At 48.2% G+C, this 139,292-nt stretch overlaps 7 protein-coding genes across 12 annotated transcripts; 4 read left to right on the top strand and 3 right to left on the bottom strand.

Annotated features, from left to right (window-relative positions):
* Positions 1–55,457: 55,457 nt before the first annotated feature.
* Positions 55,458–56,061, bottom strand: RPS29 (ribosomal protein S29). The gene is made up of 3 exons (XM_032692111.1): positions 55,910–56,061; positions 55,650–55,749; positions 55,458–55,578 (listed from the first exon to the last, which is right to left on the bottom strand). Exons 1-3 carry the CDS (start codon positions 55,969–55,971, stop codon positions 55,570–55,572), a joined length of 171 nt encoding a protein of 56 aa, XP_032548002.1. The 5' UTR covers positions 55,972–56,061; the 3' UTR covers positions 55,458–55,569.
* A 1,907-nt stretch (positions 56,062–57,968) lies between these two features.
* LRR1 (leucine rich repeat protein 1) lies at positions 57,969–65,039 on the top strand. Its single transcript, XM_032692085.1, has 4 exons — positions 57,969–58,188; positions 58,258–58,356; positions 61,403–62,130; positions 64,140–65,039. Exons 1-4 carry the CDS (start codon positions 58,012–58,014, stop codon positions 64,390–64,392), a joined length of 1,257 nt encoding a protein of 418 aa, XP_032547976.1. The 5' UTR covers positions 57,969–58,011; the 3' UTR covers positions 64,393–65,039.
* A 2,806-nt stretch (positions 65,040–67,845) lies between these two features.
* MGAT2 (alpha-1,6-mannosyl-glycoprotein 2-beta-N-acetylglucosaminyltransferase) lies at positions 67,846–69,711 on the top strand. The gene has a single exon (XM_032692082.1). It carries the CDS (start codon positions 67,862–67,864, stop codon positions 69,203–69,205), a length of 1,344 nt encoding a protein of 447 aa, XP_032547973.1. The 5' UTR covers positions 67,846–67,861; the 3' UTR covers positions 69,206–69,711.
* An 851-nt stretch (positions 69,712–70,562) lies between these two features.
* On the bottom strand, positions 70,563–84,520 carry DNAAF2 (dynein axonemal assembly factor 2). 3 transcript variants are annotated; one of them, XM_032692041.1, is made up of 4 exons: positions 82,826–84,520; positions 82,314–82,777; positions 73,678–73,824; positions 70,563–71,793 (listed from the first exon to the last, which is right to left on the bottom strand). In XM_032692041.1, the coding sequence occupies exons 1-4, from the start codon at positions 84,414–84,416 to the stop codon at positions 71,284–71,286; spliced, it is 2,712 nt and encodes a 903-aa protein (XP_032547932.1). In that variant the 5' UTR covers positions 84,417–84,520; the 3' UTR covers positions 70,563–71,283. The 3 variants fall into 3 exon arrangements, with proteins under 3 accessions (XP_032547932.1, XP_032547933.1, XP_032547931.1); XM_032692042.1 differs by having other exon boundaries at positions 82,314–82,965; positions 83,098–84,520; XM_032692040.1 differs by having other exon boundaries at positions 82,314–84,520.
* A 1,061-nt stretch (positions 84,521–85,581) lies between these two features.
* Positions 85,582–103,503, bottom strand: POLE2 (DNA polymerase epsilon 2, accessory subunit). 3 transcript variants are annotated; one of them, XM_032692077.1, is made up of 19 exons: positions 103,006–103,503; positions 98,078–98,178; positions 96,565–96,640; positions 95,493–95,570; positions 94,653–94,746; positions 94,189–94,263; positions 93,849–93,932; positions 93,299–93,355; positions 92,847–92,895; positions 91,838–91,910; positions 91,187–91,359; positions 89,507–89,596; positions 89,265–89,319; positions 88,884–88,943; positions 88,724–88,801; positions 88,222–88,330; positions 86,657–86,833; positions 86,476–86,543; positions 85,582–85,688 (listed from the first exon to the last, which is right to left on the bottom strand). In XM_032692077.1, exons 3-19 carry the CDS (start codon positions 96,627–96,629, stop codon positions 85,670–85,672), a joined length of 1,404 nt encoding a protein of 467 aa, XP_032547968.1. In that variant the 5' UTR covers positions 96,630–96,640; positions 98,078–98,178; positions 103,006–103,503; the 3' UTR covers positions 85,582–85,669. The 3 variants fall into 3 exon arrangements, with proteins under 3 accessions (XP_032547968.1, XP_032547966.1, XP_032547967.1); XM_032692075.1 differs by lacking the exon at positions 103,006–103,503 and adding an exon at positions 99,842–99,942; XM_032692076.1 differs by lacking the exons at positions 96,565–96,640; positions 98,078–98,178; positions 103,006–103,503 and adding an exon at positions 96,425–96,537.
* On the top strand, positions 103,155–124,355 carry KLHDC1 (kelch domain containing 1). The gene is made up of 13 exons (XM_032692089.1): positions 103,155–103,514; positions 105,920–105,990; positions 107,186–107,303; positions 107,961–108,079; positions 109,756–109,834; positions 110,786–110,869; positions 111,659–111,742; positions 116,560–116,618; positions 118,679–118,791; positions 119,212–119,284; positions 122,360–122,444; positions 122,957–123,009; positions 123,387–124,355. Exons 1-13 carry the CDS (start codon positions 103,413–103,415, stop codon positions 123,559–123,561), a joined length of 1,215 nt encoding a protein of 404 aa, XP_032547980.1. The 5' UTR covers positions 103,155–103,412; the 3' UTR covers positions 123,562–124,355.
* Positions 124,356–125,999: 1,644 nt separating this feature from the next.
* On the top strand, positions 126,000–136,696 carry KLHDC2 (kelch domain containing 2). 2 transcript variants are annotated; one of them, XM_032692088.1, is made up of 14 exons: positions 126,000–126,112; positions 127,379–127,545; positions 128,263–128,342; positions 129,218–129,335; positions 130,363–130,478; positions 131,880–131,961; positions 132,050–132,133; positions 133,058–133,138; positions 133,215–133,273; positions 133,457–133,566; positions 134,014–134,086; positions 134,748–134,835; positions 135,247–135,299; positions 135,770–136,696. In XM_032692088.1, exons 2-14 carry the CDS (start codon positions 127,390–127,392, stop codon positions 135,891–135,893), a joined length of 1,224 nt encoding a protein of 407 aa, XP_032547979.1. In that variant the 5' UTR covers positions 126,000–126,112; positions 127,379–127,389; the 3' UTR covers positions 135,894–136,696. The 2 variants fall into 2 exon arrangements, with proteins under 2 accessions (XP_032547979.1, XP_032547977.1); XM_032692086.1 differs by lacking the exon at positions 126,000–126,112 and adding an exon at positions 126,148–126,267.
* Positions 136,697–139,292: the final 2,596 nt, after the last annotated feature.

Below are 139,292 nucleotides of genomic sequence, written 5' to 3'. Positions count from 1 at the left end.
CCTGGTGGCAAAATACTCCTGTCAATCCCATCCCTAACCACGCAAGGGAAAAATTCCTGAAATACAGATATTTCTTTAGACCTTTTTTATAGGAGTTACATCCAAATGTGCGGAGACTCACACACCTCGGGGGTTTTGAGGCATCAGATCACCGCCAACAGATCTGCGGGATCATCATTTAATGCACAAAGTGCCACCTCAGAAAATTGCTTGACATTGGTGTCTTCATGATGTTCAGCACCGCGACTGAAGGAGTAAATACCGTCGTCAAAACATCCCAGCATCTCGCTGGATAATTCCCACGTGGAAAGAGAGACGGAATCCATCACAGAAATCGCCTCCAGGGGACAGTTTTTCCCCCCCCACCCCGGAGTACGGGGAGAAAAAAAAAAAAAGCTGCTGGAAACAGAGAACAAAGTGTCAGCATCTCACTCGGAGAGGTGAAAGCAGAGCTGACAACGGGGTGATTTATGGAGAACCGAGGCCTATTTGGGGAGAGAGCAGTTTGCAGGAGCTGTGCCAGCCGGGGTGAAAACACAGGATTCAGCTCATCAGCCAACTGCAATATTTTACGAGTGTAAGAGATAGGCAATGACCTTCCCCTTCAGAGTCTGAAATTGTTTCTGGGTTGAGCCTTTCAAAAACAAAAAGGCATCTATTTGTCTATTTGTCTGAACACAACGGGCCTGAGATCTTATCTCCCGGCTCGTAATTCACCAGGAGAAAAGGGGGGGAGGAAATTTAAGGGCACTGAGCCTGCATTTACAAACCCTCATTTGGGAGTTCAGGGTTCACCTTGACCTGGAATATACGACCAGGAGAAGGAGAGGTTAAACACAAGGCTGCTCCAAAGCATGTTCCCCCCCTTGGATGAGCCTGTTGAATAAAGAGATGTTGAATCATCCCACTTGAATGATGTATTCCTTAAAATTATAGCTGGTTCCCAAATTTACTACTATCTTCTCCAAGTTGTGGCTGTGACATCAACATGGTGCTGGTGAGGTCTGACTGGAGAAATCAGACTGTTCTGGGGTAATCCTGGGGACAAAACTCCCATGAAGACATTGAAATAGCAATTACTTCATAATTTTTGTGCTGATTTATTGCATTAATCAGCCATTTCCTTTGGTTTATTCCCAGCTGGGGACACAGTGCCTTGACACAGGTGAGGTAAAACAAACCACATCAAGCAGTGATTTTAGTGTGAAAGCACCAGGGGTGAAGAAATAACAAATCCCACCAAGAAGCTAGCTCCTTCCAGCCATGGAAGTTCAGAGATCCATCTTGGCCGAGGTGGTTTGGGACACGAGGAATGTTTATGGACTTCACTGGAGGAAGCTTATGATCCTGAGCACCTCCATGGTTGGATTCCAACTGCACAGGACCACGGGCTGCAGTCTTGGCTGGCTCTGGGGAATTGTCCTTGTTGGAAAGAATGAAAAGGGTTTTTAAACCAACTCCTCAGGGGTGGGACAAAAATATCCCATGGCTGGCTCTGAATGTTCTGCCACAGTTGGAGAACTCAGAGAATTATTTTAAAACCTGAGGTTTTAACAACAACCCACTTGCTGCAGTGGCAGTTTTTGTCCCAACCTCCCTCCTGTCCTGCCTGTCCTGTCCTCTGCAGCTTTGGTTCTTGAGCAAAGAAAGCTGCCTGAAAACATCAGGGTAGAAAAGGTGTAAAACTTGTTCTGGCTCTGCAGAGGGAAGTTCTTAGGAATCAAGAGCTGTGTCAGGGTGGATGGCAAGATACCAGCACTGGAGGACTGTTTTGGTGGGAAGAGAGACAGAGGAATTCACAGTCACCGTCATGATTAAGGGTGGGTCAAAACCCAAACACCCAGAGATCATGAGAAGTATCTAGAAATCAAGGAATCAGAGAATGACCTGAGTTGGAAGGGATCCACAAGGATCATCCAGTCCAACCCCTGGCCCTGCCCAGGACACCCCAACAACCCCACCCTGTCCCTGAGAGGATCACCCAAACCCTCCTGGAGCTCTGGCAGCCTTGGGGCCGTGCCCACTGCCCTGGGGAGCCTGGGCAGTGCCAACCACCCTCTGGGGGAAGAACCTTTGCCTGAGATCCAACCTAAACCTTCCTGACATAATATCATGGGTGCTCCTGATGGTGGGAGGTTCCCCTGGTGGCCTGTCCGTGGGGGATTTTTGGGACATCCATCCACAGGGCAGAGAATTCTCCTTGTCCCGCCCAACACCCCAACACTCCTCCTTTCGACCTCCCCCTGAGGGGAGGATGGAAAATGTGACACTTCCATATTTACAAACCAGCCAGGGAAAAATTATGGCTGTTTCTGGTTCCTTAATCACTTAAGTGGTGACAAGAGTTAACGATCCCTGAAGCTTTTCCCAGCAAATGTTCCTTGACGTGCCATTTTCTGCACATCTCAGCGATGGGGAGGGGGGGAGAAGTCACTTTATGACAAGCCTTCTCAATTATTTAATAAGGCAGATTCTAATAACCTGGGGAAGTCCCCTGGAGAAATGAAAGAATAAATACACTTCCCCTTTCATTCTGTGAATAGCTGGAGATGGAAATGGATTGTCCTGTCCCCTCTCCTGTTGCCTGTCAGGTTTGTTTCTGGGATGGGGATTTTCTGTGGTTTTGTCTCCCTGTTCCTGGCTTTCTGAACAGCAAATGAAAACAGAAAATTAAGAAGAGGTGGGGGGGGTATTTTATATGAATACAGCCAAGAAATATTGTTGTATCAAAAGGAAGGTGGGCTTAGCAATTCTGATCGACTTTTCCTGGCTTTTGGTGCCTTTCCCTTCGTATTATAACTTTTTTTAGGATCGGGGCCTGTAAGTCTCTGAGCACAGCAGGGCTTGGCAAGTGGCAGCTCTTCTGCTCATTGAATTATGCAGAACTCCAGGACTGGATTAGCACTGCAGACACTCACTGCTCTTCCCATGTAAAACCACCAAGTCAAGGCATTTAAAAGGGACCCAGGGGGTTGATTTGCAAGAGCAGTACAGCCTGCTTTCTCCTTCCCATTAGGCTGCACTAAAAAAAAAATCACACAGGATATGGTAGAAAAAATACTCAGGTACCTCTGTAAGTCCTACAGGTCTTTATGAAGCTACAGAACAAGAGATCTGCTCACTCAGGATAGAACTGTACAATGGGTTGGGTTGGAATGGACCTTAAAGATCATCTTGTTCCAACCCCCTGCCATGGGACACCTTCCACTAGACCAGATTGCTCCATCCAGCCTGACCTTGAACACTTCCAGGGATCCAGGGGCAGCCACAGCTTCTCTGGGCAACCTGGGCCAGGGCCTCCCCACCCTCCCAGCCAAGAATTCCTTCCCAGTATCCAACCTAAACCTATTATCTCTCAGTCTGAAGCCATTCCCCTTGTCCTGTCACTACAAGCTGCTGCAAATAGCTTGGGAGTCGGGGGTCAGACTTGGGCCAGGGTAATTCCACTGCTGGGAAAGCACATTTTGGTTATCCTTGACTTCTCTTCTCCTTCACTTTGGAGCGGGATCCAATTTACAGCAGCAGCACGTGCACAGCAAAGTCACCACTTCTGCATTGCAAACACACAGAGGGGGAAAGTGGAGTGTGATATATGCTGGGCTCAGTCCAACATATCTGCAACATTCCTCTATATCTCTGGAAAGAAACACCGAGCCTGGCTCGCCAAAAGCAGGGGGACATAAATCTGAATGTAACACAAAGTCACTTGCATTAAGCCAAGGACACCTTCAGCCTGTTCCTGCTGCCAGTCCAAAAAAAAAAAAAACCAGTTGCTGCCCAGCCTTTCCCTGCCTGGAGCTGTGAAATGGTTAATCCAGACTGTTTGGGGAAGATATGTCTCCACAAATGTTGTGCCATCTGGTGCTCCCTGAAAGCTGGAGGAGTGGGTGCTGTATTTTCATAACAATACGCCCTTCTCCTCTCATTGATTAATAACATGAAGCTGTTTTGTCTTTGTTCTTTTGTGGTTTGGTTTTTTTTAAAAAATATTTGTATGAAGGCTTTTCAATGTGAAATCCGGTAATTATCTTAAGAGCTGAGTCAATAGGGTTTTTTTCAGGCAGAGAAATTACACATTAAGCTGAACAGTGAAAAGCCTAATGAAAAACATCTCTGTACCAGGCCCAAGATGACCAAAATCCTTATTATTTTTTAGCCCTGTACAATTATCCCCACGAGCCTTTTACCAGGTGCTGTTGAAAGCAGGAGGGTTGGATGCCAACACTGAGGAGCTGCTGCACAAAACGAGGTGTGTGACAGCTCGTGGCCCCCCAAAATCATGGAAAGTGGGCTCTGACCACCTTAATGTCCACTTGCACTGAGGGCAGGGCCACAGCAAGGCAAGACAGAATCATGGAATCAAACTCTTGGAAAAGGGGGTTGGAAAAGACCTCCTAGGCCATGGAGTCCCCCCTGTGCCCATCTTGTCCCCCAGCCCAGAGCACTGAGGACACTCCAGTCATTCCTTGGACACCTCCAGGGGTGTGGACTCCAACATCTCCCTGGGAGCCTCTTCCAATGTCCAATCACCCTTTCTGTGAAGAAATTCTTCCTGATGTCCCATCTGAGCCTCCCCTGGCACAGCTGGAGGCTGTTCCCTCTCCTCCTGCCCCTTGTTCCCTGGGAGCAGAGCCCGACCCCCCCAGCTTCTCCCTCCTGTCAGGGGGTTGCAGAGAGTGAAAAGGTCCCCCCTGAGCCTCCTTTTCTACAGCCTGAGCCAACACCCTGAACCTGCTCCAGGAGGGACAGAAGAGATGTTACTCCACCTCATCCCAAAACACCCCCATTCCCACCCCACCATCTTCCCACAGCAGCTGGAGGAGCTCCTGCAAAGCCACGGGGCAGGAAGGGAGCTGAGAACACCCACCTTCCAACCTTCTCCTTGGGCTGCTGGCTGCAGAATTGCTCTCCCATGAAAATGATGCCTTGGGAATGCCAGGGAAGGAAAAGCTGCAGAGGGAACAAGGCACACGTCCCACACCAGGAGATGTGGGTGCTCCACCGATTTCCAGTAGTCCCCAGCTAACAAGGGAATGAAAACTTCTGGATTCAGTCCTGATGCATAAAAAGCAGAGGGAAAAATAGTTATTACTGATATCAGGTGAACTGAGATTAAACCTCAGTAATGCCACGTGCTACAAGTGTGTCAACACCAACCCCCCTTTAGCTGTCATGGAATGGTTTGGGTTGGAAGGGAACTTAAAGCTCATCTCGTTCCACCCCCTGCCATGGGCAGGGACACCTTCCACTAGCCCAGGTTGCTCCAAGCCCATCCAAGCTGGCCTTAAACACTCCCAGGGATCCAGGGGCAGCCACAGCTTCTCTGGGCAACCTGTGCCAGGGCCTCCCCATCCTCACAGGGAGGAATTTCTTCCCAATATTCCATCTAAACCCACCCTCTTTCAGTTTGAAGCCATTCCTCCTTTTCCTATCTGTAAGTGTAATGTGAGAGACAGAGATTTAAATGTAACCACAGATATTTCAGTGTCAAAGGTTAAATCCTTCTTTAATTTAACATCTAGAAGACTCAGCTCATCGAGGCAGAGCCTTTTTAGTTCCAGAGGATGAACAGGGAGCACAGCTAAAAACGTGCAACTGGAAGATGATTTAAGTAGTGCTGTTTATAGTGGTTACAATTAATAGGCAATTTCTCATAAAGTTCTCCAGAAAATGTAGTTATTTTTCATTGCAGGAAGCTTTATTTCACTAAGAGGTTCCAGTTCCATGCTGGAAAAACAGAGGAAATGCTTTCAGCCTTCCAAACTTTTTGAGCAGTCGTAGAAGTTTAATTTCTCCCAAAGCAGAGTTTGCCCCACAACTGCCCCAGCAGAGCCTGGGAGGAGAAACATCGAATACTGGGAAATATGGGACCAAATTAAGAGCCACTCCCCATCAGCAGAGTAGGATCATCACTAGGGAGGATCATCAGTCCTGTGAGGAGGGGCTGAGGGAGCTGGAGGGGCTCAGCCTGGAGCAAAGGAAGCTCAGGGGGGACCTTCTGGCTCTGCAACCCCCTGACAGGAGGGGGGAGCCGGGGGGGGGTCGGGCTCTGCTGCCAGGGAACAAGGGACAGGAGGAGAGGGAACGGCCTCCAGCTGTGCCAGGGGAGGCTCAGGTGGGACAGGAGGAGGAATTTCTCCCTGGAAAGGGTGGTGAGGCCTTGGCAGGGGCTGCCCAGGGAGGTTTGGAGTGCCCAGCCCTGGGGGTGCCCAAGGAATGACCGGAGTGTCACTCAGTGCTCTGGGCGGGAGACAAGATGGGCATCAGGCACAGGGGGCACTGGATGGTCTCTAAAGTCTTTCCCAACCTCTGTAATTCCAGGATCAGCATAACTCAAAACACGTTTCACCCCTTCACACACAACACTCACCGAGCCAGAGGGAGGAATTTGTGGCAGAGCAGCTCATCCAGAGCAGCTCATCCAGAGCAGCTCATCCAGAGCAGCTCATCCAGAGCAGCTCATCCAGCGTCGGATTTGATGGACAGTTTGGGTTCCTGTGACTCCCACCTGCCAATTCCCGGGTAGAACATCCCCTTTTCCCCAGAGCTCCCTCTCCCTCTGCTCCCCAGTCCAGAGTGACCCTTACCAAGCACTAAAACAAACAAATCCCCCAGCAGCCCTTTCCCGCCCGGCAGCCGGGGAGCGGATTCTCCGCCGGCTTTCCCGTTTATCCGCAAAACCTTCATCCCAAAGCGTCGCTCCCCCCCTAACTTGGCAATCAGGTAATTAGAGCCCAGGGCTTATTAAAACCGGGCTCCATCACCAGGACATTGAGGGATGTTGGATAGAGCTGGAACTTGACAGCCGAGGGGGATGAGCAAGTGCATCAGGGTGCTAACGACGTTAGGTTGCAAATGCTGTTTATTTTCCGTCAGCTCCAAACCAGGCAGTAAATAACACATTATAAAAATAAAAAAAAAAAGAAAAAAAAAGAAAAAAAAAAAAAGGAGTGAGAGAGAGAGATCCAGAAATAACATTAGGTTAAAATAGAACCATCAATTATCCCCCTTTCTTCAGCTTTGGGATGATTTCTCGCTCCTTTTTTTGTTCGTTTTTCTTGGGTGGTTTGTTTTTTTTTTTTTTTATCTTTTTTTCTTTATTCATTAATTACCTTTTTTTTTTTTTCCTGACTCCTCTGTTCTGCTTCGGTGCCCATAAATCAATGTAAGAAAGATAAAATGCTGCTATTATGGAATGAGTGTAAAACTGTATTTAAATAAATTCCCTTTTGCACACGTTTTCTCCCGTCTCAGCTCCAAAAACATCCACTCATGATGAGGTCGAGGCCTGTTTGTCTTCCCAAAGCAAACCTGGACTATCCCCTTTTCCAAAGCCTTCCCAGAGCACAGTGCCATAAATAACTGTCCCATAAATTATTTTCTCCAGCACCAATTCCCTCCAAAAATCAAATATTTGGTGCGTGGTGACGCCCCACAGCACTTGCACCTGCAGGCAGAGACAGCCCTAAATATTCCTACCCAAAAAATTCCTTATTTCCAGTTCTTTTTTCCTAAATATTCCTACCAAGAAATTCATTATTTCCAATTCCCCTTTCCTAAATATTCCTACAAAAAAAAAAAAGAAAAAATCAGTATTTCCAATTCCTTTTTCCTAAATATTCCAACCAAAAAATCTATTATTTCCCATTCCTTTTTCCTAAATATTCCTACCAAAAAAATTTCATTGTTTCCCATTCCTTTTTCCTAAATATTCCTACCAAAAAATCAATTATTTCCAATTCCTTTTACCTAAATATTCCTACAAAAAAATTTCATTATTTCAAGTTCCTTTTTCCTAAATATTCCTACCAAAAAATCCATTAATTCCAATTCCTTTTTCTGAAATATCGCTGCAGAAAAAATTCTTCATTTCCAATTCCTTTTACCTAAATATTCCTGTCAAAAAAATATTCATTATTTCCAATTCCTCTTTTCTAAATATTCCTGCCAAAAAAAATTCCTTATTTCCAATTCTTTTCCTAGAAGAACATTTGTTGTTGGAAAGTTATGTGAGATTTTAAATTCAAGGCTTGGGGATGTTTTTCCACTTACCCCCATGGGAGGTGCTGGGGCAGGAGCAGGGGGAACTGAGAAATGCTGAAGGTGGAGCATCTTTCCTCTCCCCAAACACAAAAAGAAAGAGAAAACACAAATTAATTTTAGCTTAAAGAGGGTGGGGGTAGAATTTAGTATTTGTTTGTTCTCAGAGTTTCATAAGAAAAAAAGAATAAATTTGCAAGTTAAATTGGAGGGGTGGAGGTTTCACCTTTTTTTGGGCAGCAGGACAGAAGTTGCTTTTGGTAAAACGGGACAGAAGGTTTGGATTTTGCAGGATGAGGCGCTGGAAGAAGGAGATTTAAGCACAAGTGTGACAGATTTTCCAGCTTTGAGAGACATCTGTGGTTTTTGGAGGAAGGAAAAGGACATTTTCACGGGGCTGTGGATCTCCAGGACAGGAGCCATCCCGGTGCCTGGTGGAGCAGAAAAAGTCTCCTGCTGAGCAAACACACAGAGAGAACTTTTTAAACTAAAAGAGGGAAGATTTAGACTAGAAATTGGGAAGGAATTCCTGGCTGGGAGGGTGGAGAGGCCCTGGAATAGAATTCCCAGAGAAGCTGTGGCTGCCTCTGGATCCCTGGAAGTGTCCAAGGTTCGGCTGGAGCAACCTGGGCTGGTGGAAGGTGTCCCTGCCCAAACCATTCCAGGATTCCATGATTTTAATGCAGACTGACGCACTTCAGATGCTCCCCTCGACAGCAATGAAAGGGCTGAGACACAAAACAAATCAGGAAAAAAATGCACTTGTCACTCAAATTATCTCTGCCTGGAAATTTTTCAAAGAGCTGGTGTCGAACAGGGAGCGTTTTCATCCGAGTCTGAACGTTCTCAAGACCTCACTTAATGTCAGTAATATTTTATTTAGGCAAAAGCACTTCAATAACTTTGATGTGCCCCATTCAGCCGTTTCTGAGATGATTTGATTTATCCCACAAACCATTTTGTTAAGAGCCGAATGCCTTCCCCGAGAAAATAAAAATCGAGTTTGAAATAAAGTGGTTTGGTCCTCCCAAAGCAAAGGGGTTCGTGGAGCTTAGAATTCTCAGAAAATTATGCTTTTACTCCCTTTTGTTTCAGAAAGGAAATATTTGGAGTAAAACTCCTTGAAAATCAGTTCTCTAATTGCCACATGTCATTATTATGTCTGATCTCTTCCCTGTGAAGGTTTCTGTTCACAGCTCCATCAGGATTCCCTTCCTGGGTGCAGGAGAGGTCAGGCAGGAAAGTTTTCCTGCTTTCAGAGCTGAATAAAATTCCAGCTTTGATAAGGAAAAGATGAAAACCTTCTTCCCTTGCTAAGTGACCTCCCGGGAATTTACCTTTTTTGGGAGCAAGATCTGCAGAGACTTTGAGGGGCTTGGCCCAGCCCTGGGAGCTTCCCCATCCAGGTTTGCAGGTCCAGGGAATGTCTCTCCTCCTGAAAAGGGAAAAAAAATGTGATTAAAAATATATCTCCCTTCACAGGTGTCAGGAGCACCATCCTTTGCACATCCATGATGAGAAGGTTCCAACCCCAGTGGGCTTTTTCCCTGGGAACCCACAGGGCACAGCTCCCCTCTCCTCTAATAGCCAAGTGCAAAAGGTCAAAGATCCTAAATATTCCTCACAAATCATGTTTGTTTGCACAGAAAACACAGCCCAGAGTGTTCCCAACATCACCTGGTAGCTTCCTCTGGAATGAAATGAGCAGGGGGGAACTTCTTTGCCCTTAATAATGGGGAGCAGAAAGGTCAAAGAAACAAATCCGGCTGCAAATTACCCACAAAAAAGACCTTCTTCCAGTCCCTGTTCCTACAAACAGCTCCTCATCCTCCCTCTTGGTTATTTAAGTCATTTAAGAAGGATCCAGGAGGAGTTTAAGTCGAGCTCTCTGACCCTTGTGGGGCAGAAGATGGGCAATAGTTAGGCTGGGCTTTGACAAGCAGTCAGCACTAATCAGAATAAATTACCTCCTCTCACCTGAAGGGGCTTTTCTGCAGCTTCCAAGGGTCAGCTGCTACTTTAACTTGGCTTATTCTGCCATAAATTGGGGTGAGAGACGAGCCAGTTCACATCTCCAAACTCAGGGGGCTCAACAGGCACCAGGTTTGGTCCCAAGAAGTCTAAAATAGTTTTTTCTTGAGCTCCTCTTTCAGGAAAAAAAATGTTGTTTCTCAGTAGATTTTCAACTTTCAAGAACATTTCCTACAACAAATATTTTGAAGGTGCGTTTTCCTGCATTTTGGAAAGGTTTCCGAGTGGTAACTGATGGAGGAAGTTATTTTTTAAATCAATTTTTATCCCATAAAAGTAGATCAAGTTAAGACTCGGCAAACAAACACAGCTGCTCCTAAAATGTCCCTGTGTTGATTCATAAAATCATGGAATATCCTGAGCTGGAAGGGACCCACAGGGACCACTGAGTCCAACTGCTGGCCCTGCACAGGACACTCCAAGAATCCCACCATGTGCCACTTCCAACATGAAACACTTCAGTACAAAACAGGGAAGATATTCCAGAAGAAATGTTTGTTTTTCCAATGCATCCCAGCCAGGATGCCTGGCTCGAGTTTTCTTTATTCCTAGTCATCATTCCCTTTTTCTTCTTTCTTTCCTTTTTCCCCCTCTTTTCTTTTTTTTTTTTTCCATTTGATTTTGTTGGGTTCTTTGGTTGGTTGATTTTGGTTTTTTTGATCTCTCCCAGCCAAAGCTTTTGTTGGCTCTGGAATAACCATCCCCACACCCGGAGCTGGGATTCATCCCATCATCTCTCCATCCGTTTTATGAGAAGTTGCTTTGACATTTTGCTCATCTTTTCGGGGAGAAATGATGAAGTACCGAGCAATAAAAGCAGTGTGTGAGATTGTGTGATCCATTTTTCACCTTCAGAGACATTTAACTTCCCTGAATTCTTAACCAAGAGCTCACCCTTCATTCATCAAATTCAGCCATCATTTCAATTGTTGCAAAATATCTTACACAGGCATATTTCCTTATTTTCTGTGGTTGAATTATTTTAAAAAAGAATTCTTTGGAGTGCCTCCTGATGCCTCTCTTTTAAGCCAGGAAATCCCAACACCTGTAAGAAAATTCTCCTTCGTGAATTAAATGACATTGTGGGGTGTTTGTGGACTTGTGCTGATAAAGGGGACACATTTAGGAGTCAGATCCACACTGATGATTACAGAGAGAGATCCTGAGATTTCACCTCCAAAGAGTGTCCAAACACCTGGGACACCCTTTTCCCCAATCCTATTACACACCCTTTAAAAGCTGTTAGGATAACTTCCCATCCTGGGACAAAAAAAAAAAAAAAATCTGTGTGAGCTCTTCTGCAAACAGTTTGTGTCCCCCCCAGACCATTAGTTTCTGTATATTTAACTTGAAAAGCAGCCCCATCATTTGGATCTCGTTCAGTTCATTAAAATCTCGTTTTACCTTCAAAACTGCCAAAAACTTCTCGCAGAGGAGACCTGAGAGTCTCCTCCTGCATCCTCCCCATCACTGAGCAGAACAGCAGAAGGGCTGAAAACCCTCATTTTATTAAAGCTGTAAAGGAGTAATTCAGTATTTTTGCCCAGCTTGCCTTTAAAAATATGGCAGCAATCGAGAATACTTCCAAATATTTAAAGCAGGGGTTTGAAAACAATATTCATAGATCATCACTCTATTCTGCCATGCAGCTACTTTAGCTCTGTCTGGGGAATATTCTTGATCTATCACATTTTTGATCATGAGCTTTTCTATATAACGATGGCTGCTTGCATTTATTCATCAAAAGAATAGATAAAGAGTTCAGAAAAAGTTTATATTTTTCTCCCTGTTGGCTCTGGCCTTAAAGGATCCACTTGAAATTCCTGTATCTGCAGGCCATAACACCACATATTCCACTGCCCCCATCACCCGTCTGCCCCGGGAGGTGATTAACTCTGTGATCACTCTAAAAATGTTTTATTCAGTGGATAATTGTAAGTACTGATATCCACCTTTTCCAAATCTCTTGCTTTATTATCCTTGTTCAAGAAGGTCTTAATATTTCAGTGATTTAGTGATCACTTAAAATGCCAGCCCGGCCATTAGGAGATACATTTCACCAGGCACTGCCTAATTTTATAGGACATTATTTCTTTATAAACAGACACATTACTCCGGAGCATTAATTAAACCTCTTTGCCCATTATGAACTCCATTTGGAAGACAACAACATAACCGACCGCTGGCCCCTGATGGATGAGTCTGCAACTCCACTCCGAAGAGCTTCCCAAAGAGTGGGGCTTCCAGGAGCCGGGAACATTATGCCACGGAGAGCAGTGATTTGTTGGAAAGAAAGCGGCTCATGAATAAAACATGGCATTTGCACTTCAGCAACCCAGTTTGCTAAACTGTTTTGCATCAGTAACCCGGGACTAAAAAAAACTCTGTTTATTATCGGGAGCCTCTAAGGCTTTTTGGAATTTGAATTACATCTCGGCCCCCGTTTGTAACGCTCGGGGTTGGGAACAAACTGCAGCTGTTACATCACCGGGGCGAGTCCTCACCCAGAAACTTCTCCTGAACGCGTGGCTGCAGAGACTTTGGGGCTTTTCACATTTCCACCACAAAGACACGACGTTTGGAGCAGTCACAGGACGTTTAAAGCCATCACAGGACAGTCCATCCCCCACCCCTCCACTTCCAGGACTGGAAGCCCTTAGGGCACAACCACTGGAGATCCAGGCAGATTGCCCCAAAAATGCCCTCAGGAAGCAGAGTTTGTCCTGTCAGCAGGAGATTTAATTCAGCCTTCCCACCCCCTCCCTGCACCAGCACACCATAAATTAGTAAAGTCTGGGACTTCATAGAATCCCACTATCTCAGAATGGTTTGGGTTGGGAGGGAGTTTAAGGCCCATCTCGTTCCACCCCCTGCCGTGGGCAGGGACACCTTCCACCATCCCAGGTTCCTCCAAGCCCTGTGCAATCATCCCACAGTCCCTGCACCAGAATCCAACATTTATAGACTCCCAAGGCTGGAGGAATCCCAAGCCTCTGTCCCTATCTACTCCCAATGAATGCCCTGGAGCATCCCCCCTTTCACCCGGAGAGAGACACTTTTACAAAACCTCCTGCAGGGAAATAAACCCCCCGTTCTCATTACTGGCTTGGCTATTTGAGCCTTTCCATATTTTGTCCTCAGGTGTGCACAGCCTGAGTTACTGTCTCAGCCAGCTCCCTCCTGCATCAGAGGCCATGGCAGCGACTCCACAACCCGAGCATTCAGGGCAGCACCGAGCCCTGCTGTGTCCTAACGTGCCCATTAAAAAGTCAATATTTATCAACAGAGCCCTGCAGACGTACACACAGATGTTCCCTATATTTAGGACAGGAAATAACCGTGGTTTCTCAGGTACTGCTGCGTGGAGCCGACTGGAAAATGATTTAGTGGTGCCTGTTACAGCTGAAAAAGCCAAAAAGCTGTTAAAGGCTGCAGGAGAAGGGCTGCCACAGCTGGAGGACTCTTGGCTGAGCTGAAGCAAAGGCCACCTCGTGGGGATTGGATTTATGAGGAGCACAAAGCGTGCCAGGAAGAGCAGCATTCCCAGCCAGCGAGGAGACAAAGCAAATCTGGATTTCCACTCCTTGGGAACTCCACAGACTCACAGGGCACCCTCATCCCATGGTCACAGGAAGCAGCCCAGGTGGTTCCCAGTTATCAGAGCTGTGCCACGTCCCAGTGACACCCAGAGCTCCACCCAGGCCTGGAATAAACACAAAATGCATTCAAACAGAAAGGCAAGGCTTGAGGGCTGGAGCTGATGTGGCTTCCCAGTTACCTGCAGGCACCGGGAGGATGGAGCTGACAGGGAAGGACGTGCTGGATGAAAACCTTAAAGGAGGAGGCTGGACTTTTCCCTCTCACAGGCATCAAAACGTGTCCATGGAGCACACAAAGGCCATCCCACTGTCTTCCTCTCCATCCTTGTTCCCTCAGGTCCAAGTACAAGATCCCTGGTTGAAGGGAATCCACAAAGGACCCCTCCCAAACACAACAATCTCCCCAGACCCAAGGGAGCTCATTTGGAATCAGCAGGAAAGCTGCAAAAACAGCTGTGGAAAGTGATAGTTCAGGAGGGACTTGGAGGCTTGGAATAGAGATAATGCCATGGGGACATCCACCTTCAGGCAGAGGGAGGAGAGACACTGCAGAGGTGGATGGAGCTGCTCCAGTGCTCCCAGTCCCTCCTACACTCCCCTCAACTGCTCAGACCCAATCCTTCACCTGATAATCCCACCAGCATCCCAAACCTTCAACTGATAATCCTCCCTGCTTCCCAAATCTTCCTCCAAGCCCCTTATGCACAAAATACACCACATTAAAACAACCAAGGCCACCTTGGATGGGGCTTGGAGCAACCTGGGCTGGTGGAAGGTGTCCCTGCCCCTGGCAGGGGGTGGGAATTGAATAATCTTTAAGGTCCCTTCCAACCCAAACCGTTGAGTGATTCCACGATTCAATGAATTTAAGTGCAATAAAACTACACTTCTTGTTTGGGGAGTTTTGGGAGCTCTGTGCTTACGGTGCAAAAAGCTCCCAAAGCAAAAACCGCAGTCCTGTTTCATCAGTTACATAATTACTCTGCTCCCACTAATTAGCAGCTGACTGTAAACAGAACTTTCATCCCAGAAGACATTCCCTGTTCGGAGCAGGGCTGAAAATGCAAGTCAGGCACTGCTCTGCTGCTCCATCCAATGTGCTTAATAATCCTCAGCACTCGTCCTCCTGTGCTCAGAACCACCTACAGTGGCAAGCCAAGAAAAACCCTGAGCAGTGTTCAGTTTGAAATTAGGAGGAAAAGCAAATGTTTAGGGAAAATATGCTCGGATGAAGGGGAAAAAAAGATGATTATCTGGGCCAAATAGTGACAAATTGTTCCTGCTGCTGTCAGATTCAGAGAGACCTTTTTAGCAGAGGAAGGCACGGAAGAAATGCGGTGTTTTACTCAGCAGAAAGAGCTGAGACTGATGCAATTAAATCCCTGAGGGTCTAAGGGTAAATGCAGCCTCAGTAATGAAAGCAAAGAGGGGGATCTGCCTCCAGATAATTCGGTGTTCATTTTGGTGCCAACGGGATCAGAGTCCAAACATGGAAAGCTGGATCCTGCAAGCAGAGAGGTGAGGGAGGGACAGTGGGGAATGCAAGGCAAGGGTGGGGACAGACTTATTCCCAATCCTCATCCATGAGGCCCCACAAGGAATAGAGGATGGGATCAGGGAAGGTCTGCAGGGATCCCACACCACGGAGCGAGGCTGGAGCGGCGGCGACAGAGATCTCACAAAACCCAGGAGGTTCCATCCCTCCAGCCAACACCTTTAGAAGAGCTAAACTCTCTGAACCACCACAATGTCTGACAAGGAGAGGTTATTTCATCCCAAAACAGACGTGAAGTGCCCTCATCAAGGCAAGGCGGCGACCCCACAATCCAGGCTTGGGGCAATGCAGCTTAAAAATGTCACTTAGCAGAGCTGAGGGACAGGACTACCCTTCTAACCAGCTATTTCATACATGCACAACCCCAAAATTTCCTGCTGGAATGTTCCCTGTGAAGTTCAACGTAACTGCAAAGGGTCCATCTCTTTTCCTGCACAAAAATGAAAATTATACAGTTTTTTAGCACCACTCTCAAGGAAAAAGCAGCACAATTACAGTCCTGGTGGCTGGATGGTGGTATTGCCTGCAGACCCTGAATTCACCATTTCCTCAGGCAAAATCAGGGAAATTACTTGAGCATCTATAAAAACATAAAGTTAAACTTCTTTGGGAACTTGCTGAACAGCAGCTGCTGTAACTTGAGTCTAAAAACAAGCTCCAAAGCACAGAAAATCATTTCCATCTCCATCAAAAACTGGGAGGCTTCTTCACTGTGCAAACCACACAGTCTAGGAGTAGATCAACTATAATTTAATTTAAGGAAAGAACAGGTTAATCAGCATTGCTGGATTCAGCACAAGATTCCAGGAGGAGTTTCCCAGCCCTTGATACCAACTCAGCTCCAAATGGAAAGGTCAACCAGGTTTTAAGGACTGCAGTAACCTGCCTACTTCTCCCAGAGAGTCCTTATCCTGGGACTTCACCTCCAAAGTTCATTTCTGGGCTAAATTTCAGGAAGATTTAAAGTAATGCCAGTAAAAATTAAGACACTAATAAGAGAGGATTGGCTCCACTGCCAGAGGGCATTTCCATGGAACTAATGAATGCCAGAGGGAAAATCCTTCCTCTACCTGAGTCCGAGTTTGGAGCCAAACTGCAGGTGGACTGTAAGGAAAGTCACTGAGGATTAGACATGAGTGACCACTCCAAGGAAAGCAGATCACCCTCAGATAATTCAGTCCTGACATTTTGTCATTATTCCATTATTCCATTATCTCCCCAAATAATGCAGTCCTGGGCTCATGGGATCTTCCATCCTGTCCTGATGGGAACATGGGGTCAAGGAGCTGAATGTGGCAGGTCTGAACCCCCTGAGAAGACCTCCACCAACCCCAGCCCAGCTCTGCCCCTCATCAGGCTCCTCTGAGGGGGCTGCAAACCTGGATTTGTAATTTTTAACAGAACTTCTTTCCGCCCAAAACGCCTTCCTGCATCTGGGAGCAGATCCCACATTAGGATTCTCCACCATTCCCTGGGCACGGGGCTCCTGAAGCCACAGCTCCAAGGACAGCCAGGGCCATCAGGCGGTGCTTTAAACATCAAAGGACACAGCCCAGAGGGGGTGGACACCTCCAGCCACAGCACTGATCTGATTTTATTTTTTTCTTTTTTTACACAAATTGCGCTGGAGGTGATTAATGAAACAACTCAGGGGCTGCCACAGCCTCCTGTCACGAGGTCCGTGAGCACAAGGCAGAGGTCAAAAGCGAACCCTCCTGGAACACCAGTAAAAAGCAGTTTTCTTTCCCCTTCAAGGACTCCACATCCAGAATTCTGCACAGCAAACGGTTGCCCGTAGCGAGGCTCGCAGGCTAAACTTGGACTAATTATTTGCATCTTCGCCGCTTTGCAAACCTACAGAGAGATCCAAGCTCACCATTCCTCTCCATCTGAGGCTTTATTTTATTAATGAAAGCGCTAGCAGAAGAATGGCAAGTCTATTTTAATGATTCCATTCCCCTAATTTATCCAGCACAGGCACCGTGTGGATCAGCAGATCAGCAAATGAAGCTTGTTAGTGCGTGTGTGTGTGGATGCAACTCGTGCACACGAGCACTAACAAGCTTGATTTGCTGATCAGCAAACTTGTAAGCTTATTTAAATGATCCTACAGCTCTAATTTGCTTTTTATATTAAAAAAAAAAAAAAAGGAATTAATTTTCCCATCAGCGTTTTTACACGACCCCCTCGCTCCCTCATGGAAACAGGTAACTCAATAGAATTAAAACACTGCCAAGAGGGAGCCGTGGGATAAAGGTTTCAAATTTCAGGGAAGGAGCAATCCCTGAACCACCTGCAGTCAGGCAGAAGCATCACCAGGAAAACAAATACCCTGCACTCAGCTCAGCTCCACCATCTGCCAACTTCTGCAGGAGGATCCAGGGCCTCCTTTCAAAGATCTCACAGCTCATCCACAGCTTTATATCCTCCTCAATTCCTTGAGCACTGCTCAGACCTCTTCACAGGCTTGTTCTCCTCCATCAAACCTCTAAATTTAGGTGTTTTGAGCGTGCAGCTCCCTCCAAATATACAACTCCAGGGGGGTAATTGAGCCCTCAACTGTTTCCCAGGGGTGTATCAAGTGTTTATCACTTATATTATGTGAGCAATGTCAGGGGGGAGACCCAGAGCCCTGCAGAGAAGAACATGATGAAAAGGATAAAAAAAAGCTCCCTGTGGGAAAGCTCCAACTTCCCAAAAAAGGCAGACAGCAACTCTGTGAGAAGTGGTGCCACTCACAGCACCTGTCAGGAAGGGGCTTTTTCTTCCCCCCAAAAAAACAAGCAAACAAACAAAAAAAAAATCCAAATGCAGACACCAAAGATAACGGGAACAAATGGGAAGATGTTTTCCTGAAACTGTGGTTGAATTTTCTTCTGCTGTGATTTGTGTCACTCATTTCTCCCAGTTTTGTTCCCTCCCTCCCAGAAAAAAGGTCAAAAGGTTTTTTTCTCAAGCAAAAGGTGTTTCTCCCATCCAAAGCTTTCCTCAGAAAACTCGGCTTTTCAGCCAATGTGAACTAAAAATAGCAAAGTGATCTCATTCTCTTCTACATCTTCACGTGCTCAGCACAGCAGCACCTTCCAAGGGCTTGTCCCATCAGAGTTCTCCTTGGAAATTCAGTGTTTCAGATCAAAATGAGGCTATTTAGCTCATTCCACAACCAGGAGCTCACCAGGACCTTTCCAGGCGACTCTGCACAATGGTTATTCCCACAGGATCCAGCATCTTCCTCTACTTCCAACAGCCACAGTTTTCCCTGGCACAGCTCAGCCTCTGCCTCCATCCCAATAAAAGCTGAGAGCTGTGGTCAGTGCAATTCCCACCTGGATCCCACCCTGAGAGCACCAGTTTGGAAGGACACCATCCCCACATTCCCAGGGCTGGCTCCCAGGCTCACCTGCCCCTTCCAGGCTCCCTCTACCTGTCTGATGCTCCATCTCCCCAGGATCATCCTGTCCTCCTGCCTGGGGTAGGGCCAGGTCTCACACTTGTATTGGCCACTTCCTTAGGCTCCTCCAGAGCCCTTGGAAAAAGTGAAGCCAATCCCTGACCCTCCCTCCAGCCACTCCCAGCCTGGATCCTCCAAATCCACTCCAGGTGCTCATCCCCCTCCCTCCCTCCTTTCCAGCTGAAGCCCATCCCATAGTTTCCCCTCTGTCATCCTCCTCCTCACATCTCCTGCTGCCAGCTGATCTCCACTGGGAAGGACACATCCACTTGCCTCAATCCAGCTGGGATTTGCAGTTCCTGACCTGTACTCACCCCTGGGCTTCAGCTGTCACCTCCAAACCATCACTCACAGACACAGGTCGTGGCTGGGTCTCCCACCGTGGGACTCCCCTCCCTTGTTCCTCAGCCTTGCTCTGAATTTCAGGAGCAGCTCATTTTTTCCCAGCTCAATTTTCCCAGCCTCAAGCATCTCCTGCTGGTTTTTCCTTTGTCACTCCAGAGGAGGCTTCACCTGCTGCTGCACAAGAGAAAGGTGAATTTTGGGCATTCCCAGGAATAACAAACCTGACCTGTGGTCACCAGGGAGGGAGGCAGGGCATGGATGGGCATTTGGCCCATCTGAAGGCACTGAAACAACTACCCAAAATCTTGTATGGTTGTGCCAACATGACATGAACCTGGTGCTCAGGTGTAACCCAAGGGTTTGGTGGGTCTCCATGTGCTTTTCCATGGGATCTGGAGCACATGTGACTAAGCCAGTCAAAGTCATCTGCTTGCAAGGTGTAGCTCTTTATGCCAAAGTGTGTTTTACTGGTGTTTATCCGTCTGGTTTTCCATGAGTTGGAAATCAAACCTTGGCCAAATGTTGCCCCTCCAGTAGGGCTGTGCTCCCATGGGAATGGGGGCTTTTCTGCCTCCACATGGGGCTTTGTTTATAGGGCAGATTCCAGCTCAGTACTGAGGAGTCCATCCCACAACCATCTCTTCTGGCTGTGGGTTTTCCGGTTTTCTGCATCTCTTCCACCCCATCCCACCTCTCTGGGATCTCTCAGTTCCATGAGTTCAACCCAATCAGCCCCTGTGGCTGCTGCTCATCCTCATCTTCCACGTGACCACTTCCCAAATCCATCAGTGCTGGGCAGGCACGTCCCTGCCCTCCCTCCCTGCAAATATAAGGCTGCAGAGTCTCTCCCTTCCCTTTAATTTAATTTAAAAACCAATTGAATTTATGGGATGACAGCAGTTATCCTCACTGACATCCCCTCTGCAGACCTCACCCAAACGGATGAAAAGCCAGGATGGGAAACAATTTTCAGCTCCTAAGAAGGAAAAGAATTCCCAGAGTTGGAAGGGACCCACAGGGATCATCCAGTCCTACTCCTGGTCCTGCACAGACACCCCAACAATCCCCTCCTGTCCCTCAGAGCGTTGTCCAAACCCTCCTGGAGCTCTGGCAGCCTTGGGGCCGTGCCCACTGCCCTGGGAAGCCTGGGCAGTGCCAAACACCCTCTGGGGGAAGAAAAATAGGAAGTTTTCCAGGTCCCAGACAAATCAGGGAGAACATTCAGGCACTAAAAATACCCCAAGTGTTCTGCTGGCTGCTGAGGGATTCAGCAGCACAGGACACAATGGATCAGCACAGACAGTGATACGGGCACTGCCCAGAGACTCATCTCACAGCTCCCTCTGCCCTCTTTGATTCTGTAAAAAGGGGAGCAGGTACCTCACAGAAATTTTCTACACAAGATTTAAAAAAAAGAAAAATAAAAAGGAAAATACTCCCCAGGAAGTGACAGAGCAGGAAACTGCCTATCCAGCCATGGACACTGCAGCAAGAGGGTCACTTGGTTTGCTCAACCTGGAGAAGAAGAGGCTGAGAGGAGACCTCATGGTGGCCTCCATCTCCCTCAGGAGGGGCAGTGGAGGACCAGGGGCTCATCTCTGCTCTCTGTCACCAGTGAGAGGACCTGAGGGAACAGCTGGAGCTGTGTCAGGGGAGGGTTAGGTTGGATATTAGGAAAAGCTTCTCCCTCCAGAGGGTGGTCAGGCACTGGAACAGTCTCCCCAGGGAAAAGGATCCCCAGGCTTTAGGCCCGACCCAAACCACCGGCGCGTCCTTTGCGCTTAATTTTAAACCCGCGAGCGAGCTGGAACAACAGAGCTGGCTGTGCCTCGCTGATGGGAAAAACACATCAAGCCATTTGATTTAATAAATGATGCAATCACAATCACACATATTAAACATGACTGGCCCGTGTATGGCAAAGCACCGGGAGCGTGTTCCAGGGGAGCTGCTCCGTCGGCTCGGGACGAGCGAACCGGACGCGGCGAGTCCTTCTCGGGGAGCCACAGATGCACCCCGAGCTCGAGTGTCCGCCTCCATTAGCTCAGCCCGGGGCTTTGATTTCCACCTTCCTGCCAGGAAATGGGATCCCTGCAAGAGGAGGCACAAAGCAGGCTGGCAGACACCATCCTTCCTTCAGACGAGGCACGGGCGCTAATGATGAGCGTGGGAAGTCTCCTGGCATCCCTCCAGCAGCGCTTCACTCAGGGCTTTATAGGCACTGACATGCGAGAGGTGCCACTTGGGGATGGAGAAATGAAAAGGAAAGGAACTGAAGACACATCCTGCCTGCCTTTTTTTTTTTTCCCCCCTCCAAATATCACAGCAGATATGAGCAACTGCAAGTTTTTTTCAAGCGTCTTCGACTTTGCAGGGGCGTTCAGACGGATGTACAGCACAAATCCCGGGAATTCATGCACCAGCTTCCTGCAGAATAAAAAGAGAGAGAGAGAGAAAACTTTAAAAATACAGTTATAGTGGTCTTTTTGCTCTGTTTGTGCTGCTGTTGGGTGAGGGAATCATAGAATGGTTTGGGTTGGAAGGGAACTTGAAGCTCATCTTGTTCTACCCCCCTGCCATGGGCAGGGACACCTTCCACTAGCCCAGATTGCTCCAACCTGGCCTTGGACACTTCCAGGGATTCAGGGGCAGCCACAGCTTCTCTGTGCCAGGGCCTTCCCACCCTCACAGCCAACAATTCCTTCCCAATATCCCATCTAACCCTGCCCTCTGGCAGTGGGAAGCCATTCCCTGTGTCCTGTCTCTCCATCCCTTGTCCCAAGTCCCTCTCCAGCTCTCCTGTAGGCTCCCTGTGTCTGTGTTAACCCAGAAGGGGTTAAATCCCATACAAATTCTTGGGATGCTCATCCCAGCCCCCAAACAGTCCATCCTCTGCTAAAGCTGCACAATTCTTTGCAGACAAGTGCTCTCTGGCACAGCCAGGAGCTGCTCTCAGAACGTGCCCCCTCCTCCTTGTGACTGAGACAACTGCACAGTTCCTCCTAAATTTGCTTTGAAAAACGTTTCTCAGGGTTCATATTCAGCCAAATCAATGACTGATTTTAGCAGAGAAACAAAGTGATGAGTGCTGACTGATCCAGGCATTTTCCTCCTCGGTGGTCCTTGATGAGAACAGATTTTCTTGGCAGTTTCACTGTTTTCAGCCTCACCAACAGCTCCTTTTCCTCCATCAGGTCGTGACAGTCCAGCCAGTGGTTTCCCAGGACCCTGAGGGCTCTTCAAAACCTCTCTTCAACATAAAAATACATTTCCCAAATAGCACAACTGTCTCCAAACAAGCCCCTGGCACCATGAGAAGAAAAACACCAGACAAGAGTTTCTCATTTCTTGTGATTTCCTGTGGAAAAGGGTCAGAAACCTGAATGGACTCACTCAGCTGTAGCTGCTCCAATGAATTTTTTGTCCTTTTCTTCTACTCTGGTGGGACTGTTTCTTTTCCTTGATCCAATAATGTCAACATTTCTGACACAGAGGTCTAATAAATGAGGAAATCCCAAATTTGCACTCTTCCAGCAGCACAGGGTACCCCTACTGCAACCTTCCCTGCATCAGTGCAGATGGAGACCTCTCCCAAAATCCAGGCAAATAAACTCTTAGCCAGCCCATTTGCAAAGTGCAAATGGAATGAGGCAGCTGCTTTTCACCATTTCTGCCCCCCAAAAAGGCCACAGAGCATGAGTGTGTGGTGGGATGGAGTCAATCTGAAGCACTGGGCTTCCCACAGATCATCTGCCCTCCTGTTTCTGCCACACAGGGATCTAAACCCAGAAACTCTCCAGAAACCCTTCCTCAGACACTCAGACCTACTCCCACGAGTCCAGGGTAAAATCAAGTGTCAAGATTTAGGTGGGATATTGGGAAAGAATTCTTGGCTGTGAGGGTGGGGAGGCCCTGGCACAGGTTGCCCAGAGAAGCTGTGGCTGCCCCTGGATCCCTGGAAGTGTCCAAGGCCAGGTTGGATGGGGCTTGGAGTAACCTGGGCTAGTGGGAGGTGTCCCTGCCCATGGCAGGGGGTGGGACGAGCTGAGCTTTACGATCCCTTCCAACCCAAGCCATTCCATGATTCCATGATTCTGCGAGTCGCCATAAGGCTCCAGTGGCACATTTCTGAGCAGCCTTAGCAATAAAGAGCAGCGAAATGCCAGCAGCTTTTGTTGTCCTGTTTGTTCAGGGTTTTGTTCTGCCTCGTGCTCCATCTGTGCCTCTTCCCTCCCGAGCGGCGGCACGGCAGCGTGTTCTATTTGGGGGGAGGGGGGGAAGGGGAAATGAGCAGCCTCTCTGGAATTCTTTCATTTGCCATTTCATCCCCATCAAGAGCACCTCCTTCCAGATGGAAATGCAGATTGGCACGAACGGCGAGCCTCCGCCGCTACCTTCTGTTCGCTCCCGCTTTGCCAGGAAAGATTATGTCCCCAGACAAGCTGGAACTCTGTGCCAGTGGCACACAGTCCCATTGAATTAGTCCTTCCCGGGTTCATTTTAGCAATTTGCATGAAGATTTGCTGCTTGCTTCCCCAGCCCCTGGTCCAGGGCTGTCAGATCCGCGTAAATCCCGAGTTAGGACACTGTAAGACTATTATTCATATTTTTAATGGCGAAACGGGGTATTAAAGTTCATTTTAAACGAGTGCCCTGACGAAAACACCACCAAACTTATTTTCTGCAGGAGGTTTCGCGCCCCTAAATTGGGGGCACGGAACGAGAACGCTCTGCAAAGCAAAGTTTAGTTGAACTCAACTAAACCCATCCCGATTTCAGCCCGAAAGCCCAAATCCCAGTAATTACTGCTGCATATTTCATCGTCCTCCAGCACATTGCACAAATTGAAAGCTACATTTTCATCTCCTGAGCTCAAAAGTGCCCTCGCCACGAGCCAACAGGGAAAATAATCATCACAGCAAGGCGGCAAAACCACCCTCAGCGCTGTGGGCAAACGAGCGGAGAGTCCAACTCAATCTTCGGGTGACCGGACTGAGGGACTCCAATCCAAAACAAAAAAAAGGTAAAATAGACAGGGAAGTACTGCCAGTTGCCATGGAGACAGCGAGACATGAAAGCAAGAACTGATGGAACCTTTACCGTTGTTTAAATGCTTTATTATAACATTATGCAAAGCGGCGGAGGAAAGAAAGCGGCGAGGTTAACGCGCTTCCGAGGAAAACAGTCGTTGTGGGACGAGCAAGGTAACAATTTATAAGTCAGAAATAAGGCTTGTTTGAACGGAGCCATTTGAAATAATGGTGTAATTATGCCCTCTTAAATTAACGAGGGACATTTGTTTGGAAGGGTGGGGGAAGGAGGGAGCTGTCGCCGGGCCCCAGCGCTGGCTGCAAAGTCGTTTCTCACCGAGAGCATCTCGTCTTCATCCCACTCAGCCCCAGCTACTCCCAGGCTCCAGGGAAATGGCTCAGGGGTGACACCTGGTCCATACCAGAGTCTCACCGTGGTCCTTTGGCTTTGCACCACTGCCCCATTTGGATCCTCCCTTTTCCTCCCAGCAGCAGCGGGATGACATGGGATGAACACATCGTAACACAGATTTGGAGCCAGGGGCTCCTCTGGAATTCAAATCTGGTGCAGAAACTAGATATTAACACCCCGGGATGAAAGCAAATCAAGGCTCAACAGAGAGCAAGTTCAGTATCCACGAAGACCTACCACATCACCCTGTCCCAAAACGCTCACCCACCTCCCTGTTTGGATCCTCCCCTTTCTCCCAGTAGCAGCTCTGAGCCCTGGGATGGGATGAACACATCACACGTGAAGGCAAAGCCGGGATCTGGAGCCAGGAGCTCCTCTGAAACCCAAATTTGGTGCAGAAACCAGATATTAACACCCATGGATGAAAGCAAATCGAGGTTCATCAGAGGGCAAATTCAGCACCCACAAAGACCTTCCACGTCCCAAAACACTCTCCCACCTCCTGCACAACATGGGGCTCTCTTTCCACCTCTCTTGTAGGGCCATGAGGATTTATTCTTCTTCTTCTTCCTGTGAAAAAAAAAAAGTGAAAATAATTGAGACTAACCTCTTCTTGCCCTGTAATTCACCCCAAACCTGGAGCAGGGCTGCCTGGCGTGGTCTCTTCTCCGAAGAGTCTGACGGGAGTCAAGCGGAGTAAATCCCATTACAGTCGTGCTCAGGCCTTTGGGCTCAGCTCCTTCCCATAGTCATTTGTCAAGTGCTTTTCATCTGAAACATGATTCTGGGATTCAATTACTTTACAAAGTCAATATTTTAGGTCACAGCTTATGCATCAACAAAGACATCTCCTGGGATTAGAGTTTAGCGTGGTGGAGCTCTAAGTAATGTTCCCTGCGCTGCTCCAGCCAGAAAAGTCAATAAGATCCGTTTGTTTGCCCCACATTTCACTCTCAGAGGCTGCAAAATTATTGTTCACTTCTGTAAGTTTAAGCCATTGAGAAGGAGAAAATGTTTCTGGCTTCATTATTTCCGGAGAGGTAAAAACGGGATTGCTCCTCTCCTTGTTCTTGGCAATACTTTCCTCCTGCTGAGCTGACAAACAGGCACAGGTCGAGGAATTCGCTCAGGATGGGGTTTGGCCATGAAAAGGGTCATCATGAGGGCTGGAGCATCGTTTAACCCCCTTGCAGACGTGGATTTTTGGGATCTGAGACAGGATTTTGGTGCTGAAGAAGCCTCCAGTCTGTTTTCGTTTTCCAAAGCTCCCAACCAGGCAATGTTCAACCTGTGTTGTTGGTACAGGCAATGTACTTCTAAACCAGTGAGAACAAATCCTAAATTCAGTGTCTAAACCCTCTGCAGTTGGATACACCTGCAGATAACACCACGGAAAACAGCTCATTTTGGGGGAGATCCTGCAGGTGGCTGAAAGTCTCCCAGGTACCTCCCAGAGAGGCCAAAGACAATCCAAGGTCAGAGACCATGAAAACCCAAAGAATTTGGCTCAGGGGGAGGGTTAAAGGAGTCATCCTAAAGACCAAACCTTACAAAAGGAACCAGGACACAGGTGAGAGGCAGCCCAGGTTAAAGGTAAATGTTTTCAGAGCTGGAATGGGAGGGAGAATTCCAGCAGCGTTATAAAAAGCACCGGTAAGACCTGCCCTGGAATGTTGTGCAGTCCAGACCACTCATCCAAAACATCCTGGAGCACAAAGGAGGGAGGAGAAACCTCAGAGTTTGGTCCCTTTATCCTTGCAAAGGGCAGCCAGCAAAGGAAGAGAGGGGAAAGACAAATATTTGGGGTCAAAGATAAGATTAACCAGGGGAAAATCTCAGGATAAACTGGTCACAAACACATCCAGGCAGGAAACTGAGAGAGTTTCTAATGATCAAAAGGGAAAAGTTTAGAAGAGCTTTCTAGGGAAGAATAGGAGAGAAGGAAAATGTCTGGCTGTTTTTTTGGAATAGCAACTACCTGGAGCTGTAGCCTCCCACCCTCTGCTCCAATATCTCAGGTTTTTCACTGAGCAGTACAAATATAATTCTTCGGGGTTTTAATTAAAACCTTCAGACAATCTAAGGGGGGAAAAAAAAAGGTTCATCTCTCATCTGATATGGGGGGGTTTCTCTCCCTCCTGATTATGAAACTTGGCTCAATACTAAATTAAATCTTTCAAATTCTGTTTTTTCCCTCGAAATCATCCAAACAGTAAATTTAGTCTTTCTTTAACAGGCTATCTATTGATCTCTGCCAAGGCCACGGCGCTTCATAAATCTCTGCTGAAGACAGAAAAGCATAAAAAAAATAAAAAACAAAACAAAACAAAACCAAAAACAGAACAAAAAAAAAAAAAAAGAGGATTAAAAGTTTATACAACTCTGATCTCTTCCTATGGAAAAACTTCCAAACCCAGAAATGTGTTTTCAGCAAAGAGAGAGCCTGCAGAAGTCAGTTCTCTCAGCAGGACCACCACGGCTCTCAGGATGGTCCAGGAGCATCCACTGCAAATCCAGCTGCAAATCCAGGGCTGTCCCATGGAATTACAGGGGCATTGCAAGCGCTGCAACACCTCTGACATCAAAACCAGCAGCTCAAACCCCTGCAACGCCCACCATGAAAGACCTTTCCAAGCAAACAGAGCCTCAGGACTTATTTCAAGACCTGACCCCAGGGGACTGAGATCAACCTGCCCCAAGAGCTGCTTTCATCCCACCAAATAGAATCAGGGTCACCAAGGTTGGAAAAGCCCTCTAAGAAGGAGTCCAACCATCCCCCAGCACTGCCAAGGCCACCACTGACCCATGTCCCCAAGTGCCACATCCACAGGGCTTTGAAATCCCTCCAGCAATGGGGACTCCACCCTGTGCCAGCCCTTTCCATGGGGTTATTTTCCCTAATATCCAACTTAAACCTCCCCTGGAGCAACCTGAGGCCATTCCTGGGAGAAGAGACCACTCCCTCATCTGTCTACAACCTCCTGTCAGGGGGTTGCAGAGCCAGAAGGTCCCCCCTGAGCCTCCTTTTCTCCAGGCTGAGCCCCCCTAGCTGCTCCAGACTTTTCCCCGTGTCTACTGGGCCAGCATTCCTGGACTTTGGCTACCATCAACAGCCCAGCAAGGAGGAAGAAGAGGGATGAAGGTGCCTTTGTGCCTTCAACAACAGGAGGAGAAGCTACACCTGGAGAACCTGTGAATTTGGGCTTCTGGAGAAGGGAAAACAAGCCTGGCCATTTAGCAGCTCATCGGGATAACCTGGCATTTCCTGGGATTACCGCAGCTGCAGTTCGGGCTAAACCACCTCCTGGAGCTGGGAACAGCACCGCAGACCTATCCAGGGCACCCACCCAAAATCACCCCGGCCTAAAACCAACCCCCCTCCAGAAGAGCTGGAAAGGCTGAGCCCCCGCAGGGAGCCTTTGTGTGGGTTTTCAGAGCGGCTTTAGCAGCTCGTTATCACCAAACACTCAGGGAAGACTCTTCAATTAGCACAAGTTCCTAAAATTAAGGGATTTAACAGCAGCAGCAGCAAGGTTTAGCACCAGATAGAAGAAAACACCCCGCTTTGACACTCTTTACCCATTGATAAGGGTTGATAAAGCTCTGAGCTTCACAGGCATTTTCTGGCAAATGAGCCATAAAATAGGATAGTTTTAGTATTATCCCTAAATGGTGAAAACCTTCCAATTATGCTCGAAGAAAAATTAGTATATCCTGCTAATTATAGCATCCGTGGCTTGGATTTGTTTGAAGAGAAGCTCACTTCAGTTAAAATAAATACCAGCTTGGAAGGCACGGCAGGGGGCGGGAAAAAAAGTAAAAAGAAGAAGGAAAATGAGAAATATTTGGAAGATCTGGAGCACACGGAGTGCCTGAGCAGCCAGGTGTTGTGGGAAGCTGTGGGAGCCCCACATCTCCAGCAGCTCCTTCCAACCAGGACCAGCTGGGTCCCAAATTACCTCCAGTGTGCACCCACATCACATCCCAGCTCCGTCTGCATCCCAAAACTGGAGCCTTTCTTCAAGCTGGGATGCGCAGCCACCTCCACAGCAGGATGCCCTGCACGTGTCAGGATCTGTCCCAGTCCAAGTGACTCTTCTCCTGCCACCGTGGGAAAGATGAGGAGCCCGGGTGGGAAGCAGGAGGAGGAGCTGGGAGTCCACAGACAGCAAATGGCTCTTGGCAGCACTGCAGGTTTAGGGGCTCCCCAGAACAAGGATGGGCTCGCTCCTAAATTATGGAATACAGTCTTAGAATTCCCTGAGCTGGAAGGGACCCACAAGGATCATCCAGTCCAACTCCTGGTCCTGCCCAGGACACTCCAACAATCCCACCCTGTCCCTCAGAGCGTTGTCCAAACACTCCTGGAGCTCTGGCAGCTTTGGGGCCGTGCCCACTGCCCTGGGGAGTCTGGGCAGTGCCAACCACCCTCTGGGGGAAGAACCTTGTCCTGAGATCCTCCCTGACTCAGTGAGGTGATAAAGGCATCAGGATTAAATAACAGGGCTAATTCTCATTAAAAGAAGAAACCATTTAATAATAAAACTGTTTTTTTCTAAAATGTTCAGTTCTGGCTACAGCAGTTGCTCAGGAGGGAGACCCCACAGCACAGTCAGTGACCAGGACCCAGAACAGAGCCAGGCTCAAAATACATGATAAATACCCTCAGTCATCACAGAATGTACATTTAAGGCCATTTCTTCCCTGACAGATCAGGGAGAGGTTTGGGAGCCACTGTCAGTTCTATTTGCAGCAATCTGGAATTAACCTCAGGACCTCCTGTGCTCTCCAGGAGGGATCACTGTGTCCAGGCAATGGATCAAAACAAGCCCTGAACCAAAATCATGGAATCACAGAATGGTTTAGGTTGAAAGGAACCTTAAAGCCCATCTTGTTCCAACCCCCTACCATGGGAAGAGGCATTTTCCACTATCCCAGGTGTCCAGATACAAGGAAATTGTCCGAACAACACGTTTTGAATATGGATACAACCTTCAGGCAGCATCTGGACTAAGAGGGCCAAAGGCTCAGTATCCACAGTAAATAGTCTCTTGCTACATCAAGGACATTTCCAGGAGCACTGGAATCCCCACTCACCCATCCCAATCCCCATCTCCAGTGGTAACTCTCAGAGCAAATTCCTGGGAATTTTTATCTTGGCCGTGAAAACGACCCCCCTCCAAAAAAAAAAAAAAATCACTTCCTGCAAGAATTCTGCAGAGGGCTCTGCTTTGACTGACAACCCCGTCCCCAAATTTAGCTGCCCAAACCCAAAAGGAGCGAGGTGTGTAAGTGGAAGCAGAGAAACTGTTCCAGGGCGGATAGGGATGAATATTCATGGCAGCGTTTTGGTTGCATCTGATCTATCTTTGTAACAGACGTTTTGCTCCTGCTCGACAGGGCTGGAGCTCTAAAGAGCGACAGCGAGGAGGAGTGTAATTAACATAAATGCCGGTAATTAAGGATGCAAATGCAGTAGGTGTCACTTGGGAATTTCATCAGGAGGGTGGGAGAGCACGGAGGATCCCCGGGGAGCAGGGAACGTGCCCCCCTCACCCAATTACAGGTAAAGATGCAGTAAGTGCTCCACTCCACACAAAGAGAAATGCAGCCCAGGAAACAACATTCCCGGAGATTTCATCCCACAGGGAAGGAGGGAAGCTGCATTTTGTGTTTCCTCTAAATTTCTGTGTTCCGGTGATGAGCAAGAGCAGCACAAACAAAGCCCTGAAAAGGTTTGTGAGACCTCTCCCAGCTCCTTTTCTTCATGAGCAGCTGCCTGGCTCCAGCCAAACGTGGAGGTATCCAAGTCCAGGAATGGGGTTAAAGGAGGGAAAAAGCAGGGAATGAACAGCACAAGTCAACAGACTTTTTAAAACAGAAGGTAAAAAACCCAGCGCAGCCTAAAAATCCAGGTGGAATTCCAGGACACTGTAAAACCAGGAGGGACGTGGGAATGGGTTGGGGTTATTGGCTCTTGCAGCAAAAGAGGGAAAAGAGGGAAAGCAGGAGGAAATCACCTCTTTGGAAGGATGTGTTCTGCAGCACATATTAATATCCATGGGAATATCCACAAGAATATCCACAGATCTATCCCAAACACATCCAGGCTCAAACAGTGCCAACAGTCCTAAATTCATTGAGATTTTCCCACGGGGCAAATTATTGGCTGAATAGAACAGGGAGGTAAATTCTGTCAAAAAAAAAGGGCTTTAAGATTTTCAGAATCATAGAATAAGAGAATGTTTTGGGTTGGAATGGACCTTTAAAGTCCATCTATTCCAAGCTCCTGCCATGGGCAGGGACACCTTTCCACTAGATGAGGTTGTTTTCCTTCTCTTGTGTTTGTTATTAATTTAGGGGCGAAACTTAGACTGTAAGAAACCTTAAAAAAAAAATTGTGGCATTGAATCACAGAACACCAGGTTGGAATTTGACCTCGAGGATCAGTGACAGCCCCCCAGAGTAAATATTTGAGTAAAAATTCAAAAGGCTGAGGTAAATAAACAGGTGCAGAACTTGCAAAAGCCGGAGAACCAAAATATCTCAGTTTCTCCTAAATACACGAAAACCGTGGGAATAAAGGGTTTAATATCCACCCAATCCTCCCATATAAATGTTTTTCCCTTGTCATAAAAGAGCTCCTGCTCTCCCCCAGGATTTTGGGAAGCCTTTTGCAGCACATCCATGGCACAGAGAGTGCCTTGTTTGAAAGCACCGAAGGTGCAGACCACTGACTTTTAATGTGCCTCACGTTTTATGGCTCAGCTCCCAGGTTAATGTGCAGTGTCAAGGATTTCAATGGGACTGTATTTATAAGCGCCATTAATTCCTGTGGGGATCATAATGATCCCACAATATGGAATTAGCAGTGTTCTGCAAGGTGCTGTTAAGATACAGATCATGCAGAGGGGACAGGCAGTGCCACAGAGCAAAAATACAAAGGCAAAACAGCTTCAGTGCTGTGTTGTTATTAGATCCTGAGCAGTTAGAGATGAGGAAAAGCTTGTGGAACCGGGGTGGAAGATGAATTTTATGTGTTCTCCTGGAAGCCCACTGCTGCAAAAGGAGGAATAAAAAATCAGCTTCTGAAGTCACAGAATCCCAGAATGGTTTGGGTTGGAAGGGACCTTAAAATCATCCAGTTCCACTCCCTGCCATGGGCAGGGACACCTTCCACTAGAACAGGTTGTTCCAACATGGCTTTTGACACTTCCAGGGATCCAGGGGCAGCCACAGCTTCTCTGGGCAACCTGTGCCAGGGCCTCCCCACCCTCCCAGCCAGGAATTTCTTCCCAATATTTCATCTGTCCCTGCCCTCTGGCAGTGGGAAGCCATTCCTCCTCATCCTGTTCCTCCAGGCCGTTGTCCAAAGTCTCTCTCCATCTCTTCTGTCAGCTCCTTCAGGTCCTGGAAGGCCACAATTCAGTCATCCTGGAGCCTTTTCTTCTCCAGGCTGAACAATCCCAGTTCCCAGCCTTTCCTCCCAGCAGAGCTGCCCCTTCCCTCTGATCCTCTTGGTGCCTCCTCTGGACTCGCTCCAACAGCTCCATGTCCTTCCTGTGCTGAGCCCCCAGAGCTGGAGGCAGGAAAATCCAAGGACAAACAGGGACTCTCCACAGGGAGCCCTTCCATGGGAAGCTCCAACCCCTCTTCTGTCAACACCAAACCCTGGCATTCCTCACCCATCCCTGGACCATCCAGTTGCAGCTCCAAACAAGCAACAGGAGGGCTCAGCACTTCCCTAAAAAGTTTGTTCAACCCTGGAAAACAGTTTCCAGCCCTGCTTGGGATCACATTAGTTATGCAACACTATTCAGCTGGGAGCAAAAACCCCTCCAGTCTGCATTATTTCTTAACTGCCATTCCACACTCCAAGAGGGAAGCGTTCAGCGGGAATTAGGGGGGAAAAAAAAGCAGATAAATGAGCAGGGAATTTAGGACTGGGCTCCTGGGACTGGGAAGGGGAAAAAAAAAAACCAACAGTGTTCATCCTAAAACCTGCCTTTCGGGCTGGAAATGGCAGCAATCAGCTTTGCTTCCCCAGCTCCGTGAAAGGGGTTTCCTTGGAGCGTTTTGTGGTTGCTCAGTTCGGGAAAAACCGATGAAAGGCCACTGGGGTCCTACTGACGTGTGGATGTGGCACTTGGGGACATTAGTGGTGGCCTTGGCAGTGCTGGGTTAATGGCTGGACTCGATCTTAGAGGGCTTTTCCCACCCAAGTGATTGATCCAACGATTCCACGATGCTGCTGAGCATCTCCGAGCTGTTCATCTCCCGGGGCCGTTCCCTGGGTGGATAATTCCCTAAATCAGAGTTGGAGAGCAAATTTACCTCCAGCTTTGCCATAAATTAGCAGCATGCAGATCAAATCCCTTGCTCCTGCCACCCAGCTTTCAAGAAACGGGATGGAAAAGCCAGTTTTTCCATGGATCAGTGAGCTCGGGGACGGTTTTTCCAAAGCCCTGTGCCCCACACTCGCTGTCCCCTCACCCTCCCTGCTGAGCTCCTGAGCCATCTCAGGTACCCACACAACTCTCCCCTCCTAAAAACTTCCTCACCACCTCGCTTTTTGCCTTTTTTGTTGTTTTTTGGGTGGTTGTTTTTTTTTACCTCCAACATGTTGCTACAGCAACCCCAGCATTTCATCAGAGCTCCGGGGAAAATTCATCTCCAATTCAGCTGCTCCATGGAAACCCATCTCCCAGCCCCTCTCTCCACCCCTGCCCAGAGCTGGACCACGGGGTTCTCACCACATGGGTAAGGACAGAGGGGTTGGAAGTGCTGTGGAGGGACCTTCTTGTGTCCCAAAAAACCCTTTGCAGTCCCCAGCCCTGCACTCAAAGCCTCTGCAGTGCAGCTGCGACGCCAAAAATGCTGAGCGTGCAGGAAAGGGGGTTCCACGTTGGCAACCAGTGTCCTTCGTAGGAGAGATCCCATCAGGAATAATTCCCTGGTTTGCTGAAGTCTTAATACTTGATCCAGAACCTGCTGAGGGCAGCAGGACACTTACAGCTGGTTTATGGCAAAACTGTGTCTTCCAGCATCTCCCAAAACTTTTGTCCTCCACGTTGCTGCACGTCTGCCAGGCATTCCATAGAAATCATGGAATGGTTTGGGTTGGAAGGGACCTTAAAGATCATCCAATTCCACCCCTTGCCATGGGCTGGGACACATTCCACTAGCCCAGGTTGCTCCAAGCCCCGTCCAACCTGGCCTTGGACACTTCCAGGGATCCAGGGGCAGCCACAGCTTCTCTGGGCAACCTATTCCTGTATTTAGAGCAATTCCTTTGGGGCCCAGTCCATCCACAGGGCCATTGGAATGACACAGCCAGCAGGACATGGGCAAAATGACAAAAATTGCCTTTTCCAAGAAAATAATTGGATCCTTTCGTGGGTGTTTTGCAGCACCCAAATCTTTCCGCTGCACCGCGGTCACGACACTTCCCAGCAGAAGCAAACCCTGTGGCTCCAAAGGGTTCTCCAGCGCTTTGGCTGGGAAAGATAATCCCAAAATAATCCAAACAAGCGTCTAAACCGGGAAAACCTTTCCTCGAGGTGTTGTTGCCCTCTCTGATGGCGGGACGGGCATGAGACTGGATCCCACCCCACCAGTGCATCCCACCGGAGAACCCTCCACCCCCTGACCCACCACAGAGTGAATCAGCCCGAGGATGAAGCGTGAATTAATCATTTAATATAAAATTAATATGTAATTAACTAATACAAAGTTATTAAATCAAAATCCCCTTCTTCAGGCACCAAAAGCCACTTGGCAGCATCCCACAGAGGTCTCTCCGTGGAAGTGCCGCTCCCAGCAGTCTCAGGGTCATCCTAAGGATCTGCAGTTTCCATGGCATTTTTTTATATATTTAAATTCAGGACACTCTGAAGAGTTCCTTGGCCTGGGCCAAAGTTCATTAATATTCCAAGCAAAACACCGAAGCACTTAAAAATGAGCAGGAATGAAGTGCTGTGCTGGCCTGCAGGTAATAAATATCACCCAAAAAGTAAAAGCAGAGTTCTGCCTCTTGATTTTGCTAATTTTTTTTCTTTGTTTCATCTGAATTTTCCCTCTCAGTTTCCCAGCTTTCTGCTTTTTTTTCAAAGAAGAAATTCATTCTCTCCACAGGGCCTCAGAGGAGGCAGGAGGACAGGAGAGGTACATCCTTCCCACCACCAGAACGTGTTTCCCTCTGTTGTTTCCCAATTATCTCTCTCATATCACAACAGCTCTTCTCTGTGTTTACCAATAAATTACCAATGGATTTTCAGCCTGCTGGAATTTAAGATAAAATGTGTGTTAAGGTGTTTGTATTGAAAATTATTACTTTCAGTAGTTCATGGCTCATTTCTTTAAGATTAAAATGAGTGTTGTGGCAACTGGGAATAATTTCCCTGCGGGGAGGAGAGTACAGGCCAGGGGGATGTGAGGAACGAGGCTCTGCTCCCAATGGATGTGTCCAAACTTGGGGAGTCTCATGTCTGTACCACTGAGGATGACCTTGGATGGGGTCCCCCAACCAGCTGGAGATGAAGCAGAGGTGGGGATGGTCCTCTTGGCTTTTTCTGGTTGTCCATGTTCAGTTCCCATCAGAGCGAGGTGCTGGGAGAGTGTCCTGGTCTGAACTGGCACCACTGGTGTCACATCTTCACTCTCTACCCTTGAAGCCAAGCAGATCTCTCTCTTTGCCACTTAAACCTCACCATCCCATTGGACTCCAGACATGGATTTGACCTCAAAGCTGCACTGGAACACTGGAAAAGTGAGATCCAGAAATTATCTGGATCTTTTCTGGCAGAAAAGGTTATAAAGGACAGGACTGGGAACAGCACATGTGTGGAGCATCTCCCACCTCCTGCACCTCTCTCAGGTGTCCCCATGGGGAATCACAGAATAATTAAGGCTGGAAAAGACCTCCAAGATCATCAAGTCCAACCTTGGAATCCCAGCATGTCAACCAAACCATATTGTCTACTTTGAACACTTTCCAGGGCTGTGGCTCCACCACTTCCCTGGGCAGCCTGTTCCAATGTTTAGCCACTCTTTCAGTGAAGAAATTTTCCCCAATATCCCACCTGAACGTTCCCTAATATCCAGGGGAAGGTCTTGCTTTTTTTCACCCCCTAACCTTCACCGCAGAGGCGAATATTCTGCTTTCCTGGGAGATTTTTCAGGGAAATGCATCCTTCGCCCTGCACTCCAACAGCTCCGTGTAGCAACGAAACACGCGCAGGACACGGATCCTTCCCGAGAGCCAGAAATCCTGGTGCGCTGTAAATCACTGGGAAACGTTAATAAACAGCTCCATCTACTGACATCCTCGCCTCCGAAATCCAGACCCCCGCGGAAACCGGGAAGCAGCATCAGGAGCTGTCCGTGCTGAAGAGCGGGCACCGCTTTTTATCCCACTCCCGCGGGATGGGGGAGAGAATCGGGAGGGGAAAAAAGTGGAAGAACTCGTGGGTTGAGATAAAAACGGCTTAATAGGGAAAGCAAAAGCCAAACAGGGAATTCATTCCCACTTCCCAGGGCAGACAGGGGCTCAGACATTCCCAGGACAGCCGGGATCCAGCAGGGTGAGGGTGACTTGGGAAGACAAACCCCATCGCTCCAAACATCTCCCAATTCCTCCTTTTTCCACAGCTCCATGCACTGAGCATGGTGCCACGTGCTCTGGGACATCCCTTGGATCAGTTGGGATCAGCTCTCCTGGATGTGTCTCCCCCCCCAGTTCCTTGACACCCCCCCAGCCCCTCTCTGGTGGGATGAGGAGCAGAACAGCCCCTGGCTCTGTGACAATCCCTGAAGTATCAATCCTATTCCCAGCACAAATCCGAGGCACAGCCCCAGAGCAGCTACTGGGAAGAAAATTAACTCTATCCCAGTCCAAATTTCACATTCTTCACCCCTTATTCCACATTATTTACATCATGCTCAGATCCCAAACTATCCAACACATCCTCATGAACTCCCATACTCCCCCCTTCCCATCTTTTGATGTAACACAGACATCATCCCCTTAGTCTGTGAACCCTATAAATGTCTTTTAGATGTCCACAAAAATCCACAGAATGCCTTTTCCTGACCCAGCTCTATTAGAATTCCCTTGGAATCTCAATTAATTGACAGTAATTAAATCTGTTTTCATCCCATTAAGTGAAATGGAATATCTCTTTAATATTGTATTTCAGCCAAGGAGGTGAATAGACATGTGATTAAAAAAGTTAACAAGCAATGGAATTGTAGAATTATGGAATGGTTTGGGTTGGAAGGGACTTTAAAGATCATCCAGTTCCACCCCTTGCCATGGGCAGGGACACCTTCCACTATCCCAAGTTGCTCCAAGCCCCGTCCAGCCTGGCCTGGAACACTTCCAGGGATGTTCTTTTTCAAAATCCCACTAAACTGAGATTCTGAGGCTGTATTAGAGCCATCCAGGTTCCTATCCAGAGGTTCCTATCCAGAGTTTAATCCCACTTTCCCACACACCAGTGACATGCAGTGGGAGCTGCGGGTCCACGTCCCACCAAGGACCACCGGGACACCCTCACTCCAGATGGATTCTCCACCAAAGGGAGATCACAGCAAACACAGGGCAAGAAAATGTTCCTTATGCAATTTTAACTCCACTTCCTAAACTTCCTTTCATTCACTTGTTAAAGTTTAATACATTCCTGGGAGATGGAGGGGGAGGGAACTGTCAGCGCTGCTTTAACTCTCCCCAATGGCTCAGCTTTTTTTATTTGTGCTTCCACTCTGCACAGATAAATCTGCTTTTATCTCCTTCCCAGTTATCCAACAGCCTAAAAAATGCAAAAGCAGAAGGAAGGGGACTGACATGGGGTGGGAAACTCAGTGATGGCACATTTACTGCAAGGAAACAGAAAATCATGGATTCACAGGCTGGTTTGGGTTGGAAGGGATGTTAAGGATCATCTCATTCCAACCCCTGCCATGGGCAGGGACACCTCCCACTAGCCCAGGTTGCTCCAAGCCCTGTCCAACCTGGCCTTGGACACTTCCAGGGATCCAGGGGCAGCCACAGCTTCTCTGGGCAACCTGTGCCAGGGCCTCCCCACCCTCCCAGCCAGGAATTTCTTCCCCATATCCCATCTATCCCTGTCCTCTGGCACTTTAAAGCCATTAATCCCAGCAGGTGACTTTGCATCTTCCTTAATGATCATTAAAAATATTAATTAAAGGGAACTAAAGTTTAACATTAAGAAACCCTGGAGGGATTTCATCCCTTGTAACACTCTAACTTCAGTTCAGGCCACAAAAAGCTCCCAGCTCCCAGGGTGGCCAGGCAGGGGCTGGGCTCCACCAGCACAGCCCATGTCATAAAATGCAGAAAAACAGGGAAAAGATGTGCAGGGAAGTGGCAATGGATCTTTTCAGCGAGGGCTGTCATGGCCACCTGAAATTCCCTTTGCCATTTCTCTCAATAAATGTCATCCTCAGGTGGATATTTTGCTATAAAGAGATGATTTTTTTTTTTTCCTTCTGTGTTGAGTGTCTGTTTGCTTCAATGTATAAATAGTCCCAAGCTTCTTTCAGGGCTCCCAAGGTGGCTCAGCTGCCAAATTCTGCTCCCTCGTGGGTGTCGTGCCCTGATTTTCTCTGCTACTCGTCCCTTCCCGTCCTCCACATCCTTTTCCTGCCCAAGCACAACAAGTTTTGCTGGAAAAGTTTATCTTTCATCAGCAGTTGTTGCTTTTTTTGGATCCAAAAAGGGATTTTTAGGGCACCAATCCTCTCCATCAGTGCTTGGCGTGGTCCAGGCTGGGAAAGGCTCAGGATTCAACACCCAGGGTTGGGGATTTTCAGCAGGGAGGATTTGGGAAGCGAGGCCATAAACATCTCCCTAATGGGCTCAGGAGACACAACCAGAGGCATTTTCTCTTCCATGGAGTTTATCCCTTTATGAGGAGCCCCCTCAGCCCTTAATGAGTGGAGGAGCCACTTGCTACAATTAGATTTTCCGAGGTGAAAATCTCTGCCATCCCCATCCCCTTCCATGATCCTATCCCAGTGTACACACACACATCTCCCTCTGCCAGCACCCAGGCAATAGGAATTATTTATCCTCATTAAATCAGCTTGTGTAGCACCAACTTTATCCCTTGTCCCCTTGGGATGTGGGATGCTGTTTCCTCATCCCCCATCAACATTCCTGCTTGCAGGAATCCCCTTTATCAGGGAAGATTTGGTGCCTTTCTCCACACCCCATTTCTGACCGAGCTGTAGGAGCTCCCTGGGAACCCACACTTAGGTTTTCTCCCAAAAAAAACCTGCAGGCTGGGCCAGGCAGTTTCCACCTGTCTGTGGGAAGGTGGAGCTGATGGAGCATCGTTTTTTTTTTTTATCCTTCCTCCCCAAGCAGCTCTTGGGAAGAAATAAATCGGGATCGCAGCCACAAAGCCGGTGTTTTACGGATGTCACAGCTTTAATATTCCCTTCAAAACAGGCTGTGGACATAAAAGGCTGGTTTGTCAATCTGTGGATTGCCCGGGGCTAAGCTGATAATGTTGCTGGTTGGTTGTGGTTTGCAGGGAACAGGTTGATTTTCCAGGCTCAAAAAAATATTCCACGTCAGCACGGGATGCAGCTGCAGCCCCGCCCGATGCCAGCAAGGCTCCCCTTTCCCTGGGAGTGGGAGAAAAGAGGGACAAACTCAAAGATTAATATCCCTAAATACCCTCATTTTTCTTCTTTTTTCTGGAGCTTGTAGTCCCCTTTGCTGGTATCAGGTCACCCCGTGTGCCACTAAAATAATCAGACGTGACCAAATCCTTTCTGCCAAAATCCAGCATAAAATCATTATCAAATCCCAGAATGGTTTGGGTTGGAAGGGACCTTAAACCTCATCCAGTTCCACTCCCTGCAATGGGCAGAGATACCTTCCACTAGCCCAGGTTGCTCCAACCTGGCCTTGGACACTTCCAGGGATCCAGGGGCAGCCACAGCTTCTCTGGGAATTCTATGCCAGGCCTCCCCCCCCCCACAGGGAGGAATTTCTTCCTCATATCTGATCTAACATACAGAAATCACCATTTTTCTTTCAGATTCCAGTTTTGCTCCTTCTGCCCCGAGGCTGCCTCCAGCAGGGTGCTCCTGAGGTGCTCCATTGCCTCACCCTGCTCTCCCACCCTCGTACTTCCCACGAGTTCCTATCCCAGAATAACTATCTCAGGATGCTCTAAAAAACCATCTTTACATTAATTACCTGAAATAGCTGCCCAGACTCCACCTTTCAGCAAATTGTGGGCTCCTTCTGGAAACATAACGAGCATTTGTGGGTAAGTTCATGTCTGGGGGAGAGAGGAAATTTAAAAGGAAAGAGAGAAATAAGGAAAGAAACTGCTGTGGTGGTTGAGTTAAATCCCTTTCAATGCTGCCAAAACACGGAAACCAGCACTGAATAACCACAACAATCACAGGGTTGGGTGTTCACCAGGGGGCTGGGGTTGGAATGAGGGGGTCTTTAAGGTCCCTTCCACCACAAACCATTCCATGGTTCTGTGGAAATTCAGGATCCCAGGCTCTTCTATAATGGACAGCAGGAGATCCTACCAGGGCTTTGTACACACTTCACCCCTTGCTGCAGAGGGATGTTTCTAAAAGGTCTCTGTCCTGTACTCAGCCAGCTGTCCTCCAAAAATGTGGGAATTTAACACCTGTGCTGAGCTCTGCTCTTCTGTCAGACAGGGTGAGAATTAAGGAAAAATTCAGCAGTTGCATTTGTTTCGTTTTCTGAGGAATCCAAGGCAAAAAACACAGTCCAGCCCATCAAAAGAGAGAGCAAATGCCCGTTTTCACAGTCAGCACCTGGGCCTGGAGAACAGGGAGACCCAAGAGGATCATGAACCTCTGTGTGTGTGTGTGGGTGTGTGATTTGAGCATGAATTTTCATGTCAATAATCCATTTTTATGGAAATCACTGGTCTTCCACAACCAGCATTAAACCCACACGGCTTTAATCCACCAGCCAAAGCTCTGGCATCCACACTGTGACACCATTTGCACGAGAAAATCAAATTATCCCTGTCCTAAACCACAGAAAAGCCAGTTGTGACCAGTGGCAAAGCCCCTCCTGGTCTCTGATGGTTGGCAGCACAAGCCAAAAGCAAATCCACGTGAAATACACCCCTAAATTCTTAATAGTGAGGGTTCAGACCCAAAGCCAACCCCAAACCACGACGAGTATAATTCCAGCTCACAACCACGCTTGGAAACGGCCCCGACACGTCAGCTGGGAAGGAAAGGTGTGATGGGTTGGTTTTTTTTTTTCGGAAAAAGAAAAGAACTTTGCCAAAAACTTTGAACAAAAATAGAGGCAAATGAGTCCTTGGTGAGCACTGCAAACAGCTTTGCTTCCAGAAGCATCCAGCTCGCAGATGGAGCACCTTAAAAAAAGAGCAGCACTGCCGAGGCGGGATGAAGAACGGCGCCGTTTCATTTGGAATATCGTGATCCACATCTCCCTGCTGTTCCTGCCGGAGCTGGAGCGTGGCTGTGCAGGTACAGCTGTGTCTGTAACATCTCCCAACTGCTGCCTCCAGGCCAGCACTTAATCTGCTTCCCCTTTGTCGATAATATTTCTCGCTGTAGGTTCTCTCTGCTCCGACGCAATTTGCGCTCCCCCGAAGCGGAGATCGGGCTTCCCGACAAGGAGAAGCCTCTTGCTGACACACTGATGTGCTTTTTCCATCTCCCAGCCCTGCCACAACCATCCATTAGGTCTCTAAACACAATAAATTAGATTTCTAAACACGGGAAAGTCTCGCTGTTCGTTGGGACGACTGACACGAGGTGTTGGCAGAGCGATGGAATAATTGGAATAAAAAGCTCAACATCTTTAGGAGGCCTCAATGTGAGGCTTTAAAGTGTTGTTGGGGAATGGATTGAGTGCAGGGATGGGGATTTCAGCCCTGGGAACAGTGTAGTGCTGTAAAGGTTGAAAAGTAAATTAGAGAGATCCCCAGGGCTGAAGGTGATTGAGGAATTACGGAGCTCATCCCCTTCCCCAGCTACAAACAAACTCACCGTGTCACTCCCAGGAGATCCTTGTCTGACCTGTCTTAAAAACTTCCATGATGAAGAGACCATAGAATCCCCGGCCATCTACCCCTGGTGCTTGCTCCTTCCTGCCTTCCTTCCTTTCTTCCTTCCTTCCTTCTCCCTCCTTCCCTCTTTCCCTCTCTCTCTCCCTTCCTTTCCTCTCCTTCCTTCTTCCCTCTCTTTATTCTCCTTCCTCTCCTTCCTCTCCTTCACTCTCCCTTCCTTCCTTCTTCCCTCCCTCCTTTCTCCCCTCCCTCCCTCCCTCCCTTCCTTCCTTCCTCCCTCCCTCCTTGCCTCCCTCCTTCCTTCCCTTCCTCTCTTCCTCCTTCCCTCTCTTCTTTCTTCCCTCCTTCCCTCCCTCCTTCCCTCCTTTCCTCTCCTTCCTCTCCCTCACTCTCCCTTCTTTCCTTCCTTTCTCCCTTCCTTCCTTTCTCCCTGGAAGGGTCATTGCATCTTATGGCCACAAGCTCTTGTTTTGGGATTCCCAGGAGCTGAGTGTCCACCTCAGACCTGTCTGTGCTTCTCACAGCACGGGGTAGAAACATTTGACATCCCTTTTCCAAGAGCTCGTCACCTCAGGGGGATGGGAAAAGGAAAAACCAGCCAGCTCAAGGTCCACCAAAATAACCAGCTGGAGAGACAATTAAGTGGGCAAATTTAAGATGTATAAATTATCATCACTTGCCTCAGTATAGTTAAGAAAAAAAATCAATCTTTATAGTTGGAAAATGACAGTGGCTGATTTAATTTAGGACAAAGGCAAAGAGAAGAGGAGAGCAGAACTGAGGATTAACTCAGTGCTCTCCTGTAACGTAATGAAATGAGTTAAGAGCAAAGTGAATTAGTGCTACAGACTGACCTCATCCCGCTAATCCTGAGGAGCAATAAGAAATGGAATGTTGCACTTGCCAGCTTGGATTTCAAGGTCGGTGAGGACCGAAGTGGCCGATCGCCTCTGCCTGTGATTTCAGCATTAGCTGAGCTTGTGATCCTCATCACTTATTCCAGCAGGGAGAATTACTCCAGTGCCTTTGGCAGGTGGGGAACTCCTATGGGAGCAGGGAGACCACGACAAGGAGGGGCTGCAGGTGTCCAAGCAGCTCCCATGCCCAGGGGGAACAACATCTCTGGGGGTTTGGAGCTTTGGTGGCTCACTCGGCACATCCCGACTGTGCCGCTCTCCAACTGATCCCGAGGCGCTCCCCATCCATCCCACTCTCTGCTCCTAAACCATTCCTTATCTGCCTCTTGTGCCTTTGCTCGGAAAAGTTATGGATGCTTTTAAATGAGTTTTGTTTCCCAGCTCTATTTCTCCTGCCCTGACAGGAACTTCCCCCTGAGCAAACTGCCCATAAAGTTTTGATGGCGGCTTTTAGTCACCGGCTGAGCTGGATGTTCCTGCAGGGAACATCACTCTCCTCAGGGAGAGAAGGCTCCAGGCCCTGGAAAGAGACACTGAAGTGCTTTATGGATTTATGTACTCTGGCTGCAGCTCCAGCTCTGGCTGAATTTCAGGATGTGCAGACAAACACTGATCCACCACCTCCCGCGGGACAAGCAGGTGCTGGTTGGACCTGGAGCTGCTCCTCCCCCAAACAGCATCGTGGGATCATCCCATAATCCGGAGCTGGAGGCAGACAGAGGGTGGGAACTGGTAGGAGGGTTTGCTCAGGGAAAGGTGCTGCTGGAGCACACCTGGTCTCCTGCATTACCCAAGACAGAAGGAGCACAAGGATGGGCACTGCGATCCTTTGGGAAGAGATGAATCGACTGGATCAGGCTGATGGAGCTTCTGACAGGAAAAGGCTGAACTCTGCAGTGTCTCTGGAATGATGGACACCAGGGCTGGGTGCTGAGCTGCAGGAATTCCAGCCAGTGCAGCATTTCTCCGGGTGATGCTCACACAGATGCTCACACATCCTTCCCTCATTTCCATCGCCGTCACTATTGATCCCATCGAGCTGGGCCCGAGCTGTGATTGAAGAGGAAAAGGGGGAGATGGTTTCAAAGTCAGTGAGAACACTGCAAAACACCAGACCCAAGGAACAGAGACATGGGATGGGCAACAGGATGAGGAACAAAATAGGAAAAAGCAGGATAAGTCAGACATTGTCCTGTTCACAGCTGGGAGGGCTTAGGATGACTCCAGGTAGTGCTGTGGGAGGGATAAAACCATCCTAAGCAACCAGGGAAGCTGCAAAAGTACCTGCAGGAGCTCAGTGCCTGCAAAGCAGGGAGTCTTGTCAAGCTGGTGGTTATCCCAGAATCCCAGGATGGTTTGGGTTGGAAGGAACCTTAAAGCCCATCTCATTCCACCCCCTGCCATGGGCAGGGACACCTTCCACTAGCCCAGGTTGCTCCAAGCCCCATCCAACCTGGCCTTGGACACTTCCAGGGATCCAAGGGCAGCCACAGCTTCTCTGGGCAATCTGTGCCAGGGCCTCACCACCCTCCCAGCCAGCAATTTCTTCCCAATATCCCATCTCTCCCAGCCCTCTGGCAGTGGGAAGCCATTCCCCGTGTCCTGTCACTCCAGGCCCTTATAAATAGTCTCTCCGTGTTGCTTGTAGGCTCCCTTCCAGCCACAGTTAGGTCACCCCAAACAGGGTCACACCCTTTCCAATGCCTGACAGCCCTTTCCATGAAGAAATTCCTCCTGATGTCCAACCTGACCCTCCCCTGGCACAGCTGGAGGCCGTTCCCTCTCCTCCTGTCCCTTGTTCCCTGGCAGCAGAGCCTGACCCCCCCCGGCTCCCCCCTCCTGTCAGGGGGTTGCAGAGCCAGAAGGTCCCCCCTGAGCCTCCTTTTCTCCAGGTTGAGCCCCCCCAGCTCCCTCAGCAGTTCCTCCTTTGAACTCCTCATGTTTCCCAGCTTAAGGTTGGAAACTTTGGCTTCTGTGTGAAAAGATGTGGAGATTTGCAATAAAACCTCCCAGAATTTTTGCACCACTGCAGGAGTCCAGGGCATGGAAGGAGGTTGATTTGGCATCACTGCCTTGTGTGTGCACCATCCTGAGCACAAGGAAACATCCAGAGGGGAAGACCAAGGGCAATCCAATGTCAAACCCCACTGGGCAAAGCACGGCGTGTGTCCCAGCTGGAGGAAAGGCAGGGAAGTGCAGGTGCAATTTTCCCCTGAAAGAAAAGGTTTTAAGCTTGGCCTTCACCCTCCAACACAACCACCTCGTGAAGACAAGCAGGAAGCAGGGTCTGGAAAACTCCTGGAGGAACAGGCTGCCCAGAGAGGTGGTGGAGTCCCCATCCCTGGAGGAGTCCAAGGAACCACTGGACGTGGCACTCAGTGCTCTGGTGAGCATCGGGCACAGGGGGGCACTCCACGATCCTGGAGTGCTTTTCCAACCTCAGTGACCCTGTGAACATCATCCAGGTGGGAGGCAGCCCCATCAACACCACCCCACACGGCCATTTTAAGGCGTTTTCCATCAGAATGACAACTAATTCAGGAATTAAAGCGAGGAAGCAGTACCACGCACTCAGCCCCAGACAGGCTGATCCAGAGGCACAGGGCCAGCCTTGTGCCCCAAAAACACCATTTCCCAGGGCTGGTGTTCACCACCCAAGCACATCTGACCTTTGGCAGCGTGGGCTTTGAGGCTGCAGCTCCACAAATGTCACTGCTGCTCCTCATTTCTGTGTTCCTATTAATCACTCCCTCCCTCCACACGCAGCCTAATCAATGGGGACAAGTGCACAGGCCCTGGAACTGATTCCTATTATTCCTCATTATGCCCTTTGTTCCAACCCTCTGCTTCCCCATCTGGCATTAAACTCCAAGACCTTCCATCCAAGCTGTCCTTTGCCTGTCTCCAAAGGGCCAACTCTGCTTTAGTTGTGTAATCAATTAGCCAGGAACCGGATCAGTGGCTTGGATACCATCTTAGAGCGGCCTTAATTTTGATTAATACCTCTTCAGGACTTTAAAACCATATAGGCACGATTCCCTACCCAGCCATGCTTGGTAAAATCATAAATCAATCCATTCCATTCCCTCCAGACACACTGAGACCTTTCCAGTTGCAGCCATCCAGTTACAGCTGCCTCAGAACTTTATTTACTGGGTTTGCTTCGTCCCTCTGCAGAGAAGAAATCCACTCACTGAAGGAAAAAAAACCAACAAAAAAAAGGCAAAAAAAAAAGCCAGGATTATGTATTTGGTTTAAAGTAATTAATTAAAGTAATTAATTAAAATTAATTAAAATTAATTAAAATTCCCTCCCAAAGACTTTGAGCAGCTCTTCAAGAGGTTGGGAGCAAACACTTTGGGGTTCACACAGAAGGTCACCCCAGCCAGTCTCATCCTGAAATTTTGCCCATCATCACATCCTTGGAACCTGCCTGGGAGGGGAGGGAGAGGAAAAATACACCCATGTGCCTGTGCTCATATATCTATATTTTAAAAAGATGCCTCTTTAGGCACTGACCACTTTAGGTCCTCCAAAGCCACATGTGCAGGGCCCCAAACCTACCCCTTTTATGCCTTCTTGATGCTCAAAGCCCTTCCCATCCCAAATCTCAGTGTTCTGGGAGAAAAAACACCAAAAAAATAATGGTTCCTTTTGCCTTTTTGGTCTTTTATCCTCTTTTCTGTCACCCAAGGCACAGCTTTGGGGTCTGGTCCTCTCAGTGCAACCCAGGACAACTCTCACTGGTAAAGGGAGAAGGTAAATGGGGAATTTGACCACACTACAAGTGCTCTGGGAAGTTTTGGACCTGCAGTCCCTCCAGAAGGGGAGGGAGCAGCCTTTTAAGGCAGAAAACTGCAAGTGGGAGAGTCACACCATCTCTTTGATATATGTTTTGAAACACGGCACTGGCAGGAATAAGATAAAACTGCTGCTCTGCAATAAAAGATTCAAAGGTTATTTGTCAGCTCTTTATTCCTTACCCCAGAAACAGAGTTTTCAGCCAACACTTTGATCAGTTCTCGAGCCAGAAAAGGTGATTTTTGTGTGTGTGTGTATGTGTTGCAGCAGGATGGATGCTCACAGCCTAAGCCAGCCCCCCAAAACCTGGCCTGGAGCAATTCCAGGGATGGGGCAGCCACAGCTTCTCTGGGCAGCCCAGGGCCTCACCACCCTCCCAGCCAACAACTCCTTCCCAATATCCCATCTAAACCTACTCTCTTTTCAGATTAAATCCATTTCCCCTTGTCCTGTCTATCCACGGGTGGATGGGGGACCTCAGCTGAAGACTGAGACTGGCCCTAAAATATCCCAAGGGGGCTGGAGGACAGAGCAAGGTGCTGATTCCAGTTTTTAAGCCCACATCCACCCAGAAATCTGGCTTATAGCCCAGCTGGCAGCAGCTGTGTCCGTGGAAATGCACAATGTCCCAGAGGAGCCTGAGGGCAAACTGAGGCAGGAGGTTTGCCTGGAGCACCTGGACCACGATGCTGGAGCATCCAAAAGATCCAAAGCATCACCAAACCCACTGCAGCTTCCAGTTGTCCCCCAGGGAGGGAAAGTCTCTCCAGCACAGGGACAGCAAAAGGCACAGCCAGAGGGAAAGTCTGCTGAGGCTCCTCCAGGGAGGAATGTGTTGGTGGAGGAAAGGAGGAACACTGCAAATCCACCTGACAGCCACATTCCGGTCTGACTTTGGAGAAATCCAAGGGACTCAACCATTATTTGAGGACAAAGTCTGAACCTCTCACCAGGGAGACACAGCACAGCAGAATGTGGCTGATGGTTCATGTGAGAAACGGTCCAGCTTGCACCATAAACTGGTTTGGGTTGGGAGGAACCTTAAAACCCATCTCATTCCACCCCCTGCCATGGGCAGGGACACCTTCCACCAGCCCAGGTTGCTCCAAGCCCCGTCCAACCTGGCCTTGGACACTTCCAGGGATCCAGGGGCAGCCACAGCTTCTCTGGGCAACCTGTGCCAGGGCCTCACCATTCCAACCATTCAAATTCAAGCCAAGCAGCCCCTAAAAATATGGAGATGTCTCATATCCCTACAAAATTCATCATGAGCTCTGTGAGTGATGCACAGTCAGACCTGAGAATATCCAGACAGGTGGAATTCACTTTATCCCACAAAGTCTTTAGGAGGATGATCCACAGGAGCCCAAATCCCCCGAGCCCAGGAGAGCCCTGAGCCCTCAGCCACAGTTCCAAGGCCGGGAGAACAGAGCTGGGCATCGATTTTGTGTCACCAGCTGCTGTGACACCTTTTATCAAACACTGGGAAGGAGCAAGGGAAACATAACCAGGTTTTACGGCCCTCGTGAACACATCAGTGCTCCAGACAAGGTGCCATAAACTCGGGACATAACTCCTGAGGAATTTCTGCTCCTCGAAGCCCACGCAGCGTTTCCTTGCCAGGGGTTGTGTAGTGCTTACCACAGTCAGTGGTGACGGACAAACCTGCACACACACACAAAAAAAATGGATATATCTGTGTTCCCAGTGCTCCAAGAAAAGCAGCAAATCCTGAGCAAAGCTCAGCCCCCAGGCAGGGCTGGTTCCTGGCTTTCACCTCCTGCATTTCCCCGTCATTGCAGGGGAGTTAATGGAGAGGCAAAGAGGAATTAAGCCATCAGAAGGCACTGCAGGCGAGTGAGAATCCCAGGTGTTTGGTTGGGAGGGGATTTCTGCAGCATGAGTGAGATCCTGGATAAAATCCTCGGGTTTTCTGTGCAAATCTCAGTCTGCAGAGCCACTGCAGGCACGGGAGGAGGAGGATGGAGAGGAGCAAGGAGACTGTGCTGAGTGAGCAAAGGCCCCTCTGCAAAGCACAAAGCTTTAACCAGAGGCAGGATCCTGTTTATGGGCTCACATCCAAGAAATCCCTGGCTTTGGCATGGATTTCGCCTTGCAGAGCTCACCTCTGAGCTCCCCCTGTGCTGAGAGCTGGGGGAAGCATCACACCAGTGGGTTTGGAGTTGGTTTATTCACTGTCAGGGCAGCAAAAAGGGCCCCTCACTCCCCAGTGCCTTTACCCTAATGAAATATTAACTTTAAGGCTCCATCTCCACCTGAAAAGCCTCTTCATGCCAGAAGAAGATGATAAAAATCCATGGCTGTGGGATAAAGCTGGACAGCTGGAGCTGCACAGAGGGAGAGGAGGGGCAGCTTCAGCTTCTCAAGCCATGCAAGATCACAGCAAGATTGTTCTCTCTCTCTCCAACTCCCTGACAGGAGGGGGGAGCCAGGTGGGGATCAGGCTCTGATCCCAAGGAACAAGTGACAGGACAAGAGGAAACGACCTAAGGTGGCACCATGGGAGGTTTAGGTTGGATACTGGGAGAATTTCTCCATGGAAAGGGTTGTCCAGCCCTGGCACAGCTGCCCAGGGCAGGGGTGGAGTCCCCATCCCTGGATGGGGACTGCATGCCCTGGATGGACACCTCCAAGTTCATGGAGTGCAACCATTCCCCCAGCACTGCCCCATGTCCCCAAGTGCCACATCCACAGGGCTTGGAAATCCCTGCAGGGATGGGGATTCCTGGGCAGCCTGTTCATCACAGAATGCTTTGGGGTTGGAAGGGACCTTAATGCCCATCCCATTCCACCCCCTGCCATGGGCAGGGACATTTTCCACTATCCCAGCTTGCTCCAACCTGGCCTTGGACACTTCCAGGGATTCAGGGGCAGCCACAGCTTCTCTGGGCAGTCAGAGCCATCAGAAGGTATAAATATCCAGAGGCTATTTGAGCTGGAATGATGATACAACATTATCCATTGCTCAGCAAGCTGATGCCTGGAACACCACAGAAACCCCGCTAATGGGGAAGACACCAATTTGATTTTTAAGTTTGTTTAAAGCAGTTTGAACACTAAACAAGTAAACATTTATAACTGAATAAATAGTTTTCAGCTTAGTCAAGGAGCATTCAGTGGCTGTTGTGCATAAATATTCAGTTATGGAAATTATTTGATTGAAATAGATTTTTACATGCCATAAATAAACATTGTCTGCGAGGAACACACTCTCCCAACAAGCGACACGAATTAGAGCCACTGATGCCTAATGCCAGCCTTTGGAACTGTTTTATTTAGAAGCACTTCTGCTCACCACACAGCCAGATCCCATCTGCATGGGGTTCCCTGGATGTTCAGCTTGTCATTGAACACTCGGAGCAGAATCCCAGAATTACTGAGGAAAAGGCCTCCGAGATCATCGAGTCCAAAGCTGTGCCCAATGCCCACCTTGTCCCCCAGCCCAGGGCACTGAGTGCCACATCCAGTCTTTCCCTGGACGCCTCCAGGGATGGGGATTCCAGTCCCTTCCAATGCCTGACCACTCTTCCCATAAAAAAAACTTTTCCTGAGAAATTCCCCTGCATGGTGGGCGCTGCACCTTTTGCTTTTGGGGGCTCACCCTGGAACCGGGAAGGTTTGGCAAAGGAGTGTTAAAGGAGTAAATAAAATTATTAAGTAGGAGCTCGGGATACCTGAGCACTGGTGCATTTACAGCCTGCTTGGTGCAGAAATCGGGGGGGAGAAATCCGTGGGATTTATCCAAATCCACTGTGGTTTCACCCACACAAAGTGCTGAATCCATTTCCTGGATGCAGGAGCAATGATTCCCTCAAACAGGGAGCATCATCCTGGTGCTCAGCACAGCTTTTGGCCAAGTGAAGTGACACACAGATGTGAGTTAGGCTCTCCTACAATATATTTATGAATAAAAGCCCTCAGTTCAGGAGTATTTGTGGTGCTGGCACAGGTGGGGAGAGCTCGGCACAGGCTTGGGAAGAAGCAGAGGAGTTAAGCATGGAGAAAGTCAGGGATAACCTGAGCAGGGATAAACAGCCTGGTTTGGGTGTGTTTTTAAGGTTCCTCCCCAAAATTACAGTGTGTGCAGAACCAGAGCACAAGGCACAGAAACCAGAAGGAAAGGAAAAAGGAAAGGAAAGGAAGAAGGAAGGGGAAAGGGAAAAGGGAAAAGGGAAAAGGGAAAAGGGTAAAGGGAAAAGGGAAAAGGGAAAAGGGAAAAGGGAAAAGGGAAAAGGGGAAAAGGGAAAAGGGAAAAGGGAAAAGGGAAAAGGGAAAAGGGAAAATGGAAAAGGAAAAGGGAAAAGGGAAAAGGGAAAAGGGAAAAGGGAAAAGGTAAAAGGGAAAAGGGAAAAGGGAAAAAGGAAAGGAAAGAAGGGAAAAGGTAAAAGGGAAAAAGCGAAAAGGGAAAAGGGAAAAGGGAAAAGGGAAAAGGGCAAAGGGAAAAGTGGAGAAAGGGAAAAAAGGGAAAATGGAAAAGGGAAAAGGGAAAAGGGAAAAGGGAAAAGGGAAAAGGGAAAAGGGAAAGGAAAGGAAAGGAAAGGAAAGGAAAGGAAAGGAAAGGAAAGGAAAGGAAAGGAAAGGAAAGGAAAGGAAAGGAAAGGAAAGGAAGGAAAGGAAAGGAAAGGAAAGGAAAGGAAAGGAAAGGAAAGGAAAGGAAAGGAAAGGAAAGGAAAGGAAAGGAAAGGAAAGGAAAGGAAAGGAATTTCGCTTCCCACATCACCCAGGACTGAAGCAGGAGCGAGAGGGGCAGAGCCGTGGGCTGTGTCCCAATCCTGCCATCCTGCAGCAAGGATGCAACACACAGGGATTTCTCCAAAGAAAGCAAGGACAAAGCACCCACAGGACAAACTCCTGCCCGCTCCGGCTCACGGAGAGGAGCCGTGGATTGCTGGAATGCCGATGGAACTGCAGGCAGAGTGTGCCACCTAGCTCCTGCTCTGGGATGCTGTACTGGGCTCATTTTCCTCCCCCTGCTAGTTTGAAGCCATTCCCTGTGTCCTGTCCCTCCATCCCTTGTCCCCAGTCCCTCTCCAGCTCTCCTGGAGCCCCTTTAGGCCCTGCAAGGGGCTCTCAGCTCTCCCCGGAGAATTCCCTTCTCCAGGTGAACTCCTCCAGCTCTCCCAGCCTGGCTCCAGAGCAGAGGGGCTCCTGTTTCCTTCTGGAGAGAGCCCACATTTTCCCTGGTCTTCCTTTTACCACCACGGCACTTTAAAAAGCCTTTTTTGTTGCCCTTGATGGCCCTGGCCAGATGTAATTCTATCAGGGCTTTAGCTTCCCTTACCTAATTCCTGCCTGCTTGGACAAACTCCCTGTATCCTCTCAGGCTGCCTTGTCCCTGCTCCCACCCTCTGGAGGATCCTTTTCCCTTTCCCTCAGCTTGGCACTGGAATGATGAGCAGCTCTGAGCTCAGTTTACTCTGCTCCAAGCGTTGCCTGCAGCTGACACATGTTGGAGCAGCCTCAGGTGGAGTTTGCTCCTTGCAGGAGTTCAGGAATGCCAATAGTGGGAATATCCACGTCCCTGGACAAGCTGCTTCAACCCATTTCATGGTGCAGGAAGTGTTATCCCAGTCTCACAGCTGGGGAAGTGAATCCTGGTCAGAGGAGCAGCCAGATCCTGATCCAGGTGATTGGGATCCACCTGGAACTCCCCTTGAAGTGTTGGAAGAAGGAAAAACCCGAAGATCATCCCCGGCCATAAATCCCACCTCAGGGAGTCCAAGGTCCCCTCGGCATCAGGAGGGTCATCACAAGATATTCCCAACACCGGTGCTGTCCCAAATTTCCTGCAGGAATTACCCTGCTTTCCTGCCTGAGCACATCAGAGAGGCTCATTTTCCAGCCTAAGGATAAGTTTAGAAGCCAGTGTTTTACCCAAAGCCTTGCAAATTCCTCCTGGAGCCTCTGACAACCGTAGATTTCATCTGGTGCATAATCTAATGCACTTAAGTGGGTTTTTTTCAGGGATCCAAATCCCCCATAAACTCAATTTCAGCCACTGGAGGCTCATCCCTCCAAAAGCCAAGGCATCTCTACCTTCTCCTTGTAGGGCAACATTATTTCCCTGCAGAAAAACCTGTATTAGTTGTTCACCATTAATGCAAAGTCCTTGAAGAGTATTTTGATTTTAGCTGCTCTTTAGGGGAACCAGCAGTTCTTTATAAATCATTTTGCATCCAAATTGAGTTCAGGCTTCACATCTGTGAACCTTCAGAGGCTGCAATCGCCAGCTTTAGGGGGAAACAAAATGCAATTTTCATGATGAGCTCAGAAAATTCAAGGTTTTGGCACCTCTTCTTCACTGTATATTAAGCAATAAATACCTGGTTAAGGCAGCAATAAGGTAAAAGGGAATTACAGGTTGTCTTACACCACTTTCTCCCTAGAGTTAAAAAGCAGGATAAATAGAATAGGGAAAAAGCTTTTACAAAATTACAGTGTGCCAATTCAGGTATCTGAACGTGTACAAAGTAATTTTAAAATGTGTTTTAGCCTTGCTTTTAGCAGGAAGCTGCTATGGAATTACCATCCCCAGCTATTTGGTAACGTATTTGTGTTATTTTTTATTTATCTGTGTTTGTTTTGCACCATGTAGGTGATGAAAAGATGTTCTGGCACGGAGAACATCTGGGGCTCCAGCACCAAAGTGTCTTTCATGAAGTGAAACCCCCCTGCCAAGCTCAAATGGCTCTTGTAGCTCTGGGAATTTAAATCATTCTGATCCTGCTGCCATTTCCAAAGCCTGGGAGCTTCTTCCTGCCTCCAACACCTTGGTGGGGACAGGAAGACACAGATTTCCACTCACATTTTCCATCTTCACTTGCTGATTTTGTGTTTCTCTGCAAATTTTACACCTCAGTCATAGCCCCCCCCAAGCACAAGAAATTCCTTAATTGGTTAAAAAGGCAACTGGTGCTTTCTGATTTTTCAGGATCACCCCAAAGCCAAACAGAACACACCCGACAGGAGTCACCTCCCTGTGTCCATCCACAGAAATTGGTGGGAAAAAGGCCCAAACTCACCATCAGAGCAACTGAATCTCTTTATTTTTTAGTGCAGAACCTTCTCACTGAACGGTTTTCCAATAAGAACCAGGATTTAGCCATTTCTCACCCAAAAAATGAGAGGCCCAACCATCTCCAGCCACAGCAAGGTCGACCCTTCTCTAATCCAGCACCAAACCTGGATCAGCAGCAGGCAGAGCTCCCAGTGATGCCAAATCCACATCCCTGTGCCACACAGGGCTGGCTTTGGTGGGAAGAGCAGGAAAAGGAAGCTGCTTCCTCACCATCACCTTCCCAGCTGGGCAGCACTGCCCTGAACAGCGTTCTGGAACTGGTACCTTGGTGGAATGTAGGAACCCTCCCAGGAATCTGTTCAGTCCAACAGCAGTTGCCCAAGTAAAAGGGAACACGGAAATCCTGAGCAAGGCAGACCCATAGTCACCCTTTATTTTTTAATCAGGTTTTACCTATGAATTGACTTTATTTTGTGTCTCAGGATTTTGCTGTTCCTCCCCTGTAAACTCGCTGTGGGTTTAATCCCCTGGCAGCAACTCTTGGGATGATACCACCACCTTTTCCCCAGATCATGGAATGGTTTGGGTTGGAAAGGACCTTAAAAAGTCATCCAGTCCCACCCCCTGCCACGGGCAGGGACACCTTCCACCAGCCCAGGTTGCTCCAAGCCCCATCCAACCTGGCCTTGGACACTTCCAGGGATCCAGGAGCAGCCACAGCTTCTCTGGGCAGCCTGTGCCAGGGCCTCCTCATCCTCACTGTAAAAATATTCCCCGGCTGGATGAGCTCTTGTTCATCTTTGTATCCCTTGCCAAGCTCAGCTCCAACTGACCCTCAGCCTTCCTGACCCCAGCTGTGAACTATCCCCACCCTCCTCCCAGGATATTTGTCCCCACTGCCTTTGCACTGGATGCATTAATCCAGGTAGAGCCGCTCTAACTCACCTTGTCACACTTGTGTGTTACTTCCCACATTTTCCCAAGTTTCCTTAGTTTCAGAGAGTTCCTAAACCAGCTGCCCACAGGAGCACAGAGCTCAGGGGGAATTTATCCAGACAAGGAGGGGGAAAAGCAGTTCCCTGAGCTCTGTGCTGCCGCTGCCAACACCTGAACCTGTTGTCCAGGGAAGCTGTGGCTGCCCCTGGATCCTGGAAGTGTCCAAGGCAAGGCTGGATGGGGCTTGGAGCAACCTGGACTAGTGGAAGGTGTCCCTACCCATGGCAGGGGGGTGGCACTGGATGGGCTTTAAGGTCCTTTCCGACCCAAACCATCCCTGGGATTATCCCCACAGCCCTCCAGCTTTTGACAAGGGCACTAAGTGGGTTTGTTCCCATTCCCTCCTCACCACCCCACCTCATCAATTTAATAACCAGGGACACAAAATACAGGCTATCAGGGATTCCCAAAGGAAATGCAGAGCACTCAGCTGAGAGGGATCAGCCATGTGCCATCCCAGGTGTGAGCAAAGCATTCACCTGCTCAGTCACCCCACAAAGAGCAGTGAGGCCTCAGCTGAGGTGCTCCCAAAACCCAGCCTGAACAGCAGGACAGCACCTGGACACTTTTAATCTCCCCCCCTTTAAGGGAATTTGAAAGCCTAATTCCAGGCCTTTGTACAACCCTTTTCAGTCCCATCATATTGTAATATGATGTGCCTGTTATGTGCCTGGAAACCTTGGAAAATGCCAGATGAAGTGGAAGAGGTATGTGGCTACAACTATATTAATTCACCCCCTTCAGAGGAAGTGTGGCTACTCTATCCCTGGAAGTGTCCAAGGCCAGGTTGGACGGGGCTTGGAGCAACCTGGGAGAGTGGAAGGTGTCCCTGCCCATGGCAGCAGGTAGGAAGAGATCAGTTTTAAGGTCTCTTCCAACCCAAGTCATTCCATAATTCCAAGACCAGCAGCCACATTCCAGCAGACTGCCTGGTCAGACACTTCCCAGCCACTCCAAGCTGACCATCCCTGGCGTCTGCAAACCTGAAGGCTCAGAGGGACCACACGAGCATCAAACACCATCGAGACCACCAGGTTTTGTAGTGGAGGGGGGGACAAAGACACCAGGGCAGGCCCAGCACAGTCCCCCGTGTTCTGAGAACACCATGGCAGGGAGAGGAACCCCTGCAGCCACTCAAACCTTTGCAGAAGGAAACATGCACCGAGCAGTTGGGTTGGGAGAGCATTTATTGAGTGAGACTGAGCCGGGACGCTGCGGATGCGCCAGGGAGGCCCAGGGACGCCCCGGCAGCTCCTGGTTGTCTCCTCATCCTCCGGGCGCTCAGTCGAGCTGCAAGAGAGGGAGACAGGCGTCAGCGTGGACCGGCGCCCCCCAGCCCTCCGCCCCGTCCCGCGGCTCACCTTGATGAACCCGATATCCTTGGCGTACTGGCGGAAGCACTGCCGGCACATGTTCAGCCCGTACTTGCGGATGAGGCCGTGGCGGTTCGAGCACACGCGGCTGTGAGGGGGAGAGGAGAGCGCGGCGCGTCAGGGCGGGTAATGGCGGCTGGGGGGGGTTGTGAGGGGGGGGGGATATAGGGAGGTGGAATATGGGGAAGGGGGATAAAGGGAAGCGAGGTGGCTGCCACCGCCCTGCGAGCCCGAGGAGCGGCACTGACCAGGAGCGGGAGCCCTGCCCGAACTTCCTGGGGTGGCTCCAGTAGAGCTGCTGGTGCCCCATGGCTGCGCGGCGGCGAGAGGAAGATGGCGGCGGGTCCCCACCTTTAAAGCCCTCACGGCGGCTCCCGGCGTGCACCGCGGCGCGGGCTCCCGCCGCGCGTGACGTCACCGCCCAACACACCCACCCCCAGCCCCTGGGGGGCTGTGGGGGGATCCCGCCTCTCCGTGACGTCAGAGCTGCGCGAGCCGTTGGGCGGCTCCCGCGGTCGCCCCGCCCCGTGACGTCACGGCGGTGAGAGCCGTATGGCCGCTGTGCCGGAGGGGGGAGCGCCGGGCGCGGTGGCGCGCGCCTGTAGTCCCAGCTACCGGGGAGGCTGAGCCCGACGGATCGCTTGAGCCCAGGAGTTCTGGGCTGCAGGGCGCTGTGCCGAGCGGGCGTCCAAGCTAAGGCCGCCATCAATATGGTGACCCGCGGGGAGCTGCGGGACACCAGGTTGACTAAGGAGGGGTGAACCGGCCCAGGTCGGAGACGGAGCAGGTCAAAGCTCCCGTGGCGGTCAGTAGCGGGATCGCGCCTGTGAACAGGCCCTGCAGCGTAGCCTGGGCAACACAGAGACACGCGGGCTCCCTTTTGCCCCGCACAAACCCCCAACACCCCACCCAACCCCGCACAAACCCCCTTTTACCCCCCAAACACAGCGCCTCCTCATGGGCCCAAGCGGCACCGCACACCCGGCGCTCGGCGAAAGATTAACAGCACGCCGCCAATCTCCAAGCCCAAATCCTGTCGTTAAATAATAAACGTGATGAAACAGTGCTGAAAGGGGCCACCGGTTTATTTTGTTTCCCTCCCAGTCCTGGTTAGCGCGGTGGGAGCCGGCTCTGGGCGGAGTGAGGCGCGGCAGCGATGGCCGCCCCCCCCAGCCCGTACCCCCAGGACGGACACGGCTGCACCGACACCGCTCTCGCCGCTTCCTCCTGTTGTTTAGGAAGCCTGAGCTGTTATCACACTCATCAGCCCTCAGCTCCCCGTGTCCCCTCACACCTTCCATGCCCCGTCACACCCTCCATGTCCCCTCACACCCCCTGCCCATCACACCCCCATATCTCCTCACACCCCTCATATTTCCTCACACCCTCTATGTCCCCTCATACCCCCGTGTTCCCTCACACCCCTCATGTCCCTTCACACCCCCCGTGTCCCCTCACACCCTCCATCTCCCGTCACACCGCCCTGCCCTTCATACCCCCCATATGCCCCCACATCCCCATGTCCCCTCACACCTTCCATGTCGCCTCAGCTCCCCGTGTCCCATCACACCCCCATATTCCCTCACACCCCCATATCCCCTCACAGCCCTCATGTCCCCTCACAGCCCTCATGTCCCCTCACACCCTCCATGTCCCCTCACACCGCCCTGCCCTTCATACCCCCCATATGCCCCCACATCCCTCACACATGTCCTCTCACACTCTCCATGTCCCCTCACATCCCCTATGTCCCCTCCACACCCTCCATATCCCCTCACACTCTCCATGTCCCCTCACATCCCCCTCGTCCCCGCACACCCTCCATGTCCCCGCACACTCTGCATGTCCCCTCACACTCTCCATGTCCCCTCACACTCTCCATGTCCCCTCACATCCCCCCCGTCCCCTCACACTCTCCATGTCCCCTCACATCCCCTGTGTCCCCTCCACACCCTCCATGTCCCGTCCCCTCCCTGGCCCGTTCCCGCCAACATGCGCCACCCGCCCCCAGCAGGGGGCGCCATCGCCCCGCACTGAGGGCCGCACGCCGAGGGCCCCGCGGTCGGGCCCCGCGCTGCCGGTGCCGCCGGTGCCGCCGCCGCCGCTCTCCATTCCCGCCCCGCGGTCCCGCCCGCCGGGTGTCCCCGGCCCCTCACCGGGAGCGGGGCCGCGATCCCGGCGGGCACAGGCACACACGGCGGCGGGCGGCATCCCCGCGGGCAGGCAGCGCGGCGGGCAGCTGCGCGCGGACACCGCGGGAGGCCCCCGCGGCGCCGCCCGCCCTGCGCGGGCCGGTGGCGGGGCCGGTACCGGGATCAGAGCCGGGAGCGGGACCAGGAGCGGGGCGGGGATGCGGCTGCGGTGCGAGGTGGAGGTGCTGAGCCAGCTCCTGCCCAGCTGCGGGCTGCAGGGCCGCGGCCGCGCGGCGCGGGCGCTGGTGTCGCTGGGGCGGCCGCCGGGCGGTGGCGGTGGCGGTGTTTACCTGATGGTGTGCACGGCGCGGGACCGCACCGGGGCCCGCTACAAGGTGGGCACGGCGGGGCCGGGCGGGGCGCGGGGGGTGCCCGGGGCGGGCGCTGACCGGCTGTGCCCGCAGGTGCAGCAGAACGTGGAGCGGCTCTTCACGAGGTTCGTGGAGCAGGGAAAGGCCACGGTGCGGCTGCGGGAGCCCGCGGTGGATGTGCGCCTCAGCAAGGTGCGTGCGGGACCGACCGGGGGAGCCGGGGGGCTCCGGCACCGCGGGGCGGGAAGGGATATCAAATCCCGTGTCATCCCACCCCCTGCCGTGGGCAGGGACACCTTCCACCAGCCCAGGTTGCTCCCGTCCAACCCGACCTTGGACACTCCCAGGGATCCAGGGGCAGCCACAGCTTCTCTGGGCAACCTGGGCCAGGGCCTCCCCACCCTCCTAGCCAGGAATTCCTTCCCAATGTCCCATCTAACCCTGCTCTGTTTCAGTTTGAAGCCATTCCCCCTTTTCTGGGCTGTGTTCTCTCTTCTGCTCCTTCAGGACCAGAAAAGTCCATTTTTGTGTTGTTCTTCACACCTTTAGAGAGAAACTTTCTTTTTTTTATTCCTCTGATACAGCGTTGCTGTTTGGCCTTAAATTCCATTAAACAGTTGTTCCTTACGGTCTTTCTAATGGGAAAAAAAAAGATTACTCTCATTTCACTGGACAGTCAGTGCCCACTGTGGCTTTCAGAGCACACCTGGGTCAGGGCAAAGGCCCCATCCCACTTAATGCCAACACAGTGTATTTATTTGCAGTTCACAGGAGAAAGTGGTTCTTAATAACGTTTAAACTCACCCCAAAAATCACGTATTAACACTAAATTTTCTTGTCGCTTCTTTCTGTGCCCGCAGCAGGAATGTTTTGTAGCCCTGTAGGAGAGGGAAGTGGGACAGGTTTTCCTAAACCTCAGAGTCCTTTTCTGAAACCTCTGAGTCAGGATGTGTAAATAAAGGCAAATAACGTTGATTGGTGGCTTGGAAAACAGTTTGACTTTCTGTTGTCTTTCTGTGGAAAGCAGCCTAAATGTTATGAACCTGTTAAGGGGTTAAGTGGAAAAGGAGGAGCCCAAATCCAACTAATTTTTCCCCCACCAGAAGCCAATGTGCTCTGTGTCCTGCAAAAATGAAAGCCCTTGCACGTTTCATTTGATCCAGAATATCTTTCTCTGCATCCTTTCATCTGAATTTTGCTGGAGAGTGAGAAGTCAAAGAGTTTATCTCACGATATTCCAGATTCCTCTTGCATGCTCCATACCCAGAACCCAAATTTAAGATGTCCCATCAATGCACATTAAACTCTTTTACTCAACATCCTTTCTGTGATTGAGGCTTCAGACCTGTGGCAGAAAATTGCCTCCTGAGCTATTCCAACTAATTATTTGCTCTTTTTTTTTTTTTCCCCCCCTCTTAGTATTTTTCTCAACATGTTCAAGGTTTCTTAACAAGGGTTAAAGATCCTAACAAAGGGCATTGTGGATGGAATTGTGCTTCGTGCTTGAGAGCAAAGAAGTCCTGCCTGTAACTTCATCCTGGTGTACAGAGATTTGTTTTACTTTTACACATCTGGAGGACTCTTTAAACTTAATCCCAGTTTAACTTGGCTCAGAAACACGACAAATCTGCCTGTAATTAGTGGAAATTCTGCAGCTAAATGTTTTAGTTAGATTGGCTGAGCTAAGGAATGGTTTTGGTCTCAGAGTCCCAGAATGGTTTGGGTGGGAAGGGACCTTAAAGCCCATCCAGTTCCACCCCCTGCCATGGGCAGGGACACCTTCCACTAGCCCAGGTTGCTCCCACCTGGCCTTGGACACTTCCAGGGATCCAGGGGCAGCCACAGCTTCTCTGGGCAACCTGTCTTGGATCCACAGGTGTTTGTTGTGCAGCAGCAGTTCAGGGAGTAGTTGTGCTTGGAATGCTTAAGGAAAATGATGATTTTATTTTGCATATGCAGTCAAATAGGTTTGATCTTTATTGCCTTAATTTATCTCACATGAGCATCTAGAATCATATCCAATATCCTGTGCTGGGTGTTTATAGTACATTATGTACACTGTGTACATTATGTACACCTTCTGGGACTTGGTCTAAACACATTTAGGAACAAAACTGTCTTTCAGGTGCAGAAGTGGTGTCACAGGGCTTGGGTGAGTCACAGCAGGGAACAGAGTGACAATCTCTGGGCTCCCAGAGTTGTGCCCAAACTCCAGGTTTGTTCTTTTCTTTTATGGATACAACGTGCTTTTTATTTTAGAATTCACTTTTTAGCTTAAGAGCCTGTCAGCTGCACATCAGCTCCAATAGAAAGTTGCTGAAAAATGCAGAAGAGAAGTATTTGGTGGCCCTCCTGTTCATAAAAGTGAATTATATCAGCACAACAGATACATCACAGCTTTCTGGATCTTCATTTAAAACACAGGTCACCTGAACCTCTGTCCTTACTGAGAGTCAGTTGAAGCTTAAATGGCTTCCCACTGCCAGAGGGCAGGGAGAGATGGGATATTGGGAGGGAATTGTTGGCTGGGAGGGTGGGGAGGCCCTGGCCCAGGTTGCCCAGAGAAGCTGTGGCTGCCCCTGGATCCCTGGAAGTGTCCAAAACCAGCTTGGATGGGGCTTGGAGCAACCTGGGCTAGTGGGAGGTGTCCCTGTGGGACTGGATGGGCTTTAAGGTCCCTTCCAACCCAAACCATTCTGGGATTCTGCTGCCATTCTGTTATATCCCACCTGAAGCATTATTTGGTCAGTTATTTGGTCCATTTTCCTGCTGGCACAGCCAGAGCTGTGTGTGGCCAGAAGCACTGACTTAACCGTCCTTGAAGCTTTCCACCTTCCTTTTGTTGAATTTACTCCCAGTTTCCATCCTTTTCCTTCCCAGCCAGTTCCAGAAATTGTCTCAGGTTTTAGGCCTCTGTTTTCCCCGTGTGTGTTCACAACTGTCCCTTTCTCATGTTGCATTTTAGGGAGATCCCAGTGCATTGGGGTTTTTTTTTTTCAGTACTTTATTCTCAGCTGTGAATTCAGTGCTTTGTTCCTCTCCTGGGTGCTGCAGCACAGTTTGATCTGGATTATTCCAAGAGGTCGTGTTTGTTCTTAAACGCTGTAAACAGAGCTGTTCCCTGTCCCATTCCATCGCCCTGCTGAGTTGGTAGCTCCTGATACACACGGGGAGGTGTCAGGAACAAACGAGCAGGAGGATAATGAGCTTTTAACTGCACGACTGTGTTTTCCTGCAGGCAAATGCCAGCGATTTAAAGACTTTCCTTTCAGCCCTGAGACTGGCTCACCAAGGCACCGACGCCGGAGTTCTCCCTCTCTCCCCTCTGGTCCCGGCAAAGAACTCGGAAGTGGAAAAACCCAAGACGAAAATGATCATAACTTCCAGGAGGGACTATCCCCTCACCAAGAGCTTCCCTTACTCCCTGGAGCACCTGCAGACCTCCTACTGCAAGCTGGCCCGGGTCGACACGCGCGTGCTCTGCCTGAGGAAGCTCCGGAAGCTGGACCTGAGCCACAACCACATCAAGCAGCTGCCGGCGACCCTCGGGGACCTGGTGTGTCTGCAGGAGCTGGACCTGCACGACAACCACCTGGAGTCCTTCAGCGGAGCCCTGTGCTGCTCCAGCCTGCAGAAATCCCTGCAGTTCCTGGACCTGAGCCAGAACCGGCTCCGAGCGCTGCCCCTGGAGTTCTGTGAGCTGCGGGGGCTGGTCAACGTGAAGCTGGATGACAACGAGCTGGTGCGGCTGCCCTGCAGGGTCGGGCAGCTCAGCCGCCTGCGCTTCCTGTCGGCCGCGCGCAACAAACTGCCCTTCCTGCCCAGCGACTTCAGGAGGCTCTCTCTGGAGAACCTGGACCTCTTTGGGAATCCTTTTGAGCAGCCCAACCCGCTGGTGCCCAACATCCAGCTGAAAATCCCACTGACTTTGTTGGAGTCTGCTGCCAGAGCCACCATAAATCACAGGTAAGGGCAGCGGGAGGTGCACACCTGGCACTGCTCCCTTCCCACCTGGCACTGCTCCATTCCCACCTGGCACTGCTCCCTTCCCGCCTGGCACTGCTCCCTTCCCGCCTGGCACCGCTCCCTTCCCACCCGGCCACTCCCACCTTTCCTCACTTGGCTGTTTCTCTTCCCCTCAGTGTCTGTTGCTCATCACCTGTTAAAAGTCACAAGGTTCGAATTCCTTCGAATTCCACTTGTAAAATCATCAGGAAACGGGTGCCTTGGAAGCATTTAGGCAAAGCTACGGGTTGAAATGTTTTTATCCACCAGGGAGGGGGGATAAACAGAATATTTTTGGCCAGCTTTGGGGAAGGGAATCAGTTCTACAACCCTGACCCACTTCTGCTGCAGGCTTCTCCCTGCCATGGGTTTTCCTGAAGCTCCTAATTTCCTTTGGTGTTGGAGTGAGGGCGTTCTGGCTTATTCAGAGAATCCCAGGTCTGAGGTAATTGTGAAATTATCATTTCACCAAGTAAATATAACCCTGCCAGGCTGCTGTTCGTTGTCAGCTCCCTCCTCTTCCCTCACACCACTTCCATAGCTCCACCCGTGATCCTTGGCGTACCGGGAACCTTCAGGGACCATCTGCTGCTGCTCCCACTCTGTTCTGGGTGGAAAGGGAGCACAGAGATGGAAATTTGGCACAGAGGAGGGTGAGAGACAGGCTTGAAGTGTCCCTGATCTCCATCCTGTGCCCGCTCCTGCCTTGGGGGTGGGGAGTGCCCCACAAACTCGGGATAATTGCACAGAAATCTGCACCAAAGGCATCCACGGGCACACCCTGAAGGGAGCTGAGCCAGCACATGTTCTGGGCCAAAACACCCACTTCTGACCTTGCTGATTTTATAATTAACCCCCACGTGTCTCCTTTCCCAAGGTTATATAAATTGCAGTGGGTTTGATGTAAATGTTAAGGCTTTTATAGAGGTTTTCTAGAGAATTCAGTCCCTCGGTGCTGGTCAGGTCTTAGTGCTCAGTTCCTGTAAAAACCTTGAGAAAGGGACAAAACAGAAGGAGGGAAGATGCAGAATAAACGTTTGGAAATCAGTCTTCATTCTGGGAAAGTACCAGAGCTGTGATTATGCTTTTCCTGACGGGGAAAAAAGGGTGTCCTGAAATAAGGGTGGTTAAAAAAAAAAACCCACAGGAGTTTTCATAATGTGAGTGCTGGTGTGTGGAAAGGATTGGGAAACGTGTAGGTGTAGGCAGGATGTGAGTCAGTGGGATCTGAGCCTGGAGTGCCTGCTGGGCACTGGTGATACCCACACTTCAGCGGAACTCGACAAAACACTTCAGGGGAATCATTTCTTTTGTACCCCAAACTTGACCCTGCTCTGCTGTGAATTTAGGAAGAAGCAATTCCTGCTCCCGACTCTGGATGTCATTGGTGACACGATGGATGGAGGGAGCTGTGTATCAGGAGAACCTTAATTTAAGGCCTGCAGTGTGGCACTGCTGCCAAAAGGCTCATTTTATCTCCTCTTTCCTCTGAGTTGTGTTTTCGTGTTGCTTCCACTTTGTGGAAGAGAGGGAGGAGTAAACTGTGGGTGCTGCGTGAGGCCAGGGTGAAACACAGCGATCTCCCTGGGTGACATGAGGGAGGAACAGTGTGTGCCCAGTTGTCTCATTATTCTTAATCTTCACTTAATTCCCTAATTCTCATTATGCTTAATCTTCTTTTTAATTGCCTAACTGGCTGTGCCCCAGGCTGTCAGGAGTGCTGTTGTCTCCCTCTTTAGTGTCTCCAGGAGTTCAGGTCCTTGGCACTCGGGTGGGTAAAGGGGGTGCATGTTTTCACTGGCTGTCTTGGAAAGTGGCATTTCATTCCTGACCAGTCCAAAATCCCAGATTTTCCGTGTCTGTGCTCTCGGAATGTCGTCTCTCCCAGCTGGTGCCTGTGCCTGTCACCGTCTCTGAGTGACACGGGTTAATTTTGCAGTGAATTCACGCTCGCTCCTCTCGTTCCACAGAATCCCTTACGGTTGCCATCTCCTTCCTTCCCACCTCTGCGAGGATCTGGGAGTGGCTAAAACCTGCCAGTGTGGAAGCGCCTGCCTGAGCAGCTTCATCCAGATCACGGTGACCATGAACCTGCACCACGTGGCTCACACCGTGGTGCTCGTGGACAACATGGGAGGGACGGACGCTCCCATCCTCTGCTACTTCTGTTCCCTGCACTGCTATTCCCAGTTCCTGGACAGGCACCTCCAGAGCAACGGGTGACCATTGCTGTGGGTGCCAGAGCTCTGCCCAGCAGAGATCAAACATCCCTCTGGCAGTGAGGGGACACATCAGCCTGACCCGGTGCCTGACTCTCCCTCCACCACTGGAACGTCCCTGTGGTCGGAATGGCGAGCGACGCGGAGCTCGAGCGAACCTTCCCTAGAATTGTATTTTGCTTTCCTTTTCCTGTTCCCAGGCTTTGCTCGGAGCGTCACGGCAGCTTTCTCAGTTCTGTGGAGGAAGGGGTTCCTTCTTGGGAGTTCATCCCACACTTACTCGCAGGTGATGCCCTGAGCTCTGCCCATGGACAGTGTCTGCGTTGGCTTCCTCGCTGGACTCGGCTCTTTCCAACTGTTTTACATGGAGGAGAAATTAAGGCCCAAACCGGTCATGTAATTCCAGGTGCTTCTTTTTTTTTTTTTTTAAAGGTTCTCTTACAACATTCCCACTTCCAGCAGGGACCAGCATTGCTGGTTTTTTTACCAGAGCAAATGGTTTTTTTGGGGGGTTTATCTCTTTGTGATACGAGAAATGTCTTTTTTTTTTCTAAGTATGCGCCGGAAACTTTGTTTCTTAGAACTCTCGTGTTTTAACGATTCTTGAATTTGTTTCACCGTGTCGACTTATTAAATTTTGAAACCCTTCTACTGACGTGTGGGTTGTGCTTTCTCTGAGGAGTTTTTCCTCCACTGTATTCCAGGGATTTCCCCGGTGAGGACACTGAAATAGTGGGCGTATCCACAGGCCCTTATTTCATGTCTTGTCAGCTGGTCCATGGCTCGGGTTGGAACAAAAGTCCCTTGAGAAGCCTTTAGGCATCCCTGGAACATGTGATGGCTCGGAGGGAGCACAGGGCAGTTGGTTTTGAAGTGGTATTCAGTGCCCGCCAGGGGAGGTTTAGACTGGATGTTTGGGAAAATTCCTTCAGGGAAAGGGTGGTTAACATTGGATCAGGGAGGTGGTGGAGTCCCCATCCCTGGAGGGATTTAAAAGCCCTGTGGATGTGGCACCTGGGGACATGGGTCAGTGGTGGCCTTGGCAGGGCTGGGGGAGTGGTTGGAGTCAATGATCCTAGCAGTGTTTCCCAATTTTAATGATTCCATGAATTACACACTTCCCATCTAACCAGATGCCAACCGGAGCTAACCCCTGATGCTGCTGTAAAGGGAGAGAGTTCTGACTGCAGCAACCTGGAAATTACTCGTGTGGAAAAGCACCTTTTAGATGGAGCACGTGATTAAGAGGAGGAAGGCGGAGGAGGCACAGAAATTTGGCCTCCTGTGGGACTCCTCAGGAATTTCAGATGCAGATCTGGGGGGGGCTGTGCAGTGACCCAGAGCCTCCCAGGGAACCAGGTGTGCTGGGAGAGGAGGAACCCACCTGTGGGACCCTCCCAGGGGAGCCAGCTGTGCTCCCCTGAAGGGAATGTCATCCCCAAACAGACCTGGCTGCCCTTCCTCCTCTGAAGCCACAGCAGCTGGCACAGTGTGGAGGAGGGTGGGAGGTGCTGGAGCCCTCCTTGCACGGGTTCTTCCCCAGCCATCACAGAATCCCAGAACAGTTTGGGTTGGGAGGGGCCTTAAATCCCAACTTATTCCAACCCCTGCCACGGGCAGGGACACCTTCCACTAGACCAGGTTGCTCCAAGCCTTGGACACTTCCAGGGATCCAGGGGCAGCCACAACCTGTCTGGGCAACCTGTGCCAAGGCCTCACCACCCTCCCAGCCAGGAATTCCTTCCCAATATCCCATCCAACCCTGCCCTCTGGCAGTGGGAAGCCATTCCCTGTGTCCTGTCCCTCTGGGCTCTCAGCTGAGCGATCTGGAATGTGTTTATCCACGTGCTGCCTGTGTGACAGGGAGCTCTGTTATCCCAACTGGACAGCGTTCCAGCTGCTGGAGTTTTACCCAGGATGTTCAGTTTGGCTCTGTGGAGGTGCCTTTTTGGGGCAAGAAACAGTGAAAAAGGTGGAAATGAGTGTTGATGTTCCCTCAGCCCCTCCCGTGGGTCCCAGGGGGGACAGGGTGGGACCCTCCAGAGCGCCCTGTGCCCGGCACATCCCATGGAATTGGCACCAAATTCCACAGCTGGCCCCTGCCCACCGAGGAGAGGGGCTGGGACATGAAGTACAGAGTTAGGAGAGGAATTCTTGCCATTATTTATAATTATAGAATTACTTCATCATAACTGTGTAACATGGAACTATTTATTACAGATTATCCTTCTAATTCCAGAATGACTCTCGCCTTATATTCCTGAAAATCTAGAATGATGATGCATTATCCTTGTAATGATAGAATTATTTTATTATTTATCATTCTTGAAATTCCAGAACTACTTTCTTAATTTATTCTCGCAATTCTGGAGTTATTTTCTTACTTATTCTCACAACTTCAGAATTATTTTCTTGTATTCTCGCCATTTCAGTGATTTTAAATGCATTATTCTTGCAAGTCTAGATTTTTTTCTTGTATTTTTGGCTTTCTAGAACTGTTTTCCTCATACATTCTTGCAAATATAGAATAAATTACTCCTGCAACCCTAGAATTTATTTATTGCCATTCTAGAATGAATTTTGTATTCTTACCATTCTGGAACAATTTTATTATGTTTTATTCTTGCAATCCCAGCATAGTTTTTTGTTATATATTATTCTTGCCAACCCAGGATGATTTTCTCACCTTGTTCTTACAATTCCAGAATTATTTTATTTTACTCTGTTTTATTCTTGCCAATCCAGGATGGTTTTCTTACCTTGTTCTTGCAATTCTGGAATTATTTTACTCTTGTGTATTGCTCTTGAAAGCTATGGAATCGTTTTATACTTGTGATTCTAGAATTAATTAATCTTAATCTTGCAACCCTGGAGTGAATGTCTTAATTCTTGCCATGCTACACCGTTTTTATTCTCTTAATCTTTCGAGTCTACAATGATCTTAATCTTTCAAACCTACAATTATTTGACCTTATTCTTTCAATCCCGCAAGGATTTTATCTTATTCTTCGAAACCCGGAATGATTTTATCTCATTCCTGCCATTTTCTCACCTTATCCTTGCCGCTCCAGCATGATTTTTACTGCGTTATTCTTCAAACACAGAACTAATTGCTCTTATATATCACTGTCCCGAATGCAGGCTGGTCGTCGGCGCATTCCCGGCGTTATTTCCCGCTGCTCGCCCCGATCCCTCAGGATTTCCCCGCCCGCCCCCGCTCTGCCCTCACGGCCCGGCCCCGCCCCCTTTCCGGCGCCGCCCAATCAGAGCGCGGCGCGGCGGAAGCTCGCGCCCGGTTGAGTGACGGCCCCGGCGGCCAATGGCGGCGCGGCGGCGGGCGCGGCGGCGGCCAACGGGGCGCGGGAACGTGTGCGCGCGGGGCGGCGGCGGCGCGCGCGCGCTGGGAGCGGGAGCGGCGGCGGCGGCGGCGGCGGCGGCGGGAGTGGCGGAGCGGGGCCGCCGCCGCCGGGAACATGCGGCTGCGCGTCTACAAGCGCAAGGTGCTGCTGCTGGCGGCGGCGCTGGCGCTCTGCGCCCTGGCGCTCTGGGGCACCGGCGGCGGCGGCGGCCGGCGGCGGCAGCAGCAGCAGCAGCAGCGGGGCGGTCCCGGTAGCACCGGCGAGCCGCCGCGGGTCAGCGAGCCCGCCCCCCCCGCGCCGCCGGCGCCGCCGCGCCGCCCCGCCGCCAACGCCTCCGCTGCCGCCGCGGTGGTGCCGGCGGTGCTGTCCGAGAACGCGACGCTGAGTTACCGCTCGCTCGTGTACCGGCTGAACTTCGACCAGCCGGTGCGGAACGCCGGGCGCTTCCCGGCGCGGCCCGACCTGGTGCTCGTGGTGCAGGTGCACGACCGCGCCGAGCACCTGCGGCTGCTGCTCGAGTCGCTGCGGCGGGCGGCGGGCGTGGAGAACGTGCTGCTGGTGCTGAGCCACGACCTGTGGGCCGAGGAGCTGAACCGGCTGGCGGCCCGCGTGGACTTCTGCGCCGTGCTCCAGGTGTTCTTCCCGTTCAGCATCCAGCTGTACCCGCGCGAGTTCCCGGGCCACGACCCCCGCGACTGCCCCCGCGACGTGGGCAAGGCGGCGGCGCTGCGCCTGGGCTGCATCAACGCCGAGTTCCCGGACTCGTTCGGGCACTACCGCGAGGCGCGGTTCGCCCAGACCAAGCACCACTGGTGGTGGAAGCTGCACTTCGTGTGGGAGCGCGTGCGGGCGCTGCGGGAGCACGCGGGGCCCGTGCTCTTCCTGGAGGAGGATCATTACCTGGCCCCCGACTTCTACCACGTCCTCAAGCAGCTCTGGGCCCTGCGCCAGCGCGAGTGCCCCGAGTGCCAGGTGGTGTCCCTGGGCACCTACAGCCCCGTGCGGGGCGGCTTCGCCGGCCGCGCCGACAAGGTGGAGATGAAGACGTGGAAGTCCACGGAGCACAACATGGGCATGGCCTTCGGCAGAGACACCTACCAGAAGCTCATCGAGTGCACAGACGCCTTCTGCACCTACGATGACTACAACTGGGACTGGACTCTGCAGCACTTGACTGTCTCTTGTCTTCCAAAGTTCTGGAAAGTGCTGGTTCCCGAGATCCCCAGGATTTTTCACACGGGGGACTGTGGCATGCACCACAAGAAATCCTGCAGACCGTCCACCCAGAGTGCCAAAATCGACTCTCTCTTGAACAGCAACCAACAGTACCTGTTTCCCAAGACGATGAGTGTCAGTAAAAGGTACTCCATGGCTCCCCTGTCCCCTCACGTCAAAAACGGAGGGTGGGGAGACATCAGGGACCACGAACTCTGTAAGAGTTACCGCAGACTCCAGTGAGGATCCTTCTCTTGCAGCCTTCTTTTCTTCTTGAGTTGTCCCATTTTGTCTTTTACAGGCACACACGTGTATAAACAGCATTTATGAGTTGGTTTTCTGCTTTAATATGAATAAACATTCTTGTTTAAAGGTGTCCCAAAATAGTAATCTCTCATGTTTGGCAACCACGTTTTGGAAATGGGTGATGTGCTGCAGCCCCTACGCAAAAAGTGACCTGCTGCTGAGTTTGCTGGGAGGAGGAGGAGGAGGAGGAGAAGGAGGAGAACACTTTTAAGTGCATCTTTTTTGGTGCTGAAGCTCTGGTGGTGCCCGTGACACCGCGCCGGGGGGGCCCTCGCGTGCTGTCCCACCCGGGGTCACCTCATGCCTGATCCCTGTGTCCCGGCTCGGTTGCGATGTGTCGATGAAATATATGAAGGATGGAAAAATAAATTCATTGTTTTTACTACAATGTAGATAAATATATGATTTTTTTAGTTCTGCCGAAATAAAAAGTCAGTTGTTTTGTAATTGCAGAGAAGTCCTTGATTGTCACCAAAAGGATGATGTCATCTCGTGTTCCTAAAAAGTCAGGATGGGGTGGGAGGGGAGTTTCTCTAATCCTGAGGGCTGGGCACGTGCCATCACCCCTTCTAGCAGTGTGCATTTAACTTCAATAAATTTTTAATGATACTCATTAATCGAGGCAGAAAAAAATAGCAAATTGGTGGCACAACAGTTCTTTTGTTTGGATTAAATAAAAAAAAAAAAAGTTGGTTTCGGATTAGCCATGTAAAACCACCAGTAAAAAGTGCTGCTGTGATCTGGGCTGATCTGGAGTTGGGAGCTACAGAGCTGTTTGTTGTCACTACAGCTGCTTTCGTGGCACTGCTCTCTGAAGCACAGCTGGTAACAGGAGCATCTCAGCAGCTTTTTGTAGAACACAGAAGTATGTCAGAGAAACAAAATGTCTTTTTTTTTTTTTTCCCCAGGGTTATTTAACTACAATTGCAACACGCTTGCTCTCTGTTGTTTCACGGGGTCAGGGGTGATGATGAAGCTGTGCTGGTGCCTCAGCCCTCAGAGACCTCCCCCAAAAAGCTGAGGGGGGTTAAACTTAACCCAGCAAAGCCCTCGCCCTCCTGCAGCGGATGTGCTGCCCTGGAGGGCAGGGCAGGTGTTTTGGCAACTGTGGCTTCACTGAACTCAGAAAGTAACACTCACACCACACACCCCACTGCACACACTCATGTTTCACACAGAAATGTGACAGTAATTCCAGAGCAGCCCTGAAACAAGGCAAATTTAACTTTTCTCTAAAGCACCTCTGTGTCTTGTAGAGCTCAAACGAAAACAGAAGTTGGTTCAGCACCAGTGAGAAAGGGAACTGGAAGTTTATTATTAGATGTGTTCTTTTGGTTATGGCACTTCAGAGAGGTGAACCAGCAACGAGCACGTGGAAACTCGAGGGAAACTGTGAAAATAAATCTGGATAAAGTGAATCCGTCTCCCAAACTGTAAATACTTCACAGCACACGTGCACCCAGAGGATGTTGTTACTGTGCAAAGGAATTTGTTCAGCTGGGGGATGTCTGGGTGCTGCAAAGCACTGCACTAGGATGGAATACAGGGTGTAGATGTTGATTATTTCTAGGAGACTAATTAGAACTTCTCCGGGTAATTAGAAATTTCATTTGATTGCTAAAAATCACTGCGAGTCTAATCCTGCAGTTATCACAAAATGAAAGGTTTGAAAAATGATGAATACTGCTCAATTCCCAAGGGAGCCATTAGACCAAGGATATATACAAATAATCCCTGAAATGTGGTAAGAGAATAAAAAAGTTATGTAAACAATGAAGATACATTTTCTTCAGGGGGCTCAGATTCGCTTCCAGCTGCATCCTTCTTGAAATAAAACTACTTCAGCCCATACATGTGATTAGAAAACAGATCTGTTAACTGCAAAAATCGTAACAACGTAAGGTTTTGATGCTGAAACAGTTCCAGTGGGGACCTCTGAGCCCTGAAGTCACCCACCAGCACGTGGAAGTCACAAAAAGCATCAAACAACAGAAGGAAATCCTAAACCCATTAAACTAATCCAACTCATACAGCAAGGAGTTCTGAAACGCGACGGGGCAGCGCGTTACGTGGTCCCTGAGGACCCGCACGCTCCCGTCCTCAAGGTTCACTTCTCGTAGGAGAGGGGAGGCTGCCCTGCTGTCCAGCCCTGGGGGTTCAGCCTCTTCGTGCCCTTCCACTGCCTCCTGCCCCCTTGGCAGAAGCTCTCCTTGTTTTGCAGAGCCCGGGGCCGTGGCCGTGTCGCCTGCTGCGGCAGCACTTTCTAAATCTGGTTCCTTTCTCCCGGATTCACCAGCGATCGCTGAACTGGTGTCAGGAGGTTCGTGCTCCAAACAATGGTGTGAACTACAACCTACTTTTCCTATTGTTTCAGCCGTGGGAGCCGTGTTGGTTCCTGCAGCACGTTCCCCATCAGCTGCAGGGCAGTTTGTTTCTGCCTTTGTTTCGGGGTAGTCACCGTTGGTCTTTCCAGCAAGGTCTCCCCCTGAGCTGCCAAGTGTTCCTTCTCCATCACGTTCCTGTGGCTGTCAAGGAAATAAATGAGTTATTCTGCAGCTGAAACAAACCATGCACACAAAACTGCTGCAAAGACAGCAGAGACACTTGTTCCTCCAACAGCTGGGCAACTTGGATTGGTGGAATGTCCATGGCAGGGGGTCGCGACTGGATGATCTCTAAGGTCCCTTCCAACCCAAACCATCCTGTGACTCTGTGATTCTGTGATTCTATTCCACAAAGCCAAGTGAGCCCGGTGCTGGGGTTTTCCTGCTCTTGTCTGGCGCGTGGGAATGAGTGGCAGGGAGGTTGCTCACTTCCCGAGGGTTTCCTCTGCTCTAGGAAGAGCTGCTGGGCAGCGGCCAAGCGCCACAGCCGCCGTGGCTGCAGGATTAGGAAAGGCCTTTCACCACACCCAGCCTGTTTTCCAGATCTCAGGGGCCACAAAATCAGCCAAGGGATCTCAACTCCCGTTGCAGGAGCGGGTTTGAACCTTGCAATTAGGGAAATTACCGGCCTGTGGAGCTAATCCAGGAATTGCCATGGTTTGCCTCGGGAGAGGAGGAACTGTGAGAGGTGTTGTCTAAACGGCAGTTCCCCAGTTTCAACATTATTGAGTGTTTTTGCAAAAAGCTGCTGTTAGCTCATAGGTCCCTATCAGTGGGCAGTCAGGATCAGGCAGGGATCTGTCCAGGAGCAGCTGGATTCATGGATTTAGACAGAGCTGCTCTCTCACACATCCAGCCCTCTCTGAGCCCAAACCTCTGCTCACTCCAGCAAGAGACAAAAGCAACAGCAGTAAGTCCTTCAAACGGGATGATTCTCCCACATAGATACAGAATCATGGAACAAACAACCTGAGCTGGAAGGGACCCACAAGGATCATTGACTCCAACTGCTGTCCCAGCACAGCACCAGGAGTGTGATGATTTAAGATATCTCAGCTGCCTTTTCTTAGGCCCCAGAACACACAGATCTGCTTTCCAACACTTTGAATTTTAGATTTTTATGTACAGTCCGCACTAGCTACACACATTAAGCCTGCCAAGTAAAGCCACTACCTTTGAAAAACTCCTGGGGCCTCCAGCCTGGTTCCAAAGGTCACTTTCTTCATCTGAACTTGCCTCCAAACAAGCCACCTACACATTAACTCTGTCTGCAGACCCCAGTTCATGGCCACAGCAATGACCTGACTGTCCCTGCATTTTATGTTTCCTTTAAGAAAAGTTTAATCCGAATTTCTGATGCAGTACCTGCCAAGAAATCTCAGTTAATGTGGGGGGCTTTACATTTCCCTCTTTGCAAAACTAACATTTTGGTTTCTTCTTCTGCCCATCTGTTTTGCAACGGGAGCACATTTGAATCCCGTGACAGATCCCAGAAACAGCCTGTCTTGCATCCTCTATCTAGACAGGGTGACTGAGGAAGAAGAGTGGCCTGAATGAGGCCTGAAACATTACAAATGTGAATTTGAGACCAGTGTTTAAGATTAATAGCCTCATGTTTAATTATCTACACAACAGGAACCCCCCAAGTATTCAAATGCTTGGACTGAATAAAGATAACGAGATATGATCCTTCCCAGACAAAATCCTCTAGGATTTCTCTACCTGTGCAAGGCTGAGAGAGTGAAGTCTTCCTGCAAGGAGAAAGCACTGTCTCTAAAGACTAGATCACAGTTCTCCTTTTTCAAGTGAAATATAGGAGGTTTCAATCCCTTAGTCACATTAAATGGCACAAACACAACCTGTGCTTCTGAAAATTGACAGTTCTACTTTTAAATAACCCCACTCCCCGTTTTTCCCCACTCTGTGAAGACAAAACAGGAACAGAGACGTATCAGTGGGATTTGATAGGATCTTGCTGAAGAACATAAGTCAGCCAGAGCGTGTGCTGCTCCCAGAGATCCTCACCTCCATCCTGATTTGAATTCTGTCCTCAGAAACCTCCAGCACTTCAATTAATGGCTGGCTTTCCAGTGCTGATTGGGAGCAAGAAGAAGGGCATAAAGCAGTGCCTAGAAATCCATCAACGTTCTCTTCAGTGACAAACAATCTTTCCTAAAGAGGAAAAAAAAAAAGAGAAAGAGCAGGTTATGTTCTTTTTGTGCTAAACTTTAGTGATATTTGGGCTAAAAACTCACTGCAAAGAAAGCCAGGACACTTCACAAGTTTCACAGCTCATTCAAGCCTTGATAGAGAAATTCTGAGCCAGACATTCAGAGTAACGAGGTGAAATGGATGAAGAGCAGTGCTTAGCTCATGTGGATTGAAATCACAGATCAGCATCACACCAAAAATAAAAGAAAAGTGCTTTCTCTCTATGGACACGTGACTAATACACAGATTTAGACTCTCTCTGAGGAATGATTTGCACCAACCTCGTTCCACTGTCCTCACCTGGCTTAACACCAGGAAGGTGTGACACTGTTATGGGTTTGTTTCATGTGCTTGGGAAAACACAAACACCTCCTTGGAGTGTCCCTGCAGGATCTGTGAACCCTCAGCTCCAAGATCAGATATGGAACACGCAGGGCTGTATCCATTTCACACCCAGCCAGGGAGGCTGCTCAGATCTCCATGCAGACAAGCCAGTTGGAAAACAAGGAGAGTTATCCAGAGGTAGAGGGACAGCCTGGGGTATGTTTCCAGGCCGTTCATATGCAGTTCATAAACAGTGTGAAACATGTTGCTACAGGTTTAAAGATTTAAATCAGTTACAGGTAATTAAAGGTCCTAAAACACATCCTGGAGGGGCTGTTTCATAAGAACTGCAGAGCTTTCCCCGTGCTTGTGTTATTCCTAAATCGTCTGTGTAGGCTGAGGGTGAGGACAGACTTTGGCACAATAAAAATGTTCTGACCTAGAGGAGTGTTTTGTGCTCTGGGAATTACCTTTCCTGTTTAATTGGAAGTAACAGGGAGAAGTTGTAAACCTTCCACTTTAAGTCACACTTTCAAATTTCTCGGTCCAGTTCAACCCTCTTGTCAATCCAATGGAAGTTAAATTCAATTATCACTGACATCTTGCAGACTGAGAAGCAAAAAAGGCAATTCTGCACATTTTTGGCCCCCTGTGGACGTAGCCTTATGCACAGCCAGATGTCACATTGTGTCTGAGGTACAAAATTTAACCGTCATCTTGAAAAAAAACCCAAACAGTATGGGAAAAATAACCCAGCGTCCTATTTTTTCCACTATTAAAATTAGAAATCACAATATGGAAAGTCATAACATAGATACTGTTGGTTTTCCAAGCCAGAGGATTGAATTCATTTTCTATCCAGAAAGATTACAATCCAGGCAAAGAGCCAGCTTTGGATGCTGAAACTGTTTGGGGGAAGATTAAAGTACAGCAGGGCTGCCCTGACAGAAAACCCTCCCATAACATACCTACTCCTTGCATTTCTGTCTGCAAAGCCTAAAATAGTTATTCCCTAATGTTATAGCCTTTCCTGCCTGCCAGAGAGGGACCTGACAGTGCCTCAGGATTGTGGGAATACTCTGCAGAGTCCAAGAGAAGGTGTCAGAGTATGGAAACAGAGACACCCTTCACTAGACCAGGTTGTTCCAAGCCCCATCCTACATTTCCTACACAAAATGGGGAAAACAGTCTATTTTCCCTCTGAACCTGCATCTGGCACATGTGGTTGCCTGAGGGAGGGACAGCCCTCGATGCAATCAGGACTTTGCATTTTGGCAACAAACCCAAGAAATCTTTCTGAAGATTTTCTTCCCGATTAAAAGTAAAAGAATTTCTTTTCTTCCCAGTAAATACTGTTAAAAACTGGAAGGTCTGTTATCAGGAAAAGGTTCTTCCCCCAGAGGGTGGTTGGCACTGCCCAGGCTCCCCAGGGCAGTGGGCACAGCCCCAAGGCTGCCAGAGCTCCAGGAACGTTTGGACAACGCTCTCAGGGACAAGGGGGGATTGTTGGGGTGCCCTGGGCAGGGCCAGGAGTTGCACTGGATGATCCTTGTGGGTCCCTTCCAGCTCAGGATATTCCATGATTAATCAATACTTAACAGGAGGATAAAAAGTAACCACTTGTGATGTTCTGTTAATTTTGACCGATTGCTATAAAGTTTCATTCCAGCCCAACACCCTACTCCCATAAGTATTTAACATTTTCTCCCAGTCCTACCCCATGGTCTGCCATAAATCACAGCACCTTGGATGTGTTTGTTGTCACTAAGGTGATTATCATTAGCCTGAGACTGTAACTCAGACTTTGAATTCACGGGGAGCACACGCCGAGGCATTTATATTACTGCAGATGTTATCAAAGCCTAGACCTTGGAAAAAAATGACTCAGGCATTTATTCTAAAGCCTGCTCTGCCTTCCAAGCCAGAGCAAACAGAGGACAACCATCTGCAGATGATTTCAATGACCCTGTAAAATAATTCGTCGGCTTAAACCGTTTATTTTCTGGTATTTATGATCCTCTCTTAGCAACTTCCAATTTAATTTGTTTCTCCCTGCACATACTGTCATCTGCTGTTTGGTACACATTCATTTTTCCCTGTGACTAAACTGAGACCAAATTAACATAAACGTTAGCAGGAAGGACTTTGGTTTCTAGAGCACTTCATCATTCAAAGCCACCCTTGTCTCTCACAGCACCGACGGTGCAAAGCTGGGCCCCTCACGGCTGCCCTCGGCAATCAAACGGGTTTATTCTGCCTCACTTTATCCAAATTCGTAGCCAATTTCCATCCAGAGTTACCTCCCACGCAGGCTGCAACAGTTTTAAAAGCAGCACAGATTTCAGGTTTAAATTATTTGTGTGCCTCCTGTAACGAGAAGCTCAGAGAACCCCAGAATCATGGAATGGTTTGGGTGGGAAAGGATCTTAAAAACCATCTCGTTCCCACCCCCTGCCATGGGCAGGGACACCTTCCACTGGATCAGGTTGCTCCAAGCTGGCCTTGAACCCTTCCAGGGATGGGGCAGACATATCCTCTCCAGGAACAACCACCAACTCAATATGGAAAGGGACCTGGATCTGTGGATCTCCTGGCCTCTGGCTTTGTAGAGTCCCAGCAAAAACCAGAGACTCTCAACATGAGAATTTGAAGCTCAAAATTTTAGTACCTGTAGTGGGGTGAAAACTTTTCCAAGGAGCTCATGACTGCAAAGATTAAACAGCTCAAAAGGAGCTTTGATGAGCTTAATCAGTAGGTTAATAATGTTTCCTGACATAAATGTTTTGTGTAGACATGTTATTCCCAAAATGCAGCTACCAATTAAAGGCTATGCAGAAATTAGTTTGTTTTATAGCAGAAGCAAACTAATTATGGTTCTTAATGCAGCTTGGGAAGGAGATTACTCTGAAAAATATGAAATAATAAGTTTGTTCTGTTCTCTTTCTCTGTCCTTCCTTGACCTCCCCAAAAACTTGCCAAGAGTCTTGAAATGATGAGCACAGAATTAACTGAACCAAAAATAAACTGTTGTAGGATTACACACAACAGCTCCAGCTTCCAGCAGCATGTTCTTAGAAGTGACCCCTGACTATTGTATTAAGTCTTTATAGTAGCTTGGAGATTGAAAATTATAACCCTGACTTTCAAAGAAAGCATGTAACAACTCCAAACAGCTTGGAAATGAGGGCAGAAGAGCTCTCCAGGATGGATTTCTCCCTGAAAGGTGGCAAAGTCGTAAAACATCCGTGTCTTACACTTCCCAACATGGCTCTCTGGGTTTCATGCTTGGTTGACTCTCAAACCAAGAAAAACATTTATCCACAAGGGCCCTAATTCCAAGATCACTGAGCACAAGGACAGCTCCAGCACGGCCCCAGCAGTGATCCCACAGGAGCACATCCAGCCCACGGCCTTTTCCACATGTTCCCTGTGCTGGGAGCAACACAGCTCTGCCACCTGCAGCCACACACAGGTGACTTACATTTAGATGGGATATTGGGAAGAAATTCTTCCCTGTGCAGGTGGTGAAGCCCTGGCACTGCCCTTGGACACTTCCAGGAATGGAGCAGCCACAGCTTCTCTAGGAAACCTGTGCCAGGGCCTCCCCACCCTCCCAGCCAGGAATTCCTTCCCAATATCCGATGGGATTGATGAATCCCTGCCCTTTGGCAGTGGGAAGCCATTCCCCTTGTCCTGTCCCTCCATCCTTTGTCCCAAGTCCCTCTCCAGCTCTCCTGGAGCCCCTTTAGGCCCTGGAAGGAGCTCTAAGGTCTCTCCAGAGCCTTCTCTTCTCCAGGTGAACCCCCCAGCTCTCCCAGCCTGTCCCCAGAGCAGAGGGGCTCCAGCCTTGTGACCAGTCTAGTGGCCTCTTCTGGACTCACTCCAACGGGTCCACATCTTATTTTACCAGCACCAAAAGCTTCCAAAGCATCTCCTTCACAAGACACTGGTGTCTGTGGCAAGCAGAAAAATCACACCCACCCAAAACATCCTCCATGGAGGCATCAACACACACAGAGAAGTTAAACAAAGCTTCCACGTTGCTGTGCAATTCCTGTTTGGATACCTCACAAACAGAATTAACTCATGCTTAGCTCCAACCATGAACTCCTCAGGAATGTTCAGTGTAATATTTTTCAGACTGCAAATGTTAAAAAAATGTAATGCATAGGAAAGCAGAGGAAATATTTCTGTTTTCCTCTGCTCCCCTGCTGTTCTCTGGAGCCCCGGGGGGGTTTATGTGAGTTAAATCTTAATGTTGTCCATAAGAGGAGATGGGGGTTTATGAGGAAAGGGATGGTCTGGCTGTGATTCCTCCTGCAGTGAGGGGTTCCCAGGGGGAAGCACTGACCAGGGAATGAGCACACATCCTGTGAACTAACTCACTCCAGGCCACTGAGAGGGGCAGGAAGGGTGTGGATCAGCATGAAAGGGAATTCCTACGTGACCCGATCTTTTTCTAAAGCCATGAAAATGAGCACACACGACCCCAAAACTGCCAGCAGAATTAATTAGCTACCACACGTGTTTCACATGCTCTGATAACTGAGCCTCCAAGTCTCAGGAGTTCAATACACTCACTAGAAAACTGCTTTTTATTTCTGTTAAGAGTTGAGCATTTAACCCCAGGAGGCCAAACATTCCAAGATGGTGCTTTCCGAAGGCACGATTTCCATCACTGCCCAACTCCTGCTCTACCATAAACCAGGACACACTGGGACATGTTGTTCTCACAAACCTTGCCTGGCAGGCTTACAAATTTTATTAATGGTTATTTAACTCTCAACCATTCTTTCTTCATCATTTACTCTCCAGGCTGTGTTGTCTCAAATTGAAGGTCAACTCTCTGATGCAGGAGTTTCCCAGGCCTGAATTTGAGGATTTAAGGAAAAGATGCAGCAGGTATTAGTGGATGAACTGCAGTGGAGGGAGCACAGCCCATGGCTGGTCCTTCGAGGCAAACAGCAGACAGGGATTTTTGGCAACGGGGAAGCCAGGAAGATTCCTCAGGTTATTCCCTGGAAAAACAGGGCCTGGAGCGAGCCCTGCAGAAGGATCAGTGCTGTGTGGTCTCTGGTGCAGTGATGGAGCACCAGGGCAGTGACAAAAGGTCACCTTTAAACCCCTGAAATATGTGACCCTGGTACACGATGCCCCAAGTTACGGAATCTTTCTTTTTATAGGATTTCTGGTCAACAAGTCATAGAATCATTTAGGATGGGAAAGACTTCCAAGATCATCAAGTCCAGCCGCTGTGCGGACATTATAGTTTAGCCAAGGAGTGAAACTACTCACAGTTAAAGTCCAGGGGGGACTGTGGCACTGTAAAGATTTCCTGAAAAGAGAAAAGGGTGGGAAATTCCAGCTGCTCAGCATCTGTGGAAACTGAGCTCTAAACGGGTCATCTTCCAGCACAGGGATTAGCCACAGATGACTACAAAGGGAAAAGCAGTCCTTGAAATTCTGTTCCAAGCACAGTGTCCCAAGGACAAGCTCAGTTCATTCTTCTACCAGCATCTGGACCAGACCAATTTCCAAGAAGAAACTGGCAGTTAATGGGAGAGAACTGGGCAGCAGCCCAGGGTGGTGGAAGAGCCACTGTGGAACAGGTTTCCAGTGAGGGGTAGATTCTGAACTAACCCAGAGGAATTTGCTCCATGCAACAACACAACAACCCTCAGTCTCCAGTAGGAAGCAACTTCCCAGACAACAGGAGAGTAGGAATTCTATATCTGTTAAAAAAAACACTGGCCAAACTGGATGGAGCTCTGAGCAACCTGGATTAGTGGAAGGTGTTCCTGCCCCTGGCAGGAGGTGGAATGAGATGGGCTTTAAAGTCCCTTCCAACCCAAATCATTCTGGGATTCTCTGATTCCATGATTCACTTTTGCCATGCACTGTCCTCTGGCAACGCTGCTGTGGGAGAAGAGATGATGAACAAGCACACTGGGAAGTGCAGGATAAAATTCCTGCTCACCTCAGCCACCAAAAGCTCCTTGAAGGGATCAAACAGGGCACTGCTTTGTGCACTCTGCAATGACTGATGCAACTCCTTACAGGTCTCAGTGCAAGAACAACAGCTCTGATTTATAGAATGAGAGCCAAAGCAGAAAAACATCCAAAATTACATCAGACAAATTGAAGAAATCAACAGAAGTAGAAGAAAAGCGACCAGGAGCAAATAGTTAATGGCCAGAAGACAGCATATAATAGTGGCTCTAATTAAATATTAATTTTTCTCCCTTCACTCTGAGTGAGTGCAGCTCTCAGTGCTGGCACAGGCACTCCGGGGGAATATCAGTTTAAAGAAAGCAAACAGAACAAATGACTTCAGTTTATTTCTCCTGCTTCAGTTTGCAGGCCCAGCGTCCAAAGGACTCCATGCCAGGAGAATCTTTTGGAGTCTGCTACGTGAATGAATGGCTGGGATGCCTATGACTAATGCCCAATCTCTTCTTCCTACTCCACCCAAAACATTTTGCAATATATATACTAAAATCAGCACACTCAAGGGGTTTTTTTAACTCACAAAACCAAAATCTCATTACTGGGTGGCCTTTTAGCAACTTCCAATCACAAGATATTCCCCCAGTCGTAATAACAAATGCACACAAACCTTAGTGCAGCCACCAACCCAGCACCACCACCATGCTCATCACTAAATCATGTCCTCAAGTGCCACACCCACACGTTTTTTGAACACTTCCAGGGATGGGGACTCCACCACTGCCCTGGGCAGGCTCTGTCCCCGTGCAGAAAACAGGCAGTAGTTTACACAGTGGCTTATTTGACGTGGCAGCAGCACCCAGTGCCCGATCCCAGCCACTAACAGCAGTGCTGAGGGCTCTGTGGCCCCACTTGCACAGACTTGCAAGGCTTCTGCTCCACTAAAAGCAGAGGAAATGCTCTGCAAACAGCTCAGCGTGGGTGGTTCTCCATAAATTCATCATCTTTGATACTTCCCCGAAATGATCGGCTCCTCCTTCACAGGAATTGCTGTTATGAAAGGTGTGTAGCTGCTAAATGGGACATTAAATGTGATGTTTCAGCTGCACAAACACTAATTGGATAAATATCTTTCAAAATCATGCACAAGTAATTTCTAGTGGTAGGGAAGGAGCAATTAAGCTGCTCCAAGGCAAGTCTATCCCAGTGGATATACTTGAAGCCTGCCAGCTTTCTGGACTTGCACTCCCACAGCACATGATCCAAAATGCAAAGGATTTTACTGCTCTAAAATCAAGCCAAACTTCAAATCCCATGACTGGAAGGTTACACAAGAGCCGCGCGGCCTTAATCCCTGCTCATGAGAAGCTGTTTGAAACTCTGAGCTTACAGAATAATGTGGTTTTCCACAAAACTTGTGTGTTTCTGGACAGTGAGAGTGCCACAAGGTGGGCATCCCTTTGGGGACACTGGCAGCTCCCAGGTGGCACTGTCACCTGGATGCAGCCACCTCACCTTTTCCCACCATGAGAGCATCACTGCCAAATGACCCATAAAATCATAAACCACTAAACTGGAATCATATTCAGACAGGGAGGAAGGGAAGGTGAAGATTTATCCCAGCAAAATGGACAGTTCACAGCTGCTGTTTGCTGTTCTGCTCTGGTTGAACTAATGCTGTAAGTGGGAATTCTGTCCCAGAATACAGACACAGGGATCCTCCACCCACACTCCATGACAGTGTATGCACACGAGTGGATGTCTGGTGTACCATAAACATCTCCTTTCCTTGTGTGAACAAGCTGCACAAGCAATTTACTTGAGTTAAAAGTGAACACTAAGGACGTAAAGGTCAGGGCAGGCTTTGTTTTCACTTATCACCACAATTTCCCTTAGAAAAAAAGTCAGCGTGGGAGGCAGAAGTCATTGCAAACCCAAGGATGAAGGTGTCAGCTCCGTGATGTGACCTTGGACAAGATTTGCTCAAATCAGGTCACTCCATTCACATGCGGGAGCAGCTCTCAGAGGAAGGAACTTCTGTCTCTACCAGCTTTGAACTCAACCTCACACCTCCCCGAGACATCGCTCACCAACGAAGCCAAACATGAGCCACACTCAGCAGCGGAGCAGCGGCTCTCCGGGGAGGGGACACCCCAAACCTGCCCCTTTGAAGCCATTACCTGCAGGGCAGAGGGGTCGAGGCCGAAGCTGAACTTCTCCCAGGGCCCGGTGCTGTCGGGGGCCTTGGCCAGCTCCACAACCACGTTGTGGGCAGAGACGCTGACTCCGGTCTCGGGGGACAGCAGCCTGTTTGCGGGAGGGAACTGCAGGAACAGGGCAAAGGCACCGCTGGCAGTGGAGAAGCGCAGGCTGTAGTGGTGGGTGCCCACGTCCCCGCAGAGGCTCTGGGGATGGATGCCGGGCACTGTCAGGAGCAGGGTGAGGGACGCCTCGTCCTGCCGGGCCTGGAAGGGAGGGCACGTGGCGCCCATCCCGGCGGGGCTGCGCTCTGCGGCCGGCGGGGGGCTCGGAGGGGCGTCCTCGGCGGGCACGGCCGGCTCGGGGCTGCTGGCCATGGGGACAGCGGCGCCGGAGAGTGGTGGTGGGTTGGGGGGCTCAGTGGGTGATTCAGCGGGTGGATCAGCGGCTGGCTCAGGGGGTGGTCCAGAGGGGGGTTCAGCGGGCGGTTCAGTGGGTGGATCGGCGAGGGGCTCGGCAGGTGGTTTTTGGGGTTCAGCGAGTGGATCAGTGGGGGATTCAGTAGGTGGTTCAGTGAGGGGTTCTGCGGGTGGTTCAGCAGGTTCAGCGAGGAGTTCAGCGGGGGGATCAGCGAGGAGTTCAGAGGGGGGCTCGGTGGGTGGTTCAACGAGGGGCTCGGCGGGTGGACCACAAAGTGGTCCAGCGGGGCTTTCGGCGAGGGGCTCGGCAAGGGGTTCAGCAGGTGGATCTGCGGGAAGTTCAGCGGGTTGTTCTGCGGGTGATTCAGAGAGGGGTTCCGAGAGGGGTTCAGCGAGGGGCTCGGTGGGTGGTTCAGGGGGTGGTTCAGCGGGGGGCTCGGTGGGCGGATCCCCGGGTGGATCCCCGGTCTCCCCGCCGCCCCACGTGCTCCGGGCCGCGCCGCCGGGGCCCGGGGGAGGAGCGGCCCCGCCGCCCGGCCCAGCTTCCGGCGGCTCGCCCAGCGGCTCGCCCGGCCCCTGCGCCGCGGGCTCGGCCCCTTCCCGCCGCTGCCCGGCGGGGGCCGGCGGCACTACGGGCAGCGTGACCTGCAGCTGCCGCTGGGCCCGGTTGAAGGCGGCCCGGCCGCCGCTCTCGTCCACGGCGTAGGGCAGGCGCAGGCGCAGGCGGTAGGCGGGACGGACCGAGTCCAGCCTGAGCTCCCGCCCGCGGATCTCCAGCTCCGCCTGCGCCGCCGAGCGCAGCAGCGGCAGCTCCACCGTCACCACCAGCTCCCGCGGCACCGGGCTGGGCGCCGAGTCGCGGCTGTGCCGGTAGTCCTGCAGGTCCACGTAGGAGCGGTGGCGGATGCTCCAGCGCGGCGTGGTGGGGCCGGCGGGCGGGGCGGCCCCGGCGGCGGGCGGGGCGGGGAAGGGAGGCGGCGGCGGCGAGTCCCCGCTGTCGGCCGGCGGCGGGGCGGGGTAGGGGAAGGGCGGCAGCGGGGACTCCTCGCCGTCGGGCGGCTTCGTGGCGCCGCCGGGCAGCGGGGAGCGGATGACGGGCGCCTGCGGGACGCCCTTGTAGCGGGTCCCCCGCAGCACGGCGGCGTTGGCGCGGTCCAGCCGCACCCCGCAGTGCCGCTCCACGGCGTCCAGAGCCGTGTCGCAGAGCAGGCGGCGGAACGGGGCGCTGCGGGCGGCCAGGCGGAGCGCGGCCGGGTGGAACACCACGTCGTAGAGCAGGCGGCGGCGGCCGGCGCGGCGCAGCTCCTCGCGGCCCGGCGCCAGGCTGTAGGGCAGGGCCCAGCGCTGCCCGCCGCGCTCGGCGTGGGCCCGCGGCTCCGCCAGCATCGCGTTGCTGCACACGTTGATGTAGCAGCGGCGGGAGCCCTCCTGGCTGGTCCGCAGCACGAAGCCCGGCGAGGGGTGCACGAAGCGCACTTCCACGCCCCGCTCCCTTTCCAGCGCCGCCACCTCCTCCTCGTACAGCCGGCGCTGCTCCGGGTCGGTGAGCTCCGCCGCGTACTCGGCGAACAGCGCGCGGAACTTCTCGTCGCGGAAGGCGCGTCGGAGGCGCTCGGCTTCCTCGGCGCTGAGGTCCAGGTCGTGCAGCCGCCCCGCGCCCGCCATGGCCCCGCACGGCCCGGGCGGGCTGGTGGTGGAGACACGGAGCAAGATGGCGGGCGTTGCTGTGGTAACGGTAAACAAGATGGCGGGCGTTGCTGTGGTAACGGTAAACAAGATGGCGGCGCCGGGGCACTTCCGTTCAGTTGCTATGGAGACGGCAAACAACATAGCGGGCTCGCCCTCACGGCCGAGGCCTCTCCATCCCTGAGCTCTCCATCTGACCTTGCTGAGCCTTTCTCCGCTTCTCAGTGGCTTCCTGCTGGCTCTTGGCCCTCTTGCTTGTCTTCAAGAGGGGTGCTTTTTCGCTGTCATCTCATCCATTTGAAAAGCACATGCTCCCCACTTGTCCTGCATCCCTGAGCTGGCACTACCAGCCCCTGAGGGAGCACGTTCAGAAGTGCCAGTGCAGCCAGTCCTGCGGTTTGGGTTTTAAATCCTTGGCAGTCCAGTTCATGCCTCTTGTACCCACCTCCCATCCCCTACCCGATGGCCCCTCAGAGCCCAGATCCTGCTCTCCCTCTGTTCCTGCCTCTTGAGCTGTTCTCAGGCCATGCCAGCACATTGGGAAGGGGTCTGTGAAACACAATTCCTGGTGACAAGGGTCCCCTCTCTGTTCTACACCTGATCTGGGCACTTTGGGGTAGTCCCAGGCTGCTTCTCTGGTCTCAGTGCCTATGAGCACGTGGAGGAGGTTTTTGGTTGGTTTCATCAAAAACCAATCCCTGACTCTTTCCCACCTTCCTGACTGCTCCTTCTGCAAGATTTCCTCCTCCCAACCTTCTCCAGAAGTTCAAAGGACCATGTCCTTGGTCATCTTGCCTCTCTTCTCCCTATCTGTGTAACACAATCTGCAAACAGATTACGTACTGCCATCAAACAACACCTCACAAATCTTTTCTGGCCCTTTCCCATCCAAAGACAAATCCTATTCCACATTCCCAGTATCTCCTGCAGATAACCAGCTCTCAGTTCAACTAGACAAAGTTCTCCCTATCCTTAATTTCTTTTTTTAAAGACAGATCTTTCCTGTTTTATACACAGTTGCCTTTTTCTATGCTTTGGCAATTCTTGACTCTGACTCTACACTTTACACTAAACTGACACCAGTGCTTTTTCCTGTAAAAGTTTATTTGTAAACAAAATTTGACATTTATTATAAAAAGTCCATAATACATCATAAAATCAAGACATCTAAAAAATAAGAGCTGGAGTTGGCTTCACGTGGGCTCGCTCCCTTTTTGCCGTCTTGCAGAAATTCAGAGCCCCTGAAGCTTGCTGAAAATACCAAAGAAAAACAACATTTAGGGTTTTTTTCCTAAAGATAGTTCACAATACCATTCTATGTCTTGCTCTATTAAAGACTTGATAATGTTTTAAACTATTTAAAGACCTAAAGTATGGTATTTTTTATATTCAAATAAAGGTTGCATGGGCTGATTCATTATTAATTCCCTTGGAAGGCTTCTGTAACAAGGCAAGAAACAATAAGACCAGATAAATCTATCCTTTTCCTATGGGGTTATACCATCATTATTTCAAACAGGCAATTTTTCATCCATTGCAAGGCCTTTGATACTTTTAATACTTTTTGGTGTTGCAGCTGGCCTTTTTCCAGTCAGTGGAAGGCCACAGTTGGAATTAATAAGTACAGATTTAAAAATATGTGAAATCAGAGCATGAAAGTGGCTTCTGGGCTTGAAGATGATCACAAAATGAACCAAAAATTGCTCCTAAATTTAATTAAGTTATGTAACAAGCATCATCCCCAGAAACAAATCTGTTTCCCAATCAGGTTTCAATCGTTGAAAATCATACAGTACAGTAATTTTTCCATTTAATTCTGGATTCTGCTTCCCATTATTGATATTTGACTGCAATTTCTCAATTTATTACTTCTGGACATTTGGATTTCTTACCCTCCCTAAGTATGAAGGGTAAGTCAGTTAAATTGATGAAACACTCACTCTCTTTATGTTATCAATTTTCTGCGTTCCTCCTGATAATCAGGAAGTCGGAACGCAGGAAAACACTTCATTTTATATGAGAAAGTGAACAGATTTACCTGTCTTCAACTGTCTTGTTGGAGGGGTAGAACACCTTGAACGAAAATCCGCTTCTCGGAAACGAACCCTGTAAAGGAGAAAACGTACAAACCACACTCGTGTGAGTAAAACACCGAACAGATGGTGAGAGACACGTTGGAAGGCCCCTTTTTATTTCGGGAAGGCCCCAGGGAGTCTTACAGGATTGATGCAGAGGCAGTCGGTGTTGGTGACAGTGAAGGGGTCGTGTTTATCCGCCACGACCAGCACGTCTGGCACGGGATAAACCCTCAGGGAATAGTCGTAGGCCCAGTACACGGGGCTGACGTACAGCGGCAGCGGGGTCAGGTGGGCCTGGGACAAAATGGTCTTCACAAACTGCAAGGGGAACAGAAATCATTGGTTTGAACGGGTTTTTTTTCAATGCTTGTTAATAAAGAAGCTTTGAACTTGAAGATGTTTTCTTTTTTTTTTTTTTTTTTTTTTTTTGTATCTGACTCCCTCTGATCGTTAATAATTTCTGGGGTAAAGAAGCAGCTCCCCCACAGCACTCAGCTGCTCTTTTCATTTTTGTATTGGGGGGTTTTTCGATACACAAAGTCCTTTTTAAAGCATATCAGGCAATATTTGAAGATATCAAAACTACTCTCCGAGAAAATCTACTTACCTGTTCCTCCAGCCCAGGAAGTACCAACAATGCCATAAATTTCATTTTATAGATTGTGTTTTTTCCCCCCCCCCATGGCTTTCCTTACAGTATTAGTTAACAACAAAATCCATGCTTTAACAGTCTTTCCCCTGAACCGAGGAAATCATTTGATTCCCAAATGATTTCGATTCCTTTCTTAGCAACAAAATTTCCCACATTTTTTTTGAATTAAAAAAAAAATAGTGAGAGGGCCAAAAAAGGCAGAGATAAAGTGAAGTATGCAAAAGCATCTGCAGAAAGAGTTTCTATACATAATTCTACATTTTCTTTCGTGATTCCTTCCTGGAAAGGAAGCCCTCTGTGAGCACAAGGAAGTGACAGGAATGCAAATGTGCACACCAAAATCAAGGTACATTGCTGTCCACTGTGGGTTCATAAAGATACTGAGCACTGTTGTGATGAAGGAAGAAAGAGCTAAAACAAGTTTCTGAGTCAAGCAAACAAAAAACCCACAACCCTATAAAATAAATAAAACCAGGTTCCATCCATCACTGCAATGAGCCAGTACTACCTGCTTCATTCTCATCCAATTATATCAGTAAATCCCATCAGCTCCTGCTGAGGGTTCATTAACTAGGGCCATAATTTGATGTATAAAAAGCAGGATTAAGACTTCAAGTGAGAAGACAAAACAAGCAGGTGAATTTTTTGAAAAGTGACATGCTGCTTTACTGCAAATGGCACTGGATAACCAATCAAATCTTCAAAAAAAAATAATTTGTATTCAACTTTGCCTTTAGGAATCCATGTTTCTTGGTAGACATTCATGGTTGGTGCACAGAAAATTGGCTGCCAGGAAGTTTTGTGTTCAAGGGCACCTGCAGTGTGACAGAATGACTCAATACCACCTGAAAGTATCATAGTTTGAGATATTTTACTGTCAAAATGTAAAGAAAGGTAAAAATACTAAATGTATAGATCCTCCTTCCAGTCCCTCTGGGCTCCTCTTGCAATGTGTCGTGAGAATGAGGATCAGAGCACCCGAAATCCAGACCTGCTGATCAATAAAGAGGTCAAAAATCTTGGCAAAAGGTGCTCAACACCATGACTCACTCACGTGGTTGGGAATGTCCATGTTGCTGCTGGGGAACCTGACACAGTTTCTGCACATTTTGTTGACCAAATCTTCACGAAAGATAATAATTTCTTGGGTGCAGTATTGAATCCTAAGTGGAAAACAGTAATGAAATTAAATAAGATGAACCTAAAAACTAGGGAGCTGCATCATAAAGTTGATCTCCAATACAGCCAAATAAAAAAGCACATTTGAATTAAAACAATATTTACCCATCTTCCCTTCATTTCCTCCAGATTCAGAAAGACCTGATGCTTTTGAGCAGGATTTTTATAGCACTGTCAAACTTCTAGCTCTATTGCCTTTCATCACTGATTTATTTATGTCTTAATGCATTTAGAACTAGTTACAATTCATGCATGTGAAGAATTCTATTAGTTTGACAGATTTAAGACCAATTTTTGCAAAATTTGTAGGTTTTGAAAATTACATACATCAGTCATTTAGTAAAATAAATAAATAAAAATAGCACTTGCACCGTTACCTGCAAGGATTTGTGGTGAAAACTGAAAATGGCACCAGCTGTCTGAATTCCTGAGTAATATTTTCAGCCAGGGGAGGTCTAAAATAAATAGCAGCAGATGGATCAACAAAAATTCTTCCCTTCTTTAACTATTTAACTCCAAATTCTTGAGCAAACTGACCTTGGTAAAATAGAACCAGGACCAGGGTCTTCAGGGCCAGGGACAAACACAAATCGGCTACTGCAAAAAGTGAAAAGGTATCACTTTTACACAGACTCTAGAAAGTAGGTCTAATGCTAGGAATTCAAAGATCAGGAGCCAGAAAAAAATATTCCAGGGAGAGCCCTGGGCTCCCTCATTAGCAGTTTCCATGCCCCAGCTATTTCAGATAAAAATCAAAGCCTCACACTGCTCCCAAAACAAACTTGCAGGCCTGTTACAAAACCAGCTCGTTATCTGATCACAGCTGGTTCACAGGAAAGAGAAAATATGGTTATCTCTTACTACCTTGAAGTAATTAAAAGGTTTCACAAAATAAACATCATTCCCTTTGCTCTGTACCTTTTATGAATGCTGGGGTGTTCACATATAATATCTGCAAGGGCCTTCAAAGAACCTGGAGCCAGGAAAAAATAGAACACCTGGTTAGATAATAAACACACACGGCGTATGAATCACCCCTCCAAGTGCGTTAAAAATGTGTCACTTAGAAAATAAGGGTTTATTTTCTGCTCTCTTCCTTTGTTTGCCATCATTATTTTAATTTAGTGCACATGTCTGACTGTTTACAGAGACTTCCCTACCTTTCAGTGACTGAATTTGATTTTTTCCATATGGCGCCGATGAAAAATTTCCACAGAAGAAAAAGCAGGTGGGAGGTGCAGAGGAATAACCTGGGAGAAAAAGAGGATCTGTGACTATATTCCATTCACTTTGGTATCTTCCAGCACTCAGCTTCCAGCCCCTTCCATGAAAGGCAGAAACTGAAACGGCACTTCAAGCTCTGCTGCTATAAATACACATGAACTATTTTCCTGATCCAGGCTGGTTTTAGCTTAAAAAGGGTGATGACAATGTACAAATGGCACTTCAAGGGAGCCCAGTCTCAACGTTGTTTTTGTGTATCCAACTGCTGACCCAGTCCAGAGAATAATACAACATGCAATATGATAAATAATACAATTTTAAAATGGACTAGTTCCTTAAAGAGAAAAACAGCAATAGGCAGCAATGGATTGCTATTAACCTCCATGATCACTCTAATTCAAGGCTCTACCAATATTTAATTCATTCTTTGGCATTATAAAGCAACAGCAACTGGAATTGCCTGAGTAGTTTAAGGATCTGATGAATCCTGACAATCTCCCTAATCACCCAGAAACACAAGGCTTCACAGCAATGGGTGAAAGAAGAAACCTGATTCCCATCCCTAAAATAAAAATAGAAACATCTACTCAGGCATTCATCTCACATCCCAGTTACTCTCCATTTTCCTCACATGCAGGACCAGACTTGGATTTACTTCAGTGGTTTTCAGTCGGGTTGGTAAATAGAACAGAATTGCTTATGCCAGAGAAACGGCTCATCAATATTTTCCTTGCTATTCCACTCAGCTATTCCTCTTAGGTTATAATTATGAAGGTAATCACTTGCCTATTAAAATTCTGAAATAGGAAATGCAGTGTCTGCATCTTTGCTGGGTGAGTTCAGCACACGAATCTCACCGACAAGAGTCCCTTTTATCACCTCGGCACCTGAAATCTTGGATCGGGTCCAATCCTCTACTTCAAGGATTTGCCAGCTCTGATCCAGATCCTGAACTGGTTTTGTAACTTCTGGGTGAGTGTGTTAATTTGTGTCCAGTTCTCTTTAGATGAGGAGCAGTTTTCCCACCCTTAATTTCATGTTGTCTATTTTTAAAGCACCCACCCTCTCACACTTTCATTCTATCTACGGCTGACAGGACAAGCTGTTCCTAAACTGCTCTGGAATACAGAGAAGCAATTCACAGATGCTTTGTTATCCCAGTGTTGTCAACATTTCTACTCGCAGAATCATGGAATGCTTTAGGTGGGAAGGGATCTTAAAGCTCATCCAGTTCCAACCCCCTGCCATGGGCAGGGATGCCTCCCACTATCCCAGGTTGCTCCAAGCCCCATCCAACCTGGCCTTGGACACTTCCAGGGATCCAGGGCCAGCCACAGCTTCTCTGGGCAACCTGTGTCAGCCTCTCCCCACCCTCCCAGCCAACAATTCCTTCTCAATATCCCATCTAACCCTGCCCTCTGGCAGTGGGAAGCAGTGCTCATCTCTCTGAAATAAGAGTTTTCTTAAAACTAAGCCTAGGAAGAACTTTCAGGAGCAAGAGAAACGTTCTTGTCACAGCACATAAAATGGCTGCTGGCCAAAGCAATGTTAGTACTACAAATTTATGAAAACAAAGGATGAAAACAAGGTTTAGAGTCAAAGCAATTCTCACCCACCTGAAAACATCATGTGAAGCTTTTCCAGCACTTCTGCTTGGTCCAGCCACACATCAGAAAGAAACACAAACATGGCATCTTCATTTTCTTCCTCCAGCTGCTTTAGTTTGGCAGAAGCCTTTACTGACGATGAAGAAGGGCCTCCAAAGAAGTTTATGTTCCCATAGAAGGCTCTACATCATTCAGATATTCAAATTAGGATCATAGAATCCCAGAATGGTTTGGGTTGGAAGGGATCTTAAAGCTCATCTCATTCCAACCCCCTGCCATGGGCAGGGACACCTTCCACTAGACCATTCTGGGATTCTGGGATTCTATGATCCACTCTTCAAGGAACAAGGAATTTGTTATTCCCATGTAACAATTCCCTGGTTTTGCAACTGAGAAGGCCTTAGATCCCAATTTCAATTAATATGCAGAGCCCAAAGGCCTTTGGAAGGGTTTTTCTGCCAACACTCCAAGCTTTAGTGCTGGTCCAAGCAGAGCAGAAAGTCCCAGAATTGCTTCCTTAAAACTGTATTTATTTTGAAGCATTCGGGGAGGAGGACAAATAACATACTTGAATGTCACAGAAATTTTAAAATAATAATGATCTTACTTAGAAACCCTGAAGAAAATAAGGGGTGAGGCTGCCAAAAGTCAGTTTTATACCTCGTGGTAGCAGAAGGCTCAGTGGGCGGAAATCCAAAAGCGTTCACATGAAAAACTTCGTCCTCGTACCAACCTAAGAGATTTTGGAACAGCAAAATAACCTTTAGTCTTTCTAACAGCACCATGTCCTAGACATTAGTCAGAGGGTTGGCAGCTGTGCTGCACAGCTATTCCCAGCCTCCATCAATCCCTCCTGTGATAGCACCAGAACCAGGCCATGGAAGGATCTGGCTGGAAAACAGGCTGAGCGAGAAACCAAGTGTTTTGTTAACCCCACACACTTCTCTGGGTGGATTTTGCTGCACAGCCACAAAAACAACCCCCTCAACCCAAGGCAGAACATAGGGGAACAGGCATCATTTCTGCTGACCCTGCCCTGGAAGAGCTCCCATCAAATGCACTTTGTCTCAAGGATTGTCCCACCTTTTAGAAGGAACAGGGTGACACTTGTCCCCACTATCATTTGTGCTCCCAACTTCTATTCTCTCTCTAAATTTTAAACACAGAACACACTAGAAAACAGACTGAGAGTGTGCATATTGCACAGAGGAATATTCCACAAACAGGAATAGCCATTTTTGTGCCAGAACAAGGCTCCCAAACTGCAAAGCCCGACATCATCTTAAGGAGAAGACTCTTTAAAGCCTTTGAAGGACCAAGCTGTGCCAACACAAAGCAGCATTTTCAGACTGTTAAATCACACTGTTTGGATATTCTAGTTTATCTTCCCAATCCAGTCATAACTCCTCCTTTGTTGGAGCCAGGCTGAGGCCAACCCTCAAAGCTGCTACAGATACTCACATCCCCCCCAACACCCTGAAACCCTCAAATTCCTGCTCTCTGCCTCCAGACCCCACAAAGTAACAGGTTTATGGCCAAAAATCTCAGCCACAGACTCACTTATGGTCAAGCCTTGTCAACATGAGACTTGTCTGTTCAGCCACATCTGGCAGTGACAGCCTGAACAGAATAATTTATCACAAGCTAAAAACAATCCCCTCTGCTTTACCTTCTGCCAGAACAAAGCAGGATTCAGTATATAACCCACTGTGGAACTGGTGCAGGGAGGTTAAGGAATGTATTTTTCTTAGATCAGGATTCTTAAAGTAGGTTCTTTAGCCAAAATTCTTCTTTCCAGCTGGTATAATATATTTGGATGCTACTGAAAGTTCACAGGCTGGCTGAAGAGCCTGGAAATTCCCTGGTATCTGAGCAGGTAAGTCCATAAAGAGCCCAAAACCAGGAACAGGCTCTGCTTCCATTAGGAGGAATACTGACCTTGTCCTAGGAGAAAGGGCAGGGAGCTGCAGCAGCCAAGGAATTTGAAACAAAGGAGAGAAAGAGAGCGCTGCAATTCTCAATATATAATTTTTAATGGCCAGTATTGATTTACTCTTCAATTTAAAATTCTGCAGGTCTACAGGAAATTCCTTCAGCTCTTCCATCGCAGAAAAAGGATATTGCTTTACTGAGGTCCAGCTGGACGACTCCTGTGGGGTCTTCTAGGAAATATTTCCCCTAAAAAGCAGATTTAATAAAGCAAAATACACCCAAACACATAAATGCTTCCATGAGAGGCATCTATCAGTCAGTATTTACAAAGAATTCGGCTGGGTTTAATATTGTAAGCTTAGAACACACTGGCAGAACTGAAAATAATGTAGTTTATAGTGAGTGTATCTCAGCAGGTTCCCTTTGAGCTGCTGCACTTGGGACTGCTGGTGCCTCCCTCCCCTAAAATCACAGTCCAAGGAAATGCCAAGTCCAAACACAGTCACTGGAAGCTCCAGCCCTTCGGGAAGGGCCAAGCCTAAAAGTTCTGACTGGTTCTGGTTGCTGACATAAAGCATTACAAAATTCTGCAGTGAGAGGACAAAGACATTTTCCCCTCTCACACTGGCACCAACTGCTCGTGGAAAAGTCCATTGGAATGGATCCAGTGGTGAGACATTTAGGTGTTCTCATTTTCTGACATATTGTAACTCACAAATAAAAGGAGGAAGGAGCTCACCTCCTTAAGCTGAGTGATCATCCCAAGCACAATCACTTCTCCCACTCTGGCTGTATTGCCCAGGAGGGTTTCTACAGTCTTTAGCTGGAACCAAAGGCAAAGAATCAAATCAGAACTAAATCAAACCCTCCAGGTGCCTGTCCTTAAGCAAGACAAGGCACCACTCAGCACATGTTTTACATAAACACACAAATGAGCTATGAGAGGATACAGGCTCATTAGAAAAATCAGGGGCACGTGTCTGAACGTAGCACAGTTTAGGAAAAGACTTCCAGTAATGGCTGCCGGGATTATTTTGCTTAAAACTGGATTAAAACTGAAAAGAACACGATTTTTTTACCTGGAATTTGCTCTTGCTGTCATCAGGGTGAGCCACAATTGGTGAGGGAGTGAACAACTCATGTCTGTGAGTCCTCTGCAGGCACCAAAATTGAAGTAAGTCAGTTTAAAAACAAATGAGCAGTGTCAAAAAGCCAGTTCACTACAACCACTGAGCAAACTACTTCAGAAAGTTCTTACTCTATTTTAACCAGCGATTTTTAACTAATCGGTTCCTCTGACAAGAATTTGCTTCCAAGAAATAGATGATCAATAACACTGGATAATAAGACTATAAGCCTAAAAAAAATGTATTCTGTGACGCTCTCTGAAATAAGTTATTTCCGACAACCAGGAGGGAAGGGAGTTTATGTGAAACCACGAGGCAAAGAGGTGCAATAGCACAGTGTATTTTTGGCACAGGAGGATTTAGGATGTATCCCCGAGGACACCTCTGCTGCTCTCAGGAAGGCAGTGTCTCCTGACCTGCTGTAGGACGGAGTAGCGCTCACGGAACAGCTCTGCTTTATCTCTGGCAGTCCCAAATAAACTCGGTGCAGGGAGGCTGGTCATGGACAGACTGCAAGGAGTTCAACACAGTCAAGGCTTTAAACAAAAAGGCACATTCCACACACGAAAATTACTTATTGATCTAAAAGTTCTGGGAGGCTGAGAAAGCTACAAACGCTGCTGCGTGATTTAGTTACTCCACGAGGAACATTCCTGCTCTGGATCCTGTGTTCCTGCATTTTGAAGGCTACATCCATTTCCCTTCCTGCTAACTCCCAGGCCTTGAGATTTATCTTTCCACCCAAATGGGCCTCTGCAGAAATCCATTTTTTTTTTCTAAAAAGCAGTTATGCCTTTTAAGTGGCCATGAACAAGAGTATTGTTCCTCCAGTTTCTCCAGCCTCCAGAATCACCCAGCTGCTCCTAATTTTTCTTTTTGTTTTAGCATTTGGAGTTCTCCTTAGAAATCCCCCAGGGCTTCAGGGAGCTGCAAGGTACAGGCTAAGAAATAAATACACCCAACAGACAGACCAAATTTATTAAAAAAAAAAAAAATTTAAACAAGCCAAATGCAAGAAAAAAACAAGCCCAAGCTACGTTTAGTGATGTATGTCCTCAGCCTTACTGTCTTTTTTATTCATTAGATGGCATAAACATGGTTTATGGTTTGAAACATTTACTACCTTTCTCACTCAGGCTTGAGGTGAACAGACCCACGAGGGAAAGACTAAAAACAGACTTCAAACCTTATAGAAATAGAGGCTTTTTTTTTCTTAAAGCAAGAAATAATTGAAACTTAAAACATGGAAGACTTACGGTAGAAACTTCTTCCTTTCTGCATTATAAATATAACGTGGAATGTCAAAGGCTCCAATAATGTTGAAAACATTCTCTCTGAAACAAGAATTCATTTACAGCATTACTTGAACACGATTTTCCAAGCCAAACCATTCTGTGATTCGATGAAGTGGGTGAAACAAACAGTAACAAACATGTTGAATAAAATGACATTTGCTTTGTTCGCTGTCACCCTGTGTTATCACCATTTCTCCTGCATCTTTCTATTTTATATTCTGTTTTGTCCTGCATCTCTTGGATACAACTGCATCTTCTAATTAAATAATTAAAGAGAGTTGTCCTTGTGATCTGTAGAGCTTTTCCCTTCAGGACACTGAGAATCTGTGCACGCAGATTCCTCTGAAGTATAAAAAGCACCACAAAGAAAAGTCAAGCTCAAACCATCTGCATCATAAAGGTTCCAACGACAAGGAGAAAAGTTAACCCCAAATTTCCTCCACCTTGAGGGGCTGTGGGATGACAGTATCCAACTGACATGCCCAGCCAACCAGCTCTTTTCATGCTTTGCATTGCAATGTCAGTACAACATAAACACTAAAGGAAACACATTCATCACCATCACAAAGTTCTCAGGAACTGCAGTAATTGCTCCACGGCTCGTTATCAGAGAGGGAAAATCAATCAGGGTTTCAGAAAACTATACAAAAAAGCAGGAACAAGCACCACAGAGGAAAACTTTTCAAAGTGCTCTTAGACAAGAAAGGCCCAAAGATAACCTGAGATTATTTTCATCTAGACAAAAGCATGAACAGAAGTGTTGGTTAATATTCAACCTGTACCACACGGAACACGCAGCCACAGCATTTGAATTCCAGAACGTCAGATTACATTTCGAATTCCCCGGAGGCCAATCCACGAGAACAAACCCTCTGAGGAGGGACATTACAAACCTGCACCGGGGAGGCAAAAGCACAAAAGCAATTACTGCACGTGCAGCCCCGCAGAAAATGCCTGACATTTATTTCCTGAGGAGAAATAAGGAGATGCACACCCACAAACCCCGAATAAAACGACCCAAGTGTCACCGTACGTGGTTTCGTCCGGTGCCCGGCTGCATTCCTGGACTGCTGTTTCCACTGTGGATTGTTCAATCATGTTGGATGACACTGGAAAGAAAAATTTCCAAGGATTACAACAACTCCAGCCTGTGGAATGCACCGAGGAAGTGGGTCTCAAATATTTTACAACGAATGGCTGAGTCTTGTCAGAGGAATCTATTACACAAATAAGCACATTTTCTGTAAGCTAAGGACACGCGGTGTTTACAAATGGATCTCTTAATATTGTCACCAAAAGGACACACTTGTAGCAAAAAACACACTGTGCCCACCATTGATTCCCTAAACATGGAGAACAAGACAATTATAGTTTATGCAAAGCTGCCAAATACACTACAAATGTGTTAAGAGCGGAGCTTTCACATTCTGGAGGTTAATTCTGTTCCAGAACATTATCACATGGATTGCTGTCATAAGGAAGTATTCCAACACAATTTTGGAGACAGGCACATTGTTGTCTTCGTGGATTTAAACTGACAATTGAAATTAAAAATATTTCTGAACGCTAACAGAACAAGCATGTGCCCCTCTGGATTTAATTAGGTATAATTAGGATAGGCTGGGAAGGTTTCCTGAACTCACCTAAGGCCTGGGTTTTATTTTAGATCATATTTATATGGATTTGAATCTCCTTGGCCAAAAACTGGAAGTGAGCCCATGTTTCCTGGTTCTCATAAGCTCTGATCAGTAAACACACGTGTCAGGCATCCTCTGTCAGTCACATCCTTTAATTAAAGCTGCTACAACTCCTGTTTTGTGCTGCCAGACCCCTCAGATCACACCTCTCAGCAACCCTTTTCTGGGCCCAGATTACTGAATAAGAAGTGAATTAATTTCTCATTATTTCTTTGGATTATTTTCTCATAGAATCCCAAAATGGGTTGGGTTGGAAAGGACCTCAAAGCCCATCCAGTGCCACCCCCTGCCATGGGCAGGGACACCTTCCACCAGCCCAGGTTGCTTCAAGCCCCATCCAACCTGGCCTTGGACACTTCCAGGGATCCAGAGGCAGCCACAGCTTCTCTGGGCAACCTGTGCCAGGGCCTCACCACCCTCCCAGCCAAGAATTCCTTCCCAATATCCAATCCAAACCTACTCTCTTTCAATTTGGAGCCACTGTCTCTTGTCCTGTCACTCCGTGCTCTTGTGAACAGTCTCTCTCCATTTTACTATTTAAAATGATAGTTTCAAGTACAAAGGTGTCCATACAAACTTTTAGTAACTGGCATTGAAAAATTTTACCACTTTTGGAAAAGTCAGGAATGTACCAGGCTGCCAACTTTTTAAATGGCATAAATGTCTTCTGCTGACACTGCAAACTTCAGTATTTAACAAAACAAATTGTCAACAAACACATTTATCTCAGTCAATCCATTATGCTACAATGACACCTGAGTGTCTCTGCTGCCAGTAACTCTGTCTTTGTCTAAATAACATCCTGAGTGCCAGATAAACTTGCCTAAGAAAAAGGAATTGTTTACTCACATGGCTGTTTTTCAACAGCATCGATGACATTTTCAATTGCATCGTCGAGTTCTACTTCACTGATGGACTGAAAAGCTTCAGTGAGATACTTCAGAGCATCCCTAATTCCAGTGGAGAAAGAACAAAAAGCAATAATTATTCTAGAGTTTATACAAGCTGTGCTGATTTTGGCAGCTGTGCACATCATCACTACACAGCTTGTGGTTTAAAAAAGTAGAAACAATTACAACTGGTAATAGTGCACTACTTTAAGTCAAAGAAAAAACTCATTGGGATTGAAAACATCGAGGACAAGAAGGGGATATGGAGAATCTCAGCTCCATACACTTAAGCCCATGTTGGAAGTGACCTCTGGAGACCATCTGGTCCAACCTCCTACTGAAAGCAGGGCCTCATGGAGCCAAGCTTCGAGTATCTCCAGTGAGCCATTCCCCTTTGTCCTGTCCCTCCATCCCTTGTCCAAAGTTCTTCTCCAGCTCTCCTGGAGCCCCTTTAGGCCCTGCAAGGGGCTCTCAGGTCTCCCTGGATCCTTCTCTTCTCCAGGTGAACACCCCCAGCTCTCCCAGCCTGGTTCCAGAGCAGAGGGGCTTCAGCCCTTGGAGCATCTCCATGACCTCCTCTGGACTTGCTCCAGCAGCTCCACATCCTTCTGATGCTGGAAGCCCCATACCTGGATGCAGCACTGCTCTTCCTACTTTCCTTACACACCACAGCTTCCAACCCATGACCACCTTCACAGACCTTGCAGGACCCCCTCCAGTTTTTCAGCATCTCTGGGATTGGAATCATTTTAATTCTAAATAACACAGGAATTAGAAATCTGTTTCTTCCCTTACCCTTAGACTACAGTCTTGCAGTTAAAGATGACAATTTTCTTATCAATGTCATCTGCTGGCCAACCAACATGGTTTTTTGGTTATCAGCCTGATCTTCAAAATGTCTCGGTTCATGGAACCCTGGAGTCAGGAGTTCTGGACTTGGACTCCTTGCTAATGAAAGTGCCAGGACACTGTCCAAAATAATCACATCCCAGCCACAACAGAAACAAAATGGAACTAATATTAACACATGAAACAGAAAGGGAAAATAGGAGCAATGGAGCCCCTGGCTGTGCTATAAATCATGACACCTTCCACTGCAAGCAGGAACCACTTTTAACTGACTTGCCATCTCTAAAAAATACACATTGTAATATCCGGAAATATATCATTCCTGCCTTTGGAAATGCCATTTTCTCCTTTGGAAATACCATTTCTGTCTTTGGGAATGCCATTTCCTCCTTTGGAAGTACTATTTCTTTTCCTAGCAGGGGATGCTGAACACAGGACTGGCAAGTGCAACTTGGGAAAGAGATCCCAGAGTTGTCAGGCAGAGTATCAGACAACACAACCCAACCAAACACCCAGCACCGGCATCAGGGAGGGCTCCAAGGGGGAACACGGGCAGGTCTTTGGTGGTACCCACGGCGGGGGCGCCGCAGTGGGTCGGGTCATGGGTGGGAGGCAGGGACAGAGGCAAGAAGAGGCCCACAGCAGCAGGAAAGGCGAAACGACAGGGCTTTGGAGGAGACTCCAGAGGGGAGATGAAGAGGGGGGAAAGGCATCATCACGCCCCGAGGAGGGGATGCGGGGGGTGCGGAGCTGCCCCGACCCCATCCCGCAACCCCGGCCCCTGGGCCTGAGCCCCGCCGGGGGATGACCCCGGCGGGCGGAGCGGGCACCGGAGCGGGCAGCGGAGCGGCCCCGGCTGCCCGCGGGTACTCACGGCCGCAGCAGGAGCCCCCGCAGGCGGAACGCGGAGCTGAGGCGGCGCCGCAGCCGCTCCGGCTCCATGGCGGCCTTGGCGCCAAACGCTCCAGAGCCGCCCCCGCCGCCCTGGCCCGGCCCCGCCGGGAGGAGCCCCGGGACGGCCCCGCTGGGCCGCGGGGAGAGCGACCCCCGGGTGTGCCAGCGGCCGTGTGGGCACAGCACCAAGGGACCGAGCCCTGTGCTGGGCAGGGCTGGGGCACCTCCAGTGCCGTGTCCAGCTCTGGGCCCCTCAGGACGAGAGAGACACGGAGGGGCTGGAGCGTGTGCAGGGAAGGGAAGGGAGCTGGGAAGGGGCTGGAGCAGCAGGAGCAGCTGAGGGAGCTGGGGGGGCTCAGCCTGGAGAAAAGGAGGCTCAGGGGGGACCTTCTGGCTCTGCAACCCCCTGACAGGAGGAGGGAGCCGGGGGGGGAGTCGGGCTCTGATCCCAGGGAACAAGGGACAGGAGGAGAGGAAACGGCCTCAACTTGTGCCGGTAGATTGGATACTGGGGAAAATTTCCTTACGGAAAGGGTTGTCCAGCCCTGGCACAGCTGCCCAGGGCAGTGCTGGAGTCCCCATCCCTGGAGGGATTTAAAAGCCATGTGGATGTGACACCTGGGGATGTGGGTCAGTGGTGGCCTTGGCAGTGCTGGGGGGAGGAATGACTTGATGATCTTAGGCAGTTTTTTCAACCTAAAGCGTTCCATTTTTCCATGAAACACACTTGCTGCAGCTGACACAAGTTACTCAATGCAATTACCCTCGGTATTATTATTTGTTGCCTTACAGGTGCCTTACAGCTCACACCACTGCTGCCCCCTCCTCTTTCCCTGTAGGCCAAGCACAGGTTGCACTGCACCTCCAGTAGTCCAGATTCACCTGTCCAGTCTCAAATAAGTCCAGCTGTGAATTGGTTTTTCTTGTGCTCCTGGGGTGGAGCCTTGTTTTCTCCTCACCTTTAATCAGATATTGGCCAGAGACCCCTTCCACTGGGTCTGTCTTGGCCAACAAGCACAGGATGGTCTCCAGGGCTGTTTTTACATGTAATCATGGATTAGAATGGTCTGGCTTGGAAGGGACCTTAAAGCCCATCTCGTTCCACCCCCTGCCATGGGCAGGGACACCTTCCACTAGCCCAGGTTGCTCCAAGCCCCGTCCAACCTGGCCTTGGACACTTCCAGCCAGGGGCAGCCACAGTTCCAGTCTTGTAGGGCAGCTGCTTTGTCCCCAGATGAAAAACACGTTTCAGTCAAACACTCATCCCTGTCTCTCAAAGTAAGTACAGTTTGATCTCACAGAAGGCTCACAAAGCAACTCTGAAAGAAAGTTCCTTGTTCAAAAGTCTGCAGGGATTTAAAGACAGCTATTTTCTGCAGTCCATTCTCAACTGCATAATTTATAACCACTCTTCCTCATCGGGGAGCGAGCTCATAGGTGAAGATGCAGCTACTCTCTTCAGACAAAAAGCTGCCATCAGACAGGTCTCAGCTATTTTGGTAGGAAATATGATCTATTTTTCATCGCAGGCACACAGATGGGTGCAAATTACGAACCAAATCCTTACATAAGTACTTCCATTTGCTAAAATTACTGCTTATTCTCCTTCTAAGAAAACCTGATTGCGCCGTTCAGCTCATGTCTCGCCTCAAGAAGGAAGGTGCACCTGGAGAAGGATGTGCCTCTCACCCAGGAATAGTTTTCTTCAAAGCTCTGACCAAGTGGGGAATATAAAGCACACTCCTACAGCATCCTGCTGTATTTGGGATTCTCTTAGGTTGCCTGGAGCCTCCCACCAGAGATGTAAAAGTATTCCAGCGTGAGCTGCAGGCTTGTGTTTCACTGAGCCATCTGTCTGGAGGTCTGGAAGCCATTCCCAGCTCCTTGTCTCTGTCACCTGCCATGGCTTGGTTGGACATCACAGGTTCTGGAGAGCAGTGACCCAGCAGAGAGATCCCAATGGTCCACAATCAGTCAGCACATCTACCTGGATCCACAGAATTATTCTGTAACACCAAACAAGACAAACAGCTCATTTTCATGTCTGTCACTGCTTGCAAAACCTCTGTGCACATCTCCTGATACAGCACATTGTAGCTCTACCTGACCTACTGATCTGTGGATAAGTTTCCCTGTTACCCATGTTTTTCTTAACTCCAAATGCCGACTCTTGCATTTTAACCACCATCCCAACACACTATCAGTACATGGCTTCATTTTAAAAGTTTGGGACAGGCACTGATCTCTCTATCACCAGTGAGAGGGCCTGAGAAAAGGGCTGGAACTGTGTCAGGGGAGTTTTAGGTTGGATCTCAGGAAAAGGTTCTTCCCCCAGAGGGTGGTTGGCACTGCCCAGGCTCCCCAGGGCAGTGGGCACGGCCCCAAGGCTGCCAGAGCTCCAGGAGGGTTTGGATTATCCTCTGGGGCACAGGGTGTGACTCTTGGGGATGGGCCTGTGTAGGGCTGAGGGTTGGATTCAGTGATCTTTGTGGGTCCCTTCCAACTCAGGACATTCCATGATTCTGTGATTAATATTATCAGTTTAGTCTTCCCTCCTAGATCCAACTGAGGAAGTATATATCCCACTTCCAGAGGAAAATCTTTACAATAATGTTCTGGTGCCCTTTTACAAGATGCTGAAGAAGTCATTTCTCACAAGCTCGACTCTACTCCTCTTTCTGTACCAGTTTTATTTTGGATTCCATTAATTCCACAGTTCAGCAAGAATTCGCTGGGTTGTGGATGTAACAGCGTAAGAACTGGATGGGCAGTGTTGGAAGTACTGTACAACTGTTTCATTAATAACAGCTACTATTTCATAGGTGATATTTCCGGCAGGAGTGTTGCACCTTCAGAGAGACAGGGAGTTCTGCTGTGGTTGTCTTATTACAGAATCCTGGAATGGTTTGGGTTGGAAGGGACGTAAAAACTCACCCCATTCCATGCTCTCCCACTATCCCAAGTTGCTCCAAGCCCTGAACAAGCTGCCCTTGGACACTTCCAGGGATCCAGGGGCAGCCACAGCTTCTCTGGGCAACCTGTGCCAGGGCCTCACCACCCTCCCAGCCAGGAATTCCTCCCCAGTATTCCATCTAACCCTACTCTCTGCCAGTGCGAAGCCATCCCCCCCTTGTCCTGACTCACACTGAGATCCAGCTCTTCTTCCCCTTCTTACTCCGGGTTTATGTTTAGCCCTCCTATTCTCGCTGCCTTTTTCCTCCTCTCGTGGCCTTTACTCACATCCTCCCGGAGGCTTTATTAAGCCCTAACCCTCACACGGTCCCCGACACCCAGGGCAGGAGCAGCGCCGCTCTCGCCGCCCGCCCCGCTCCGGACCCGCGGCGGGGCCGAGCGGCGGGTGCCGCCCCACACTTTGGACCCTCCTCGCTTCCCGTCCGCCTGAGGGGAGCGACCGGCGCCGGAGCCGCAGCCTCTCCCGGAGGAGGCGGTGGCGGGACGCGAGCCGTGAGGCAGCCGAGCCGTGAGGCAGCCGGGCCGCTTCCTCCCCTTCCTCCTCCTCCTCCTCCTCCTCCTCGCCCTCCTCCCCTAAGATGGCGGCGGACCCCGCGGAGCAGTTCTGCGTGGCCGAGGAGCGCAGCGGCCACTGCGCCGTGGTGGACGGGAACTTTCTCTACGTGTGGGGGGGATACGTGGTAAGGCGTGCGGGGGGCGCGGGGGCCGGGCGGGGGGAGCGGGAGCGGGGCAGCGGCTCCGGGAGCCCCGGGCGGGGCAGGGGATGGGAGGGGGGTCCCCCCGCCGCCCCTCAGCGCTCGGCGGGCGCTGATTGGCCGCGGCGGCCGCGCGCCGTTCGAGCGGCGGCGGGAGGCGCTGAGGGGACGGGCGGGAGGCGCTGAGGGGACGGGCGGGAGGCGCTGAGGGGACGGGCGGGAGGCGCTGAGGGGACGGACGGGAGGCGCTGAGGGGACGGACGGGAGGCGCTGAGGGGACGGACGGGAGGCGCTGAGGGGACGGACGGGAGGCGCGGGGGCTGCTCGGGGCGTCCCGTCCCTCTGCTCCGCGAGTCCCCTTTTCCCCGCGCCCGCTGTCCGTGGGCAGCGTCCTCCTCCTCCCGCCTTCAGCCGCCCCCGTCACCCGCCACGTGCGGGGAAGGGCCGGTGGAGCCGGTTTGCCTCCCCTGCCCTCCCGAGGGTGACTCCCGTGTCCCTCAGCGGGGTGACGGCTGTAATTTGTGGCGTTTTTTTTTTTTTTTTTCCGGTGTGTAATTCGCGTTCTTGTTCCCGAGTCCCCGCAATGTTTTTGTTTATTAGTAGTCGTGTTGTGTACACGGCGTGGTTTCCCTCCCTCGGAAAGCACCGCTGGTCACCTCAAAGTGACGGTCACCTCAAGCTGGCGGCCGGCAAAAAACCCCGCATCTTTTATTTATTTTTCATTGGAAGATCAGTTCTGGTTCTGCCATAAGTAAATCCTTATCTTTTAGCTCTGTGAATTCACCCTAACGAGAGCTGTGAATTAAATACGTTAAATACATTAAATACAGCCACTTCATTTTATCTACAGTGCCTGTGCACGTTGGCCATAAAATGTGAAAATACCTGTGCTTTGTGTTATTGTCTTGATCAGATGGAAACTATATTTCCATGAACATATTTAATATTCTACCTATATTTTTCGTGGGCAACTTTCAAATGTGCAAAGCTTGTCCTGCCATACTCTAGCAAAGAATTCTAGTTGGGAGCTCCTGGATTTAAACTCTGTAATACTCTGAATAAGTATATCACTTAAATCACTGGTAATTCTTGTTAGTTTTCTGTGCTCTGGTCTTTAGAACTGAGGGTGGACTGGTGAGCACAATGTTTTCAAAGGTTTTCTTGTAAAAAATTGTGGGTTTGCGGCACATTGGAAACAGACAGTGTTTAGCAGATAAAATTTGCAAATGTTTTTAGTAATATTATATATATTTTGTTGAGAATATTATGAAAATCCTTGCTCTTTAAGCAGCACTTTACACAGCTAAATCATTTTTAACATGTTGTTGGTGCACTGCTGCCCAGCAAACTTATTTTTGGCATCAGTGCATTTGCTCAGGGCTGGTTCTGGAGCGAATGCTCGACCTCTGACATACCCAGATTCAATTGAGTCAACTTCTGCACGTTGCAGAAGCTGCCAGGAGTGTGGAACAGCAGAGCCTTCCCAAGGAAAGGGAACTGGCAGGGTAAACATGCCAAAAATAGGATGTACCTGCCCGGTTGGCACCTTTCAAGCTCAGAAAGTTTGAAAGAAATAAACTATCATTTGAAGGCAAGTGATCAGTATCAAGTAACCAAACGGTTGAGAATTAAATTTCAGTTTTGTATTTAACTTCTTCTCATTCCTTTAATTTCGATCCAATTTTGATTTATTTGTTTATTTACTGGCTCTGTCTCCTTATTCCCTCCCAATCTTTAATTTCTTTCTAATGCCAAGGCAATAATTAATGGTGTAGCTGTTACTCAGCATGAGCACTGAATGCTTTTGGGCTTCCTTCTCCTGTTTGTTGTTCTTCCTCATCATTCTTTCCTAAGTTGTTTTTTCTTTCTTAATGACCTCTGTTGAGGAGTCTTTGTTTTTGTACACAGGGAAATTAATTTTCTCCTTTATATTTGAGATTTTGTTCTTTCAAGTTCCTTCTTTCAGCTGCTGCAAGTAACTTTTGGTGCCTTTCAGTTCCACTTTTTATATTCCATTTTTTATTCTACACTTCTCCATTATGCCAAGAATTGCCTCCTAATTAAAAGTATCTCCCAAAACAAAAGATAATGAGTTTTAATTCAGGACCTCCAAATCTGGTTTATGTTGTTACACATCTTTTCTGGCAAAACATTTAAGCTGGTCAATCTGTGCCTTTAATAAGTGGTCGTGAGGAATTGAGTTCTTTATTTTTAAAATAAATTAGTTTTAAAATTGGGATGATCAGAGCAGTAATGACTTATGCTCTGGTAGATTATTTCCTTAAGATTACTCTGTGTTGCTAAGTAACATGATTTGGCATTTCATCTTAAAATGTATGGTGTGTAAGGCATAATTGATTTAACATTTGCCCATTTCTCTTCCATTTTAGTCAATTGAAGAGAATGAAGTTTACCTGCCTAATGATGAGCTCTGGATCTATGAAATGGACAGTGGGTTATGGCAAGTTCCATAATTTATATTTAATTAATATATAAACGTGATCTTTGCATAGATGACAGTTAGCTGCAGTGAAAAGGCTTCGGTGACATGAGTTATTTATTGGCCATGTTCCCTGAGTTTAAATAGCAGATGTTTAATGTAAAGACTGAAGAACAGACCTATATGCTTGCAGATGAACTCCAGGAAACACATTCATTCCTAAAGTCTTAATTATTATGTTCAAGGGAATGTTTGGAATGGTTGGCTGAAGGCTCTGTTGAAACAGGTGCATTTGTTTGGGAGTTTATTTTGGCTCAGTTCTTCATGCACAAACTTCTGTGTTGGAATGAACAGTTGAGCACTGGATACTTGGGTTCTTAATCTATTTACAGTTATATATATTTTTTGTCATTACTTAATTGCACAATACGATGCAACTCAGAAATAACTCAGAACTTCCCCTTTTTTCTCTTCTCCCCTTTTTTCTTTTGCCCCCTTCTTGCTCCCTTTCCTCTTTCTCTCTTTTTTTTCCCCCTTCCTCCCTTTTTTTTCCTCTCCCTCCCCCTTTTTTCCTTCGTGTTTCCCCTTTTTTCCCCTGAAATCCCTGGCTCCCTGTTCCCTGTGCCAAAGCCCCCTCACACTCCCATGTTTCCCCTGTGACGTCCCAGCACAGCTGTTTGTGCTCACACATATATATAAATATAACTTTTATTTTTTCAGGGTTATATTTGTAACCAGGATCTCCCTGAGCTCCCAGCACACACCGTTGTCCACGTGCAGCTGGGAGTGCAGGGCACAGGAACAGCAGGAATGAGGGAGCAGGAATGGAGAAGTGTTTCTGCTTCTGCCTCAGTTTTCAGTTTGAAAAATAACAGCAGTGCTCATTCCAGGAGGCTTTGGACTTAATAGTATTTCCCTGTTTTGATTTCAGGAGGTTTTGGGCTTAATAGTATTTCCCTATTTCGAATAATCGATGTTACAGCTCTGCTAAAGCTCTTTTAATATGAATTTCACCTTCATAAAAATGAACACACACAGTATTCACCTGGAAGTTCTCTTGCACCTCAGGAGCCTGAGATCAACAGTTCCTAGCGCTGGTCACGACCCAAGCTTTATTTTTAGCTTGAAGTCTAAATATTATTAATAAATCTGCTTTGGGAAGTGTTAAATTTTAGTGACTTTGCAAGGTCTTAATGTGTTTTTTTTTAAATTGCAGGACAATGCACCTGATGGAAGGGGAGCTGCCCACTTCCATGTCAGGGAGCTGTGGGGCCAGCATCAATGGGAAGCTGTACATTTTTGGGGGATTTGATGATAAAGGATACAGTAATCGGGTATTGTATTCATTTTTTCCTGTAACACTGTATTTGAGTGAGTAATAATGCTGACCCTCCTGTTTCTGTGGTGCACTTTGCATTTGAATCAAGGAGAAATTTGAGGGAAAACTTCATTTTTGCAAAACTTTCTGTACTCATTTCTGAGAGCTGCCTGTGCTTTCCCAATTACTTTTTTTTTAAAAAATGTTTTGACAACCATAAATGAAACTAATCTCAGGGTATCACTCTTATTTTTGCTCTCTGATAGCGATTACCTTATATAATCAGGTAATAATTAAAGTTAAAACAGAGCTGCCAGGTGTCCTTGTAACTGAAGACTGAATTAGCAGAGTAGATGAAATTGGTTGTTTTATCATTTAATGAGAATGAAGTCAGAGTTCACTCCTGACTAGAAAAGAAGTAAAATGGAGCCTCTCATCAGGCAGGAAAACTTGTTGCCAATTCTTACATTTTAGCTGTGTTTTTTATGATGTATTTGCCTCCTCCTGAGTGTTGCTACATATTGTAAACTCCACTGCCAGCTCCTTTTTTATTTTTAATCCAAACTACTGTATTTTGGGGGAGGTGGGTTGTTCTTTCTGTTGGTGATTTCTGCTGGATTCTTCGATATCCTTTGCTCTGAAAACATTGTACTTTTTTTTTTTTTCTTTTAAGCTCTATTATGTTAATTTGAGAACAAAAACCGGGACCTACAGATGGAAAAAAATCACAAATTTTAAAGGTCAACCTCCTACGCCCCGTGACAAACTTTCCTGCTGGGTCTATAAGGACAGGTAACACCTTAAGAATATTTAATGTGTGTTAACTGCAGAGAGGAAGGGCTGTAAAGTGCAGAGCACACAGGTTTGGGATTCAGGAAACTCTCATTCTTAGCTTGACTTGCTGTGGGATTCTGTGTAACAACTTGCTACCAGAGTTTTCTCACATATGAGAATTAATGGTGAGTAAAAACCCACTGTAGGAGAGGGGTGGGAAGTTTAGGGGAAGTTTGTGGAATGCTTTGAGACTTCAGATAAAAAAATCATTATGCCTCTGTTATTTAATTATAACACGTTAACATTTAACACATTAAAAATCAGTATAAAATTACTTTTTTGTTGTATCCATCAATGTAATTATTACCTGCAATAAAATGTATTTCATGTGTTTTCAAGGGTTTCAATAGCTGACAATTGCAAAGGCATTTCAGGGATCATCTTCATTTTTGTAAGAACTGACTCAGCCTAGATATTTGTGTGTGTTAAGGAAAAAAAATAACTGGCTGGAAATAAATACTCCACATTTTGTGTTTATTGTGGAAAATGCCTGGATATTGTGGCATAAGTGGTCACAAGACAGTGCCTTGTCAGCAATTTGTTACTGAAGTTGTTACAAACAAGTGGGAATATGATTTACAGTGAACATTTTCAAATGTAAGTTGATTTTTGCCTTTTGTGGACTCCCCATCTAAAGATTGTTGTCCATGATGCCCCTGGGAGCTGTCTCTTGGTTTTGCAGTTCTGCTGATGGGGAAATCACAGGCATTGGAGCAACTCCTTGGCTGTTAACACAAGATTAGTGAAAACTGAGTGAAGTTCCCCAGAGCACGGTGAAATCTGCCTAGTGAGAAAATCACTCCTTTCAAGTGGCAGAGGGGGAACCTTTTCATTTAAAGAAAATGTCTGGGGAGAGCTAAACATTAAAATTTCCTGAGGTGGGAGTTTGCAGGCGGGGACGTCGCGGCCGCACGACGCTGTCGGTGACTCTTGTTTCCCCAGGAATGTCAGTCTGGAATGAGCTCCAGCATCCCATCATTTCCTAAATTGCCTTTCTGCCTCAGATCGCTGCCAGCTAACAGCAAATGGCCACAAAAGGTTGAAGTTCAGCCAAAGTTTAGGAAGCTTTGCTTATGGCTGGCCCAGTTCATGGGTGGAATGTTAGGCTGGGAGGTGTGTAACCATCCTGGCAGTGGGATTTGTTCCGTAGCGCTCCGTCGGAAAAGTCTCATTTTAAACCAGAGAAAGGCTTTTTGTCCCCCAGGCAAGGTCAAGTGGGGTGAACCTTGGGAACAGGTCTTGCCAAAAGATGTGCACAGGAGGCCAACAAATACAGCAGGAGCATGGGAATTTCCCCGGAGAAGGGCAGGAGTTCGAGCAGAACGAGGAATTTCCCTGTCTTACGTGCTGTTTGTCATTCTGAGACTCGTGCCTGAAAATATCACCGATAAATAAGCTCTTGGAGAGAGGAACAGAGACTTGAACCTTGTCTTGAACCTGTTTCCTTGTGTGGAATTCTGTCAGGCCTCTCGAGGGTCAAGGTTTGCACAATCAGGTGCAACAGGAAATATTTTCAGTTGCTTATATTACTATTACAATAACTGCAGTAGGTAACCCAAAATTTGAAACTAATTATTACAGCTCACCGATTTGAGAGCTCTTTGCTAAATGAACTCATTTTGTTGCTCTTTTAGGCTAATATATTTTGGGGGCTATGGCTGCAGGAAGCACAATGAACTGAGTGACTGTTTCGATGTCCACGATGCATTTTGGGTAAGGGATTTGTCACAACCCCAAGTGATTTGTCCCTTTCTGATTGTCGGGGGGGAAAAAAGATCCTTTGTACTGTACTCAGTGGGTGTGAAAATGTGTCTGATTTTCCACTCTACTTATGGCATCAGCAGGAAGGCAAATTGGAACCTTCCAAGATCTGAAATTCCAGATATTGCGTGTTGGGAGCAGTGGGTGCTTCACATATTCCGAGTCCCCAGTGCTGGGCTTTGAGTGCCATGAAACAAAATACTGGAGCAAAGCCCTGTTTTAATCTGAAGGCATATTTTAAAGCTGAAACCCCCAGAAAATTTAAGACTTTATTTCTTAGAAGTAACATTGGGGAATTTTTAGCTTCCCAAGCCTAACTGACGAATAATCTTAGTTAATTTATTTAATTTGTTATCCAGAAAGATACCTGGGTTAGGCATTATGTCATTTTTTGTAATAGTTACAAATATGTTACAAAACTTTCCCATGATAATTTGTTACAGTTAATAGAAAGAAGTAGAGTGATCAGAGTATTTAGTGACAGGAATTAATAAGAAATAAATGTGTGTTAAAGGGAATGTAGATCCTGACATCAAATGTTAAAGACTGAATTACAGAAATGACTTTGTACAATTAATTATTTCTCAGTGTGTTACAACAAAAATCAGAAGGTAAAATTTGTCCTGTGCTGTGAGGGATGTTGGAGCATAAAACCCATTTTCAGGTGTCATCAGCCTTTACATCCCTGGGTGCTGATGACCTTCAGCTAGACCTGAGCTGCTGCATTAAAAATATTAGTGTATTTTTTTTTAAGAAAATCTTGTATTTTAGTTTATTTTCATGTTTGACAGATCACTTCTGGGTTTGTGTCCTTCAGTAAGCCCAAAGGTTTTAAAATAAAATATACTTATTTTTGGGTTTTAAACTTTTTTTTGATTTTTTTTTTTTTTTTTTTTTTTTTAGGAAGGACAGATATTCTGGGGATGGCATAATGATGTTCATGTGTTTGACACAACCACACAGACTTGGTCTCAACCAGCAATCAGGGTGAGTGTTTTTCAGCACAACTGTGATTTCAGTGTGTTTTCAATAGCTACTGTGCTCTAGAAATTGAAGTTGGGAAAAATAATTTGAAGATGCTTAATATTGCTCAGGCTTATAACATTAAACTGGACACTCAGTGCCTCTGGAATGTGGGAAATTCACAACTGACATGAATTTTTTTTTTCCCCCATGGGGTGTTTTCAGACTGGTGTTTGTTCCGTGGTCTGGTTCTGATGCAAAAATTCCCCTAAATTTCAGAGAGGTGTTAGAAATCTGGGTACCTTAGGAGGTGATGGAGCATTGTGTATCTGGGGGATATCTTTTGAGATGAAGCTTTGTGTTCAAGCTTTAATACAACTGTTGGGAATGTAAAATTACTGTTGGTGAGCCATAACTGGAAAGACAAGGCACTGGGATATTCCAGAACTATTGACATTGTATTAAAATATTCCATAAAAGTTCATAAAATCCAGGTGAGTTTACATAAGAGCTCAGTAGTAAGTTGTGTATTGTAAAGAGTGTTGTCTGACAGTGTTTTATGGTCTTTACAAGATGGGCTGAAATTCCTATAAACTAAGTGCAAAACAAGAAAAAGGAAATCACCATTGCAAAGTAAAAACCAGTTTTGCTCTTTGTTTCTGATTTACACAGGGCACGTGGCTGTAACACCAGATTTTAAGGTGTGATTTCCAGGGATTTTAGTGCCAGTTCCTGGTGGTTTTCACCTTGGAAAAATAAAGCTGTCCAGGAGGTTTGATGATGTTCTGAAGGACCTTGTTTTGGCTCTTTCAGGGTGGAGATCCACCTCAGCCTCGAGCAGCTCACACGTGTGCTGTGCTGGGAAACAAAGGTTACATCTTTGGAGGAAGAGTGCTGGTAATTGAACATTTTCTTGGCACTAATATTATTTTCTTGGCTGTTATTTTTTTTTTTTTTTTGGATAAAAAAATCGCTTCATAGCAGGAAAAAAAAAATCCAAAATGTCTTGGCCTAACCTGGATGTTAAGGGCTCTGAATTCAGGATGCTGCTTGTCATCACCCTCTGCAAAAAGAAGAGTCTTTCTGCCTCTGACATTAATGATGAAGCACACATAGTCCCAAAAAGGGTGACTGTTTGGTATATAACAGATTTGAGTTGGCTTTATAATTTAACCTTTTGTCATTTTTTGCACACAAGTGACAGAAATACAGATGTCTGGAAGAGGTAACAAAGAGGATGCAATCAGTGCATATTTAAATTAGGGCTGGATCGTGGCTGTATAATCTTAACTCTTCCTGACTCTTTTCAACTTAAAGTTATAGGAATCATCTCCCTGGTTATCTGTACCTAAAAACCATGAAGCCAACATGGTAAGCAAGGAGATATTAAACCTCTCAGCAACACATTTAATTTCTCTAGTGCTGGTCAGAGGAGATTTTTCTCTTCAGTTCTTCTCTGCTGAAGCTTTAATGTAAGAAACAGATTCTGTAAGGCAAGTGAAAACCCTCCCAGTTTAAGTTACTGTCTACTCTTGTGGTTTTTAATTTTTGAGCTCTCTTAGCTACAGCTAGTTTGGAGCCTTTAATCCTGCTCAGCTGGAGGATGAGACTGGATGTTTTCTGTCTCTACTCCTCTGAAAAGTAGCAGGGAAGAAGCTTTTTGAAAGCCCCCAGTGCTGTGTTTTTGGTAGAAGAGAAGGAATTAGCTGTTTGGGAATGCCCTGCAGTGAGCATATGCCAACTTCATCTTGGAAAGCTGCCATAAACTAACCCCTGTATCCCAAGAACTGGCCAACAAAGCAGTGTAAAATTGCCCTTTGTTCCCTATTCCCTGTTTTTCCTGCCACAGTGTTGTTCCCAGGGCATGTCTGCAGTTCTGGTACCAATGGTTTCTACTCCTGTAGAAATGTCACACATGTCCAGCCAGTTTCCAGTTTGAATTTCCTCCCACGGGCTGCAGAAAAGATTTTTTTTTTCAAGCACCTTTTCAGAGCAATCAGGAAAGAAAGTAACCAAAATGGATCCTGTTTGTTCTTTGCCATTATGTGGCCTTTGACACAGGCTCAGGATTTTTGGGATCAAGCCCCACCTCTGCCTAAGAGAGCTGCACACAGCAGCTTCCAGAGCTGTGGGTTTGGACAAACTTGGTTTGCAAATAACTTAAGGAAATAAAGAAATTTTGGAAGAGATTGAAAAATGACCAAGCCTCATGTGTCAGGGTTGTCCCTGCCGGGCTGAGGGAGAGCCCTGTGCCTCTGCCATGGAATTGCTCTTCCCTGTCTCCTGGTGACTGAACCACAGCCAAATCCTGCTCCTCATTTAAGGAGCCCACAGGCCTGGGAGGGAAAGAAACCCAGATGTGAAGAAGTAAATGTGCAGCTCAGGACCTTCTGCCCTCCCATTTATTCCTGGTCACTTCCTCGGCCTCCAGAGCCTCGTTCCCTCAGCGAGGGCTGAGCCCTTCACCCCAGAGCCAGGACAGCACTGAGGGCTCTGTGCTCAGCTCAGGGCTGCTCCACTGGGCCTGTTGCCACTGAACTGCTCTGGAACTCCAGCTGGGATTTCATGCAGCCTCTGCAAGTGGAATTATTGTTATTTAGCTGGAGCTCACCTGTCATTTCTCCACTGTGCTGGTGCATGATTAGATCTGCCCTCAGAGGATTTGCCCTCGGGCTTCTGTTTAACTCTGTCTCACCACAGGATTCTGAAGGCTCTGATCTGAAAAGGTTTTTCTCTTCCTCATGTAGCATCAGCTTCCTTAAAAATTCAGTGAAAATTTCAGTGAAACCACTTGGGAACCGTGTCAGAGTGGAATTGTGGAAAGCTGTATTTAATTCTGTAGGAGAGCAGTCAGTGTAATTTTCACCTTAGTAATTGTTATTGATTCACTTTCTGTCCTAGAAATAAATGGAAGGAAACGTAGAAAGGTTTGGGAACATCCAATGGGGCTTGAGGAATTAATGTAAGTCATGAAACAAGAAAGCTAAAGACATCAAAAACCCACTACATTTCCTGACAACAGGAGTAACTCCTCCCCAAAGGATGAAGTCTTGCTTTTCTCCATAAATTAAGGAGCAAATACGGGGTTGCTCTGCTCCTTCTAGTTCACCATAATACAAATCTTCCCAGGGAAAAGGCTCTACAAGGAACCAGAAAGGGCCAGGAAGTGTCATGAGGCTTCTCCTATTCATCTTTCTGGGAGGAAAGGGCACCTTTTTCCAAAGTTGGAGCTAGAACTGGTAAAAGAAGATGATGAGGATGATGATGGTGATCAAAATCAATTGTACCAGGAATCATTTGAAAGCAGGCTCAGAAGTGTTATGTGGACTCTGTTCCTTCAGGTAAGCCCCTGGAAAAAACAGAAACGGGAGAAAGTGGGAAGGAAGGAGAGTTAGTCCAAAAGTTGATGCAAGTCTTGTGTTTGATTTAAGTGGAAAATTTTCATGTAAAGAACGAGGTAACAAACCTAAGTCTTTCCAGCAGCTCCTCACACATCTGATGCCTTAATGTAAGCATGTTTATATTTCCTGTCACTGAAGATCCATCGAACTGCAGTCCTTCTCTTGGCAAAGATTGGAGCTGGAGTAGCTGTTTGGTTGTAATTCCAGAATGCAGAGGTGCAGAATTTACTGTAAGAGCAGTGAGCTGAGAATAATGTCACCCTTAATGCCTTTCATCGTGCTGGAAAGTTTAATCCTGAGACAAAGCAGATCCTGGTTAATGTTTACTGGGCTGCAAATAAATGAACGTGCCAGAGATGAGCAGAATGTCTCAGGAGTCCTTGTAGCTCCAAGGGAGATGCAAACCCTCTCAGGAGGCTTGGTGCTTTAAAGCCAGTTAAGAATCATTTTAGGATTGTCAGAATGATTAAATATTGTAGATACCAGTCAGAAATACATGAGAAACTGCAAGAAAACTGTGTATGGCAAGTGGTGATGCTATAAACCTGTGTGCTTTCCAGTCTCCCAAATAAGGGTTGGGTAGAAAGGCTTTGTTAAGGGACTGAATCTTGGGCAGAACTGTCCAGCTGATGGTGTTTTGAATTCCAGAGGAGGTTGATGTAATTGTGGATCTGTCAAGCTGTTGAATCATGAGAATGTAAAGATTATAACACATTGATTTCCCAGGGACCAGGAAACTGGAAACCTCTCCATCTTCTGCCTAATGCCTAGGAAAGGAAAGTCAGCGAGGAGGTCTTGAACAGGATCTTCTTGAAACCTAAATTTCCAACATAACAGCAACTTTCTTCCCTTTCTCTGATAGATGCCCTTCATATCAAATTGTGTTGTTCCAAGATGATTAAACATTTTCAGTTGTAGAGGCCAGGACGTTGGGGTTTGCCCACCCTGCCCCAAGTTGTCTGGCTGTGCACGGAAGATACCAACTGCATTTTGCTTTCTGCTGGGATAATTTGTTCCTCATCTCCTTCATAGCCACCAGAAGGAGCAGGAAGCTGGATAGACTTGTCATGGAAGACAGATCTGTTCCACTGGCTGTCAGCTGGACCACACTTGGTTGTTACATTCAACCCTTTTGAGGGATAAAGTTTCTCAGGCAATGCCCCAAACCCTCACGTTCTGCTTTTCTGTAGCCTGGTGCCCTCCCTGAAGGCATCCCAGGATTGTGGTTGACATTCCCTTCTCCAGGACAGCAAAGTACTTGCTCAGAGGAGGCCATAGCTATCCTGAAAACCTTTCTGTTTCCTGAAATCCCCTGAGAGACTTCCCATAGCTCTGATGGACAGCTTTGGAAGTCTCTCACACTCACTCCCTGGCTGAGTTCTCAGGGGTAAAACTACTCCTGTTCTGACTTACATGACCAGCCTAGTTTCTGCCTCAAAGGATCTGCCAGCTGGAGAAAGGCTTATTCTAATAGATCTATGGACTACCCTAGGAGAAAAGGAGTTGGAAGGTAAGGCAAGATACATTTCCCTACTTCCCAGATCTTTTTTGTAGCGCCCAGGGGAATTGCAGGTGTCAGTGGAGTGTGTTGTGAGTCGTTGAAAATAACCTAAAGCAGAGGAATTCTTTTTATCTTCTCCCCCAGCCCTAAGGCAGTCAGTCACTTCTCCATCTCACATCACAGGCAGACAGGAAAGTGCATTGATTTCCCGTTTTGTTATGTTTGTGGCAAGTGCTAAAGGGTCCTAAAACCTTGTCATTGCTGGTAGTAACTTTGTGAGAGGGGCAAGAGAGAAAACCACAGACGTGATGGACTTTTTGTGGGATGCACTGAGCACTACCAGGATATTCCAAGGAGTAAGGCAGGAGGATACAGAGTTCTGATCAGAACGTAAAGAAAAATGACGTGAGGCAACTCTGTGAGAGTAAAACACCTTGTGCATTTACCTCCCGTGAATTCTGTGGATGAAAGTTAAATACATTTGCAGGAACTGAATAAATATCACGCAGTTCTTCACTGTTAAAAGCTAAAATTGGCCCCATAGTGCCATTCCATGGCTGGAAATATTCCTGACAGGCAGTTTTCTGAGAGTTGCATGTTCAGGGGGTTTTTTTGTTGTTTTTTTTTTTTTTTTTTTGAGAAGAAATGCTTTTCATCTACCACAGAAAACAGATTTATGTTAAGGCACACGGGTACAGATTTCTTCAAAATATTGTCACTTGTAATATTCTGTCCCAGGAAGGCCTCACTGAAATGCTTTGCTTCTTGTTTGCTTACTATAACACAAGTGGGATTTTATTTCTTTGTTTCAGCAAACCAGAATGAATGATTTGCACTGCCTCAATTTAGACACTTGGACTTGGTCTGGAAGGTGAGTTTCCACCCCCCTCTAACACTTAAAACTGAATGTAGCAGTTTGAACCATATTGTTAAATAGATCCAGAGCTAATCCTGTAGCTTTTCCAAGAGGAGAATGAGGGTTTGGGGACTGTTTTAACAGCTGCTATATTGTGATTTCCATTTAATTTAATTTGATAGTGGTTACTAAGCTTTTTCTGTTCTGCACCAAAGCACTGATGATGCTGTTTCAAGCACAGCATGTAGTGATTTAACATCCTAATTTTCAAGATGGGTGCACTTATCCATATGGAATTTCAGGTCTGATGTCTTCTCTAATGCTGTTTTTAGTATCTCTAGTTGGCTAATTACAGCACAGACTGGGGAAGGGTCTCTGTCATCAAAGACCATGAAATCCTAAAAACTGAACATTTTTCCAAAACTCAGTTATTTCTTTATTGTGATCCAAGAAAGGCTCCCAAGGTTTACCCGTGATTTAGTGTTGGATCACTGTAAATTTAGGAGCCTCCTCTCCAGCCATTCCAGCACCTCGGCAAAGAGTCTTTGAGAGACTGAAAAAAAAAAAGAGATTTAAGATATTATGGGCAAAAAAGAGCCTTTTCACAGTGTCTGCTGCTGTGGTGGCACCTCACAGGAGGTATAAAGGGTCCATATTTATTCATTATTTATTTCATCTCCTGATCACAAAAGGAGAAAAAAAATTCGGTGTATCTTTCAGGAGAATGTCAAATCAGTATTTACATTTTTTACTCCAGTATACAGTCAGTCTTTGCACCAATTGTTTGAAAAGTTATTTCTGGTTACACCCTGAAATCAGCAATGGTGTTAAAAAACAGGCATTTGTAAGGGATGTTCACAATATAGAGAATTTTACTCCAAAAGTGCCATGATTCCCCACAGGAACACTGTAAAATAAGAACAGAAAAGCTCCAAATGCAATAACAATTTTATTTAAAGCCCCACTAGCCAGTCAAGTGTCTTTCTTATTCAACTCTACACAGGTTTCTTAAGGAATTGCATAACATAAACCTAGTAAATCAGGAATATCCTCCAGCAGGGGATTGCAGTTGTTATTTTAGCTGCCACTACCCAGAAGTCCCTTTGCTCCACTGACTCGTTGCTCAAAGTGTTCCCTATTATGTTATTTCTGGTACTGTGATCGTGTTTTTTGCAGCATGACACTTGAAATTTTGTCACCCCTCAGTACCTGGTTTCTATTTTTTGTTTTTAACCCTCAAAGCACAGGCTGCCCCTTGGCCCAGTTTAGCAGCCTCTTCCACAAGAGTTGTGCAAAGCAGGCCCTCAAACACTGCAGCTTGGCTTTGGTGCCAAATTTAGCAGGACAGTTTTTGCAGTCCCTGTTTAATTCCCTCTGATTCTTCAGGCTTTGCTTCCAGATGGAGAATTCGGCAGTGAGATTCCTCTGGCTGTGCCACAGATGCCTCCACTCCTCACCCAGGGCTTCCTCCGTGCCCAGTGAAGGGAAACAGGCACTTCCCGGGGCTGAGACGTGGGAAATAAATCCCCAGGTTGTGCTTTCCAGGCACCTGTTTCTCTTCACTGACTGCAAAGGAAATACAGATACCCAAACTGGGTTTTTTTGGGATATCCCATAGGCTCAGGTTCTTTGCTGTTCACATTCTCACCTCAAGCAAACCCACCTAAAACCCAATTTCAAATCTTACGTTTTTGTAACACGAGCAGATTTTTAGCAATAATAAACCTGCATCTGTTTTGTACTTAACAAATCACCTTACTAACATTTATCTCAAAATTTGGGTGACCACAGTGGTTGAAGAGGTGGTAGCTTTTGGATCAAAGGTAAAGCCACAATCCTCAGATCATTTAAAACCCTTTTCCTAGAACTGGAGAGGATTCATTAAATTTAATCACAGTTAACCCTTTAGCTACATGTAGGTGCAGTTGATTTGATTATTTAGTCTTTGCTGTCTTTGCTTTTTCACTGGGAAAACATCCAAGCTTACTCTGGGACAAACTTAAGAAATTTTCTGCCAGGTTAATTTTCAGCATTCTTTGCAAATTTGGTCATTTTTGTTTCTTTGTTTCACCAAGAATTAATATCAGTGGAGAGAAACCAAAGGATCGCTCCTGGCACACGTTGACTCCAATAGGAGATGACAGACTTTTTCTTTTTGGTGGACTAAGTTCTGATAATGTTCCTTTAAGTAAGTAATTTAGAGGCTATAATTCTATTCTGTTCAAATCAGAGTGAAAAATATTAAATAGGAAGTGGGATAGTCTTCTGTGAGTTCCTTTTCTTTTTTAGAAAAGGCACCTTGTTTTCATGAAAAGCCCATGAAATTATTGAAAACGATTTTAAGTTTCATAGATAAATCCACTGGGAGGGGGTGATTTTTCTCAGTTTCTCCAAAAGAAAAGAAATCAAGTGTATTTTAATTCCAAATTTCAATGCAGTGTGTGTTCAGTTAAATTACAAGGAGCGAAAAGATGCAGGTTAATGTAGCAATGATGTTACTGTTACCTGAATGTAACGTGTTCTTAGAACACAGAGCTGCTTGTATAAATTAAAAAAAAGGTGATTTTTGGCCCAAAAAAAGGCACTAATGCATGTTCTTACCTTGTAGGTGATGGCTGGATCCACAGCATCACAACAAACGGATGGAAGCAACTCACCCACTTGCCTAAGAGTAGGCCTAGGTATAAAAACACAGACCAATGTGTGCTGAAATTTAATCATTTTTAAAAATTAACTGATTTTTAAATTACTGAACAGTATTTTTGAACGACATTATATGAATGTTTTAGAAAATTAATGCAGTGTGATTGAATAGTTTGCTTTAATGCCTCATTTTCCTTCAGGCCTGATACAGCATTTTGAGTTTCTGTATTTATTGTGGTTGATGTTCATTTGCCTTGAAAGATGTTTTTGTGGTGAAGGAGCTGGGTGTCCAACCAACCTGGTTTTCTACAGCCAAATTATAAGGAAATACCTCAAAACCTTTGAGGAATTGATAACCAAAGAGAATAATAAAAGTTGATTAATGTTGATACATTATTAGAAATAGAGAACCATGAAAAAGTGGATGCATCTTTCGGGGTTCAAAAGTAAAATATTTTGTTTATTAATGCAGTGTTTGAAGCAATATGTGTTTTTCATAAGAGAATTACTATTGAATTGGTTTGCTGTAGGTAGTAAATATTCAGGTTTTCATGGAATTAATTCTCTACATCCACCCAGGAGCTTTCAGCACCATTTTCTATTATTCTTTTACGATATAAATATGTACAATTCTGGTCTGGCATTTGCATGATTCCTGCCTTGCCTTCTGCTACTGAAATATCTTCACCTCATTTAACTTTCTTCCTGTTTTATCCTGTTCTAGGGTGTCTTTTAAACATTACAGCCACAGCTAGACCAAGTTTTCTGCTTTTCTGTGCTTCAGGCTCAAATAAACTACCTTAATTCACGGAATATTTTCCTTTTATGATTAGTGAGCTGACAGATGAAGGGACTGATGGCTGCCTTAAATAAAGCACAGCAGTAGCAGCCAAGGATCTGTGTTCAGTTCTTCACACGTGGATGGTTTCAAGCCTTCCCTCTGTCATTATTTTCACTGGGGATCATGGAAAAGGACCAGGAAGGGACAGAATGTGCTGTTTGTACAGGCAGCAGCCCCAGGAGCTGCAGCTCAGCCTTTCCTGTGCATTAAAGCTGGAATAACATCTGTGCCTGGCTTGGCAGAGGGGCTGGATGGTAGGAACCAGTGTCTCCTGAGCCCCAAGTGGTTTCCAGGCAATTCCAGGGCAAATCCCATCGTGGGATACAAGGGGAGCTGTTGTGCACACACAGCCCAGCCCATCCTGGGAGAGCAGAGCCTTTGGATCCCATCCTGACAGGACTCTCCGAGCTCCCTCAGTTCCAAACGTGTCCTGTGGTTCTCCACCACCTGAGGATTGTGGGATTTGGGTTGGAGGCTGAGGACCTTTCCCTGACCTAATTCTTTATTGAAGGAAAGGACCTCCCATCCTTAAACAACCCCCAAAAGCTTCATTAACCTTTCTCAGGAAGTCACAGAATAGCTGGGCTGGGAAGGGCCCTCTGGAGATCCTCCAGTGCAACCCCCCTGCCAAGGCAGGGTCACCTGGAGCAGGTGACACAGGAACACGTCCAGGTGGATTTGGAATGGCTCCAGGAAACATGGATAAAAGGGGCCACACCAAAAGCCTGTCTGTATATTGAACTACTTTGAGTGTGAAGTACTTCCTTGTACCATGATTGTATCCAGGATTACTGCAGGATCTCTGCAGCTGGAAAAGGTTTGAGTCAGTTCAGTTGCTCCTCTGACTTAAAATACAGGGGCAATAATCCTTATACATGTACTTCTTTTATATATATTTCTATTATTTTCTAATAATACCCAGAATATCACACATTCATTAGTGTCTGTTCCAGGTGCTTCTGCAAGTTTGATTCCCTCCCTAAATTCTGTAAAGAATAATTTCCTTCAACCTTCATTTTTAGTACTTTCTGAAAAAAATTGTCTTCCCAGGTGATTCTGTACTGGTAGAAAATACTGTTCTTCTTTTCTGTCCCTCAGTTGCACTTCAGCCAACGTTTTGCATGCTGGGTTAAAACAGACAACAAACTCCTGTGTAACTCCTGGATTCCCAGTGTTTTCATGCTGTTGTTGTAGCTGGAAGAGCTGTGTCTGAAGGATGTGTGTGATTTCAATAACGTGCTCTGTCAGAATGTTTAGGTGATAAGTTAGAGCAGCCGTGGGAGGACAGAAACTCTTGTCAGGCTGTAGGAAAAGCCTCAGGTTGCGAGATAGGATGTCACCAGAGTCCAGGCAGGAAAGGCTTCCCACTGTTCTTCGTGACCAAGTCCAGGCCAGAGTTTTCCTAATGCAGATCAGGCAGAGACAGATCTATCCACAGGTAGGAGGAAGGGAAAAAGTGGGATACAGTTTAGCCTAAGGATGTGAATGGAGTAAGGAAGCGGGAACGTTTGCGTGAAAATTTAGTGGGGCATTTTATTTTGGTTCTGTAGCTCTAAAGGGCCAGAGCTCTGTGGGGATCATCTTGTGCCATTCACTGGTGGTAGACCAGCAGAAAAATTAGAGGGTTTGATCTGCAACTAATAAAAAATAAATCTAGCAAGGTGTGGCTGCAGAATCTTTGATTATAAAATCAGGTTGTGGTTTTGTGGGGGTCTCTTTTATGTCATGTGTTTTTATATGCACAACACAAAACCTGATGTGGTGTGACTGACCCACAGGGACTGATCCCCAGGAATCTTTGGGGCAAGTGTAAGACTGAAGCAGGGTAACTGGTGTTCGCAGTGCTCAGGGATCCAAGTCAGTACTGAGAACCCCACGGACTGAAAGCCACTAGAATTGTACTTCTGAAGCAAAGAAATAGTGGGAAATTCAAAAAGGAAAAGAAAAGCCACCCTTGGCCAAAGCTTTGTTTGCAGAGTTATGTTTTTGTCTAAAAATTTTCCACTGCAGTGATAAATAAGACAAAGTTTATATAACCAGAGTATAGAAGAGTCAAATAATGACAAAATATATTAGTCTGTATGCAAATAATTCTCATGAGATGGATAGTGACATTGCTCTCTCCTTTTATATTGTTAAACTAACGAGTAATATATTTTAAGCTACTATTTTTTACCTCTGAACAGTTCTGAAATAATGTCTTTGTCTTGCTGATAACACACAACTGATGTTGCTCCTTGGGCACTAATTGCATTTATGGTTTTATTTCTAGACTCTGGCACACAGCCTGCCTTGGAAAAGAAGGAGAAGTGATGGTGTTTGGTGGGAGCAAAGATGACCTGCTTTTCATGGACACAGTCAGTAAACTGCATAATAAATCCTATCATTAGGATAATTATAATTGATATAAAATGATGGAATCATGGAATGGTTTGGGTTGGAAGGGACCTTAAAGCTCACCCAGTTCCACCCCCTGCCATGGGCAGGGACACCTTCCACTAGCTAAGGTTGCTCCAAGCCCCATCCAACCTGGCCTTGGACACTTCCAGGGATCCAGGGGAGTCCACAACCTCTCTGAGCAAATCAATTAATGTATTTATAGATGGGATTTAAATTAAAAAAAAAAAAAAAAAAACAACAAACAAACAGATTGAGATGTTGGCTCAAATTGGTAACTGAAAACCACCACCGAGGAATCCCCACCTGAAGTTTTCTTGACTGATGGAATAAAAAGGGATTTGTAGTTCAGATGCTTAATAGTTATTGAGGTATTATCAGTTTCAAATCATGCATGTGGTAATTAATGTGACATTAATCTAGAGATAAACTGTTTGCCATTTTAATGGTTCCTTTTTTTTCTCTTGATCAGGGTCACTGCAGTGACTTGTTGATATTTCAGACTCAGCCTTATTCCCTCCTCAGGTGAGTTGTGGTTACAGAATCTCTAAATCCCAGACTGGTTTAGGTTGGGAGGGACTTTAAGGACAATCCAGTTCCACCCCCTGCCGTGGGCAGGGACACTTCCATCAGACCCAGTTGCTCCAAGGGTGATTTTTAGCCACGTGCTCCTGGACAGGCAGGTAAAATACCAAATTACCTCCTCAGTAAATATTTGAACCATGCCATGTGTGATGATCCACAGCAGTTTAATCCCTGGTGGTGTGTAATTCTCCTGCACGTGCACCCACAACACCTGTAATTAATGCACAACACCAACTTTAATAAGCTGTCACTTTGTCTTCAGATTACAGACCATTTACTTAAAGGTTTGGGGTTTTTTTCCTGTTTTCCTTCTTCAGGCTGTGTCTTGACTGCATTGGGAAGAACGCAGCTCTCCTGAGGAACCAGATTCCCTGCCTGCCATCCAAACTTTTGCAGGAAGTGCTGAAAAAAATCACCTTCTGGGCTGCAGTGACCCACCGGCAGGAGAGGAAAGCCGAGACCGAAAGACAAAGTCAACTCAACACCACATGAACAAGGGCAGGGAAGCCCTGGGACACCTCCAAGTGTTTTGTTACTGCTGTTCCAGAACGACTGTGTGTTAAGCTGAGTTTCTAAGTGAAGTTTGAGAAGGAAAGAAATCCTTTTTGTGGGAAGTCTCTCTTGTTTTCTGCGTAGGAAACGAATGCGACTTCATTTGTATATATTGTTCATTTCTGTTGTGGTCTTAAGGAGACAGTCCATCCACCTTGTTCTTTTGGAAGGGGATACAAAACATTTTCAGTTGGATAAAAATATGGCATAGGTCTAAAAATCTTCCTGCAGCCTTATCACATCAGCCTACATTAGTTCAACACAGTGGCCTGGGGAGATCCACACTCGTCAGTCTTAAGAGGTAACAAATTTGGGAGCACCACCAAATCTTATTGTTTGATTCCACCAGACTCTCCTCTCCTCATCCACTCAAACAATGGAGCCCCACCTCATGCTCCAAGTAGGAAAATCCATGAGGGAACCGTGGAACTTGAAGAAAAACCTGTGACGAGCACCGTGACCTGTTGTCTGTAGGAAAACTTCTGCTCATCACCTCGTTTTGCTGTTTCTGTCATCACTGAGTCCTTTTGGAAATAAGTTGTATATTGTATTTTGGATGTGTAAAGTTTATATTTCATTCTTGTTTAAAAAAAAAACCCCAAACACAAAAAGTTGCTTATTTATTGTTTAAAAAGAGCAAATGTAGTACGGGCTATTTTTCTGTTTCGAATATTTAGTTAACAGGAGCACAGTCATTAAAATTTTATAGAGAGTTGAATTGAGATCCATTTTGACAAGTTTTTGATGTTTTTGCAGTCTGTAAAACTTCATTATTTGGGGAAAGGATATTTCGAAGCAAATGTGTGTCAAAGAGGGAAGTTTTGTGACTGGGTTTTGTAACAGAGCTGTAATATTCTGTGCTAAACTCCCCTCCTTCCTTCCCTCCCTCCCTCCTTTTTGGGGGGGGGAGGAGTGTTCAGGTAATCCCCACCCCCAAGGTTTGATTTTGGGGGTCAGGTGCCCTCGCCCTCAGTTAATTTGGGGAGTTCATGTGCTCCCAAGGTTAATTTTGGGGGGTTCAGGTGCCCATCAAGGTTAATTTTGGAAGGTTCGGGTGCTCCCTAAGATTTGATTTTTGGGGGATTCAGGTGCTCTCCACTGTTAACTGGGGGGGTGTGGGGGGGTTCAGGTGCCCATCAAGGTTAATTTGGGGGTTTCAAAAGCCCCCCCTTGAATTGTGGTGGTTCAGGTGCCCCCCACGTTAATTTTGGGGGGTTCAGGTGCTCCCAAGGCTAATTTTGGGGGTTCAAGTACCCATCCAGGTTAATTTTGGAACGTTCAGATATCCTCCAGGTTAATTTTTGGAAGGTTCCTGTGCCCATCCAGTTTAATTTTGGAAGGCTCAGGTATCCCCGAGGTTAATTCCGGGGGTTCAAGTACCCATCCAGGTTAATTTTGGAAGGCTCAGGTGCCCATCCAGGTTAATTCTAGGGGTTTCAGGTGCCCATCCAGGTTAATTTTGGAAGGTTCCTGTGCCCATTCAGTTTAATTTTGGAAGGCTCAGGTGCCCCCAAGGTTAATTCCGGGGGTTCAAGTACCCATCCAGGTTAATTTTGGAAGGCTCAGGTGCTCCCAGGGTTAATTTTGGGGGCTTCATGTGCCCATCCAGGTTAATTTTGGAAGGTTCAGGTGCTCCCAAGGTTAATTTTGGAAGGCTCAGGTATCCTCCAGGTTAATTTTGGAAGGTTCCTGTGCCCATCCAGGTTAATTTTGGAAGGTTCAGGTATCCTCCAGGTTAATTCTGGAAGGTTCAGGTATCCTCCAGGTTAATTTTGGAAGGTTCAGGTGCCCCCAGGGGTAATTTTGGAAGGTTCCTGTGCCCATCCAGGTTAATTTTGGAAGGCCCGGGTGCCCGTCCAGGTTAATTGTGGAAGGTTCCTGTGCCCATCCAGGTTAATTTCGGAAGGTTCAGGTATCCTCCAGGTTAATTTTGGAAGGCCCTGGTGCCCATCCAGGTTAATTTTGGAAGGCCCTGGTGCCCATCTAGGTTAATTCCCGGAGGTTCAGGTGCCCATCCAGGTTAATTCTGGAAGGCCCGGGTGCCCCCAGGGGTAATTTTGGAAGGCTCCGGTGCCCATCCACGTTAATTTCTGAAGGCCCTGGTGCTCATCCAGGTTAATTTGGAAGGCTCAGGTGCTCCCAAGGTTAATTCCGGGAGGTTCCTGTGCCCATCCAGGTTAATTTGGAAGGCTCAGGTGCTCCCAAGGTTAATTTTGGAAGGTTCCTGTGCCCATCCAGGTTAATGTTGGAAGGCCCGGGTGCCCCCAGGGGGGATTTTGGAAGGTTCAGGTGCCCATCCAGGTTAATTTTGGAAGGCCCGGGTGCCCCCAGGGGTGATTTTCGGGGTCCCTGCGCCTGCGCGGTGCCGCCGGAAGGTCCGTCCCGCCCGGCGGATGTTGGGGGGCGGCGGCTGAGGGAGGAGGGGCCGGCGGAGGGGCAGCCCCGGAGCGTCGGTGGGGCCGGGGGGCGCAGGGGGAGCCCCGACACCGCGGTAGGACCGGGCCGAGGGCGCTGAGGGAGCCGGGGCGCGGGGCGGGCTCGGGCCGGGCCGGTAACGGCGGCGGGCAGCGCTGGGGCCGGTGCCGGGCATGTCGCGACAGCGGGACGTGTCGGGAGGAGCCCCCGCCTGGCCCGTCCCGTTCTGAGGTATGTCGCGACAGGGGGAGGTGTCGGCAGGAGACCCCGACATCCCGCCGGGGTGTGGGGCTGCAGCGACCCGAGGGGGGTCGGAAATGGCTGAAGGGGACGTGGCCCAGCGTGTCTGAGGGGTAACATCGATAATACACCTCATATAAAATATATCTGTATATTATATATATTATCACCCCGCTAGCCCGAAGCAGGCGGGTTTCACGGAGCTGCGGGGCAAGGCTTTCTGATGTGAAGCGTAATTAAAGCTCGGAGATAACCCCCCCGAAGGTGGTGGGTTAATCACAGGAGCAATTAAAATTAAACAGGAGTCCCTCAGGAGCGGCGTAGGGGAATATCAAACCCGGGATATCAAACCCGGGATATCTGACCTGGAATGTCAAACCCGGGAGTGCAGAGTGTGTGGTGGTGCCACTGCAGGACCTTTTCCCTGGCTTTGGTTGCACAAACTTGGGCTGTCCGGCTCCCCTAAACTTCGGATCAGTGTCTTCCAGGGACACTGGGGTCTGGGAATTCTGCCTGCTGGTGGGATTGGCAGCAGGGGGGTTGGTTTTGTGGAATTTTGTGTGGGATAGGTGGCATGTCCTGCACTGAACAGCTGTGGGAAGGTTTGCATGTGGGGGACACGACTTGGGACTTTGGGCCCAAAAGGGCTTTGTTGGAAAAGGTCCGTGAGTTTCCAACTTTGTGAAAACCGTATTGGAGGCAAAGCTGTCAAATTTATTCGATTTTTTCACATCCCAGAACTGTTTGGGTTGGAAGGGCCTTTAAAGCTCACCCAGTCCCACCCCCTGCCATGGGCAGGGACACCTTCCACTGTCCCAGGTTCCTCCAAGCCCCATCCAACCTGGCCTTGGACACTTCCAGGGATCCGGGGGCAGCCGCAGCTTCCCTGGGCAACTCAATTAGCGTATTTATAGGTATGATTTTAATTTTTTTAGGAATTTTTAATTCTTACTTTGTTAGATTTTTATGGGTAAGGTTTCAAGTTTTCTATAGAAAACACAGGCCTTGGCTCAAACCTGCCGGACTAAGAGCCGGACTGGACGATCCCGTGTGGGTTCCCTCCCAGGATGTTCCATAACTCCGTGGCTCTGTGTGCCCGTAGCACGTCCCGAGATGGCGGATGAGAACGAGGAGCTGCAGGCGGACGAGGAGCTCCCGGCTCCATCCGAGGACGGCTTCGAGCAGCTGGAGAACGACAGCCCCGCCGAGCGCAGCGGGCACGTGGCCGTCACCGACGGGCGCTGCATGTACGTCTGGGGAGGATACAAGGTACAGCTCCTCCTGGAATAACCCCCCTGCCGGCCCGTTGCTCTGGGAGCCACTCTGAGAAGTCAGTCCCTCCACGTTGACAGATCGGAACGTTGGCACTGAGGCGTTTTGCAACGCTCGGAATAAATCACGAGTGTTGTCAAACCTTGGCACGTAGATGACTTTTGGAGGGGGAGGGGTGTTGTTTGGCAGCTCCTGTAGGGGAATATTGTCTGATTGGAATTGTGCACCGTGGGAGGGGTGATTGTGTTCCAGCATTGTCAGCACAGCTGTGTTTTGGGTGTGAAAGATCCCAGGTTGGTCGGTGTCACGCTGGAGGGGGGAGTGTGCGTGTGCTGCAGCACAAAATGATTTTGCAGTTTTGACAGCAAAGGTGAAGTGTCAGTGAGCTCAGTCATAAATTGGTGTCGTGCAGGGGGTGGGGGAACTAAGAAGGAAATTTTGGCTCGTTTCTGCTCCCTGGCTTGGGCTGTAAAACAGAGGTTTAACTTCCATTTACCCGCCTGGGAGCTCATGTGGTCTCCAGCAGACACTAAATTAGGCTGATTCCAGCTCTCTGTGTGGGTGGGAGGCACAGGAGTGCAACAGGCACTGCTCCTGCTGTGTTCTGTCCTGTGATTAGATCTCTGAGGGGGTGTGAACATTCCCAGGGGTCTGTAATTCCATGTGTCAGACATCCTTCTAACATTGCTTTTTCTCCTCTGTCCTGTTCTGCAGAATGCCCAAGTTCGGGGATTTTATGACTTCTACCTGCCTAGGGATGAAATATGGATCTACAACATGGAAACTGGAAGATGGTACAGTAAATAATTAACTTAATTTGGGGAAAAAATCAAATAAATCCTTAAATTGGTATAGAAACCATTCTGAGGGGCTGAACAGGGAAAGAATTCCCTGAACCCTTTGTTCCCACCTCTCAAACTGTTGCAAAAATGTGTAGAATATTTCAGGTTTGGGTGGGTTTTTCCTGTAAAAACATCAGATATGTTTTCCCAGAGTGAAGTAGGAGAGGCAGCTTGGACAGACAGCCTGGACAGGAGTGTGTGATCACCAGTGTGAAGTGTTTTGGGATGCCTGGGATAGGACACAGCACATGGGAATTGTATTTGTACCACTTTTGATGGCAGTGGTACTCGGGGAACCCCTGCTGAGTTTTCTAATTTGTTGTTCTCTCAAGGAGTTGTTTTTAAACATTGCTGCAGCCAAAGAAACTCCTCAGTGCTTAGTGGGATTTCAGCCGTGCTTCCAGCCCTCCCTGAGATTAGGGACAGCCTTGAACACGGGCTGGAAGCTCCTCTGTGGTTGTGATGTTTACAAACAGGAAAAATCCAGTAGCAAAACAGAAACCTGCAGTTTAAACAGGTGGCTTCCTCTTTGCCTGAGGATTTGGAGCATTCCAAACTCCTGAGCTGGACAGACAGGATTCCCTCAAAAACCCTCAAACTCCCCTCAAAAAACCCCATGTATTAATTAAATCCCATTTTCCTCACCCCCTCCATCATCCCAGCTTAATTTTTTTAGACGGTTTCACCTGCAGAGGTGTGAAGAATTCATGACTGAGTGTCCACAGTTGGAACTCAAACCACACTGGCAGTGTCATAAAATTCCACACCAGATAAAACCGTTCGTGTCTTGTTTTGATCAGGTGAAATATTTCCCACCCTTCTTTTAGGAAGAAGAGCAAAACAGAGGGAGATGTTCCCCCCTCCATGTCTGGGAGCTGTGCTGTGTGTGTGGACAGAGTGGTGTATCTCTTTGGAGGGCACCACGCACGGGGCAACACAAACAAGGTCAGCAATCCGTTTATTCCATCATTTCCCATGGGGATTGAGCCCTGGAAGCTTTACAGGAACACCCTGACCTGGCATTTGTTCTGTTCTTGTGCAATTCACCCCATAAACTCACCCCGTGCCTCTGAGTTTGCTGCTTTGGAAGGATGGGAATTGCCAGAGTTGCCTGAAATAATATCAGGAGGGGATCTGGAACTGCTCTGTGGTGGTTTCAATGTTTCTCTTCTCTGGAGTCTCTGATAATCCCAGAGTCATTAAGGTTGGAAAAGACCTCCAAGATCATCGAGTCCAACCTGTGACCAATTCCCCACCCTGCCAACTACAATTAATTAATAATATTTTCTGATGTTTTGGCAATGCGGTTTAAATTAAATAATTTAGGCCTGTATAAACATATAGTTTATGTATTTAAATATATAGCTTATATATAGACATATATTTAAATATAGACTTATATATTTAAATGTATAACTATACACTGGAAGGAACTTGATGCAATTTTTGCAGACAGTTTGAAACAAACTACCTTTGTAAAGTGTGACTTCCTTCCTGCTCTGGCATTCTTACATTTCAGTTCTTTTATACATGTGTAGCAGCTGTTTCTCTCCCTGTAAAAGGATGCAACGTGCAGAGAAGGGACAGTACTATAACAAACCACACTTTTTTCGATTTTTTTTTAACCCTTTTTTGAATTATGAGACAATTGTTATTCTGTGCACACCTTCAGTGTACCCCACGTCAGCTTCTGGATGGTGAAACTCAACGTTCATAACCTGTTACTTGTGTAAAAAGCGTTTGAGTCTGCAAAGGATAAAGGATTTGTGAATCCATATTTTGTTCCAGATGTTTTCAGCGCTCCAGTTTTCAACCAAGACAAGGACTTTTCATTATTTCTCTTCCTTTGCCAGTGCACGTTAATTAAAAGTTACTCTTTCAACACCGGTCAGACTGAAGCTTTGAACAAATTCGGATTGAGAAAAAAACCGAAAAGATCAAACAAATCTTTTTTTTTTTTAATTTCCTCCAGTTCTACATGTTGAATTCCAGATCCACGGACAAGGTGCTGCAGTGGGTGCGAGTGGAGTGTGAGGGGGTGCCCCCCTCGTCCAAGGACAAGCTGGGGGTGTGGGTCTACAGGAACAAGTAAGGGCCCCACGGGGACTCCCTTTTCATCCCTCCAGGTCATGTCTTTGCTCTGCTTTTTTGTTTGAACAAGAGCTGCTTGTTCAAGCTCCAGGAGGACTCGAGGTTGCCCAGAACAAGGGATGTGTTGGATGAACTGCTGGTGGTGTTTTTACTGAGTTGGGAGCGTGTCCCAGAGGTGCCAGAAGGCCTCTTGGCATTGCAGACCTCGGGAAAGATGAGGGAGACAAGGTGTTGAAGGCAAAAATGTTGTTGACTTTTGCACCCTCCTCTCATTATTCCTTCACTATGGTGCTGGTTGGGGTATTTGCTTGGAGAAGAGAAGGCTCCAGGGAGAGCTGAGAGCCCCTTGCAGGGCCTAAAGGGGCTCCAGGAGAGCTGGAGAGGGACTGGGGACAAGGGATGGAGGGACAGGACACAGGGAATGGCTTCCCACTGCCAGAGGGCAGGGAGAGATGGGATATTGGGAAGAAATTCTCCCCTGTGAGGGTGGTGAGGCCCTGGCACAGGTTGCTCAGAGAAGCTGTGGCTGCCCCATCCCTGGAAGTGTCTGAAGCCAGGTTGGATGGGGCTTGGAACAGTCTGAGATACTGGAAGGTGTCCCTGCCCATAGCAAGGGGTGGGACTGGATGAGCTCTAAGGTCCCTTCCAACCCAAACCATTTTGTGATTTTTTGGTGATTTTGGAGTTAACTTTAGAGCAGCCTGTGCTGCTTTGGCCATTCCATGGAGAGAGAGCTCACAGTTAGGATAATTACTGTGGAATTTGCTGCAGAGACACAGGAAAGATAGAAGAATCCTTGTGTGTCCCTTCCAACTCAGGCTATCCTGTGATTCCATGAAATTGCCCATGGTGCTGGTTTTCAGGTTCTTGGTGTGGAGAGAGAGAGCTCATCATTACCATACCTGATGTGATCAGTTCTGATGTAAATCTGAGTTGTGGGTGTTTAATTAGGTGGTGCAGATTGTTTGCCATCACTCCATAATCCAGTAGGAGTTCCTGACAAAGCCATGCCATTGGTTTCTTACAGAGGATAAAACCCAAAGATAAAACTTGAAGGTGAATCCCATTTAAACCCCAGGAGAGCCCTGTGGGAGCCCTGGTGGCGAAGGCTGAGGTGCAGAGACCAGGCAACACACCCTGGTGGCTTCATATATTTGGAATTGGAGCAAAGTTTGGAAGCCTGAGGCCTGGGAAGCAGCTCCAGAGGGATTTAGTGTGGGTGGTAGGGTCGATTAGGCAAGAAGTGGGGCCCCACACCTGGAAAACTTGCACTGAAAGTAGTGAAGCCAAAGGAGCTTCTCTGATTTTCCAGTTTGAGCACAGCCTTTACAGAACTTTAATTTACACCAACAGATGTGACAGGATTTCTCACAGGTCTTGGTCCATGTTTCCTTTCAGGCTGATATTTTTTGGAGGTTATGGCTATTTTCCTGAAGGGAAACAACGGGGAACCTTTGAATTCGATGAAACCTCTTTTTGGGTAAGTAACCCTGGAAGTCATTTCTATTTCAACTTCAGTATTTAACCAGTGCTTATTAAAACCTGTTGCTTATTTATGATTTTCAAAGAATTCAGGTCTTCCTAGAGGGTGGAACGACCACGTGCACGTTCTGGACCTTGAGACTTTCACTTGGAGCCAGCCCATAACTACGGTAATTATCGGTCTTGTGTCAATTAATTAAGTTACAGCTCAGTAATGTTACACAGTAGTGCTCTTGGAGCTGTTTAAACCATACATCTACACAGATCCACTCTCCAAAACCAGGAAATTTGCCTTTTCTTTTGATCTGTCATCGTCTTTTTTCTTTTTTCTTTTCCCTGTGACTTGCTTCCTTTCACGCTCCAGTGGCCTTGTGCTCACGGGGAGCTCCAGAGAATGAAATGTGTGGTTTGCTGTCACCCTCCCTGCAATGTGAGCCTTTGGGATGTGTCACTTAGGTGCTGAAGTGTGGCCAAGATAGAATCAAACACTCCCAGTTGCAAATGCACACATTTTGAGGTGTCCCTGAAGTATTCAGGAACAGGGAAAAGGGGTGCTATTGCCACGGAGCTGGAGGAGATGAAATTTGAGACAAGTAACCCCAGATTGCCAAAGAATTGCTTTGTCTTACTGCACACATGCCTCAAGGATTTCAGAAGCTCGAGAAAAATAACATCTGATAGAACCATAGAATCTCAGAACGGTTTGGGCTGGAAGGAACCTTAAATAAGGCCCATCCAGTTCCAACCCCCTGCCATGGGCCAGGACACCTTCCACTAGACCAGATGGCTCCAAGCCCCGTCCACATTGGCCTTAGACACTTAATGATTTATGCATGTAATGATTTATTATGCCACTGTCTCATTTACAGTCTGTCTTTTGTGGCTAAAAGCACAATTCATACACTTCGAGAGGGAAAAAAATAAATCCCATTTTTAATGAGTTTGCTGATCCTCCATCTATCAAAAAGCGAGTCTGCGCACAGAATGACTTACTGGCTGGTTTTTTTTTCACTCTGTTCTTTGTTGGCCTTTAATCTGAGTTTCTCTGAGCCTTTTTTCTCCTTGGTTTGTGGTGTCACTGTTTCCTTTCCCAGGGTAAAACCCCGTCCCCTCGAGCCGCTCACGCCTGTGCCACAGTTGGGAACAGGGGTTACGTGTTCGGAGGCAGATACAGGGTAAGCCCAGCCCAGTTTAACCCTGGGATGCTCAAACCTAAGCTGGGTATCTGAACCACCACCTGCTTTGTTGTAGGAGTCCAGGATGAACGACTTTTACTACCTGGACCTGGACACTTGGGAGTGGAACGAAATGTGGGTACTAAAACTTGATCCGCTAAAATTCTTTGCTGTGTCTAAAGAAATTAAACTTGTTGGGTCAGATGCACAGGGCGAAGCTGAATCGTGCAGATCCCTGAAAAATAACCCGAGCAGGAAAGAGCAGTGGGATTTTACTGTCCCTCCTGTGTAATTGGGGGTGTTTTCATTGCAATCCAGACTCACACAAGGCATCTGCCCGGTCGGCCGGTCGTGGCATTCCTTAACACCGATTTCCTCGGATCACCTCTTCCTCTTTGGAGGATTCACCACAGACAAGCAGCCACTGAGTAAGTCATTCCAAAGGGATTTGGTGTTGTCTTTGTGCTCTTGAACAGCTGTGCACAGAAGCTTGAATTATTGCTTGAATTCCTTCTAAATTCCTCCTGTGCACTTGTGATCCAGCTCCTCACGGCCAGCAGCTAATTCCACAGAGCAGGATGTGGAGTGTTTGGAGACACTATTATTTATAGCAAATCATCTGCTCTACAAGTGTATCTAATGCAAATTGCAGTTAGTAGGAGCTTTACAGTTCTCCATCTTCACTTCTATAAACCTCTGTTACATTAAACACCTGTTGTCAAACAGGAGCCAATGTTTTATAAGGTTTTTCCTAAAATGCTTGATTTGTTTAGGAACAGAAATGGGCTGTGCTCCACTGGAGTACGTGTTTATTGCTGGAAATGTGACAGAACCAATGGAATCCTGTTTATATTTGGGACTTTGCTTGTTTGCAGGTGATGCTTGGATTTATTGTATCAGCAAGAACGAGTGGATACAGTTTGAGCATAACTATTCTGAAAAACCAAGGTATGGTAGACAGTTTCCTGGAAACTTGTTATAAAAGGAGCGTGGAAGCACTTAGTGGTGGCTGTGAGAGACAGGACACACGTTCCTCTCCACAGCTCTTGTTTTCCATGTGTCCCAGAGGTGCAGGTGTGTTGTGCTCCCAGAATTCCAGGTGAACACCACACAGGACGGGTGCTGGAGGCAGCCTTTGGCTCAGTGTCTGTGAAATGGCAGGAAACATGGAATTTGGGGTTTGATCTCGGGATTTAGGGTTTGATTTGGCTGCAGGGGCCTGTGACTGCCAGCAGCAGAGCTAAGTGGAACCAGTGTGTCCCTGCTGTCCCAGCAAACTGGGCATGGGCTGGTGTCACAGAGCCAGTGGCTCAGCCCGTGCACACCCAGGATGGTTTTGGCTTCCTGCTGAGTAAATAAGAGTTGATGACCTGCAATTTAAAGCATCAAAAACCTCTGTGGTGCACATGTGGGGCATGGAAAACACATCTTGGAGTTCTTGGGATCCATCTTGTTTGGGAAGTGCTCTGATCCAGGTTAATGAGTTAAAGCGGCGATGTTTCCTGGCCTGGCTTTCAGTGCTCCCAGGGATGAGGAGGGATCTTCCCGGGGCAGTGAGAAGGCTGAGCTGGGTTTTTTGGGTTAATGCAGTGATGCCTTCTGTTTGTAGGCTGTGGCACACGGCCTGTGCCAGCGAGGAGGGAGAGGTGATTGTGTTTGGGGGCTGTGCCAACAACCTGCTCGCCCACTCCAAAGCTGTAAGTTGACTTGGAGCGTTCCCTTCCTGGTGCTGGCTCACTCCAGCCAGTTGAGGTGGTTGTAGCTGGCATTGGGATCTTGTGGGGATCACAGAGGTGCATAAACAAAGCCTGAGGAGGACATGGTTTGCTTGTGTCCAAAGTCCCTCAGTGCAGATGCCTGAAGGCTTGGAAACCTGAAGGCTTCCTGTAGTGGAAGTGTCCCTGCCCATGGCAGGGGGTTGGAAGGAGATGGGCTTTAAGATCCCTTCCAACCCAAACCATTCTGTGATTCCTTGATTCCATGATCTGTGTGGGTGAGCCTGGGCTGGGTTGGCTCCTGCTGTAACAGTGTGAACTCATATAACCCATTTTCTTCTCTCTCTCTCTCTCTCTCTCTCTCTCTCTCTCTCTCTCTGTCCCCACCCCCAGGCTCACAGTAACGAAATCCTTGTGTTCTCCCTACAACCAAGATCTCTCGTAAGGTAAGAAAGCAAGACTTCAACATTAAACTCTCGTGTCCCCAGCTTAGATGTCAGAAAGAAATTCCTTACTGTGAGCAGGGTGAGGCCCTGGCACAGGTTGCCCAGAGAAGCTGTGGCTGTCCCATCCCTGGAAGTGTCCAAGACCAGGTGGGAGCAGCCTGGGCTAGTGGAAGGTGTCCCTGCCCACGGCAGGAGGTGGGACTGGATGAGCTTTAAGGTCCCTCCCAACCCAAACCATTCTGTGATTTTAGGATAAGTGGTGTAGGGGTACCACCAGACCTTTTTATGTTCCTAAAATACTGGAAAGCACTTCTCCTAAGGAATGCTACCAGAGCAGCAGCCAGTTGTGTGGATGGAGCAGGATTCCTCTCAGCACGTGTTTGGCACTGCTGATGAGAACCACCTCCAAGGAACGAGCTTCCCTTGCAGCCCTACCCCTGCTGACAGCATCCATGTCTCCCCTCTCCCAGGCTGTGCCTCGAAGCAGTGATTTGCTTCAAGGAGATGCTGGCCAGTTCCTGGAATTGCCTCCCCAAGCACTTGCTGCACAGTGTCAACCAGCGCTTCGGAAGCAACAACACCTCTGGCTCCTGAGCCCTGGGGCAGCCCCGGGGGAAACGATCTGAACATTAAAGGTGTGTAGGTTAAACCTCTGTGTCGTACTAGGTAGTCGCTTCTCACCTTTACGTTGCATGTGAATGGCCTAGAGAGAACCTATTTTTGTGTCAAGATGTTTGCAATAAATGTATTTAATGCAAGTGGAGATGTAGCCTGAGCCTAAGCTGAAACTAGTTCTGGGGTTGTGCACCTTGAACTGGGTGTGAGGCCGCCCTGAGCCCGTGGAGACACGTGTGGGAGAGTCCCCAGTCCCCAGTCCAGGAGCTGGGGACTCTGGAGGCTGCACAGGGAATGCTGAGCCACGACCATGGAGTGTTGCTTTAGGCCAGGCTGCAGGTCCTGTTGTAATCCACAGCTTAACATTTTGCCACAAATGCTTAAGGTCAGAGAAGCAGGATTGGGAAATTGTCCGTTGTCAGTCGATAAACTGTCGTAAACCTCGAGATGTCAAAGCACCACTCCTTCTCTGCTTGGCTGTAGTTTGGTTTTTTGGAACTCTTTTATGTTGTGGAACTTCAATTGTGAACCTTAGGTAGCAGATATTCTGCCCTGAGAGTGTAACTGAAAGTACTTGAGCCTGTTCCCAGCCGTGTCTGTACCTGTGGAACTCCCCTGGAGCAGCCCCAAGGGTGGAGGGACACAGAGAAGGGCAGGGCTGCCTTGGCTGCCCCAGCTCTGAGGGGACATGGGGGACAGGAACGGGCCATACTGCTGTGGGGAAGCAGGAGAATCATGTTTTAAGCTGTCTTCAAAAAAACAATTAAAAACTTGGACTTCTAGAACAATTCCTGTGCTGTAATTCCTGAGAGATCCCACGGGTTTATCCTGACTCCCAGCCCCTGCCCTTCCTCCCCTCCACAAGGTAACAGTTCTGCTCAGCCGGGCTGGGGGGTGGGAGAAGAGGATGGGGTCAAATCATCATTGGATGGATCTTAGTTTTGGGACCCCCAAATGTTGTTACATCTTCACAGGGTCACCATCAGCTCCCCCCCTGACAGACACCGTTATCCTCCTTCATGAAAGAATTTAAAGGAATTCACTTATTCCCAGTCTTGGGCAACACCCACAGCCTGTAATTACAGAAAAGTAATTACAGAAAAGCTATTTTATAGGTAAATAAACTTCCAAACTACAGAACCACCTGCCCTGCACACTGTGTCATCCTCCAGCCCAGAGCCACCTCTCCTGGGGGTGCCAGCACCTCCAGAGGCAAAAACAAGGGACAAACATCCATGGAGCCAGCTCTGGTTTAATAGAGGCTGGGGAGATGAGCAGGGCAGGAAGAAAAGGAGGTTATTTTTAGAAAATACAATTAAGCTGGGTTCAAACAGCCCAGGGGGGCTCCTGGAGGGCTCCCATGGGAACACAGCCCTGGCCTCCACACTTCTGCAGCTGCAGACAAACATTTACCTCCACTCCTGGCTGATCCTGGTCCTGCTCCTCCTGCACACAAACAAAGGACAGTCAGAGCTGCAGGGAGCACACAGCTGCTCCTTCCTCCCCCTGACCCGGGGGACAATCAGTGCTTTATCAGCAGAACCCAGAAAGCCACATTCTCCCTGCCAGGAGAGCTGGACTCGTTGCAAAGCAAAGGTAAAACCATTTTGACGTGGGTGGGGGGTGGAGTGTTTCTTCCCACCCTCCGGTTTGCCTGGCACACGCCAGGCTGGGAGGGAGAGATGAGGCCCAGAGATACCAACTCCCCACAGCAGAGCTGGGAGCTCAGGTACAGCTCAGCTGAGTGGGAGGTGTTGACTGCCCTGGATCCTGGGACTCCTCCAAGCCCTAGTTGTGGCTGTGCTGAGAACAGGACATGCACAGGGATTGCTGCAGGGCTTTGGGAAACCAACGGGCTCCCTGAGCTGTGCCATTTGGCACAGAGCTCTCCAGAGTTCCCAAAAACCACAAGGAGCAGCTCAGCTCCCTCGCAGTGCCAGGAGAGCACTCCTCTCTGGGGAGGCTTTTCTGCAGGGGTCTGTGGCCAGATGGGAATGGAGCATCAACACGTGGAGCAGCTCAGCCGAGGACACACCAACTATGGGCAACTGGGTTGTAACACTTTCAGCTTTCCAGTTCTTGAAAATCCCAGCTTTGGTGAATGGGAAAGGCGGGTACTCTGGGGGTGTCCGTCCCTGTTCCATCCCTGCGGGTGCAGGGAGAGCTCCGGGATCCCAGCACGGACCCCGCAGCTCAGAGGTCCCGGCTCAGGGCGGACACCCTGGATACCAGGAGGTATCCCCGGCTCAGGGATCCCAGCGCCGGGCTGGCACAGACCCACCAGCGATGGGTTTGGCATCCCCAGGTTTTCCAGCCGTGCAGCCAAGCCACCGACCACAGGGAGAGCTCGACCCGGGGCGCTTTCCTGGCAGCCGTGGTGGAGGGATGAGCGTGTCACCTGGATGCTCAGGACACCAGGTAGGTGACATCCCTTGAGCTGTCTCAGGGGCAGCTCCGTGATGTGTGTCCAGTGCCAGCTGCCTTTCAGGGACTTTGAGGGGCTGGTCCCCAAGGACACAGTAAATGGGGCAGTGGGGCAGCAGCAGTGGGTGATGCTGATTCCACCGGGGAAGTGGTGGAAATGCAGCAGGTGGTGATTCCAGCAGGTGGTGATTGTGTCAGGGAAGTGGCGGACTCATCATCCCTGGAAGTGTTCAAGAAACGTGTGGATGTGGCGTATGGGGGCGTAGCTAAATGGTGGGCTTGGCAGTGCTGGGGGAATGGTTGGACTCGATGGTGTCCAAGGCCTTTCCCAGTGTTAATGATTCCATGATTCCATGCTGTGGGCTGTCTGCTGTTGGCAGGAATGGGAGCACTCCTGGGCAGAGGGAAAGGCTACAGCATGTCCCTCCTGCAGCCTTGGCTAAAAAGAGCCAGTGGGGCTCCTGGGTGCTGGGAAGTGGGACCTGGAAGTGAAAATGAAAGGGAAACTCTGGGAAGTGGCAGGAGAAGGGGCAGCGTGGGAGCATCACTGCAAAACCCAGCGAGGCAAAGCACAGCAGGCAACAGGCTGGGATGTGCTTGGATGTTCCTCAGAGAAGGATCCTTGTGCTGCAAGATACTCCCACAGCCACCCCTGTAGGCACCACCCTCATACCTGATTCCAGCATGTCTTTTGGATCTGCACTGGAAGTCAGGGGGTCAGAGGCTGGCAGAGGAGCTCTGTTCTCAGGGCACACACAGTGCCAGCTGTGCTTGCAGTCTCCAGAGCTGCCCCAGCGTGGCTTTGCTCCAGAGGCTGATGAGTGCCCCTTGCCCTGCCCCTCTACAAAGTGCAACAGGACACAAGGAGGGAGCGGATCATAGAGAGTCAGAGGGAGACATTTGTGCCTCCCTTCCCTGAGAACTGCTTGGGAAGCACTTTCCTTGGGAAGCACT

The sequence above is a fragment of the Chiroxiphia lanceolata genome, chromosome 6 (genome assembly GCF_009829145.1).
Source record: "Chiroxiphia lanceolata isolate bChiLan1 chromosome 6, bChiLan1.pri, whole genome shotgun sequence".
Lineage (NCBI taxonomy): Eukaryota > Metazoa > Chordata > Aves > Passeriformes > Pipridae > Chiroxiphia > Chiroxiphia lanceolata.
Note: the sequence above shows the minus strand (reverse complement) of the source record. Positions and strands in the feature narration are given on the sequence as shown.

Coding starts and splice junctions, on each gene's coding strand:
- RPS29 (XM_032692111.1), bottom strand. CDS start 55,971: ATGGGGCACCAGCAGCTCTACTGGAGCCACCCCAGGAAGTTCGGGCAG. Junction 55,750..55,909: donor GGGCAGGGCTCCCGCTCCTG/GTCAGTGCCGCT, acceptor TCCCCCTCACAG/CCGCGTGTGCTCGAACCGCC.
- LRR1 (XM_032692085.1), top strand. CDS start 58,012: ATGCGGCTGCGGTGCGAGGTGGAGGTGCTGAGCCAGCTCCTGCCCAGC. Junction 58,189..58,257: donor GCACCGGGGCCCGCTACAAG/GTGGGCACGGCG, acceptor CTGTGCCCGCAG/GTGCAGCAGAACGTGGAGCG. Junction 62,131..64,139: donor AGAGCCACCATAAATCACAG/GTAAGGGCAGCG, acceptor CTCGTTCCACAG/AATCCCTTACGGTTGCCATC.
- MGAT2 (XM_032692082.1), top strand. CDS start 67,862: ATGCGGCTGCGCGTCTACAAGCGCAAGGTGCTGCTGCTGGCGGCGGCG.
- DNAAF2 (XM_032692040.1), bottom strand. CDS start 84,416: ATGGCGGGCGCGGGGCGGCTGCACGACCTGGACCTCAGCGCCGAGGAA. Junction 73,825..82,313: donor TCGACCCCTCTGCCCTGCAG/GTAATGGCTTCA, acceptor TTTCCTCTTTAG/GAAAGATTGTTTGTCACTGA. Junction 71,794..73,677: donor GAATTCAAATCAGGATGGAG/GTGAGGATCTCT, acceptor TTTCCTTGACAG/CCACAGGAACGTGATGGAGA.
- POLE2 (XM_032692075.1), bottom strand. CDS start 99,909: ATGGAGCCGGAGCGGCTGCGGCGCCGCCTCAGCTCCGCGTTCCGCCTG. Junction 91,911..92,846: donor CTGCTTTGTTCTGGCAGAAG/GTAAAGCAGAGG, acceptor AAAATCTCTTAG/GTTGGTACGAGGACGAAGTT. Junction 89,597..91,186: donor GCTTCACATGATGTTTTCAG/GTGGGTGAGAAT, acceptor TTTTTCTCCCAG/GTTATTCCTCTGCACCTCCC.
- KLHDC1 (XM_032692089.1), top strand. CDS start 103,413: ATGGCGGCGGACCCCGCGGAGCAGTTCTGCGTGGCCGAGGAGCGCAGC. Junction 122,445..122,956: donor ACCTGCTTTTCATGGACACA/GTCAGTAAACTG, acceptor TCTCTTGATCAG/GGTCACTGCAGTGACTTGTT. Junction 123,010..123,386: donor CAGCCTTATTCCCTCCTCAG/GTGAGTTGTGGT, acceptor TTCCTTCTTCAG/GCTGTGTCTTGACTGCATTG.
- KLHDC2 (XM_032692088.1), top strand. CDS start 127,390: ATGGCGGATGAGAACGAGGAGCTGCAGGCGGACGAGGAGCTCCCGGCT. Junction 131,962..132,049: donor TCGATGAAACCTCTTTTTGG/GTAAGTAACCCT, acceptor TGATTTTCAAAG/AATTCAGGTCTTCCTAGAGG. Junction 133,139..133,214: donor TGTTCGGAGGCAGATACAGG/GTAAGCCCAGCC, acceptor GCTTTGTTGTAG/GAGTCCAGGATGAACGACTT.